The 144,179-nt window shown below is 37.3% G+C and overlaps 4 protein-coding genes across 6 annotated transcripts; 3 read left to right on the top strand and 1 right to left on the bottom strand.

Moving 5' to 3' along the window:
* The first annotated feature begins 49,564 nt into the window (after positions 1 to 49,564).
* On the top strand, positions 49,565 to 103,052 carry LOC117338285 (ras-responsive element-binding protein 1-like). Of its 3 annotated transcripts, XM_033899571.1 has the most exons (18): positions 49,565 to 50,134; positions 78,892 to 79,004; positions 82,562 to 82,936; positions 83,987 to 84,046; positions 87,127 to 87,334; positions 88,717 to 89,231; positions 89,552 to 90,749; positions 92,421 to 92,598; positions 92,967 to 93,618; positions 93,811 to 94,159; positions 95,265 to 95,590; positions 96,010 to 96,199; positions 96,412 to 96,585; positions 97,049 to 97,260; positions 97,462 to 98,116; positions 98,327 to 98,470; positions 98,760 to 98,995; positions 99,422 to 103,052. In XM_033899571.1, the coding sequence occupies exons 1-18, from the start codon at positions 50,095 to 50,097 to the stop codon at positions 99,614 to 99,616; spliced, it is 5,820 nt and encodes a 1,939-aa protein (XP_033755462.1). In that variant the 5' UTR covers positions 49,565 to 50,094; the 3' UTR covers positions 99,617 to 103,052. The 3 variants fall into 3 exon arrangements, with proteins under 3 accessions (XP_033755462.1, XP_033755463.1, XP_033755464.1); XM_033899572.1 differs by lacking the exon at positions 83,987 to 84,046; XM_033899573.1 differs by lacking the exons at positions 49,565 to 50,134; positions 78,892 to 79,004; positions 82,562 to 82,936; positions 83,987 to 84,046 and adding an exon at positions 86,597 to 86,919.
* A 1,527-nt stretch (positions 103,053 to 104,579) lies between these two features.
* On the bottom strand, positions 104,580 to 120,983 carry LOC117338284 (uncharacterized aarF domain-containing protein kinase 5-like). Its single transcript, XM_033899570.1, has 13 exons — positions 120,811 to 120,983; positions 118,835 to 119,247; positions 118,009 to 118,273; positions 117,322 to 117,462; positions 116,217 to 116,330; positions 115,537 to 115,668; positions 115,074 to 115,161; positions 114,602 to 114,674; positions 113,443 to 113,618; positions 110,051 to 110,228; positions 107,985 to 108,059; positions 107,213 to 107,431; positions 104,580 to 105,898 (listed from the first exon to the last, which is right to left on the bottom strand). Exons 2-13 carry the CDS (start codon positions 119,002 to 119,004, stop codon positions 105,871 to 105,873), a joined length of 1,659 nt encoding a protein of 552 aa, XP_033755461.1. The 5' UTR covers positions 119,005 to 119,247; positions 120,811 to 120,983; the 3' UTR covers positions 104,580 to 105,870.
* Positions 120,984 to 128,458: 7,475 nt separating this feature from the next.
* Positions 128,459 to 130,410, top strand: LOC117337746 (tumor necrosis factor receptor superfamily member 5-like). Its single transcript, XM_033898853.1, has 4 exons — positions 128,459 to 128,579; positions 129,151 to 129,357; positions 129,726 to 129,978; positions 130,392 to 130,410. Exons 1-4 carry the CDS (start codon positions 128,459 to 128,461, stop codon positions 130,408 to 130,410), a joined length of 600 nt encoding a protein of 199 aa, XP_033754744.1.
* Positions 130,411 to 131,427: 1,017 nt separating this feature from the next.
* Positions 131,428 to 132,707, top strand: LOC117337072. The gene is made up of 2 exons (XM_033897857.1): positions 131,428 to 131,681; positions 132,156 to 132,707. The coding sequence occupies exons 1-2, from the start codon at positions 131,450 to 131,452 to the stop codon at positions 132,413 to 132,415; spliced, it is 492 nt and encodes a 163-aa protein (XP_033753748.1). The 5' UTR covers positions 131,428 to 131,449; the 3' UTR covers positions 132,416 to 132,707.
* The last annotated feature ends 11,472 nt before the right edge of the window (positions 132,708 to 144,179 follow it).

Raw genomic sequence — 144,179 nt, 5'->3', positions numbered from 1 at the left:
AGTTTAATAGTCGACACCATGAATTCATTTGGAGAAATTCTTTCTCCTTATGCGAAATTAAGTCGAACATGTTCGAAGTTTATAGATATGCCTAGTGGTTCAAATGGCATCATACAATGTACTACATCCCGGATTTGACCTAGATTTTATAGCATCGGGGGATGACGTCAATGAAGCAGAGGACGCTAACTCTCTCTGAACATCTGGTCGTATTGTTGTCATTTACAACGGTCTCCATGGTAATCTACATATTTTTGTTTCCCTCGTTTAATCGATTTCATTTAGAATTATGGCTTCGGTATCATATCGATATTCTCTGTCGTCTTAAAAACTCACCATTGTTCTACGATCGATATTTTAAATAGCGACAATTTCTATTTTTCAAATGAATATAAATGGTATGAAAACATCTTCATACAGGAACATATCATTGTATATTTCATTCCCGGTGCAGCTTTCAGTTTATTCAGCTAATACATGTCTTTTTTGTCCTTTTTTTTTCTTTTTTTTTTCTTTCTTTTTTTTTTCTTTTTTCTTTTTCTTTTTTTCTTTTCCTTCTTCTTTTTTTTTTTCCTATCAGAAAGAAATCCGCGAAGACTGAGCACGATGCCTGGGATATGCGATGTTTTGTACGTGTGGTGTTTGAGTTTGACCTGATAATGATGATCATTGGATCGCCTTTAGAACATCCGCCCACGCGACATTGGGACATCTGGCCATCATTAAGTGGTCACGTGGCACGCGTAGGACACTCCAGCACAACATCACAAATCAATTTGTTATCAGTTTGATTGTGTGATTATTATGACAGTGAGTGGTTTATGAATTGTGTGATGGCTTCCAATAGAACCAAATTTGTATGAGAATATGGACGAGATTTTAACACGTGCATAACATTTTGTTGATGTGTGAGATTTAGTGTAGATCATTTCTTTGTGTGTGAGCTGTAAATGGAGGGAATTTGAGCCTTTAAAATCGATACCAAGTTGGAAATTCACGCATAAGTAATCTAATTTATGCTGTTTACTAAAACTGCCGGTTAAGTATCTCAAGGTAGTAAGACAATATTTTAGTCATTAATGGGGAATATATATAAATAATATGTGCAAATTAAAATTTGACCGTGACAGATTTTTTTCTTCGTAATTCTCAAGATTGCAAGTTTTGTGGTGTCATTGCATACTGCTTTCACTGAAGTTTGCTCCAAATAAGGTCGCTACAGTATATATTGTCAGCTCAAAAATGCTAATAGATGGTAAACAAACATACATTTGCCTGTGAATAGGGGCCCCGGTGACCGAGTGGTTAAGATGTCCTACACTTTATCACTAGCCCTCCACCTGTGGGTTGCGAGTCCGAAACCCACGTGGGGCAGTTGCCAGGTACTGACCGTTGGCCGGTGGTTTTTCTCCGGACACTCCAGCTTTCCTCCACCTCCAGAACCTGGCACGTCCTTAAATGACCCTGGCTGTTACTAGCACGTTAAACAAAACAAACCAAAAGTCTGTGACCAGCAATAACACATTCGCCCCATGACGTTCTCGGCATGATGTGCTCTCGTATTTAATTTAAATAACAGTATGGCTAATACAACAACTTATTACCATTTTAGAATCAGTATCCACTTGTTTCTGTCACGATAATGCCCTATAACTTCAGTACCGTTCAATATATTTTGGTGTACGCAAACTTCGGTATGCGTGGTATTGCACAATCCTAACCCCATTAGTACTTTGATGGCAATTCACAAGCAAATATATATTTTTAAAACGGTTTGACAATATACGGGATGTCAGCTCACTTTCCTTAGCTCTAACGACTGTTTTATGAATCACAGCAGGGAATCACGTGTTCAGAAGATACGAATTCAAAATGGCGGCCGCTAGTGCAGAAAACATAAAATGAGGTAAGATATTGAAAATACTCATTACATAGGTTTTTTATTGTACCGAGCATTAATTATGTCATACTATAATCTCGACATATCCATACCTCATGTGTGCTGGGACAGTTTGTAGTTATCCGTAACATTCTGACCAAAATTTCGAATCGAAAGGTTTCCACTGACGAATTCGATTCAAAATTTTGGTCAGAATGTTACGGAAAACAACGGACTGTTCCAGAACACATGAGGTATGGATATGTCTAAACTATAGTATAGAATATGTAATGAGTATGAGAGATAGAGAGAGAGAGAGAGTTATAATGAAGATATAATTTTTAAAAAAATCATTATGACTATAGATTATCAAATGAATAAACAATTCAAGTAAACTATTCCGATGCCGATAGCAGAAGTTCACACTATTCACTTTATCTTCAGATCACATGATTCCCCTCCGTGTGAATAGACAAGTTATTCGTAAAAATGGGAATAAGATTTTCATCTTCTAGCATATATCGAATATCATTTTAACGAGATACATTTCTGCAACTTTATCATTTAAAGGACATTTATAGAAAAATGTGGATTTCGTTTTGTCAACAAGATATTGAAGATGAGTATCATTTTATTCTAGTATGCAAAAGTGTTCATGATTTAAGGAAAAAAATACATAAAACCATTTTACTTGCGCAAAAACGTCAATGTATAAACTTATCCAATTACTGTGTGTCAATAATATTGGCGAAATTCGCAAGTTAGCCAGATATGTACATTTATATGATGCCAACAAAGTCATAGTGTAATAAGCATACAATAGACATGTCATCTGTATTTTATAATTGTGAATTCTCTGTAAAAATCGAGTGAATAATTTGTGTGTGGTTCAGTATTAGTCAGAATTAATTCGGCCGTATTCTCCGCCATTTTGTATGCATGAATTGATATATGATATATATATATGTATATTGGAATCCTATTTGCTATGTAGCATTTGGAAATAAATTGAATTGAATTGATCTTCATCTGAGGTTAAGTGGCCGGCTCTAACCTTACAAGTAGGCTTGGGAGATCATTGACATTAAAGATTGAATAGCGTAGGCCTCAAACTATCTGCCTGTTACACGCCTCTGAGAATATCAAAGAAGTCAGAAGTGAACGTTTGATAGAGAATAGAGAATAATGTGTCATGGTATATATTTTCAATTTTTCACACACGCGATATTTAACTAGATCATAAATCAGACTTTTCTTCTACTCGGAGTTAAACTAAAAGAACTTATCACACACACCATAGTTAGCTAGTTCATACTTTAGACCTTTCTTCCACTCTGAGTCAAACTAAAAGAACTGATCACACACACCATAGTTAGCTAGTTCATACTTTAGACCTTTCTTCCACTCTGAGTCAAACTAAAAGAACTTATCACACACACCATAGTTAGCTAGTTTATACTTTAGACCTTTCTTCCGCTTGGAGTTAAACGCCTTATTACATCCCACAAAGACATTTTTGCTGATCCCACTAAATGTTTATTTTGTTGGGGTTTTTTTTGGGGGGGGGGGGGGGGGTATAAGAGATTTAAGGGCAAAAGGGCAACTGATGTACTTTGGTGCTTTCTGAAACCAAATTCATGTCATATATTGTTTTTTCAAACAGTTTTCCTGGGCAGCTCATATAGTTATAGTTACCAAGAGTAGAAAGTTAACTTTGTTTCTGTAATTGAACCAGGAAACCAGATTTAGTATTTTGTGTTTTTGAGTTCGTCTATAGTGGGCTGCACTCATATTTCAATGATTTTGATAAAATAGTTATTGAATAATGTTGGGAGGACATATCATATGTGTGTAAATTCTAAACCGTTATATCACTATCAAAATAAGAATTTAGACGCGGCATGCAGGGTAACGGCAAACTTCTGGGATTAAAATCTACCAGCAGAGTCTCCTACCCACGACAGCATTCTTGCGACCTAAGTTGTCGACTGTCACAGTCGTCTGCGTGCGTGGTGCGTGCGTGCGTGCGTACGTACGTACGTACGGGAATGCCGCTGTTTTCTCGGGTGTGCTATGGCCGTGAATTCTATTTGGCTTGCTTGTCTCAACAAACGAGGTTGATGACTGCATTACGGTACATCTTTGCATGAACCGTCTAGACTATCGGCCTGACTCGGGTTCCATTTTTGGTATCGGCGATTCATTTTCCTGCAATTATTTTGCGATGTTCAAGAATTTGCATAGAACTCCTTTTGATACGAAATCGTCATCTGGAAACGTACCTGTGTCCAGAGTCATTACAGCCGAGATGATTGTCGATTATAACAGTTTGATGTCGTATTGAATGATATTGAATAGCTTTCTGTTGGCTATAACATACATTTCTCGAGAATGAAAGATTACTGTGATAAACTTTGAAATCTTTGACATATATATTATATCTAACCGGAAACCATTGAATTTTCTATTCATTTTTTTTTTACAATCCATATGACGTTAGGCTTGACAACAAAATAGCGCGTTGTTCTACTCCAGACGATTTTCCGCTTTTCTGCTTTTACCGGGTAATTCTGCTTTCATATATCTGATGAATGAATATTTCATTACAAATTGCATTGTATATTGCAGAAGTGCAGAAAAATAACCACTTATCCTCTGGTTCTGACTGAAAAATCGGAGGAATTCGATTTTATTCAATGCGGTAAATAAAAGCACCGTTCTGATTGGTCAAAACAAAAAGCAGTGATGATTCAAGTTCATTTGTAAACATGCAATAAAATTAAATAATACGTCACTATGTAGACCTATATGGGTACGTGAAGATACAATATGTAAAAAATCCCTGCGATAGAAAAAAAAAACGGTTTCATATGGTGGCTTGGATCTGCCATCACATAACGAGATAATTTTGTCAACATAGCGAGATAAATATACCATATAGCAAGATAATAAAACGACATAGCGAGATAGTGCACACGAGGCTTGGACAGGGATGTTTGTTGTAGGCCTAGATGTTGGGCCGTTCAGTTTCCCCGTCCAAGCCTCGTGTGCACTGGCGCGCTGAACTTCCGAATGGGGGTCACGTGACGTTGACAAGAAAAATATCCAAGTCAGTAGTAGCATCTAATGTGGCGAGATGTCGAGATAGCGACTTCATATACGCATTAAATTATCTCGCTATGTCGGTTGTTTTATCTCGCTATGTCGTTTCATTATCTCGCTATATGGTATATTTATCTCGCTATGTTGACAAAATTATCACGTTATGTGATGGCAGATCCATGCCACCATACTTTCATCCATTCAGCTGCTCGGCACCCTTTTTTATCGATATTTTCATTCGTACTTTAAAATCACAAACATATTTTTCAGGTATTCAATCATTGATACAGCAGTACCAACAAAGACTCTTATTTTGTAATTGCTTGTGGTCGAAATGATTTATTTGAAAACAGCACCGACCATTCTAAGATCCCTTCAATTATGGTTCTTCATAGGGGTTTCTATTTAATACCGATTTTCCATAAGTTACCATTCTTTTCACTTTGTTAAGTATTAAGACTATTGTGTCTGCTTGAGAATGGAATAACATATGTATATCAATGGCTGGGCGTCTCCTGTCTATCTCAGGGGCGTTAACTGATAATAGGTTCCATTGTTTGGTTTGATATTGTTTTATGTCCCATGAACAGAATGGAGCCATTCAATGAGTTTTGGGGTCGCGGTGGCCGAGTGGTTAAGGTGTCCCGACACTTTATCACTAGCCCTCCACCTCTGGGTTGCGAGTTCGAAACCTACGTGGGGCAGTTGCCAGGTACTGACCGTAGGCCGGTGGTTTTTCTCCGGGTAATCCGGCTTTCCTCCACCTCAAAAACCTGGCACGTCCTTAAATGACCCTGGCTGTTAATAGGACGTTAAACAAAAACAAACCAAACCAAACTGGCGGACGATTTTATAGTGCGACATACTGAAACGCCAGGCCTGGATGTTATAGGGTGATTTTCAGCTAACTGCATTATATCAACAACCAGTCGTTTGATTTCTAAAAAAAAAAACGTATATAATCCGTACCAGCAACATGTTAAACAGATATATTGAATGGTATGTCGCGGCCAAGGGACATAACCCAAAGCTTTCCTCACGAGGACGAACGCTCATATAAACCCATGAATTTAGGCAGTGTAATAGAAAACGTCAGGCAAAAAGATGAGATCCCAAATTATGTCACCTCATACAAATCATGTAATTTGGACAGCATGTGCATTTCTCACGCCCTCCCCCACAGGTCGATTTGGCAATTGCAGTTGATGCAGTGATCACTTGCAGTTAAATAAAAAAAAAAAAAACACTCTAAAACAAATTAGCATGTTTTTTAAGTCATGTAGCTATTCCGGTTATCACACCCACCTAAATAGGTCAACGTGCTAAATTAAGCTGACAAATATCAGAGCGATCGTCAGACAGTGGTTCGCTATCTCCAAGTTTGAAAGATATCCCTGGAATTCTGTTTCATGTCACAGAGCAATAAACATCAATGAAATTGACACGCGCCGTGTCTATTTCACCAGATTCCAATTTTCGTGTCCGGCGATACTAATCTTCAGAATACACGAACTTTTAATTTTTTTTATATTTGATGATTTTTGTCAGACTATATTGTGTCAGCGTGTTAATATTTCTGTAGGTAGTTTGAACAATGTCATATCAAACATCCGATGATGTACATATACGTACCGTCCACGTGCTAGACACTACAACGCAATACACGTTTTATATGCATTCGCAATGAATCAAAATGTTGTCAGCTTTGATGTGAATTAAAAGGATGAGTGTAGCTAGAGGAGCGTGGTATATACATTACCTTTAAAAAATATATATATCAATATGAAATTGCTTAAATCGATTTATGATAACTGCCGAGATTGACCTTGGTATATGGCTGGAATTGAAATAATTGTGACTTTAATCATCTGAAGGAAATTAAAGCCGCCATTTGTCTTCGTGACATTTCTCGGGAGCTAAACATATTATTTCTTTATGAGATAGTTTGTCGTGCTTGATGCGTGTACTACAATGAATGTTTTTTTTTTATTATCTCGGTCTAATTTTTGAGAGCATGACATTGTCCGATATTTTGCCAGGGTGTACACGAATACGTTATTGTTGAAGAAGATGATTCTTACTCATCTGAAATATCTGGTATTATACTGATTGTATTTCTAACGTGTTAAGACTTTCATTATATCATATTTGAGGTTATTTTCTTTTTTGTCCTGACTTCAGGCCGAGTGGTTAAGGTGTCCCGACACTTTATCACTAGCCCTCCACCTCTGGGTTGCGAGTTCGAAACCTACGTGGGGCAGTTGCCAGGTACTGACCGTAGGCCGGTGGTTTTTCTCCGGGTACTCCGGTTTTCCTCCACCTCCAAAACCTGGCACGTCCTTAAATGACCCTGGACAAAAACAAACAAACAGACAAAGACTTCAAGATAGAATTATGGTTTTGTTACAGTATACTCTTGTTTATACATTTTATATATGCATATATTATTACTTTTTGCAGATCTACTCGATATTGTATTAGGATATAACAACATACAGTTGATACAGGCAGATGGAATTTCATGAATACTCTTTTCACAGCTTTCTTGTGATTTTATTGGGTGACAAATGTTTGGCTAGTTTATAAGTAACAAAATTAAGTTACCTACCACTCAATGCTTATAGGGACGACGACATGTTATGTAGATTGTTTTATTGACAATGGGTCTCTGTTACTGACGATTCCTCCGATATACAGGTATACCACATAGATAAATTCTAATTGTCTTCTTCTTATGTTCCTCGTGCATACAATTAACTGTCTGAACCTCTCTCAGGGCACCTGCCTAATTCAAAAATTCGATTACGTTAAAGACCGTCGTTTGTAATCTCCAGTTAAATCAGCATATTAAGAGTATCATAATTACATCAAAATTATATACTTCGACTGTTAGGTAGGCCGTGGAGGCTGTGTTTCGACGTTTTAAAGTCGAATGCTAATATAACGATGTCGCCGGAATAATCGCGTGTGCTGTTAGGTTTTTAAGACTTTCTGGAACGGCCATCCTGCATTTGTGTGTAGGAAGCTACAAACTGATAGCACGGACTAATACACGTGCTTAGCTGTGACGTAAGCAAATAGGCAAATGGGGTGGGGGTATGCAACCCCCTATAATGGTCAGGTGCGACTTTTTGCCTGCACATCGGTGACAGCCAAGCTACATACCTGTTATATTACAGGGGCCGCAACTCTATTTCTCTCATTTTTTTTTTCATTTTTTTTACGTTCTGTCGTCAAAAGATTACTGGTTGAATGCGTTGTTCGTCTGCCATATGTCAGACTTCTCCAGACGAAAACTCCGGAAACGATTTTTGGATGAGAGCACCAACGTGTTTAACCAAATGTGCTTCAAAATCGAGAAGGACAAGATATCACCAAAGTAATGGTAAAATTAGACGTGGCGTTCCGGACGGTTAAGCGCATGCGGCTTCTTGACGACACCCGCTATGTAAAGTATGATAGCAAGGATTCGTCCTTACCAAACTTTGAAACTACTCGAAAAATGGCCAATTTCCTCCTACTTAAATAAAACTGATCAAACTGCAATTTTCTTTTTTATTGATATTAAATTAGTTTTACCGCCTATCTGGCTCCGCCTTTTCCTAGGTTTCGTCTCCCCGACTGTAATAAGTGTTCTGTCTGCTTAAGTTAGTTACTGGTTTACCGACCTACACGACTCCACCTATTGCTAGGTTTCGTCTCCCCGACTATAGTCAGTGTTCTGCCGGCTACAGTTAGTTACTGGTTTACCGCCTACATGACTCTGCCTATTTCTAGGTTTCGTCTCCCCGACTATAATCAGTGTTCTGTCGGCTTTATTTAGTTACTGGTTTACCACCTATATGACTCTGCCTATTTCTAGTTTTTTTTCTCCCCGACTATAATCAGTGTTCTGTCGGCTTTAGTTAGTTACTGGTTTACCGCCTATATGACTCTGCCTATTTCTAGGTGTTTCGTCTCCCCAACTATAGTCAGTGTTCTGTCGGCTTTAGTTAGTTACTGGTTTACCGCCTATATGACTCCGCCTATTTCTAGGTGTTTCGTCTCCCCAACTATAGTCAGTGTTATGTCGGCTTTAGTTAGTTACTGGTTTATCGCCTATATGACTCTGCCTATTTCTAGGTGTTTCGTCTCCCCAACTATAGTCAGTGTTCTGTCGGCTTTAGTTAGTTACTGGTTCACCGCCTACATGACTCTGCCTATTGCTAGTTTTTTTGTTTTTTTTTCTTCTCCCCGACTATAATCAGTGTTCTGTCGGCTTTAGTAAGTTACTGGTTTACCGCCTACACGAGTCTGTCTGTTGCTAGGTTTCGTATCACCGACCATCGCCTGTGCTTTGTCAGCGCTCTACGCGTGCACGATTTAGTACTGTGCATGCTAGTAGGCTGTTATTTCCCCACTCTCAAATCTACAGAAACTAGTCAGAGATATTTCTTACTAAAAGTCGTCAACAAATCAATAAACATTCCTCCTAATGTCATTGTCAAGGTCATGGTGTGTTTCCCTACCCCCCAGATAATGACATCAATCACAATAAAATTTCAGTTTTATGGTTCATTTTTATGAAAGACATTTTCAATTTGTCTGCCTTTTCCCCGTTGTAGTAAACTATAATTTTTGCCGAGCTTTAATTGTTTTATCATATCGACTTGGTGTAAGTGTTTCGAATTAGATCGAGTTTTCATGTAGAAACAATCGATTTTAACATCTGGAGGGAATTGATGGAGGAAAATGATCAGGGCAGCGTGGGCGTTAGAATACAAGAATTCAAACACGTCTCCGACAGGGTTCTCCGACATAGACTTGTGCAAAGGGTATTTCTATTGTTGCAAATATGGACCGAAGCCATCGACATTTTTCTTTCTTTCTTTTTCTCTTTTAAAATGATTTTCTAAAATGCAGCTCGTATGGTTTGATTCATCCCGCTTTAAAATAACACTTTAAACATTTTATATAGATTGGGCGACGATTAATGGCAGTGCATTGATATGTTTATATGTAAAAATGCATTTCACTAACGCATAACTCTTTTTTGTTTTTCATTCGTATTGTGTTAGAATTTGATTACAACAAGTATGAGTGTTTTAGTTACGGAGGTGGGCATCGCCTACGTTTATATTAGTAATATCCGGTATAGAAACAGGATATCAACACTACCAAGTCGGCGTTGGTTTTTTGTCTTTTTTCACCTTGTGATTTTCTTCAATCTGATTAAAATACAAATCTACCTTATGAAGATGTGACGTTTAGACATTCTTCCTAATGTCTCCCTTGACACTGCCTCACTTTTGGCCTTTAGTTGAGCGTTCGCCGCTGTGAGGAAGGCTTTGGGTTCTGTCCCCTGACCGAGACATACCAGAGTCTTTAAAAATGGCAGTTGCTACTCCTGCTTAGCGCTCAGCATATTTGGAGTGGGACGACTGGTTCGCCCGTTGTCAGTATAATGTGAACGGGTGGGGTGTGATGCTGGGTGTCTTCGGCAGTATGTTTCAGTGAGGTAGCACTATAAATCGGCAAAAGTTCCGACCGATCACAAGGAGACTTAACACGAACATACTGCAGCCTCCCGAAACACACATACGCACTCACCACACGCATGCATGTCGCACGCACGGGAGGCCGTCCTTAAATAAATGACCTTGGATGTTAATAGGACGTTAAACAAAATAAACCAAACCAAACCAAACGTTGGCTGGTAAGGGGCCATGTTCAGATGACCTTTCAACCAACCAATCAAAATGCACGAGTCTGTTTCCCCTTAATACCCGTCAAGATTGGTCTAGTTTCCGGATAGTCAACCAAACTAAGATGGCCGCGCCCATTACCAGCATCTTCGCGCACAAAACGATATATTAAGTGAACGGAGAATGCATAGTTTTTGAATTTGTCTTTCTTATGTAGAACACTTCCTTGGAGGGAGGTGAGGTAGCAAATAAAGGATTCTTTGTGTAATTTTACTATTTTTGTGACATTTTATTGTCAAAGTTATTGTGTAGCTTAATGCTATATTTTACAATTAAGCGATCTTTGTTTCTATCGATATGATGGTTTAGGGAGCTCAGACAATCGGCTTAGGTTGATACTGGTTGTCTGAGTTCCATAACCATCATATCGATAGAAGCAAGGCACCATAAGTGTTTTTATAACATTTCGGTATCAACACTGGAGCACAGACTGACACACTTATTTCAAGGACATTTAAACTACATCTTATTCGATAATATTCACCACAATGTCAAAAATACCGCATCTTTGATAAAACATTGTATTTCACTCTCGCACATATTGACGGAATGTGTCTAACAAATCAGATTGGCTGAAATTACGCGACGTCACAGAATACTCGCAATCTCTCCCAGAGTGCATTGCGGTTCCCTTCATTACATTGTAATGCCATGGAACCGCAATGCACTCTGGGAAAGAATGAGAACACACGCACGAGCGTGTAATACGATGTTCTATCACTATTGCACATGGCAATTCGATGCAAAATGGAATAACACATAATCGAATATAGACCAATCATTAAATGATAGAAAACTGAAAATGAAATACCGGTATATTGTTCCATGCATTAAATAGATACAAAATAATGTAATTATAAGGTTACCTTTTACGTTGTATATGACTTGCGTTACTGGGTGTACACGAAACCAACAACAATATATATTTATAACGATAATAAGATCTAAAACACATATATAAAATTACATACTACAACCACGTGCAAGAAAGACCTTTCTATTCATGTCGACGTTATTGGCAAGCTTGTATGACCTATAGCCACTATACATACATGACAAACACACACGAGACGTTTACCACTGATTTTTCGTTCGGTAACATGGCATGTCATTAGCTGGTCCAGCCAAGCGAACTGATTCACGCGGTGACTATCCTGATGGTCCAGCCGGCCGTAATGAGTCAAATTTTCCTTTGACCGACACTTGACCACCGATACAATTTGACGGTCACTGCTTGCTGATTAGCAATCCAAAGGGCGATATCCTAGAAAAAATACCATGTATCTATATATATAGATGATGCTGATCACACACAGACAATTTGATACCAGGAGTATAGATCTATATTTTCATTCTACAAATAAAAAAAATTGAAAATGGAATATGGACGAATCATACAAAAGAGAAAAAAATAAATTGCAGAAAAATTGATAGCCTCGGTTGTTTCTATTTTCAAAGACATCACACCAGTGTTAATGATGACATTTGAAATTATTTATTTTCAAATATTTGTAAAATTTACATGTTATTCCAAAATGCTGCAAGGCCATTTCCGGACATCTGGGATTTTTGCACAGTTTGGCTTGGTTTATTTTGTTTAACGTCCTATTAACAGCCAGAGTCATTTAAGGACGTGCCAGGTTTTGGAGGTGGAGGAAAGCCGGAGTTCCCCGAGAAAAACCACCGACCTACGGCAGTACCTGGCAACTGCCCCACGTAGGTTTCGAACTCGCAATCCAGAGGTGGAGGGCTAGTGATAAATTGTCGGGAAACCTTAACCACTTTTTTTAGGACGGCTTAATCTGGGGGACAAATGGTCCAACACAATTTTAAAGTATGCTGCTGCTGCTGGGCTGAAGGCTTCACCTGAGGGGTGATACTTTGTTAAAGACGTGAATGAGATGGAAATATCTAAATAAGTATAATGTGATCGGGTGGCACAGTGGTAACACACCGGTATATCACCAAGGCGGCCGCGGTTCGATTCAGCTGTGAAAGGTATGGATCACCTGCCCGTAAGTTTCCGTAGATTTCTCCTGGAACTCTGGTTTCTTCCCAAACTGGCCAACACGCATGATAAATATAAATTGATATAACTTGTTTCGCAAGTATTATAAACTAGATAAACATTTTAAATGTATAGTTGTTTTGCAAAATATCATTAAAAATTGATATGGATCTATAATTACTAGGGACAAGTTTTGAATCATGTTTGGTATTAAAGACATCGTTTAAAGACATAAGGGCAATATACTCATTAACTGTTATACTAAATTAACAATATGCATAATTAATTAGGTGATAAGTGGTACAAGTAGCTTTTATGAGGTGACAGACATTACATGTTGGCCAATCCAGCTGCCGTATCTATGTAAGATGTGAATACATCACCCATACAGCTATAGTGATCAATTTTCGATGAGAACCAATTGCATCGTGGACGATTAAAGTTTTCCTTTGGCCACGTTCTCACGAGCACACGCGTCGGTGCAGCGTTGTCCACGGCAGGGTTGAATACATCATCGACCTTTAGAGCGAAAATGGGTGAAACCGAGCTAAGTAAAGTTAGACAGTTATTCGTTACCCAAGGGAAACCTGTTTTGACGGATACTACAACATTGAGTTTATCTGATGAATTAACCAATGTGAAACTGGGCTTACCAGAAACGAAAGCCACGATATCGTAGCCCTACTGAGAGTTTAGTAAACTATTTCCCTGTCGGTCGGAACGAAGGAGACAGGGTTAAGAGTATTGCGTTATAGAAATAAATATTTGTCATCAATGCCTCGTTTTGGATCATCTGGGGGTATTACCTTCAATGAAGCAATCCAACAAGCCAGGCGTCCACAAACTGCGTGAATAGCAGACCGATGTTGCGACGATGAGTGCGCAGAATCGCCTCTTGCATGGTGACATTTAAGTTCCGGCGGAAATACGGCGATCCTGTTTGCTGGGGTATTTTTGGCGGTCGCAGCTGCATAACGGTCGGAAACTTATGAAAGACGTTTATTAAGGAAGAATGTACCCCAAAATGCCTAGCAACCTGAGTTTTCATTCTTGAATAGCATGACTCAACAAACTGCTAAGTATAGACGTTTTGCATAATTCCCCCTACGCTATTTTTGATCCGGGTCATTTGCCGTAGGTCAAAGGTCAAGCGGTTAAACTTTTACCTAAAACAACACTGGAACACTACGGAGGTGAAAGTTTTAGCAGTGTTTTTTTGGGGGTTTTTTTTTCCGTTTAGAAAATATGACACTTAATTTTACATGCCTAAATCTTGCTGCTTGTCATCAGAGATACTCATGCTAACATCTGTTTACAATGTCACCGTTTATTTTAGCAATAGGTGTATCTGATATAGGTCCTACATCAGCCGTTTGGTAGGTTTCAGCTGTCCAGTTCTTATAGAATATGTAGCTGGCAGCTTTGTGGGGAGAAACTCATTATATAATCGATTCCAAGCAAGAAATTTAAACCAATATACTGTTTTTAAAATGTGTGTCATTCTGACCCATTCTTTTCTTTTTAATCATTTGTGGAAGAAAATGATTTAGTGAGTAAAAAATAAGGAAAGAAAAATCAGTTGAAAACAAAATATAAGGCAATTGAATTTCACCATATGGGGTTCACTTCACCATAATGGTAGTGATCTGCAGTTCACTTAACTATGAGCTTTACTCTACCATGCTACACCTGTGTCATTGTCGAATGTCTGCTGCCTCCTTTGCAACACTTAAATATGTTTTCCCTGTCTACTCTATATTGTTTTGCTCTGTCTGGGTTGCGAGTTCGAAACCTACGTGGGGCAGTTGCCAGGTACTGACCGTAGGCCGGTGGTTTTTCTCCGGGTACTACGGCTTTCCTCCACCTCCAAAACCTGGCACGTCCTTAAATGACACTGGCTGTTAATAGGACGTTAAACAAAAACAAACCAAACCAAAAGCTTTGGCAGATATGTCAGACATTAGGTATATGTATATTAGATTAGGTAAATATGTCTTCTCTACATTTTAATTTGTTGTTATCATGGGAACATATCCATATACCAGCCATAATGTGGTAAGCTTGATGATACATCCCTATGCTTGAAGTTTGGATGTTGCTTGAAGGGTCTTGATATTGAAAAACGTGAACTTCATTTAAGCTAAAACAATTGCAAAACAAGATATCCCAGCTTACATTAATCGCTCTTGTCGGCCCGGATGGAAGCGCGCAAGGGGTTCTACTGTGGGAGAAAGCAAAACCTGGAGATCCCCACGTGGTATGACAGGCGATCCCACACATTTTCACATCCAATTGGGAATCAAACCCCTGGCCACCTCGGTGAAAGGCAAGTGTATTACCACTATGCCACCCGGCCACCCAAGTCTAGATGTTCTGCCGGCCATATATAGTCATATAAATGCATTTATATTGATATACACTTTTTGGATAATGTTAGTGTTCTGAATGACCTGAAATAGGCTTAAACAAATGGAGATTACATCACACCTGGAGGACCAATGTATTTCAACTAATCACTGTTTAAATATGAGATCTATATGATATTAGCATGTCAGAAACTGTTGATGAAAACATTTTAGTTCGATGTCAGTTGTAAATGATGTTGATCACTGACATCAATTTAATTATCGTGTATTTATAAAAGTTTTATATTTAATCATAATCTTATCTACCAGGTAATAAGAAATATAAACAATTACTTTCATATTATATAATATGTGACACAAAACTTGTTCTGACGGTTGCGGATCAAGACTCAGTTGGAGTGGATAAGAAGGATTTGTTTATTTGGTGTTTTTTTTTTTTTCAAAAGTGATGCTAATGATATGAATATATACAATACCAGGAACATTCAGTTCGTTGACGTTTTGTTAACATTTCCCGTGTGCGCTTGTAAACATTTCACGGGAATTGGAATTGCCGCGGCATACATTATTGTTGTTACTAGTGATTAGAATTTAGTATTTCAACAGAAAACGACACAATATGTAGAACATGATATCTTAGAAGTTTTCCCATTAATAATAACTTTCGATTTTTACAAATATCTCCTCAAAATCACGATGTGCAATGACGGAAAGCTGTGAGGGCTAAGGCGCCGCCATGTTTTGTTTACAAAAGTTTAACCACTTGACCTCTGACCCAAAATGGCGGTGCAATAGGCAAAAAAGTCGATATTGACGTCTGAGAAGGCTCTGATAAATGGCGACTGCGCAAGACTGAGTCATCTCGTCCCGGAATGTTTGGTGAGTCTTGAACCTTCTTCCATTCTTCATTCTTTTCGCACTGAAATAAGATTAAATTAGTGTTTTTGACTTTTGGTATGAAAGTGTTCATTATACAAATGTACTATGTTATTTTCATAACAAACAAAAACGTATCACAAAGCATGATACTGACCTATACCTGAAATGGAACAGACATCTGTAAGAATATCCTCCACTGAGATTAGCGCCGATTAATACAAGCTTGAACAGAAATATCTGTAAGGTGACAAATGCATCAGAGATCATAGATATTAGATTTTTTTCTCATTCTCGATAGCACACTGTTCTTTGATCCAATCATTAAACTTGCATTATCCTTTAGGGAACCAGTGCAGATGTCCCGCGAAATGTCTATTTTCGTGAACATCTGTTCAGCGGTTTGTACTCCATCTACAGCCATGCTGAAGTTGCAGGGCGAGGATTCCCCCAGGATCTTGTTGCATACTGGAGACACGATGGTTTAGTGGTATGATGCAGGTCAACGTGACCGAAGGGTCGCTAGTTCGAGTCCTGTCATGGACACGGTAGTCTAGTGGTAGGATGTAGGGCTACATGACCGAAGGGTCGCTAGTTCGAGTCCTGTCATGGACACGGTAGTCTAGTGGTAGGATGTAGGGCTACATGACCCGAGGGTCGCTAGTTCGAGTCCTGGCATGGACACGGTGGTCTAGTGGTAGGAAGCAGGGCTACATGACCGGAGGGTCGCTAGTTCGAGTCCTGGCATGGACACAGTGGTCTAGTGGTAAGATGAAGGGCTACATGACCGGATGGTCACTAGTTCGACGGGCGCTGTGTTGACTAGTATACTTGAACAAGATACTTTACTCCATGGTGTTCCAGTCGACACGACTGTAAATGAGTACGTGGTAGGGCAATGCAAGAAATATCTTGTGTAAGGTGTTTGCGCCGAAATGGCAGTTCCGGCTTTATTCTCCCAAGGGAAATGAGAAATGCATTGGCTGGTCGCTAAAGGCCTTATAACCACGGATAATAATTTTAAACCGCATTGAGACGGTCATGTTGCTGTGATGAAGCGGTATATAAAACTCCAAATTATTGTTTTTTGTGTGACGCAAAATAATCTACTACTCTCATTCACTTGTTAAAATCGACCACTCTCATTCATTTGATAAAATAATCTGACGCTCTCATTCCCTTGTCAAAATAATCTACCACTCTCATTCCCTGGTCAAAATAATCTACCACTCTCATTCATTTGTTAAAATAATCTACCACTCTCATTCATTTGTTAAAATAATCTACCGCTCTCATTCATTTGTTAAAATAATCTACCACTCTCATTCATTTGTTAAAATAATCTACTACTCTCATTTACTTGTTAAAATAATCTATCGCTCTCATTCCCTTGTCAAAATAATCTACCACTCTCCTTCACTTGTTAAAATAATCTACCACTCTCCTTCACTTGTTAAAATAATCTACCACTCTCATTCCCTTGTCAAAATAATCTACCACTCTCATTCCCTTGTTAAAATAATCTACCACTCTCATTCCCTTGTTAAAATAATCTACCGCTCTCATTTACTTGTTAAAATAATCTACCACTCTCATTTACTTGTTATCCGCCTTGGCATAACTCTCGTCAACCATCAAACAAAATGTCCTCAGCTGGTAAAAGCCAGTTACATCCCTGTAGTTACTGTACCATTCTGGCGCGAATGCATTGTCCAGAATATCGGTAGTCGTCGTGTGCTTGCAGTCTAACTTCTGAGTGAGCAATAGTTGAATCATGAAATACTCTTTTGACCCAGGGAGTAATGTGGCCCACAAAGAGAAATGCAACAAGCTTTCCAACCATTATACATGTTTTGGCAATAAAATGTGTTTTTGAGTTAAAAAAAAATAACCAAAAAAAGCATTCTACTTAATAATGAATGAAAAAATGCAATGTTATTTACTGTCAACATGTCTGGGTAGTTTTGCAAGTCCATTTCTGAATAACGGTCAGTTTGAGAACGCTGTCCACTTTGACCTACATAGAAGTTTGAGTCAATCTAATCCCACTACCTTTGACCCATAGAAACTGGACATTCCATTTTCGGTTGAATTTAACTACGTATTTTGACGTCTGAGAAGCCTCTGATGAATTGCGACGTTTTGGCAAAAACAGCTGATCACTTACAAAGCTCCTCTTCATATGACCCAAATCTAATACTCCACGATGTATAACAAACAAATAATGATATCTGATGGCTACTACTCTACAATCGTTGTCCATATTCCCGTGGCCAGTGCCATACTAATGTGAACCAAAAGAATACTTCAAGTGAGCCATTTAGCCAAATCTCGTAAAGTCTCGTACTAAAAATTACTCAGTTCGTAAACAAAAATGGCGGCGGGAAAATACTGGAGGGATTTACAAAAAAACAAGGGAATTCAGGATCTGACCCCGGGAGACATTTTTGTCTCGTGCCTGGATATATGACATGCATGCACGAGGGCTGGCTGCCACACCTGAATTTCCATGAGACGTAACATCATCTAATGACGGAATTGCTAAAGCAAAATGGCGGCAAACTGGTGTGTATCGGTTTAAGAGTTCAGAACCGGACGACAAATTTATGCTGGTCATCCCGTCAATTCAGGAACTGACCCCGGGAGACAGGTTTTTTTTCTTGTCTGGATGCCCCCTTATGAATAAGATTTCAACTTCAGCATCCCTGGTAGGATTTTAGAAATCTTAATTGAAGGTGCCATGCTAATGCCCTTGGCCATCAGGTATCAAATTCGTCAAAGGCAAACATTTAATTAATCAACTACTAAATTGTCTACACGGGATTCGGTACTGTGAGAAATATAATTAACTAAGTCTTAAGAAATGTCTTCGTTGATTATTTTTCTTCTAAGATTTTCACACCCACGTTAAATATTTTAATTAAAACAAAGGTACAGATGCTGATTATTTTCTAATTAGAATGTTAACGCTGTATGTCACTCTTTATACTAAATATAGAATAATCTAGATTCACAACGCTATCAGTTCACAGATTATGGCATCCAAGTGGATCAAAGCGACAATAAAGAGCATTATTATCCCAACAAAACATATTTACTAATGTATATAAAAATCTTAGCTGAGTATCGAAACCTGATCACGATGAGATATCTAGAAGTATTGCCGAACTCTGTCCAGGGAGAGCTATTAAAGTATTGCCGAACTCTGTTCAGAGAGAGCTGTCTAGAAGTATTGCCGAACTCTGTTCAGAGAGAGCTGTCTAGAAGTATTGCCGAACTCTGTCCAGGGAGAGCTGTCTTGAAGTATTGCCGAACTCTGTTCAGGAAGAGATATCTAGAAGTATTGCCGAACTCTGTTCAGGGAGAGATATCTAGAGGTATTGCCGAACTCTGTTCAGGGAGAGCTGTCTAGAAGTATTGCCGAACTCTGTTCAGGGAGAGATATTTAGAAGTTCCGAACTCTGTTCAGGGAGAAATATCTAGAAGTATTGCCGAACCCTGTTCAGGGAGAGATATCTAGAGGTATTGCCGAACTCTGTTCAGGAAGAGATATCTAGAAGTATTGCCGAACTCTGTTCAGGGAGAGATATCTAGAGGTATTGCCGAACTCTGTTCAGGGAGAGCTGTCTAGAAGTATTGCCGAACTCTGTTCAGGGAGAGATATTTAGAAGTATTGCCGAACTCTGTTCAGGGAGAGCTATCTAGAGGTATTGCCGAACTCTGTTCAGGGAGAGCTATCTAGAAGAATTGCCGAACTCTGTTCAGGGAGAGCTGTCTAGAAGTATTGCCGAACCTTGTCCAGGGAGAGCTGTCTAGAAGTATTGCCGAACTCTGTTCAGGGAGAGCTATCTAGAGGTATTGCCGAACTCTGTTCAGGGAGAGCTATCTAGAGGTATTGCCGAACTCTGTTCAGGGAGAGATATCTAGAAGTATTGCCGAACTCTGTTCAGGCAGAGATATCTAGAAGTATTGCCGAACCCTGTTCAGGGAGAGATATCTGAAAGTATTGCCGAACTCTGTTCAGGGAGAGCTATCTAGAGGTATTGCCGAACTCTGTTCAGGGAGAGCTATCTAGAGGTATTGCCGAACTCTGTTCAGGGAGAGTTATCTAGAAGAATTGCCGAACTCTGTTCAGGGAGAGCTGTCTAGAAGTATTGCCGAACCTTGTTCAGAGAGAGCTAGCCCGAGTTTTCTCTGGCCCTGTCACCATGTCTGGTGACAGGGCCAGAGAAAACTCGGGCTAAGAGAGAGCTATCTAGAAGTATTGTCGAAACATGTTCAGGGAGAGTTATTTTTTCTTTGAAGATTCCTTTAATTTGGTGTAAAATTTACCCAGAAATGTGTCATTATCTCATTTTAGCTATCATCGTAAACTTGGTAGGTACCAATAACAAATGTAATTTCCCGATGTTATATTGCAGTTTTCCCCAATACTGAATGACTCCATAAATAAATGACGTCACGCTTTTTTGTTTCTAAAGTAGAAGTAGAAGCATTATAAATTGGTTTGAAAGCATGATTCTCGGATAATTATATGTAGATACAAACGGTCGTATACATTTGTAACAGGAGAGGAGAAAATGTAGCGGCCAGACCGGGGTTCGAACCCGGGACCTCCGAACACTAGCCGGATGCTCTACCATTTGAGCTACCTGGTCACCGATGATCGACCCAGTCCAGTCCCGCTACACACCTCCCTCCTTTTTTCCAAGTCTTCGCCCTCGAAGACACACGAGACCCTTATACCACCACCGTGGGTATTTTAGTTGGGCGCCAATTTTGTAACAGGAGTGGAGAAAATGTAGCGGCCAGACCGGGGTTCGAACCCGGGACCTCCGAACACTAGCCGGATGCTCTACCAATTGAGCTACCTGGTCACCGATGATCGACCCAGTCCAGTCCCGCTACACATTCAATACAGTCAAACCTCTTTATCTCGACCTCTGATAATTAGATATCCTGGTTAACTCGAAGTAGAATTTCAGTTCCGTCAATAGAAATTCGCTATGAAATACACCCGGAACACTCGGGATGTATCGGAATGTTTCATAGCCCCGCTGACTTCGAGATAACGAAATTTCACTCTTTAAAAAGTTATGGAACTTTAATAATTTAATTTTCAAAATGATATTTCATAGAAAATTATTGTTACTGAATGAATTCAATATTCAATGCATCCTCCGTTTTGAAAAAGTACAAAAGGAATACAACGACCAGACCGGGATTCGAACATGTGACATCCGAGCTTCATGCTGTCGTGAAAATAGAACCTTTTATTCCTTCAAATATAGGGCACAAGGGGCTGGGTCCACACAGACTAGACTGGCGCTCTAACAGACTAGACTAGCGCTTTGACACGCTAGACTGGCGCTCTAACACACTAGACTAGCGCTCTAACAGACTAGACTGGCGCTTTGACACGCTAGACTGGCGCTCTAAGAGTAACGATTTTGGCTACCTGGCCATCGGCGTTCAATCCAGCCTAATTCCTCTACATATTTCAATGGTATCAATATATATAATCACGATAGTATTAAGGGCATACGCTGGCAATTTTCGAGAGAGAAAAAAATCTTCTCTGAATAATTTACCGGAAGTTGTCACTCCAAAGCTGAATTCCACGTCTGCAGTACGGTCGGCTGTTATTCTTACGGACAGATAGGTCTTCACCGTGTAAAGCTAAGTGTTGATTTGTCTATATGTAGTAGACTTCATACCTTCTGTCCCTCCCAGGATCAGACAATGAAGTGTTGGGATTTGACGGGACTGGACAGTTCCGCGGTCATCGACATGTACTTCAGAGCGGTTATTGGCCGCTCTATTAGCACCTTGGCTGCATTTAATTAGGCCGCTGTTGGCGGTGCTTGATGTGGCTTCGGGAATGACCTGGCTGCGGGGATTTACCTGACGAGAATTCTCATTGATTCTAGTAGTTTATAGTTACGAAGCAGAACATTGCGAATTAAAGACATTGTCCCCCTGGCAGGGATTTCTGCGCAGGGGAGAAAATTGTCTTACGCTAGCTCAAACACTTCATTGTTCTATGATGTATATTGTTCTCAGAACACACTATCCTTTGTGTTTTTATGGTCAAGTGTAATGTCGGAGATAATTATAATTCATCTGAAAAAAATATCCATCGGTTAAATACAGCTCAACCCCACGATATTCTCACGCCGAAAATCTTTACATTCGCTGTAAGCAATCATAAATGCATGACAAACACTTGCTCATTTATGCGTGTAACATGTGTGCCCTATGGTCGAACTGGGAACGAAGATACAGCCATTTGTCTGTGAAGAAATTAATGGCATTGTGTACATTGCCCCACCCTCCAACTTCACAAACCGGAAGTCGACCCTCAATGTGCGCTGTGTGTGTGTGTGTGTGGGTTTTTTTTTTTACCGTTTTGTCGAGTTAATACAGATGAGGCTGATGACGTAAATGTGACATCATTCAATACCAATTATTGGTAGCTCTAGACGCCTTGTATATCGCACATAAAAAAGTAAACACACATAACGAAAAGTCACGTGCGGCACTGTACTTGCGCACTCGCCTTTCACCTCGGCGCAAAAAACTCGATTCCCTGCTTGATAAAGGTTTGGTTTGGTTTATTTTGCTTAACGTCCTATTAACCGCCAGGTCATTTAAGGACGTGCCAAGTTTTGAAGGTGGAGGAAAGCCGGAATACCCGGAAAAACCACCGGCCTACGGTCAGTACCTGGCAACTGCCCCACGTAGGTTTCGAACTCGCAACCAGAGTTGTAGGGCTAGTGATAAAGTGTCGGGACACCTTAACCACTCGGCCACCGCGGCCCCTTGATCGATAAAGGGGCACCTGCCCGGCCTGGTAGGTTTGCTTAGTAAGGGCAAAAAAAAAAAAAAAAAAAAACAATCAGAGAACGGAATATAAAATTTTAGGAATAAAAAACATGTCCTTTACAAAATCCGAAAGAGTTTTAAGGTTGATGTCGTCATAGAGAATTTGCCGAGTGCATCATCGGTGACGCAGAAATATCTCATCTCGGCTTCTTATTTTAGCTCAAATGTGGAAAAATATCTCATAGGTTTAGGCTTAATCTAGAGTTCTGGGTCAGAAATAACATACATGTGATATCATCGGGCGTTAGAGGAAGTGAATTGAACTGTTCTGTTAAATTTGCATTGGCCTCATGTATTAAGATTTTGAGAATTTCTGCGAGACCTTCAACAAAAACACGAGTAAAAATCCCTAGTTCCCGCCCAGGACTGATACCAGATTTTGTATAAATTCAAAATTAGCTCGTATTATTTAAATATGCCCATGTACATACAATAAACAAAAAATACATAATCATCATTTAAACAGTGCGATTCTATTCTGATCCTGTAAATCATCAGAGCTGACTGGGAATCAAGCATTCGGGTCAAGTCCCAGTGTGTCAGGCGGTCGAAATAACTTCTCCATTAAAATCCAGGTCTAGGCTTCCCAACAAGGAAGTTCAATCGATCGAAAAGAATTATCAGTAAATATTCTGTAAAGCTCGTGTCAAGATCACTTCCAACTCAGTAACACATTTCGTAAAGATGTCTGTTCAGTTCGAATCGAAGTGTAGCGGCCAGACCGGGGTTCGAACCCGGGACCTCCGAACACTAGCCGGATGCTCTACCATTTGAGCTACCTGGTCACCGATGATCGACCCAGTCCAGTCCCGCTCAACCGATCGAGCTAAAGAGAAGATCTCTCTAGCCGAGAGGTATATTGCGGCTAGTATTTACCAAGGTTACAGAAGTGGGAGACAACCGGAGAACACAGTAAAATATCATTTTAGATTGAATGACAGAATTTATATGCCTGTTAAATAAGGCTATTTTTAGTATTGTTGTATAGCAAATACGTTGCATAATACGTCTTAGTAATGCTCTTTGGTAATCATCCAATAAAGGATTTGTTCTTAAATAAACATAAGACTTTTAGCAACTAAAAACTAACATACTTCTTCAATATTTTAAGAAAAACGCAGTTCATCAATTTGTCTCAAGAGCAACTCAAATCATCAACCCATGAAATCGACCAAAGCAACATAATTAAATCTTTATATTTAAGTTAATATCAGAATTGCTGCCATAGGGGGAAAGGGGATGGGGACGACTCGCCCTTGGGTCGGCACTTCAGCATATGTTTTCGATTACCCAATACCATAGTGTTGACAGAAAATTAACATATATCGAAACATGGATCATTTTTGACATGCCTAACCGTACGGGATTACATGTTAACATGTAAAGAAACATAAATACACTCATTTTATAACTCAACTCCAAACATTTGTCGGCCATATTTGTAATGTGATCACGTGATCAAATGTATCACCGGAAACTATTTTCGTATTTTTTTCTTTCCATATTACCCCCCGTATTGCATAACATTTTATTTGATAACATATTTGAAATGCGTAACAGCAACATTTAAAAGTAAAGATGAAGTCTTATAGCGCCAAGTCTGTTGTGTAAACGACCTTCATGTTGGATAGCTAGTCGGCACGCGACGTCCTCTTACTTCTATGACTTTTACATCCGCTTAGAAATTAGTACTTAGCTTCCGCTTTTGACATGATTTGAATCTATAGAGACCATCTGTAACTTCACCATCCTCAAAGAAAAGATGGACCTAAAATAGGGCTATATTTTTGTTGGAAGCAGACGAATTTATCTGCTGCCTTCATAATAGCGATAAATGAACACGTGAAGCTTAAGATAACGAAAACAAAATAATAAAACCATGCACTTTAAGTTTTCTCTGCCTGTGAAGCTGTAAGACAATCTCAACACGTGACAGCGGAAGATCTACAAAGCTTTTTTTTTTTTTTTTTTTGCCCCACCAGCTGATTAAACGACGATGCTTATTCTAGCCTGAAAATTCCAATTTGACCGTAAGAACATTACAACCCCTTGAACCGTTTCGACACGAGCCTCAAGCACGCGACAACATCCTATAAATAGCACCTGGAGTTAGGACCATCAGACACGACCAGGTACAGACGGAATTGCGCATGAGCAGGCGTATCACGAATTAGGTCAGTAGTAATATCTTGGCGATGTATCGTACCTGGACGGTGTTCCATTCTCCAGCGTGCTTGCTAGGATCACGTGACGGGATGCGAGATTATCGCGTGAAGAGATTACATTGATGACTGGTCGAAAATTATAAAACAATGCTGTAGAAACCAAGGTCATAGTTAGACAGAGATACATTACGGTGTGTTGTAAGAACTAGACTAACTTTATTACCCATGGTTCCTTGCGCTAACTGAAAATCTCAAGACCGACTTAAATAACAATGGAAGAAGAGGTCATATGTGATAACGTGTATATCATTGCAATATGGCGGCGCCAAATAAAAGATAAACAATTGTACACTTGTCGCTAAGTAATCTTTTACTTATTTTCGGCATAGCCGTTTAATATTCTTTTGGCCCGGAAATGACGCGACAGGTGGCGTTACAGGTCAAGATGAAGTATGTGATTGGCCAATGTAGCGGTAAATGTAAAATGTTGATATGCAGTTAAAAACGAAACAAAGTTAAGATTGAATGCAAGCTGGATGTATCCTTTCAAATGACACATTGATGAAATTATAATTCCTGATTCAAATGCAGTCTTATTATCACCAAAATATGATTCAAACTGATATAAGTTTGGTATCCGTGCTGAAACGCATTAGCTCGTTAATTTATTTCACCAGCAGTTCTACATTATAACCAACAGCATTAAAACTATGCCGTTTATCTTTTTTAAAGATATTTCTTGTTTTATTTATTCATTGTCATTCATATTAATGAAATGTACTATACGAAATGTTCAGGTAATCCTACACCTGCGTATCCTATTTAGAAATTGACCAATATTGATAAATTTGAATTTCTGTTCGTCTTTTTGCTGTTGCAGAATTTTGATGTGTGTGGTTTTTCAACTGGTTATAGCTAGTACACTACCTCTGCTACACATCTGGTACTACTAGAATGGCTGTGCTTCTATTAACATGTACCCAAAACAGATCGCCAAAATTTGTCTGATTTATCTTCCATTTTCTTCGTGTAGCAGAATTGCGTAAAATTAACGCCAATGTCATTTTTACATTTTTTGTTTTTTTGGGGTTTTTTTTGTTTATCAAGCGATTTTCAATTTTTAATAGATGATACACAAAGAAAGTGTTTCCTAAACAAGACTGTTTCAAAAGGATCACATTCATAAATGATATCAAGTTATCTCGTTGGTGCTTTGCGTCATATGTGAAGAGGTCGGCATCAGGAAGCTTTACATAACGCAAAAAAAAACACCAAAAGTATGTATCAAAACTAACGAGTGATGATTGAGATCAAATTGAACATGCTATTTCACCATCCTGGTAAATGCATCAATAAAACTAGGTTGTTTGGTAGAGTTGTATAAAACTGCCAGTCCGTAAAAAAAGGTCCCATGACCCGGATCTAAATGAAGCCTTGTTTTTATAGTCGCCTTGCAAATGGTGCCGTGACCAGGAATATTGCAATTCATCGTTTCCCAATTTTGTACAATATCATGGTGTTGTCCAAACACTAATACATAGTATCATAAGAGGACACGGTTGCATTCACTAGCTAGCACTATTGAAACAATAAAACAGTTCATGGTGAGCTACAATAAAACATTACATAGTTAGCTACAAACAGTACATGGTTAGCTACAATAAACATTACATGGTTAGCTACAAACATTACATGGTTAGTTACAAACATTACATGGTTAGTTAAAAACATTACATAGTTAGCTACAAACAGTACATGGTTAGCTAAAAACATTACATGGTTAGCTACAAACATTACATGGTTAGTTACAAACATTACATGGTTAGTTACAAACATTACATGGTTAGTTACAAACATTACATGGTTAGCTACAAACATTACATGGTTAGTTACAAACATTACATGGTTAGCTACAAACATTACATGGTTAGTTACAAACATTACATGGTTAGTTACAAACATTACATGGTTAGTTACAAACATTACATGGTTAGCTACAATGAAACATTACATGGTTAGCTACAATAAACATTACATGGTTAGCTACAATAAAACATTACATGGTTAGTTACAAACATTACATGGTTAGCTACAATGAAATATTACATGGTTACCTACAATAAAACATTACATGGCTAGTTACAAACATTACATGGTTAGTTACAAACATTACATGGTTAGTTACAAACATTACATGGTTAGCTACAAACATTACATGGTTAGTTACAATAAAACATTACATGGTTAGCTACAATAAAACATTACATGGTTAGTTACAAACATTACATGGTTAGCTACAAACATTACATGGTTAGCTACAATAAACATAACATGGTTAGCTACAATAAAACATTACATGGTTAGCTACAAACATTACATGGTTAGTTACAATAAAACATTACAGGGTTAGCTACAATAAAACATTACATGGTTAGCTACAAACATTACATGGTTAGCTACAAACATTACATGGTTAGTTACAATAAAACATTACATGGTTAGCTACAATAAACAATTCATGGTTAGCTACAATAAAACATTACATGGTTAGCTACAATAAAACATTACATGGTTAGCTACAAACATTACATGGTTAGCTACAAACATTACATGGTTAGCTACAATAAAAAATAAATGGTTAGCTACAATAAAACATTACATGGTTAGTTACAAACATTACATGGTTAGTTACAAACATTACATGGTTAGCTACAATAAACATTACATGGTTAGCTACAATAAAACATTACATGGTAAGCTACAATAAAACATTACAAGGTTAGTTACAAACATTACATGGTTAGCTACAATAAAACATTACATGGTTAGCTACAAACATTACATGGTTAGCTACAATATAACATTACATGGTTAGCTACAATAAAACAGTACATGGTTAGCTACAAACATTACATGGTTAGCTACAATAAAACATCACATGGTTAGCTATAATAAACATTACATGGTTAGTTACAAACATTACATGGTTAGCTACAATAAAACATTACATGGTTAGTTACAATAAAACATTACATGGTTAGCTACAAACATTACATGGTTAGCTACAATAAACATTACATGGTTAGCTACAAACATTACATGGTTAGCTACAAACATTACATGGTTAGCTACAATAAAACATTACATGGTTAGCTACAAACATTACATGGTTAGCTACAAACATTACATGGTTAGTTACAAACATTACATGGTTAGCTACAAACATTACATGGTTAGCTACAAACATTACATGGTTAGCTACAAACATTACATGGTTAGCTACAATAAAACATTACATGGTTAGCTACAAACATTACATGGTTAGCTACAAACATTACATGGTTTACTACAAACATTACATGGTTAGCTACAAACATTACATGGTTAGCTACAATAAAACATTACATGGTTAGCTACAAACATTACATGGTTAGTTACAAACATTACATGGTTTACTACAAACATTACATGGTTAGCTACAAACATTACATGGTTAGTTACAAACATTACATGGTTAGTTACAAACATTACATGGTTAGTTACAAACATTACATGGTTAGGTACAAACATTACATGGTTAGCTACCAACATTACATGGTTAGCTACCAACATTACATGGTTAGCTACAAACATTAAATGGTTAGTTACAATGAAACATTACATAAAACATTCAATTCACATAATAATATGGAACTTACCGAAAGAAACTAAAAGAAATATATCACGTGAACTGCACGTGGAATTTTCTTGCATGAAAACAAATAAATGATATAGTATATGTTTTCTACCATAGATAAATGAAAATACTTTTTCTGTAAGAGTTAATTAAAAACGGGTTTTTTTTTTTTTTGCTTTCTGGGTTTATTACCCCGTGAACAGCCAGGTCATTTTGAAGGGGGTCTCTTCGTAGTAGTTGGTGACTATCTCACTGATCAACATACGGGAGGCCCGTTGCATGCCATCCAGTGCAATTATGGTAAAGTGTCTTGTACAAGCTAGGATTCATCCATGACAGCACAGAAACACACACCGACATGGATAGGAAACATCGAACCACACACCTCGGATTGAGGTCAAGTAGTCGGTGCTCTAGCCAACTGAGCTATCGCGACCGCGATTAAAAAAAGAATTGGTGACCAATAAAAAAGACAAAGCTCATCAAATAGGTGGTCCATCATAATACTGCTAATCGACTGTTATCTTCAGGTACCTTTGTAGAAGATTCTAGCGCCATAGTCTGTATCTCCATAAAGAAAATGGTTCGTTATGTGACTAAATTAAACAGAAAATTTACAGAAAGACATTTTTTTTATTTTGCAATAATATTGGGTTTCTCCCCCATATTCGTTTACCCAATTACGAAAAATTAGACAGCGTGCGTGTCCCTTTTCACCGCCTACATAGCAGATTACTTAACGCTTTCAGCGCGTGACAAGGTCACCATCCACACAACTTCACAATCAAGCCACCGCTATGTAACAATCGTCCTACTGCTACTAATGTACAACATCCCAAACCGTTATAATCCCGCATCAGTTTCAACAATTAATTCTGTTTGTGTAACATCCGCTAGTATGCGCGCGCATCGTCAGAATCTCTCGGCGTAATTGTATAAATCTATTACTCGCCTCCCTAACTTCCTGTCAGTGCAAATTGACCCCGTTCGCCTAATTGACTGGACATTCTCTGAAATCAACCTCGTTCTCATATCCGTTGTATTTTAATTAACCTCGTTCCCTGACCTAATGAGTATTACAATTGACATTGTTCACTGACCTAATATATATGACCTGTTATAATTGGGGAATATGTTTCTTCTTTCGTTTCTCAGTAACCAAATCGTGTAGAATAATTAATATTAAAAACTGTTGAATTCTATATCGTACAACAAACTTCATTCGGGCACTTTAATTAAACCCAACTAATTTTCCCCGCAATCACCATTCTCAGAAGAGACCTACAATGTATATAATATATCTATGTGCTCTCAAAAATGTAAATAGCCTATTTTATATCGATTTACTAATTTTTTCAAAGCCTTGGTAATGCTGACAAAAAAAACCAAATAATGAATTATTACTTTAACAAATAGACAAAGCATACGCTTATACAAATTACTCGGTATATGAAATCGATAAGCAGGAATGAATTAAAGGGACAACGGACCTCCTCTATTGTATATACATTTTAAGGTCCATTTAGATTTTCTTGGCTCCCTTCCTGGGTTTCTTTCTACTCTTAGGCCCGAATGCTTGATTTTATGGTTTTTGGTTTAACATAACACGTAAGGTCGATTTGAGGACGGGTGTTCATGAGACATCTAGAGAAAGACAGATTAGTGAGGGAAGAAAGGAAAGATAAATACCCCGGGTGTAAAGCAATCGCAACATCTGGGGGAAATTTCCGGCAACACTCGGAAATCTAGATTTCCGAGTGTTGCCGGAAATTTCCCCCAGATGTTGCGATTGGGTGTAAAGGAGGATGGTGGTGGGGGTGGTGGTGGTTGTGATGATGATGATGATGATGATGATTGATGATGATGATGATTGATGATGATGATGATGATGATGATGATGATGTTTCCTTAATAGATGAAACGGAGGAAAATCCTCGATTCTTGGTTGGGGGGGGGGGGGGCACTTTTAGTCGCCTACTATCAAGATACAGTGGAATATAGCGGGCCTTATTTTTGGGATCTCGAATGTCTGCTGATCAGAAGCATAATGATAAACCACCCATGACCCTGGAGGGGCCCCGAAATTAATCGTCTTTTACAAAAGGCAGTGAGATACACGAGGCATATTTTTCCTCCCCCTGAACGGGTTTAGGCCAGAATAAATCAGCTTTATGATACAGAAATATTTTCATCATTCTATATAATGAATCTGAAACCAAGTTCATATGGGAAGGTAGTATTCAGTTTAAATGTAAATTTTTGTTCTGTCAGTATTAAAGAACCTCTTCAAGGATCCAAGATAAGCACAACTAATCTCGACCATCTCGACAGATCCTAAAATTTCTCATAATGGCCTGTTGTGAGTTTTGTGAATAATGTAGTGGTAAATATTGGGGCCGCGGTGGCCGAGTGGTTAAGGTGTCCCGACACTTAACACTAGCCCTCCACCTCTGGGTTGCGAGTTCGAAACCTACGTGGGGCAGTTGCCTGGTACTGACTGTAGGCCGGTGGTTTTTCTCCGGGTACTCCGGCTTTCCTCCACCTCCAAAACCTGGCACGTCCTTAAATGAACCTGGCTGTTAATAGGACGTTAAACACAAACAAACAAACCAAAGTGGTAAATATTAAACATATACAATTATAGACACGTCGACATAACTAATAAGGGAAAGTTCTGTCCCAAAATGACTTTCAGTTCAAGAGAAGAAGCGATTTTTTTCCATGATGACAGCAACGGTGTTAGTCTTGAATGTCATATTATCTCGAGTTCATTGCGCGAGCTGACAAATATCTTGTCAATGCCTCGCGGACTGTTACTGTGTTGTAACATAACGCCCCCATCCATATCAATTTGGCCAAAACTAATTGTCAGAGGAGCGTTAAATATGTGCTAACTGTAAATATAATGGTAAGCTCCTGCGAAATATGTGCTAACTGTGAGGAAGTAGTATACAGTAAAATTTAAGTTAAAAATTAAGGCACATGTTTCAGACATGTGAGCAAAGCCAGTTAACCCTACATATTACCTACACTAAAGTACGTATATTTGTAATCTATACAACATTTCAAATTCTAATACAGCTCTGAACGATAAGTAAACTTATTTTTCTCTGTTTTTCAGACCTGTGAAAACCATGGGAACCACTTCAAACAAAAACTTAAAAATTGCAAAATATCATGTTTTTTTACCCAAAATGACACAATTCCGTACACATTTTTTTTCAAAGACCTATTGTAAATTAAATTTTGCTATCCCAAAGACAGAATTAATCTTGTTTTAATTTATGTTCATCATAAGGAGTTTTTGCTATCTTAACTCGTCTGCTACACACCATTTTTTGCTACAAGTAAAACTAAATTTCCTGTATAAACACACTTTCGGAAAAATGATAATCTCGAACCCATTTGTTTTTAACAAAGTGAAGTCTGCGTAAACTACTTCATAATTAATATACAAATTAGATTATACATTTATTAGTTTATTTACTTATTTTTTTGTTGTTGTTTTTTGTTTTGTTTTTTGTTTTGTTTTTGTTTTTTTATTTATGTATTTTTCTTTTTACTGCGTATCATCATTCGGAAGTTATCTGCTGGACAAAAAAACAACAAAAATCAAAAACAAATAACAATGGTCAGGCTTCCCTGCTGTGGTCTGCTACCTTAGAATAATCAAAGACTCGGAGGAAAAAATTCCAATTATGTCCTATCGGTATATTTCTGCGGACATTCGAGGTTTTGATTCCGAACCTCGGCGGAGTTGGCAGAGATATTGCGATTGCAAAGATATTAGAAAACCGCAATGCATTTTGGGAACTACATGGTACGGTCATGTCCTGCGTTTTAGTGGTGGTCGTCTCGTCCATTCAGGAGGAGTAGCGATGACAAGGTGTACGTACGGACAACGGACGGACGTGTTTGATATATGGGTTGCATTCTGATTTCACTTTTATTTCCGTTAATTCCGTCGCTAAAAACAATACACAGAGAGGTTTAATGATGAATTGCGGGGGAAAAAATTCAAATTTACATTAATTTTGTCTCCTATAGACGACGGAGATATTTGCACGAACTGGATCGCGAATTCATCCCACAAGGACATCGTAGGTACGGACGGATGGACGGATGCTGTACGACGAATATCACCATGAAAAAAAAATTCTTTCCATTTCATATTTCGTAGTTTCCTTAGCTTTCTCTTTCCGAAAATATCGCAAAACGCCATGCAAGTATTAAACGTAAAAATGTCTTTTTGACATAAATCTAACTTGAACAAAAGCATAGTCTAAGGGAGATAAATCTTACATGTACAAATCTGCTATTAAGCTTGATGAAATTCGGGGTAACGGATAAAATTTGTTCAATTTCAACAGAAAAAAAACAAGCAAACAAACAAACACTTACAAAATTAAAATCTTTATAAAACCAATTCAATATTTTTTTATATTATTCTTTCATAACATTTATCGGCCCGTCTGTTAATTTTTAATATTTTATCGTAAAATGAAAATCAGCGGAAAACAATCTTCCAGTGGGTGACGGTAATTTTTAACTAACTTCAACAATTTTCAAGTCTAAAGGAGATAAGTTCTACATAGACAAATCTACTATCTAGCTGCGATAAATCCGGGGTAACTAATAAGGTTTGTTCAGTTTGAATTAAAAAAAAAACACTTACAAAATCATAAAATGAAAATCAGTGGAAAACAATCTAAACTTAGGCAAAACCACACCAAAGTCGACTTTGTACATCCTTTTATTCCAAATTATTTGGAAGTTATTATAAAAAAACCAAGAAAGGATGTAGAGATATGTACGACATTTTTATTTCTAGACTCAAGTTTCATACAAAGTACTGTACATTGAAAAATGGTCCAATATATTTGGAACTAGTGAAATTGAACTAAAAAAATCAAATTACAGTGTTTAAAACAACGAATGATGTCTCGTTGAGATGGCTCCAGTACAGGCTTATACATAGAATATTGGCAACAAATGACTACCTTACTAAGACAAATATATATGATGATCCGTCTTGTACATTTTGTAAAGAAGAAGTTGAAACACTTTTACTTATGTTTTATGATTGTGAACACGTTGAGAGGCTGTGGATATTACTTGAATATTTGATATTTGATATATTTTTTTTTTTTTTTATATTTTTTTTATTTTTAAAGACATTTTTAATACATAAATACATAAGAATCACACTCACACACACAAACACACATCGATTCCAATATGTATGGTTTGCTATCATATTAATCATAATATCATCTTCACTATCATCATAACCTATATTTTTCATCATCATAATCTCATCATCCTACTTAAACATTAAAATCATTATCATAAAAATAATCATCATCATAATATCATCATCATACTAATCATCATCATAAACATCATAATCATCCTCATCATCATAGTAATCATCATCATAATATCATCATCATCATCATAATCATACTAATCATTATCATCATAATCATCATACTCATAACCATCAGAATCTTATCATCATCAGTCATCATCATAATAAACTTCATCATCATCATAATCTCATCATGATATCATCATCATCATCATAATCTTATCATCATCATCCTCCTCATTATCATCTTCATCATCATCATCTTCATCATCATAATCTTATCATAATATGATCATCATCATAGTCATCATCATCATCATCATACTCATCATCATACTAATCATCATATAAAAATAATCATCATCATATACTCATCATCATCATCAATTTAACTACAAGGATAAATACATACAAACCATACATACTCCTATACCTGTATACATATTCTGATCAACACACATCCATCCCGCACACACATACTGGTACATATTCAGTTTCCTGGTAGCCTGATCAATCCTGTCGAGGGCTCAGCTTCTGTGTTGGTCATATCAACTCTTGCCACATCAACTGAGTCATCGGCACCATTGACCAGGCTCCACACTGATTGCACCGTTTAGATATAGCATATACACACAAAACATACATACGCATTCAAAACAATGTCATACGTATACCCACATTTACATGAGAGAGAGAGAGAGAGAGAGAGAGAGAGAGAGAGAGAGAGAGAGAGTATGTAATTATTAAATTTATCTGAATGATGAGTTAAATTTAAAAATAGATTTTTTTTTTTTTTTTTGAAAATAGAAGCATCAAATGGCATTTGTCTTGTCAGGGACTGGTGAAAGATTAACTCAATTTACTCAAGACTGTTCAATGATATAATTGTTGTTATAATAATAATATATACAGTACATGTAAATAGTAAAGCAAATACCAATATTAGAATAAAGTTACACAGACGAAAATTAACATTTTCATGTACTTTTTGATGTCATATATTATATACATGCATGTACAATAGTAAGCATGTCATTGTAAAATTTGTATTAATTTTCCCCACTTCCTCCAATCATTCACAAATTTTTCTTTAGCTCCCTCCCCTTTAATGTTAGTGATGTATTTCTGTACTTTATAGTGATCAAGTATAGAATAAATCAATGCATTGATGTTGAGAGACTTATGCAGACATCTAGTTCTGTAAATATATTGCTTTATTAGTAAAATTATTTGATTGTCAATTTTGTATAATGCAGGGTTATAAGTATTAATCTTGCCAAAAAGTATTGTTTGTTTGTTTAAAGTAAACGGAATAAAAAGAGCTTCCAATAACAAATCTAAACTTTGTAAAAGATTTTGAACTTGATCACATTCCCAAAATAAATGTTCAATGGTTTCTCTTTCAGAGTTACAAAGATTACAAAGAGGACTATCTACAAGTTTTACTTTAAAAAGAAAGGAATTGGTGGTTAGAATATGGTGGAAAACTCTAAACTGTAACCACTGAAGTTTGGAGTTTTTAGTAATTTGATAAGGCAGTGTGTACACACTCAACCAGTCCTCCTGATTAAAATTAAAGATTTCTCCCCATTTTTCTTTGCCTTTGGCGACTAGAGTTTTTTTTATTGTTTAACAAATCATAAAATACTTTAGAACCTTTAGTCCTTTTAAGAAATATAGCAATGTTGGCCGGTAGAATAGGACGAGTTACTTTGTTTTCTACGATTACCTGTACATTATTTTGTAGACATTTTCTAATGGATGCTACTATTCCATTATATTTCAAAAAGTCTGTTTGAATGTTATATTTATGTATAAATTCATCATATGTAAAAAATGTATTAGTATTATGGTCCTTAATGAAGTCAACTAAAACATAAATGCCTTTTTCATACCACCTGGGATAGAATACTGGTTTGCCACCAATGGTTACACTATTATTATACCAAATAGGTGTTTGCAAGAGTGACTTCCCCTTTACTAGTTTCATATTATCAGAGTTATCTAGTCTATACCAAGCACCTAAAACATCCTTCCAAAAATTATTATTACAGTTTTCTTGACAAATCTTTATAAAGTTACCTCCAATATCTAACAGTCTTTTTATGTTCACTAATTTCTCCAAAATAATTTTCCATTTACCAGGGGATATATATAGTCTCTTAATCCAACTTAATTTCAATATTTGATATTTGGATATTTGAAAAAACCTCTATATACTTAAATCTGTCAAAAAGTAAACATTGTTTGGACAAATAGGTAAATAATATGACATACATAACCTGATTATACTCATTGTTAAACAATATATCTATAAACAGCGTGTTAAAGGGGAATAACTCATGTTTGAAAGTGTAAAGAGAATACTTGTGGATATTACAATATGGGAAAATATACATCAACCATAAATGGTAGGTACACTTTATCCACTCACAAATGGAGGCTTTTTCGAAATCTTTTTGATCAATTGACAAAAAAGATTTGTTTCATGCATTTTGTCATCACTTCTGTCACATTATTTTATACTGATTCTATGAAAGGTTTTTTTCATGTATTTATTCGTCAATTAGCTACACCTAAGCTACCTACTTTGTATTCAAGTTATATATATATATATATACAGTTTGTGTATGTAAGTGTGTGTGAATGTTGTCTGTGGTTTTTTTTCTGTATCGTGTGAATATTTTATGTGGAAAATATGAATAAAAATGTCAAAAGTAAAAAAAAATAAAAAAAATAATAATGTCCCCAACACAGAACAGAAAAAATATTCGAGTGGGTGACGGTAATTTTTGCTCGTAGTCAGGGTGAAGGCACCAGCTGTATAGAAACCCCTGTTTAAGACCAAGTCTTAAGAATGTAATTATTTGCTGTCATGGAGAGTTTGTGGATTGCATAGTTCCAAAGAAACGGTTTCGGTTACAGCACAAAAATATACGAAACTACCGCTATATAGTAACTAAGTATTTCACGATTGTTATTTCAAAAATGTATACATGGGGAAATTCATATTTTTAACAGAAACTTTGAGATTTTTCCAATTTATGACAAGCTTTTGGGTTTGTGATACCGTAATAATTTGTCGAATATTATAAAAACGGAACTTTTTCATATTCTTAACAACTAATTTAGCTAAAAACTATAAAATGAAAGATAAGATGAATCATTCAAACTCGTTTTATTTTTCGATATTTTGATGGTTTGACAAAATATGCAAAAATGTAGGAAACTAACTAAGACTGGTGATATTTAGCGCTTTGCAATACATGGAAACAACAATCTAAATATAAGATCATGTTTTTATTTTGTTATTTTCTTAACAATTATATACGATATGATGAATAATGAATGTAGGGATATATACTTCGCCGCGGTGGCCGAGTGGTTAAGGTGTCCCGACACTTTATCACTAGCCCTCCACCTCTGGGTTGCGAGTTCGATACCCACGTTGGTATCTGGTACTAACTGTAGGTCGGTGGTTTTCCTCCGGGTACTCCGGCTTTCCTCGACCTCTAAATCTAGGCACGTCCTTAAATGACCATAGCTGTTAATAGGACGTTAAATAAAATAAACCAAACTTCAAAGTCATAACATGAATCTTTGCACTATATTACCATAACGCCCTCCTGAAATCATTTTATAATTCGCTGAATAATGGGGAATACCTCGAGCTTCTAGCTCACCAGCCTGAAGGGCAAGTGAACTAAGGCGACCGGGCGTGAAAAAATATAAGGGTCTCCTGTCCGACCATGGAGGGTTTCTCCGGGTATCCTCACAGCAAGACCTTTTTAGTGCTTACATCCGGGTCAACACGAGTCAGGGATTTTCCTACAATAGAAACAGGGTCCGTTAAAAGGACCCATTCCCCTAAAAGCATCTTGTGGATATTCCCAATTTGCCACTGGAAAATTCTCAATTTTGAAGTCATTTTTGAATGATTAAGTTTGTTTTATATACAAAGACCTATATTAAGGCAATTTTTGAAAATGAAAAAAAAAACAGCTACAGATAACAAAATGAAATCAAAAATAATATAAAGGCAATATTCATCAAGGAAAAACTGAAATTTGTATGCATTTCATTATTTTTCGTTTTTTTTTTTTTTCAATGTCACATTTTGTCGCGTAGAAATTCCCAATTCAGTGGACCTGGACCCAGTTAAAAAATTGTAGGAAAATGCCTGCGAGTGATTAATATAAGTTAATATTTCAGCTGTACATGTTTTCAATTGTAGTAATAATTTATCAAATATGTTTTTACATTATAAACATTGTTAGGAAGAGGTATCAATTCAGCAGCTACAGTAATGTCTAAATTAACTTCAACGGATCCGGAGATGTGAATAAGTCTCCCAGCAAAGTCTAACCCTCATACGATTATAAAGAATACACGCCCATTATTCCTCTTCTTTCAATGAGTGTCTGGATTAAGGACGTGTTTGAGAGGGATGTTCCAGGCTCCGACAATCCTAAAAATAAATTAATGTTTTCTGATAGCATGCTTTAACTTTCTTTGTCTTTTGTGTAAATGTGCTGATGTTTTGTGACAGTACCAATCTCGGGGACTGAAGATTCTCTGTGTTACCTAGCCCGAGTTTCCTCTGGCCCTGACACCATGTCTGCTGTAGGGGCCCTACAGCAGACATGGTGTCAGGGCCAGAGGAAACTCGGGCTATGTGTTACCCAATGGGAATATGTTTGCCCATTATTATTGACTCTAAATCTACGGTGAACTCTCGTCGGAAACCCACGAGACTATGCTCTTTGGAAGGAAAAAAGTGAATAAATAAATACATGTAACTTGAAAAAATCTAGTCATTTTAGACGATCACTGCATGGTAACTCTTTCCTTTTTTATGGCTCCTGCCTTCAAGGGTCAGAAAATCGTGCATGTTCTTTCGCACACCAATCGTTCGAAGGATTGCTTATTATTTTGTCGACTTTCAAACATTCAAAAAAAATTTCATTTCTCTTCACAAAATTAGATGTTCAGAGAAAAACATATTTACAACAATGTGCAAACCAAGCATTTGATGTCGAGGACAGATCATGAGACTTTTTGAAACGTAATTTTTATAAATCTACATAAATTTCTTAACTTTTGGACATTTTTTGTTTTGTTCATTATTTCTGAAAATTTAATAACATTTGGTAATTCGTATACATACTTATCTAGATATATTTTCCTTTTTGTATTCAAATAAGGACATTTCAATAAGTAGTGGAATTCATCTCCGATTTCATGTGTATTGCAATAATGACAAATTCTTTTTTGATATTCAATATTTTGCCATCTCCCAGTTTCTACTATAAATATAAATACACCACATTCTCTAAAACATATTTAGTTAAAAACTAGTAAAAAAATAACTCCTCAATAACTTTAGATGTAGCACATAGTCTTGGCACAAATTTAAAACCAAAATATGTGTTACGTGAAACTGGTTCACAACGGATGAACCGACACGATTCTTCTACAATCGGAACACCTCGGCATTTTCGCTTGCGTTCGCAGACGGAGGCGAGGTGTTCCGATTGATGCGGATTTCCAAGTCCATCCATTGCGATATGTCGAATTCAAAGGGAGAAAACTCGTACTTACTCGATTGGTAAAGGATATTAAGCCAACAAAAAGAAATGTCTGTTATTTAAAGTATTGAACTATTCAATATTAGTTTAAACAATGTTTATTCATTTATCAAAATAGTCAATACATATACAAATATTTTTATGGGATATTCAATATTTCATGCATGCTTTTGTATATTTTGCCCGCTTAGAATTAAGTCTCATTTGAATTCCCTACATACCCCATGTACATTTTGTGCACAAGCGTTTAGCATTGAAATAAATAAGATTTGTATTAATTTATTGAAGAAAGTGATTACAGTATATTTTGGGTATATAATATCTGTCAGAGAATGAAATGAAAGATAACACAAAAAGTGTCAAAAATAAAATATATAAAAAACCACATAAAAAATATTTTCATCAAAGTTACACAAATAGCCCAAGGGATGATATTTATCAACAGTAATTCTGTGCACATAAATTGGAGGAAATTTCTCTGTAACATCCTCGAGGTAGGGGCCTATTCTATTAGTCATAATATCATCATATCCGTATCGGTATTAGCATGACACATTACTGTTCACATCATGAAATCACGAGTATAAGTTATATATATGTGTTCATGCTGTGGGTTTTATCATCCTCAAGTAAGTATTCAACTACGAGTTATGTCCCTTACATCGGAACAAACCCACGCTAGCACCCTGTGACGTCACGGTGTGTTTTATACGGATACTTCCTTGTTTGGAATAACTCAATTATTTAAATCATTCTGAGTAATATATTACTGTAACCTGTTCGCGGAAGCAATATTATTTATAAAAGAAACTGATGTCAGTCAGAATGCTGTTTCCATGTAAAGTATGTAGCACGCTATCATAGCCCACGCACTCTATTGCAGTGGACAATGGTCATCTAATGGTCAGCTAAACAATCCGATTAGTGTCACATATGCCTGGCCAGGTAGCTGTATAGTCGCTACAGCAACAGACACGACTGTCTCAATGGCTAGCTGGTCATCTAAGGCCGGACAGCGGTCAGCTGATCATGTAAGGCCGAACAGCAGTCAGATAATTTCACATCTCCCTATCTATCCGCATCTGTTTGAAATGCCCTTTCCTAGACTCGCCACATCTATGCCGATTCCGAACTCTCATCACCAACTACAGCTAGTCAGTCACTCTGTCATCACAGACTACAGCTAGTCAGTCTCACTCTGTCATCACAGACTACAGCTAGTCAGTCTCACTGTCATCACAGACTACAGCTAGTCAGTCTCACTCTGTCATCAGTTACTACAGCTAGTCAGTCTCACTCTGTCATCACAGACTACAGCTAGTCAGTCTCACTGTCATCACAGACTACAGCTAGTCAGTCTCACTCTGTCATCAGTTACTACAGCTAGTCAGTCACTCTGTCATCACAGACTACAGCTAGTCAGTCTCACTCTGTCATCACAGACTACAGCTAGTCAGTCTCACACTGTCATCACAGACTACAGCTAGTCAGTCACACTCTGTCATCACAGACTACAGCTAGTCAGTCTAACACTGTCATCACAGACTACAGCTAGTCAGTCTCACACTGTCATCACAGACTACAGCTAGTCAGTCCCACTCTGTCATCACAGACTACAGCTAGTCAGTCACTCTGTCATCACAGACTACAGCTAGTCAGTCTCACTCTGTCATCACAGACTACAGCTAGCCAGTCACACTCTGTCATCACAGACTACAGCTAGTCAGTCTCACTCTGTCATCACAGACTACAGCTAGCCAGTCACACTCTGTCATCACAGACTACAGCTAGTCAGTCCCACCCTGTCATCACAGACTACAGCTAGTCAGTCTCACTCTGTCATCACAGACTACAGCTAGTCAGTCTCACTGTCATCACAGACTACAGCTAGTCAGTCTCACTCTGTCATCAGTTACTACAGCTAGTCAGTCTCACTCTGTCATCACAGACTACAGCTAGTCAGTCACACTCTGCCATCACAGACTACAGCTAGTCAGTCTCACACTGTCATCACAGACTACAGCTAGTCAGTCTAACACTGTCATCACAGACTACAGCTAGTCAGTCCCACTCTGTCATCACAGACTACAGCTAGTCAGTCTCACTCTGTCATCACAGACTACAGCTAGTCAGTGTCACTCTGTCATCACAGACTACAGCTAGTCAGTCACACTCTGTCATCACAGACTACAGCTAGTCAGTCTCACTCTGTCATCACAGACTACAGCTAGTCAGTCTCACTCTGTCATCACAGACTACAGCTAGTCAGTCACTCTGTCATCACAGACTACAGCTAGTCAGTCACACTCTGTCATCACAGACTACAGCTAGTCAGTCTCACTCTGTCATCACAGACTACAGCTAGTCAGTCACACTCTGTCATCACAGACTACAGCTAATCAGTCACTCTGTCATCACAGACTACAGCTAGTCAGTCCCACTCTGTCATCACAGACTACAGCTAGTCATTCTCTCTGTCATCACAGACTACAGCTAGTCAGCCACACTGTCATCACAGACTACAGCTAGTCAGTCACACTGTCATCACAGACTACAGCTAGTCAGTCACACTCTGTCATCACAGACTACAGCTAGTCAGTCACACTCTGTCATCACAGACTACAGCTAGTCAGTCTCACTCTGTCATCACAGACTACAGCTAGTCAGTCACACTCTGTCATCACAGACTACAGCTAGTCAGTCACACTCTGTCATCACAGACTACAGCTAGTCAGTCACACTCTGTCATCACAGACTACAGCTAGTCAGTCACTCTACCATCACAGACTACAGCTAGCCAGTCACACTCTGTCATCACAGACTACAGCTAGTCAGTCTCACTGTCATCACAGACTACAGCTAGTCAGTCTCACTCTGTCATCAGTTACTACAGCTAGTCAGTCTCACTCTGTCATCACAGACTACAGCTAGTCAGTCACACTCTGTCATCACAGACTACAGCTAGTCAGTCTCACTCTGTCATCACAGACTACAGCTAGTCAGTGTCACTCTGTCATCACAGACTACAGCTAGTCAGTCACACTCTGTCATCACAGACTACAGCTAGTCAGTCTCACTCTGTCATCAGACTACAGCTAGTCAGAGTCACTCTGTCATCACAGACTACAGCTAGTCAGTCACACTCTGTCATCACAGACTACAGCTAGTCAGTCTCACACTGTCATCACAGACTACAGCTAGTCAGTCCCACTCTGTCATCACAGACTACAGCTAGTCAGTCCCACTGTCATCACAGACTACAGCTAGTCAGTCCCACTCTGTCATCACAGACTAAAGCTAGTCAGTCACACTCTGTCATCACAGACTACAGCTAGTCAGTCTCACTGTCATCACAGACTACAGCTAGTCAGTCTAACACTGTCATCACAGACTACAGCTAGTCAGTCTCACTCTGTCATCACAGACTACAGCTAGTCAGTCTCACTCTGTCATCACAGACTACAGCTAGTCAGTCACACTCTGTCATCACAGACTACAGCTAGTCAGTCCCACTCTGTCATCACAGACTACAACTAGTCAGTCCCACTCTGTCATCACAGACTACAGCTAGCCAGTCTTACTCTGTCATCACAGACTACAGCTAGTCAGTCTTAATCTGTCATCACAGACTACTGCTAGTCAGTCACACTCTGTCATCACAGACTACAGCTAGTCAGTCACTCTGTCGTCACAGACTACAGCTAGTCAGTCACTCTGTCGTCACAGACTACAGCTAGTCAGTCACTCTGTCATCACAGACTACAGCTAGTCAGTCACTCTGTCATCACAGACTACAGCTAGTCAGTCTCACTCTGTCATCACAGACTACAGCTAGTCAGTCCCACTCTGTCATCACAGACTACAGCTAGTCAGTCTCACTCTGTCATCACAGACTACAGCTAGTCAGTCTCACTCTGTCATCACAGACTACAGCTAGTCAGTCACACTCTGTCATCACAGACTACAGCTAGTCAGTCTCACTATGTCATCACAGACTACAGCTAGTCAGTCACTCTGTCATCACAGACTACAGCTAGTCAGTCACTCTGTCATCACAGACTACAGCTAGTCAGTCACTCTGTAATCACAGACTACAGCTAGTCAGTCACTCTGTCATCACAGACTACAGCTAGTCAGTCACACTGTCATCACAGACTACAGCTAGTCAGTCACACTGTCATCACAGACTACAGCTAGCCAGTCCCACTCTGTCATCACAGACTACAGCTAGTCAGTCCCACTCTGTCATCACAGACTAGAGCTAGTCAGTCTCACTGTCATCACAGACTACAGCTAGTCAGTCACACTCTGTCATCACAGACTACAGCTAGTCAGTCCCACCCTGTCATCACAGACTACAGCTAGTCAGTCCCACTCTGTCATCACAGACTACAGCTAGTCAGTCCCACTCTGTCATCACAGACTACAGCTAGTCAGTCACACTCTGTCATCACAGACTACAGCTAGTCAATCACACTGTCATCACAGACTACAGCTAGTCAGTCACACTGTCATCACAGACTACAGCTAGCCAGTCCCACTCTGTCATCACAGACTACAGCTAGTCAGTCACACTCTGTCATCACAGACTACAGCTAGTCAGTCACTCTGTCATCACAGACTACAGCTAGTCAGTCACACTCTGTCATCACAGACTGCAGCTAGTCAGTCACTCTGTCATCACAGACTACAGCTAGTCAGTCACACTCTGTCATCACAGACTACAGCTAGTCAGTCACACTCTGTCATCACAGACTACAGCTAGTCAGTCTCACACTGTCATCACAGACTACAGCTAGTCAGTCACACTCTGTCATCACAGACTACAGCTAGTCAGTTTCACTCTGTCATCACAGACTACAGCTAGTCAGTCACACTCTGTCATCACAGACTACAGCTAGTCAGTCACACTCTGTCATCACAGACTACAGCTAGTCAGTCCCACTCTGTCATCACAGACTAGAGCTAGTCAGTCTCACTGTCATCACAGACTACAGCTAGTCAGTCACACTCTGTCATCACAGACTACAGCTAGTCTGTCCCACCCTGTCATCACAGACTACAGCTAGTCAGTCACACTCTGTCATCACAGACTACAGCTAGTCAGTCCCACTCTGTCATCACAGACTACAGCTAGTCAGTCCCACTCTGTCATCACAGACTACAGCTAGTCAGTCACTCTGTCATCACAGACTACAGCTAGCCAGTCACACTCTGTCATCACAGACTACAGCTAGCCAGTCACACTCTGTCATCACAGACTACAGCTAGTCAGTCACACTGTCATCACAGACTACAGCTAGTCAGTCACACTGTCATCACAGACTACAGCTAGTCAGTCTCACTCTGTCATCACAGATTACAGCTAGTCAGTCACTCTGTCATCACAGACTACAGCTAGTCAGTCACACACTGTCATCACAGACTACAGCTAGTCAGTCTCACTCTGTCATCACAGACTACAGCTAGTCAGTCACACTGTCATCACAGACTACAGCTAGTCAGTTCCACTCTGTCATCACAGACTACAGCTAGTCAGTCCCACTCTGTCATCACAGACTACAGCTAGTCAGTCCCACTCTGTCATCACAGACTACAGCTAGTCAGTCCCACACTGTCATCACAGACTACAGCTAGTCAGTCTCACTCTGTCATCACAGACTACAGCTAGTCAGTCACACTGTCATCACAGACTACAGCTAGTCAGTCTCACTCTGTCATCACAGACTACAGCTAGTCAGTCACTCTGTCATCACAGACTACAGCTAGTCAGTCCCACTCTGTCATCACAGACTACAGCTAGTCAGTCCCACTCTGTCATCACAGACTACAGCTAGTCAGTCCCACTCTGTCATCACAGACTACAGCTAGTCAGTCACACTCTGTCATCACAGACTGCAGCTAGTCAGTCACTCTGTCATCACAGACTACAGCTAGTCAGTCACACTCTGTCATCACAGACTACAGCTAGTCAGTCACACTCTGTCATCACAGACTACAGCTAGTCAGTCTCACACTGTCATCACAGACTACAGCTAGTCAGTCACACTCTGTCATCACAGACTACAGCTAGTCAGTTTCATTCTGTCATCACAGACTACAGCTAGTCAGTCACACTCTGTCATCACAGACTACAGCTAGTCAGTCACACTCTGTCATCACAGACTACAGCTAGTCAGTCCCACACTGTCATCACAGACTAGAGCTAGTCAGTCTCACTGTCATCACAGACTACAGCTAGTCAGTCACACTCTGTCATCACAGACTACAGCTAGTCATTCCCACCCTGTCATCACAGACTACAGCTAGTCAGTCACACTCTGTCATCACAGACTACAGCTAGTCAGTCCCACTCTATCATCACAGACTACAGCTAGTCAGTCCCACTCTGTCATCACAGACTACAGCTAGTCAGTCCCACTCTGTCATCACAGACTACAGCTAGTCATTCACTCTGTCATCACAGACTACAGCTAGCCAGTCACACTCTGTCATCACAGACTACAGCTAGTCAGTCACACTGTCATCACAGACTACAGCTAGTCAGTCACACTCTGTCATCACAGACTACAGCTAGTCAGTCACACGCTGTCATCACAGACTACAGCTAGTCATTCCCACTCTGTCATCTCCAACTACAGCTAGTCTGTCACACTCGGTCATCACAGACTACAGCTAGTCAGTCACACTCTGTCATCTCCAACTACAGCTAGTCAGTCCCACTCTGTCATCACAGACTACAGCTAGTCAGTCCAACTGTGTCATCACAGACTACAGCTAGTCAGTCCCACTCTGTCATCTCCAACTACAGCTAGTCAGTCCCACTCTGTTATCACAGACTACAGCTAGTAAGTCTCTCTGTCATCACAGACTACAATTGACCAGTCACACTCGGTCATCACGAACAACAGCTGACCAGCGCAAATTTGACAGTATGCCCTATACTGTTGGTCAGTCGTTTGGTCAGATGACTAAAAGCAGATTACTGTAATCCCACCAACTCCTTTACAATCATTCTAAGCCAGCGGTCAGTTTTTACAGGAGATTAAAGATACGGCACAGTTTTTGCTTGGGATTAGATTCAGTGGCAAAAATTGTTTGAAGAAAGTACTTAGGAGCATCGTGGGAGCAAATTGGTCAGAACTCTTAACATTATATCACGGGGTATGATAGGGGCTTATAAATGATACGTGGCTGTTGTGGAGAAATAGTTTTGAAGGAATCGTGAGGGAGGGGGGGGGGGGGGGTAAGAAAGGCATATAATGAGAGGGGATGAGATGCTGGTCAGGGGCTTGTTTAGACAAAGGGTTATAGATTTTGTAAGAGTTCGGGAGTTGATATACAGGAAGGAAATGCATGAGTACCAACAATTCAGGTTAAATAAAAGGGGTAGAATGGTTTTGTAGATGAGATTTCATCTTGATTCTCAACCGTAGCTATCACGTGTAAGTATATATGCAAAAAATGACGTCAGATTTTGTTTTATATTAGCACTACGCCTCGCGAAGCCAAAATATAACATGTCAGAATTCATGCTTTCATGAATATCTTAAACGTCCGTAATCTAGTTTATAAGATCAGGCAATCACCGAATTTATCAGTACTCGTTTAATCGTGGTGACGTGTGTTCAAATTAATCATTTTTCGTGAGATGACATGCTAATTCATTTTAAGACATCTTTAGAAAATAATTTCGATAAATACTTTAGGTCGATCGCATCAGTGTTCTTAATATTAGTTTGACGGTTCGTTAACGATTGGTGAATGTTTATATGTAAGTATTGAATAAGTAATAAACTTTCACTGGTTTGTTCAAACATCTTTGTTATCGCCTGGAATTCGAAAAGCATCCATGAGTGAGCAAAACATTTTATCCATTCAATAAGAAGATGGAACAAACATCATTTCTGCGTCATAGATAATTATCTTTTGAAACGGTATTTAAAGAAAACACATAAGTATTTTGATGACGGGATGAAGATTGATGGATCTATATGAATTTTGAAGCGGCAACTCATCTTTGGATCAATGTCTTTCATGTTCAACATTAGAAACGTTTCAGTAACCGTTCACAGGCTCTTTGACACCAGATATCGAAGTTAATTTAAACATATCTATCATCCTTGGGCACATACAAAAAGGACTTGGCTTTTAATTGGACCCCAGCTCTTAACTATAAGCATCTACCCAGGCGTAAAGTCGACTGCTTCGCTATCTCATCTGTGTATCTCTTATAACGGGTGTCGACTGTTCTGGGCGAAATCTTCCCCCGGGGAGGACTCAACTTCCCATCAAAGGAAGATATGGCACCTAGTGGTAGTTTTGTCCGTAATTCTGATGTTTGCGATTGAATGCAGTCTTTGTTTCACGTCCTTGGGGAAACGAAAGCGGCTGAAGTTTTCCACTTGATACGAGGAAAATTGGGCAATTACTTGTATTGAGTCTATACAATATGGTTTAAGGTATATTATCCGTTATTTAAATAGCGATATGCTTTCAAACTACTCTGTGTATACTCGGAATTTGAATGGCATCCCAATTTGGGGTGGATAGACCCGGCCATGGTACCCGAGAAACACAAGCAGGATTTCTTCCTTTTAGAAACGGGTACAACTCTCGTGTCCCAACACGACTTCAAGCTGTACATAAATATTTTCATACATACATCCTCACCATAAATTAAACATCCAGACCGTTATCGGCATGTTAGGTTTACCAATGACACGTATATATATACACACACATATATACCCGTACCCGTTAGATCAATACCCAGCTTTTTAACATCCTAATTTAAACTTCTTCAACGTTGATGAGCGGCTTCAGGAGATGTATGAAATGCTTTCATGACTGGTGTTTGTTATGTTTGCTATGTAAACCGTTGGCGAACAATAGCTTTGTATAATTATTCTAGCTGGCATCATAACACTCCCCGGGTCGATCCCACAGTGATGGTATATCGAACTACGTATAAGAGATATACATCAATTGTATATCAATAAATTAAAATAACTCAATATTATAACATCAATTTTAATTGGATTGTCTAACTATCATACCTGTACGGTCAGTCAGACACGTCACAGAGGTATTGTTTTCAGGTGACGAGTTAGTATTGTATTGCGGTTTGCATTAGATACAGGTGTGATATAGGTATACAGGTAGACTTCAAAGAGTATACCTGCAGAGCCAGGTAAAAATTAGTCTACCATTGTCATTGAGAGTGTGGAGTGAAAGCCGAATTCTACTCAGCCGAAGAACAGGATGGGACAAGTTTTGGTTGGAGATTTGAGGCTGCGAGGCATGACGGTATGGGGCTCCACACGGGGGCGCCAATTAAAATACAGATAATTAAGAGGTCTAATTAAAACCTGTTCAGGTGACATTTGAGTTACATTGTGTTCTACATGACAGTTATGCTGTAACAATAGACGTGTAAAAACAATTAATCTCATTGTTTGTTATAGACAAATTGATCGGATTCCAGCATCAAACTGCAATCTTACGTAATGGAATTATTTTCTGACAGCTAATTAATATCCAATGCTAATTAAATGATTACGAATTAGAACTATTCTAAATACAAAACGAACAAACAAAATGCTATCATGTATTTACTTTGGATAAATAAAACATTAAAATACATTATTTCAATTTTAAAATATTTCAAAAAATAACATATGGTTCAAAGATAATACACACAAATATGTATATATATATATCAAATTTATCAATCTCAGCAGGGACGTTTACCACTAAGAACGTCCATGATCTAAATGTTTTAAATACATAATTTTAATTTATTGTTTAATATTTATTTATCATCGACTTCTAACATCTTCATCCACATTTTTTTTAAAATTTGAAATCGACTTTAAATTCGCAATGAAAAGTAAATGTTTGAAAATAACCAAACATGAAACCCTAACCCGTCCTTTAAAGGGGCATCGTTTGTTTCTGTCATCACGTTCAGAAGTAGATAAGTAAACAAACGGACGTTTCAGCGGGTTGGGGATCTTGTTATTAATAATCTTCGTCTCAGCCCAGGTAACAGACAGAACGATCGGTATCACTACTGCCAGAGCCAGGTACCCGGTTTAAACTCTGGGATCGATAAAATTCCACCCGTTACACAACCCTAATACAACATAACATCTTCTTACGAGGTTTACTGTTGTTTGCGGCATTTTTTACCTGTACACAAATGATCACAGGTAAATCCTTCTCCAACAGGTACATACATGGTAACCAGCACTAATTCCTTTCAGCCTCATTGGCTGATTATTCACAGCCCGCTCGACAGGTATTGTGTTTGGCCGGTGTACCTGAGCCGCCCCTTCGTGTGCCTCTTTAGTGAGGCAGCACGCATGCTCCAAGAATCATCTTGGTCATTTCACATCCGAACGGATAAGCAGCAGTCCGGACGCTTACATCATGTCTCGGCGAAAACAGGCCAACCCCAGGCCTCTTAAAGGTAAGTGGACTTTTCCTAATTAATTATTCAGGTAAAATAGTAGCTACTACATAACTCTTATACAATGTCATCTCCGGTATAAAACTTTTGTTCAAGTTTTTACCTGGTTCGATAGTACATATACTTATGGACCAGCGCCAGGTACGTGTAATTTAGAACTCAGGTGTGTTTACCTGTCCACCGAGATACCTGGGCTACAGGGAAGCTGAAATGGATCTTAAGAAATCTTTAAAGAAATGAACTTGTTTTGTGTAGATATTTATCACACACGTGACCTCAATTTCTGTATCTATTGTTTGGGATGAGGGAGCTGTACAGGGGTACGCGTCATAAACATGTGTACCTGTACAGGTGTGTCAAACACACCCACACACACGGGATGAAGATGAGAGGGGGTAATTTGAAATATGGGATATGTTTATTGTTTGAGCCTGTTTGTTTGACATGGTGTCGTGTTTGGGTAGTCCTATCGCGGCGTTGATGGAGTATTTGTATATGTGTACCTGTGCTCCAGAGCGCCTCGCTTCTCCCGCACGGCCCTGTATCTTTTCTCCCGCTAAATTTTCTAGTGCGTGACATTGTGTGTCTGACTCACATTATCTTCATCACCTGTAACGATATCAGCAGGTACGAAATTTACCTACTCCCACATCACATCACCTGCGATTTTATCACTTCTGTAACACTCTGTCCCAGAGCATCTTTTCTCACCTGCTCAGGTATACACATAATCTTGGTTACCTGTATATATGTGTTTTTGATATTTGAAATACAGCATTATACTTATCTTAGATTCTTAAAACTTCAAAATGTATTCCTTGTTTATATTGTTAAGAAATATTGGTAAGGTCAGGTATCTAAATATAGGCTTGTATTAGGACATGTCATTGAATGGTTACCCCCCTCCCCAAATCCCGAACCCTCTAAACAAGTCACTTGTTGTGATAGGGTCTCGGAGGGGACAGGTATATACCGTGTCACCTTTAATTAGCTAAAAGGTGTGAAAAGCTGGTGATTAGAGGGTGGGTAGTCTACCCGATTAGAACTCATCGTGTCAGACATGGCATGTCTGTGTCGTATACTAGTCGGTGACTACCTACCTGTCGGACAGGTGAGCTACTCTGGGATACAGCAGATGTATCTTCATCCCTAATCTTTATCTACAGCCTCACCTGTCACATTTACTTACCTGTGACATTTATGACACTAAATGTTAACTACCTACGTTTGTACACTGATATATATATATTATATAAATAAAATATTTTTTATTGTCTATCTTTAAACGTTTGCGTCATACACGAGTTTTAAGTTAATTGTAGATCATCTATCAGGTTTGTTGCACCTGAACTATTTGTGGACTTTATTTTCTAATTTAACACGACGTTAAACTCATGTAATTTCATCCTAAAGATAGCAGATGGTACACGAAGTCATAAAATGACGATGTCGTACACGGGTGAAATGGACACCTTCCAAACCCCATCCTCATCCTTTAAATACAGGATGTTTCGTATATATGTTTACGATACAGGTAAAACGAGCTCTACCTAGCATCCCAGGTATGACATATATTATACCGTCCATCGTGATGGGCTATGAAATATTCACGACTTGGCTAGATGATGCTGGGCCAACAGGCCTGGCTGGTATATTATGTACCGACCACAGGATTGCCCTTTGTCCTCGAGTCTCCCGCTGAAGCCGTTATCGTCAAAATATACCTGTGTGTCATATATTCGCCCCATCATACCTGTGTCATCACACACTTGCGATAAAACCCGCTCAGCATACCGACACTCTCCTCTCTGATGCTGCAGGTGTTCGCCGGCGTTTACTGCCCGAGATAGGAGCTCGTGCTAGGATAGGGCCCAAAATTACCCCTAGATAATGAGCGGTTGCTAGGCACTGGAACAGCATCACTACCCCGGATGTTTGATTAGGGTATTTGTCCGGCCCTAGCCAGGTTTATGGACCTGACAGATGAAGTGTACAGTGCAAACATAAGAGTCTGATTAGATTTGGGGTGTGGAGTACCTGGGAGGCTTATAAATACAAGGCTGCACTCTCTTCCTTGTGAACAGTCGCCATTTCAATACATCGACGTCTATTCAAGGAGTGAGGCGTCTCGCCTCGCTGGTCTGATGCGACACAATCTAGTGATGAGGATGAAGACTAAAGCTGTCGTTCCATTAGGTATTCAGAAATAAAATCTGACGTTCTGGCTCCTGACTGAAAAGGCTCGACACCTGTGCTTTAGCGTGCCTGACTGCATCCTATTAATATCTACCGCCAACCACCCATCGTCCATCTTTGTTAGATGGATCACGTGACTGTCAGCATCCTTTAAACTATTTCGAGGTTAATAAGCGGTGTTTGGCTATAAAAGGGGAGCCAGAGGGGTGAAATCCCTCGAAAATTACTATAAATCATTTGATTTTCGCGAGCAATATATCTTTTCGCGTAAATCTTTTATTACGTGAATTCAAATCGCCCCAGAAAGCAAAAGTGATTCGCATTACTATAAATGTCAAAGTAAAGCGGGTGGAAAGAGATGCCAAGTCGAGTGTAACCTGGGAACTGTGTTCATACGAGAATAAAGGGCTGGTTGAGAAGTAAATTATTCATGGTTCCAACTATTGTTTTTATTTAGATACTAATGTAATAAAGCGACCTTGTCAGTAAAATAAGGTCATTGGTCCACAAGAGATAAGACGGGAGAAGATAAGACGGATCTCGGCTCACGACTTTCTTCAGAACGGCGAGCATCACATGGCTGATTTCTCAGCCCCAGCCGAACTCTTTTGACTTCTTGGTGACCGAAAAGTAGGTCCGATATCTTTATCAGCATTTCAACATCCCGTCAATCCTAGTTTTGTTCTCGTCATCCTTATCGGTCTGTGGCAGACTGTCACGTGTTTAGTGCTGCCATTGCGTGCATGGTATTGCATTACATACAAATAAAAGGCGACTGCAGCAGATGTGGTCTGTTTCCGGTCTTGGTACAGCACGCCGGCCGTTTAGTGGCGGGAAACTGCTGCTGCTGCGGCTGGCGGTCGTGACAAAATACAATAAATCCGCGTCCCGGCTGTGTTTTAATAGTCAAATGATTACAGGTTAATAAAAATACCACCAGAACAATCAATGCCCCCCGAACGATTAAGTGAACAATGCCTTTGTTTTATGACAGAATGATTAATAATTTAGCACTTGTAAAGGAAAGGAGATAGGGCCGTTCAGTTATTCGGGTCTCTCTGGAGGAGGGGGAAGAACATTCTGTTAACAGTTCTTCTGTACTAAAATCACCAAGCACGCAATTATAACATATATACCTACAATAGTACATTTTTTATGACGGGTTGTACATCTGATTTAGTATATTGTATACAAAATCGTTAAACTAGAGAAATCTTTCGTAGTAGCCAAGCACTTTCACACTCGGCATTCCGCTTTGAATCCGTAATAGTGATAATCTGCGTCCCTTTATTCCTAGGCAAATTAATATCGATACAATTTGGCTGTGGCGTAGGTTGATTTTCAGATTAATTTCTTTAATACATCCATTTAGATCCGGAGAACAAAAGTGTGGTATGGTCGGGGGATTAGAACTGACCTTCTTGTCCACATTGAGAGCTAGGCGGTAAGCATCTTGACCTACCCCGATGGTTCGAGGATGTTAATCCCCTGTTTTAGGGGGATGGTTTATAGAGAGGGACCTGCTTATATGTAATTTAATCAGATAAAGCGATTAGGATTTTGTTTGTGGCCGTTTACCGACACGTTATCGATACTTTGCCGCTACTCAGGACAGAAACAGGGGATGCTCAATATTGAACTGAAAATAAATAAATATGTAATATATAATAAATAAATTTGTAAATGTAAATAAATAAACGCTGGTTTTAGTTTGAGAACTAGTTTTAACTTCTATGAAAAGTTATTGATACTGTTTTCCTAATTATACTTGTAGTTATTTTACCCTTTGTGTGTAAATTGTAATGACTTTTCCGGATGATTATCTTTCTTTTTTTTTTATTTCTTTTTTTTTTCTTTTTTTTTTCAAATCATTTAACAGAAAACAGGTATATATATATATATTCTGTATGGTTTTAAATGTGTACGTATCTATCCATCCAAGTATTCGGGTCGGCCGTTTACCGACAAAACACCCCGACGTAAAGGAGGCCTTTCATTACAGGATTAAACAAACAGGCATGATTAAGCCGACTTCATCCTATATAAGGAAGCAAAAGTTGCCGAAAGACTTGTTCGTCCAGTTGTGACAGGTCCTCGGCCACTGGTCAACTATGGTCAGTTTGATGCCTGAACAAACAAGTTAGCAGAATTAATTCGGACATTTAATGCCTCTTACTGTCCGGAGCCAGTTAAGTGCTAATCAAAAATGGAAACGGTCCGGTCGTGAAAGAACCTTGTTGTTATTTCGAATTGTAGCTTTCACTGTGGATCCATTGGATGATTATCAAGGCACACAGACTCAACACATTCCAATTAATACAAGAGAAAATCCGGACTTTCTGTAATACGGCTTTATATTCTCAACACTATTTGACTTATGTCCTGTATATAAAATTAAATATCGCCCTGTTCATTTCTATAGTGTTAAAGTTTAAACGGAGATTTTAGATGATAGAAATACTGATCTACAACGAGAAGTAAGAGCGTAAACGCTGATGCAGTCGGAGTGGGTTGTCTTGAGTAACCATATTTTATGAAATTATTGACTTTTGTTGAGGTGTACACGAGACTGTATTAACCTGGTTAAGAGTTTGTTCATCAACTCTTCGGCTATGAAGCTCTGAGTATTGTAATATGGCTGCGGCCTGATGAACCAACTCTTACCCAGGTTAATATAGTCTCGCGTACACCTCCACAAAAGTCAATAATTGTATATTGTTTAACCAGGTTAATATAGTCTCTGTACACCTCCACAAAAGTCAATAATTGTATATTGTTTAACCAGGTTAATATAGTCTCGCGTACACCTCCACAAAAGTCAATAATTGTATATTGTTTAACCAGGTTAATATAGTCTCTGTACACCTCCACAAAAGTCAATAATTGTATATTGTTTAACCAGGTTAATATAGTCTCTGTACACCTCCACAAAAGTCAGTAATTGTATATCGATAGAAAAGACTGGTAAATGATAATTTAATCATCAGAGTTTGATATTTATTTGGTTACTGAACACCTGTAATAAGATGTGCATGTCCAGATGCGTTTCAGCAACGCGGATGTCCCCTAAAATATTCCCCATAAATACATTTATAATGAACATTGAGTCCTACCATGCTTTGTCGGGTTTGAAACCCCTGCGTTGAAAATGCTAATTAGGTAAGTTGCATGGATGCTAAATTCATTAATGTCTTATCGGCTGGCTATAAGGGGCGACAATGGTGTGTATATATGATAGATATTTTAAATTAAAATCCAGTTTCTTACGCCGTTTGTGACTAAAAGTTGGTTATTGTATTTTTATCGGAAATTTAATTATTTCTATATTTCAATAACGTATTGCCAAACACATTCATTTACTGTGACATACAAGCAAACATACTAACAAGTCAATATACCGATACACTAGTGACAACGGCAATGTGACGGGTACAATTTAAAATCGTGTGACAGGCAAATGTTTAACTAGTGTGACGGGTTAACAAGCTAGTGTGACAGGTAGAATCTTAATTAGTGTGACAGGAAGAATTTTAATTAGTGTGACACGAAGAATTTTAATGAGTGTGACAGGTAGAATTTTAATTAGTGTGAAGGGTAGAATTTTAATAAGTGTGACACGAAGAATTTTAATGAGTGTGACAGGTACAATTTAAATTAGTGTGACAGGAAGAATTTTAATTAGTGAGACAGGTAGAATTTTAATTAGTTTGACAGGTAGATTTTAATGAGTGAGACAGGTACAATTTTAATGAGTGAGACAGGTACAATTTTAATGAGTGAGACAGGTACAATTTTAATTTGTGTGACAAGTGGAATTTTAATTAGTGTGACATGATGATATAGGTAGATGTCAGTCTATGTGAATTTATTTTCTTCTCCACATCCATATAAATAATCTTGCTGTAATAGCCTTTAAGTAGCATTGATTTCCCACACCACCAAGTACTGCCAGCCCCAGATTGGCTAAGAATATTAAGTAAATATTAGTAGACTCGCTGATGGACGGTTTTTCTTTTACCTTTCTCTCGGTATTCTTAGTCGCAATCCCATCCAAGTGGGATGTTTAACGGTGTTTGTCAGGCGGTGAATTTGGTCTTGTTTTGCGTCGTCCCGGGGAACAGCTCGGCCCGAGGGGGATGCCTGCTATTAAGGAGCTTCCAGAGTCAATATTGCTCTTGAATGACGCGTTCAATACTTAACACCTATCAGAGTTTATTGAGATGATGGCCATCGCTCTCAGCAGTGGTTCTCTAGAAGCATGTTCAGACACCATCCCCGCGCCGGCCATTATCCTTACTTACGTACGGTTTTATTGTTACCCGTGATGGCGTTGGCCCGTACCCCGGGGCGCGTATCACGTGATGTGGTATCAAATGTAACTTTTAGATTGATGTTCAGATACGATCGCGAAGATCAAATGTGTCTTAATAAATTGCATCATCTATTCGAGTATAGGTTCCCGTTATCTTCACAATATCAAATTTTATTGATTTCGTAAACACAAAAATGCTCCTATTTCTTTAGAAGCAGTATTTGAGGTATTTTAAAGTGTTGTGTGTTCAGAATGTTAAGAAATTTAGATATTGTAATTTATTTATGACCATTCTTGTTTAAACTTGAGTTGGTGATGAAGTCGGCAATGAATACGCAGCAAGTTTAATAAGCATGTTGCTTGCACCTATATTACAGTTAATGTAAGTAAAAACACAAAATACGTCATATTAATGTATTTTTGGCTTTTATTGCATTTTAATGATGATGTTGGAAATATTGACGATTTATTGTGATGTAAACCTTTGGGATGACTCATGGGCCTGAAATGCTCATCATTTAAATATTGTTTGCAAAATTTATTTAAAATTGATTTTAAATCTCTGCATAAATCTCGTGGAAAGATGGGCACCCGTTATTACCAGCCCGGGGACTCAATTGATCAAGTTTTCTGCTCCGCAGCAAGAAATAATTAGTAACTGCGAATTTTATTAAATATTTTATCTCCTTTCTGTACACGTTTCCATCTCGTACGGGACAGACACTGAAAGGGGTTTAAATTTACCTGTCTATAACACCCATCCCCCAACCGTATCTAGTTCTCGTTTCCAAGATGCACACGATTTGACGCATGTATTGAAACATTTAAAACTATTTCAGGGAGCCATCGTTTTTGTTCAAGCTCAGTTTCTCGATAAACCATTAGCATTTCCTCGTCCCAATTCACTGCAACTTTTATTAATGCGAAATTTAAATGAGTTTTGAATTAGTTTATCAACGTTGTAAGCGGCGCATGTCCCATCTCGTGCGGGATGCTTGCTTGCAGTTCCCGCGTTCTCCCACTTCCAGCACGTGAGCGCATTCGATCCGCTACTGCAACATTTCATGACAATACAAGTTAGTGTTTTAGTCGGGCAACCGTTGTAGGTGAAAGAATTTCACCTGATCGTTTCACATTTGTTTCCAGGTGGCATTTTAGACATGCAAACAACAAATATCGATTTGAACACCTTTACTTGAATCAATCATGGCGTCTCCGCGGCACGAACTCCGAGTGTTGAGCCAAGGTACATTGGTATGCCGGCCGATAGTCGAGGTGCAAGGCTTGTATGGGATGCTTTGGGTCCTGTCAACCGCTTGGTACATGGGGATATAAATATTTTTACATGTTCAGTGGCAAAGTTGACATTTCAAAATTGACTTTTCAAACTATATACTGGCATCAAAACCTTAGTTTTATCGACCAAAAGAAGCAGGCTTTACTTATTCGATTCAAGACACGGATGCAGAATTTATTTGGTGGAAGCTTGAAAATTCTGTAAAAAAAAAAAATTGATTTCACAAACAACATTCAAATGCATCACAGTTGACAAATAGGAAAAGATGTAAATTTCTTACTAACAGCTTGTTATAAAGACTATATCGATGAGTTCCCCTTTTATGATCGATCGACGGCGGTGTTGCTGAAACCTGTAGGTTCGTGTTGGCAGACATTCAAAGTGCTTACGATAATGAGAGGGGGAGGGGGACAGGAGTACGCGACCCCATCTCTGATGGGTACCCGCATATACCAAACACGACTTCACTCAAGATGTTTGTTGTCGAGGCGACAATAGCGAGCCGATTATTCCAACACGAACCTCGCGGCCAAACAAACACACCCACCGCTTACAGCAGCAAAATGTCGCACACCGCCATATTACCAATTAAAGATAATTATATTCTGGGCCTCCTTTAAGAAATAAGATTTTTCTTCTGTGTATTAATGTTTTCCCGGTCATGAATATTGAAGGATTAATTACATAATTTAAGATTATATCAATAGCCGAATGTTTAAGCTGAGGGAAACGATTGCATGTCTTATCAGATAGAGTATGTATTGAAATTAAGACATAATTGTAGAAAAAAGTCGGTCTACACAGGTATGAACGATGTGTCTGTTAAGAAGTTTGTGGTTTGAAACACCGATATTCTTTTGGGGAGTTCATCTGACAGATAAAGGAAAACTTAATTTCGTCACGTCTGAATTGAGTTTCCGGGTCTTCCACAATATGAGCTACGACGATGCAAAGCGAGTTATACAATGTAAAACTAAATTACATCTGTAATTATTCAAGTGATAATAATGTTGAATTGAATTAAATTGAATTAAATGTTGCATGTAAATTTATTCTAAAAACCCATTTTTATATTTATAAAAACACAAATAATCATGGTACATATGATATTGTCTATACGGGCTTTAAAAATGAAATGTTAAGATTTCAGTGAACTCCATAACAATGGTTCACGAGCGAGCCATTCTTTGGGTCACTCGAGGTCAAAGACCCAGTCTTAATAAATCTATTGTAGTAAAATTTACTGAAAGACCCGGCTTGGCGTCATCTCGCATAACGGCTGAAACTCTTCAGTCAGATACTGAATTCATCGTTAAAGCAGGTATTTTAAAAAATAAATTACCCATTGATAATTTGAAAGAACTTTTTGTGAAATCAGAATGTTCCCCTATTCACTAGGTACACAGTTAGGGGATGCGCTTTGGGACGATGGTACAATGGTGAAAAAACCCGTTACGATATGTCGACAGGGGAGAGTTGGCTCAGCTTTCTCGCTACATTCAGGTAAACATCCGAAGTGGGCATATTTATTTATCCTTGGCTATTCAGAGCTTGGCTGGGGAGTCAATACTTTAAGAAATTGACATATTGATAAGGAAAAGAGATGCTCTATTCAATTTAGCGTTTACAAAGCTCCCTGTGTGAAAGGGGGCTAAATTCTGTAGGTAAACGTCGCCGACCGCATGGAAATTACAAGTCGATAGCAGACTGTTTGATCAGGACGTGGATGCTATACAAAAGGAAAGCGCCGTAGAAATTATGTAAATATTCCCTTAGTTATCGATGTTGAAGCTTTGCGGATAAAAACCTGGACGGAATTCAAAACGTTTGACTCATGCCGAGATGTACGTGTTTGGAAGCTGGCGGTTTCTCAAGGAGAGACATCGCGCCATACTAGGGCGTATCAATTCACAATTGTACGATGCATTTTTTCGAAGGGTTTCTTTTTCCTCGTTTGCGAGGTTTCATTATGAATAGAACGTGTAATCATTATTAGAAAAGTTTATTTGAATAAAGCGTACCACATCGGAGTTTGTTTAACAGGCGAGAACTTTGGCCGAGTTTATCGGGGATAACTTTCCTCCCGACATTTTCCAGTAGCATTTCTCCTCACACAGGTGTTGGGCGATATTCAAAAAGCCCTGAAATAAACCTATTAGATGAGTAATTTGAAGTCATTGTAACGAATATTCTAAAAGATTTTTAATGTTTATTTTGGGATGTATTTTCTTTAGTTTCTATAATTGGCATTGTAATTAGGTTCCTCAATGTTTCTGGTACTTTGGTCGGTAATTACGCGACGGTTCATCCATAATGAAAATGCTTTCTGCTGTGACAGTTATCAAAGAATGGTGTCGATTCCTTTATATATCGGAATGTTAATGACTCGTGGTTTACTCATCATCTTAAGAACTTATGTAAAACTATACGTTCGCGTCGACGATGATTACCTTGTAATTTCCCCACTTTTTAGCCGTCGTTCCGTACCAAATGAAGCAGTCACACATACGAAACTATCGCATGTATTATCTTTGCGATTCGAGTTTTTTCTTCAGAATGTATAGACCAGCCTTCGCATTTAAATGCTTTGTATAGAGGCACAGCCTTGGAGTTAGAATTGAGACGGTCATTACTACGAAAAAAACTATTGAAATACTTATATAAAAGATGGCAGGTTTCCAAACCATTCAAAAACCTCAGTCATACATTTTCCGTGTGTCAACATGTTGTATGTATCTTTGAAGAAGTCCCCATGCATCCTTGTATTCAAGGAACAAGTGTAACTGAATCCCTGGTGTCGTGTCTAAACCGGCAGGCCATGAACGTTATCTTGAGAATCTTCCGTTATATTTAATGGTATACATATATATTAGGGGCGTCCATTGAAATGTGGTATTGATGAGGATGTGATCAAGTTTATATACAGCTTGTCTTCTTGTGTATGAGAACCCAGACAACACAGCTGTGATTTTAATTGCATATGATTTATAGAAGTATTTCAATTACTGGGAATACCCGGTTCGTTGGGTCGGGTGTCTTGGCGCAGTGCCAAATTATAACGGGATGCACAAATTCATCACGTTATTTCTTCGTATTTTGTTTGATTTAAAAAGAAACATATGTCATGCCAAGATAGTCTATGAAATGGTTTTTTTTTTGTATCATTTTAAGAACTTTAAAATACACTATTTACACGACCTTATAAAAGAAGTTTGTATGTGTTCACATAACTACGGATCAACTTTGCATCATTGAGGCACCGACAGGTGTGCAAATAAAAATTAAACAAATGTTCTTTTGTTTCGTATGAAAAAATACTACTTTGCATTGCTTCCAAATGTAAATGCAAATTCTTTTATAACTTAAAGATAAGTTAGATATTAATTGCCGAAATAACATTTTTGTTTCGTCAGGTGGCGAGAAAGATTTCCCCGTGGGGCCCCCCATTTTGACGCCTCAGTACTCAGTTTCGGTATCCCATTATCCCAACAGATAAAGCCACACAAATCGATTTTTACCATCAAAAGGAATTTGTTAAGTGGTCTAAATGTAATGATATTGAAGAGGAGGAGCTCTTTGTTAGTGACATTCCCACAGAGGAAAACTTTTCCATAACTGTTTATTTCTTAATAGAAAATTTGAAAGACTTGGATGTTCTAAACCTGTATTGGTATAGATAGATTGCAAGTTGCTGTGTGGGGTTAACTTCCTGTTAAAAATTGATAATACCATTATCAGCTAGGGATTTCTTTCGAACTTTCCTGCTTCGATTATAATAACAGTTTTTGATGATGTCATTTTATTGAGTTAGGTAAAAGACAATAAAGACAATTCCACATGTCCGAGAAATATATAATTTTTTTTTTTTTTTTTTTAAAGATTAATATCATACAATAAAATGGAAGAAACCATACTCTTAACTTATTGTGGTTGTGTAACTTTTTTTATAAGGTTTTTGTGATCTAATAATCTGTTAATTGCTGGATTTCTTAGATGCTTTTTCCTATAGAATCTAGCTGTTTAGAAAACTGTGCAAATTATCTGTTCAAACTTAAACCCAGTTCTGCTTGATTAGTTATCCCGACTTGTTTTGAATTAAGGAATCTGTCAGGTCATGCCAGCTGTCATCAGAGTAAAAGTACCTCCAAACACAAAAGATGTCTAATAAAAGCAGACAATAGCCTTTACCTGGCTGCAGAAAGTATTTTGGAAACAAGAACCCAAAAGACTTTTTCTTTCAACTGAAGTCCATTGTGTTTTCTATAAGGATTTACTTCTGTAAGTAGCCCCAGGCTTATAACGTTCCTTTGAACAACCTGTACAGAGTTGGCTGTACACTATTGGAACATTACACAAAGCTCTCTCCAAGATAATACCTCTATGATTCAAACAATGGAAGCAACAGTTTCCATTCAAGCTTTAATCATATCCCAAAGCTTATTTGAACATTTAAACACTTTGTCAACTTTCTTATGTTTTTTTTAGCTATGATTGAATAATTATTTCTTTTTCAATTTTAGACATGTTTGAAAAAGTCTATCGATAAGTCTTTTGATAGGTTGAATTCATTATTACTGGTTTCATTTGAGATTTGTTTGAAAATTCCCTAATTAAGTCGATTGTGAAGATTGGTGTCTGAAACTTGTGTTGCGGCCATTGTGATGTATGGGGCTGCAGCCTTTGTCCCGAGATGGCCGAGGATCGGTTTATGTAGAAGCAGGGATACCAATATGGCATGCAGTGAACAGATTAAGATATACGATTTCACTTTCGTGTACTGTGTCGATATAATTACCTCATATTATCCACACACCAATTACCAAACAATTGGATAGTCGATGTATATATCTGCCTCAGTATACGAAAAGACAAAACAAATCGCTGCAAAGACGTGATCGATAAAAAAAAGTACCAAAGCAGTGTTTTAAAAGGACTAATATTTTTAGGAAACTAATTTTGTATCTTTTGATTTTTTTCTGTATTATCACAATTTTTTCCCCTTCTTTGTTAAAAATGTCGTAGAAGTCTATTTAGATGGTTCTGTGGGCCATCTCCGATAGCCGATATGCTCGGGTTTATCTTCCGTTCATATTCATTGGTTTCTGAATCTGGTGTTCGGTAACATTGAGTCATCGATGCATACTTCTCCTTGGCAGGTGAACTAAGTACTAGAGGGAAAACAAAGTTATCCTAAACATTCCTTAATAATTACGCATCATAGTACCTTTCACACAGGTAAAATTACCTCTCAACCATTTGCATAAGATTCCAATCACTAGTAAAAACCTCTCCAAACCACTGTTTGCGCACCTGAGCAAATTTAGACACTCCACACAGTAGTCATAAATATTCTGGATAAAAATTCAAGATGGATTCTATTTATTTTCATAATGATGCAGTATTTTGAAAGGATATTTTTGGAACAAGTAAATTGGACATTTGATCAACAAGTATTTTATCTTCACCTATAGCTACTTAAATTTCAATGATGATGTAGTGCATGGATGTTGGGCCTGATAAAACGAAGTATATACATGTACACTCATAAAAGAGAGTATTTAATGAACTTGAAAGGAAGATAACATTTGTTTTAGATGAATATTTGAATTTTCATACAAATATTTAAAGATGTTTTAAAGAGATATGCCAGTATTATTTTGAATTATACTAATAAAAAAAAATTAAAAAAAAAAAAAAATTCTTAGAAAGTTCAGAAAGTGGGTTGCAAGCACAGCCTGGAGGGTTTAAGGTCCAATAAAATGATTCTGTTTTAGGATGTTGTGGTTGTTGGCATATAAAAGATGTGAAGTGGCAGTATACATATTCGTGTGACACAGGTGTAATATGTGTCAGTTAAGATGAAAGCCTTCCCTGTCTGAATGTTCAATACTTTACCGATAATAATCCCCAGTCTTGCGCTGTATCGATCCCATAGCAAACAGTGCCGCGTCATCTCGTGGCAATTTATTATAGAGGGCATAGGATGCTTGAAAGGCTAGCGCTGGTACATAGTTACACCACCTTCCTTGTCGACTAGCTGGAGATTTATATCTATAACTGCAAACGACTTTTCTCAACATCTCTGTAGCTGCACTATAAATCTTAATAAATAAATTTACTCAGAAACTCCATAAGAAGTATGTCTTTTCTGATGAATTTTCCACTTCAATATATGGGTATACACTTTGTCAAGAACTTTTTTTTCACTTTGAAATTTTATACCAGTTTCTGAATTTCACAATTAAATCAATAAATTTTACCTTACTGTAATTTTTTTTTATGTAAAACATTGTCATTGCTATCTGCATAACTGCAAATATTTTTCTGTGTAATTTCTCAACTCTCAATATGATTCCTTATAATGCCCAAGTTTTAATTGACAAGCACATACATAATGTTTTGTTATGGATGCAGCAAACACAGGCCCCTGTATCATTCATTAGGTGATAGGTACATCAAACACAGGCCCCTGTTCCATTCAGTAGGTAAAAGGTACTCAAACACAGGCCCCTGTTCCATTCAGTAGGTAAAAGGTACTCAAACACAGGCCCCTGTTCCATTCATTAGGTGATAGGTACATCAAACACAGGCTCCTGTATCATTCAATAGGTGATAGGTTCATCAAACACAGGCTCCTGTATCATTCATTAGGTGATAGGTTCATCAAACACAGGCTCCTGTATCATTCATTAGGTGATAGGTACATCAAACACAGGCTCCTGTATCATTCATTAGGTGATAGGTACATCAAACACAGGCTCCTGTATCATTCATTAGGTGATAGGGACAGCAAACACAGGCACATGTTCTTTTCCCTAGCTGAATATATATTTATCATATCAGAATCTTGTTTCTTAAATATTTTAAGATTTTTTTGATTCACCTAATTTGGAATGTGGAAATATATATCTTTTAATATATAACACGGTACCTCTATGAATGATTTTGATCTAAAATTTGTTCATGATTAAATTTGATCATTTAAGCAGATTAATATATTTAAATAATGAAGGGTTTTCTGGATTTGTGTTGCTTCCCCCCCTCAGTACCACCGACAACACCACCTGTGAGCGTGGCCGAGTCCCAATCCTAAACATCCTGGAGAGAATGATATTTGAAAATCTAACGATGGATGTGGTATTGTCATACAAGCTCCCCTATCACTCCAACAGACAATTTGTTATCGGCTACATTTTGATTTTCTGTTCTGAGGGATTTACAAGCAGCTTTGTACACATAAAAATGATCGAGTTCACACAGCGAGGATTAAATACATTTTTCAATTTCAAACAGAATTTCAATCTTGATAAGAAAGCAGTCTAAAATGATGTTTCATCTCTTAATGATTATATGTAAAACAGACCATTTAAAGAATTAACTGTCAGTTCTTTTTCTTTTTTTGTGAAGAATAGTAAATATGAATACCGGTATATGCTAATTAGAAAGATTCATGTGACATTGGGAAGTTTTATGTTTCTGAAACTTCAAATTTAAAAATATTGACAGTAATTCTCAGAATTGTATTATATCATGAGTTTAAAGCTAAATAACAAAAGCATCTTCTGATAAATCAAAGTTCCCGTTAGGTTAGAGGAAGTTTTTAAATTAATTTTACCTGTATCAGGGACGTTCAAGGATGGAATAGTACTGACAATATTGGTGTTTAATCAGTAAAAATGGCAGAACATTGAAGGTCAAAAACAAAAACACCAGGAAAATTTAACTGTCAACTTGAGATTCTGTGTTGATACAGACTATTTAAGTACGTAAGCATCCTTGAGATCGCAAGTTTTGATAGCACGGCTGATGTAAGCTGTGTATAGAAGTGAATTCCCGTTGTTTCTGGGTGGGCGTTGGGGAGGGTGGGGGCTAAGAATGAGGAGATGAACAGGTAGAAGCGTGGCTGAGACGAAGTCACCACGTCTACTCGCACATTAACCGACCCGTGCTTTTCAATGCTTTTCAAAACCACAGTGTGGCCTTTTGTTCAGAGTTGTATGGCAACCCGATATTTTCTATACATGCCTGCTTTGACCTTCTTCTGTTTTCTTTCATTATTTCCGATGATGGTGCGGCTGATTTCTCTAAGATTTCCACAATGATGCTGATAGCTTTGTACCGAAAAACCTTGTTAAAGAGGCTTGTGGCTATTGAGGACATTTATTAATTGAAGTGAAATAAAGTTATTCATAAATCCATCGCTGACACGATGATAAAAGCTAGAATATAGATTTAAAGTGTTATAAAGTATTAACGACTGAAAAGATTTTATTCGTATTTTAAAGTAAAATAGATTATAGTCAATTATCGAACACGGAGACCACTGGGCTCGTTTCTGAAGGGGGAGCTGAAAATCTGTATCATGTATTTTAAAGCTTGCTCAGGAACTAGATTTTGGTGTCGGGTTTCAATAGGGTATATCAGATCGTATATATCGGATGTTTAATTCCGAAGCCGCAGACACCTATCATTGTACTGATGTTTTATTGAACGCTTCTCAAAAAAATAGGCAGTGTATGAGAATTTAAAATTTGATTGTATTATCGTCTTTTCATGGCATCGGGGTAAAGTTTTATCAAGAATCTGGGAGACGAGCCAAACAGGACGACGCACATCACCGTTAGATAATTGTTTTGTTCTCAAGCAGAGGGAGCTATTGTCTAACACGGCTTTGTCTGCTGTATTTGCGTAGCGATGTATTTCAATACCATTCTCTCGGTTACACGTCTTGGGTACACCTATCGCTAGGTCCTTGTTTCAAATTCCCTCAGGTTCTTTTAAAGGTCGTTAACACAATCTGATAAAATTATTAATTATATCATTCATTAAGTTGATCAATTAGCTAGGTTAATTGGGTATCAGTAGTATTAGGACAGGATCCTGGAGACAATCGTATATATATATTACGCCTTCAGACTCGGGACGAATACAAAATCTGCATTCATCCCATGGCCCCTATTGTAGTAAAGTAATTGAATTCTGACACCCTCAATATCTCCAAATATGGCAGATAGGTGCTAGATTGGCCCTGATGGAACCTGGATGGGAATTTGGCTGGCTGTAAGATCTCGGCCTTTGAAGTGAACACAATAGATCCTGTTATCCTGTCCAAATATTGAGTCGGGCTGACTCACACCAAAACCATGTATAACATGATGGCAGACTAGGCAAAGTACTATTGTTGGGTACTTTGCAACAAAAGATAAAAGACTTCGGTTGTGTAAATAAGTATGACAGACAATAGGTGGAGCTGCTTTAATCATGATGGGAATGTTTCTGAAACAACACATTCAGTTGTATACAGTCAGGCCTGTGGGTAGGACCTGGGGCTTTAAGCTATTGTGATGGTCAGCATCTTTCATTGTTGTCCGGCTACAGGTAATTCTCAGGTAGATGGAGGTGTTATGCCACAGGTAGATTTAGATAATAGTCCTGTAGCTACAGCTGTGTGGTTCTCAGGCCCTGATAAAACATTGTGGTCATAGTTCTGTAAACCGGGTGGTCCTTACAAATTGTAAGCAGCCTGTTGCCGTTGACAACCATGCCGGCTACCTTATCTTCTATACTTCTTCCATGGAAGTTGTTTGTAAGTAATCCCTAAACTCTGGATCCCTAGTTCCCCTCCCACTTTTGTCGGATGAATTTGATTCCAAAGCTAATGTAGAGTGACTAACAGGGTTGGAAGCTCCAGAGATGTTGTTATAAAGGATAAACAAGAAAAGTATTGAAAAGCTAGACAAATAAACATCAGACTTAACTCTTTTTAGCCTCGGGTCATACTTATAAGCTTTTATAGGTGTTTGTTGGAGAGTTTAGCTGGATCATTCAAAGTTGGAGACCTTTTTTTCTCTGCAGAATCCCTCTTACTCAAGGACACATCTTTTAAAATAACACTGGCCAAAACTTACCTGCTGATCAAACTTGGGTACAAATAGATTATCGTTGAACTGATGAGACTTTGTACCAAACTACATCAGCTTTAAAAGGAAAAAAAAAGAAAAACAAATTGAATCAGTGATACTTCAATTATCATCAGAAACCTAAAATGAAAAATGCATTCTGGGATTGAAAATCATTATCCAAAGATAAATTTTTGACAGAAATATTTGCGTCCAAATCTTAAAGAGTTTGATTTGAACATATGATTTTTCTTCTCATATGGCTGACTAATCGTGATTCATATTTATTCTGAAAGGTATTTCAATGTCTCCTTAATGGTCACAAGACTAATTCCTACAGTCACTTGTTGAGATTACTTTGTTTGTTTTAAGGCTGTATGTTACATTACTGGGACATTTACATCTCCTTCCAAAAAGAGCTCCACAGTGGCATTCATATTATTGACTTTGTCCATCGATTATAGTGATGAACAACGAAGACAAACAGAAATAAATACTTTGAAAACGTTTAATTCAAATATTTATTTTATGCTTGAAAATAAAATTTGAAAGGGGGAAATAACTCCAACAATGTTTAAGGGAACATACAACCTTAAGTCACTTTTTTTTTAATTAAAATTTTAGTATTTACGATTTTTGTTTTATTTGTTTTATTTTACCTTTTACATATATATATACATGTATATCCATTTACAACTTTATTCAATTAACCATTTGATTTGATTCATGGCAGATAGGCTAATCAGAGAAGTTATTTTAAATGTCCGAGGAATATCAGTGATGAAATGAACAGTTTTTGTTGTCTGAATCATTCATATTGGTGTTAATTGTTGGTAATGGTCACTTAATTTCTTGACAACCAATAAAAGGAGACACAGGTGATGTCCAGTTTCTACCTAGACTTGCTTGAATAGCCCCGTTACAGGTAATTCAAAGATGTAGCTTTTGATGTTTGTTGCTAGGGGCAATTTTTACCATCATAGTGATAAGCTAAATGGCTTTTCATGTCCATACCTAATGGTCAGGGTACCCACTTAGTGAGTGGTCACTTGATGTTATTGACCGTCCCCAGGGGCCAGTGGTCATGAAGAGCTGACCACATCACATGTGATGCAATGTTGATCTTCAGGCCCCAAGCTGGAGATGCAAACTATATGTTAGAAATAGAAATTAATCAACAGAGTTTTGTTTACAAATGAATTATGATTTTGAGATTAAATTTCAATTCGAATTGCATTTTTGTATGAACTATGCTTTCGAAACAGTGTTATATGTAGTTATACTTTAATTCTGTGGCTGAATTTTGATATTACAATGTACCTGGTAACAAGATTTTTAAAGTTTAAAATGGTATTTCCTATGTTGTACAGTTTGGTTTTATATAAAAATAACCTTTAAGAAAAAATAAATAAATTTAAAAACAACACATTTTGAAATCATAATTTTTTGATGATTTTATTGCAAAGCTCCTTAAATTACAGACAAGATCACAAAAATAAGTTTGAAGGAAGGCTCATTTGATTCGTTTGTGGTTGTATTTGAAAGGAAAGTCGGGTTTCAAGTGGATAACAACAAACTCATAGGAGTTAAATCTATGTACATATCTGATACCACAGGAGGAAGAAACTGTAGAAATTGTTATCTCCGTGTATCAAGATTTTCTTTTGTGCGTGAGGGCAGTTACTGAGTTTGTCTGCCACTTAGCCACCCACGACCCCCTGACCTCCGACCTGCTTGATGAGGTGTGTCTTTTATCCCCGCCTCCCAACCACCCCTAAACAAAGACCGGCAGTCTTGTCGGGAGGCAGACCAAGGATGCGTGCAACATCAAGCTAGCCTCTTCCCGATGTTGGCACGGAAACAGTCGGCCATTGTTCCAAGCAAAATAGATGTTAGAGAACTTTAGTTGATTGGGGATGTAGTAGCCTTTTGATATTGTCGACTGGTGTTCAGAACGCTGGTCCCTTTGATGACGAGAATGGTACAGATGTCTATCACGATTCATCGAAGGTCACCTTATTGTGGCTGGACAAACAGCCATATCTGAATACTGCGGGTCTCTTAGTTTTAAACCTCATCTGAGGAAGTTTTAAAGTCTTAAAACCAAATCGCCTACAAGATCATTGTTAAACGAACCCTTGCGGTATGTATGTATTGACATATCGATGACTGGCTACAGTAACTTTAAAACGACCCTTTATTGGTTTGTAGCAAAAAGATAAGATAATTGGGGAAACAGACTCCGTCAACTGTGAGTTTGATTAGGATATTGAAGATTGGGTAAATATGCAGGTGATTTAATCATTACACCTGTCATGAGTACAACGCGTGTTGCGCACCTGTATCTACCTGTGCGAATGCACCGACTTACAACCAAGTTTAAGGATGTATGTACATACAAGGTTAAATAATTACGGCTCTTTTTATTGTCTACGTGTCTTACATTTGAAATATGAATTTAAAAAATGGGGCAGAGTATTTTAAATTTACATCTTTTGATGGCGATGTTTTAAGCCTTCAGAATCTGGATGACACGCTGTGACTAAACCTGTTGTGTATTTGCGTGAATGGCCTCTTATCAGTTGTGGTTTGAAAACACTTCAACCTTGGGGAATATTGGTTATACATCAAAAAAAATTTGAATACAATGTCCCAGCTTCATCCATAGATTTTAACCTAATGATCGGCTCGGATAAGAAGCTGGAATGAATTACGCTGTAAGCAATTGTAGCAATTGCTCAAGGATATCTGAAAACCTTGATAGGGTAACAGAAAACCTCGATATAGCTTCTTTTCACGATTAAACTAAAGACATTCTGCAATCAATCATTTTGAGCCATTTCCTCAGTGTTGAAGATGGAAAATTTGTAAAAAAAAAAAAAATGTACAGAATATGTTTCTTGTTAATGCAAGCCATCAACTAACACTTGTTGAAGTTTCTTGTTTAAGAGTCTTGGCTTCTTATTTTCTTGCTAATCTTTTTTTTTTTGTTTTTTTCATAATTTTCTGCAAGGTCTCCTGAAATATGTTTAATTTATAAATTTTGTCCAGATTCTGTCTGCAATATTGCTTGGTCAGCAGAAACAAAAGCTGTACTAGCTATAGAGGTCTGCTGTTGGCATGCAGATATATTGATCATAATCATTGTCATCACGGGTCGTAAATCTCCTTAATGTAGAGCGAACGAGTATTAATTAACCGGTACAATTGATGCAGGTAGAGAATTCACAGGTAAATCTGCGAATAATATGATTGAAATGATGTGTGTGATGGATATCACCATGTAGCGCGAACAAATTCCCAACGGTGGACCTATCCAATTATTGTGTGTTTAAATAGAAAAACGGCAGATAATAGATTATTATCGCCACAGATAATAGCATCTCGATTTGCATTTAACAAGGCTAATCAATGTGGGCTATTAACCAACAGAACTAGCAAAAACAATACAAGTGGACGTGGTTCATTTTTCTGGACGGTGTTCAATGCTGACGTATCAGTTTGGACACGAGAACAAAGCTATATCGACGCTATCGTGGTGCTTTATCTGCGTGATAGCTGCTAGCTACACCGTCGTACACCGGTGTGAATATATATAGCGGGGTGTTCAGAGATGAAGCTCAATACGACATTCCATATAAAAACGATTGAAACGTGGTTGTCATTGTTGGCAATGATTGGGTGCGATTGGGCAGGATGATAAGAGGTTTTAACCATACCTATAGAGGAATCTACCTCCTGTATTCTCCGTTGAGAATCTCCTGTTCGTTCCCCCCTCACACTGATCCTGAGAGATAATGTTGCTTAGCACTGTAGCCACATCAATAAATCAATAGCCCTGATCAAACCTCACCCCGTTTGGTACCTGAAGTTGATGTGGAGCGGGCTTATAGTGCTTATTTCACCTGGATTACCTTGCTACAGGTGTGCCGTCAGCATACCTGTAACTCGTCAGAGTACCTAATAGGTACGTTAGATGATTCAGTACTGTTTGAAAATCTGCCAAAATTGATGAAAACATTTTAAGGTTTATAATAGATAGCTGTGGGTATTATTTCACAGTCTAATTTGGAGACATTTTTTTTTTCTTTATCAAGATAATGAATATGCAATTGTATGATTCAGTGGAAGCAATAGTAAAAATGTGCATTTATTTGAAAAGAGGACTTTAAAGTATCGCCCCTACCCTCAGCTAAACTCAAAATATAAAATAATTTTAAAACAAAACCATAAATAGATAAGAAGTATTTTTGATTGTTAAGAAATTAGGATTTATATTAGCTACTTAAAGAATTTTTTATGAAGGAAAAGGACTTTGAAAACAGATTTTTTTTACAAAATGAATAATCATTTCTACATCTTAATTTTTTTAATAAAGAATTGAAATAAATTCTTCACATGATATTTACATTGTTTTTTGGATATTTTAACTGATTGAAGTGGATGTGTTAGAGATGAATAATCGATGCATTGTTTTTATGATGGTACATCAATACTTCACGCTTCTCATAAAAATTACTACAAAGACACCTAAGCTTCCTACAATAATAATTCCCCTGTTCAAAAGGTCAAGCCAGTAATATATATGTCCAGTGTATGTCTGTCTGACCTACCAGCGTCAGAGGTTTGTGGACAGTGGTCAGCCCCTGTCACATCAATCAGTCCAGCCAGCTGTCTGATAGCTGATGGACTATGGTCAGAGACTCGTTTGTAATAACTACCTTTCCCTTTAGCCCATCCATCAATTTTGTGTCATTTTTTCCCCAGAAAATTTTGAGTTATCTCCCTTGATTCACGAGTCGCCTATAACCGATTGGATGATAACTGGACCATTTCCTGTCCTAACGCGTATATGTCGAGTTCATCTTAATGAATTATGAATGTTTTTTTTAATTATCCATATGTTTCTGAAATGATTACACTTCATTCCAAAATTAAACACTTAAATATTGAATTCATGCATTCTTTAAATAAGAAAACCATTTTTAAGGATCATTGAAAAGGTAGCTTGATTTTTTTTTTTTAAATTTCGTAATTTTTTTCTTAATTTCTGGACTTATTGTAATCTTGGGAAATGATTTGTGTTACAGAAAAGTTATGTAACTAGTGTCATTTGCATAAATTAATTGTCACCAACCAGTGCTAATGATGCACATGATGAGCTGAAGAGTTTCCTGTCGTAAATCATACAAACATTGTTCCTGATGCAAATGAAACTTGGTGGTAGAGATGGTATGATTATGCATCTGTAGGTCGGGATAATGCAGGTAACCATACAGGTGAAAATCTCTCAGGTGTACTGAACAGATTCATCTCTTGTTTTTTGTTTCTATTTTATGATGTATATGTCCACTATACCGACTTCATTTGCATATACAGCCATGAACACGATGTAAGCTCATCAATCATGGGCTGCAGTGCGAGTGATGAATCATGGGTCCATGTCGCAGCTAAAAAGGCTGTCATCAGCATCTCAGGAACAACATACAGGGTCAAAGGTCAACTATAGTCTGCTCTGGAAAATGATGGGCTGAGAAGGAAGTTGGAGGTTGATGGAGAAATGGCTGTCCTCCTCTGACGGGACAGTTTCTCCAGCAATAAATTTGTCATGTTTTTATACAGCGGTAAATGATGGCGGTCCTTTATATATGATACACATCTTGTATGGGGAAATTTTATTCAGCCTCATCCTGAGAGGAATTTTCAATTAAATGAAAATCATAAATTTCATTAAACTGTTGAATATACTTCAGAACAGATCTTTGACAAAGGAATTGATAATATTTGAATGTTACACATAAACACGATTGATACTTTAGTAAGTCAGAACTATCTGATAACAATTCAAAGGGAGATAATTTAAGAGTAAAGGTTGCATGTAACCTTAATACATCACCTTCAGCCATGTGAAAGAAACATTTAATGTTAAATCAAAATTGAATAGGAATCATTTTTTAAAAGCATCTTTGCTTATTAAAACTAATATTATAAAAGGATCAGTTTCAATTGATGAATTTGTCGTACGAACATAAATGATGCAGAATTTCAAGGCCTGCCAATGTTTTTTAATAATTAAACACTGTTGGTTGTTTTGGATCCAATTAACTCCATTTTGTTATGGTGATGTTAGAAATAGATTATTTTCCTATCCAAACAGCTTCAAACGTTGTGCCCGTATTTTTTTTGTTTTTTTTTGTGACATAGTGTATTTGTATTAAGCGGAAATCTGCGTGCTCCAGCGGCAAACACAGAGAACTCCTCTTTACTGTAGTTGTTCATTCTCCCGTAAACCATCATCATCGGATGGAGCGGGTTCACCGATCACCTTTCAAGATGCAGAGGAGATTGTTGTGATTTTACGTACCGGGGTAAATTCCCAAGGTTGTAACCATATATCGGACTGGCCATCCATAATGGCCGATTGTTATGTGATGTATTTCAACACGGTGACAAGTTACCTTAAGTGAAATGAATCACCAAATATTGTTCAGTATGAAATTTAACACCCAAATTTTTTTCAAATGTAGGCTGATAAGTACATGAAAGGAAGAGGCACAAGACGGCCATGTGTAAATGACTGAATCAGTTTCTTTATTTGGTCATATTTCTTTACATGAATTGAGAGAATGGTGGTTGACACACCGATAGTTTTCTCTGCCCAGGTATACTGTTGAGTACAGTGAAATAGGCCCTGCCAACTCCCAGCCTTTGTAGGGGGTGGAAATTGAAGTATTTTCAAGTGGTTTTCAATGCGATGACATAGGATGCCGATCACAGTTTAGATAAGCATACTCCATTTTGACAGTTGTAAAAGCTCGGCCTTGAGTGGGGTGTCGCCAAAGAGACAAGATACAGCTCATTGTCAAACACGCTTACAATTAAAGATGGAAATGATAAAGGAGAGCAATTTAAAAAAGAAGTTTTATTAGGGATAACTTAATTTATAATTGATGTCAAAGAACGGTATCTGACAGTACAACAGGGACCGTAATATATCGTCCTCTTCAACAATGGCCGCCTCTCTTTGACTGTACAGTTCGTACCACTTGTAAACATAATAAAAACGGACAAAAGAAACCATGGAGAACTCTCCTGTGTGATGGGTTGAACAATACGGGGGATTTTTTTTATAAGAAATATATAGATGCTGATTTTTACCCTGGAGAAAGACTATGAAAGGCAGACTGTCTCATTGTGGTTTCGACAGTGTATACTATCCCAGTTTTCACACAAACAAGTGTCTGGACGATGCGGATGCTTCATCACTGTGCTATAAATAGACATTCCTTTATCTGTATCTCTCGCTACCATCCCATACCTGTGTACAGGTAGAAGATGCTATGTGGTCGTTAAAGGTGAATTAAGAGAATACCTGTGTAGTTTTCCTGTTACTGATGAAGAAAGATGAGCTGTGAACAATTATGACACACCTGTAGATGAATGGCACAGTGTGTTCAGGTGTGGCAGCAATGGCGTTTTAAAATGAAAAATAAAAAACAAGATTTAATTGGATAAAAATCGTTAACAGAGGCCTAATGTTGACATTGTGTATGGGAAAGAAGACATGAAGATGGAAGGAAAAATAAAAAGGAGAAATTGGTGGGGAGTAAGAAATCTAGAGGGTGGATCATGCTTGAGGATATCTTTTCCGGAAATGAGGAAGGGAAGAAGGAAGAAAAAAGGGAAAGATCAGACAAAATATGAGAAGGAAGAGAATGAGCAGGGGAGAGTCAAAATGCTATATCTTGAATATTAGGAGAAGTGTTTTAGAATTAATAGGGAGATTTGTTCTAGAGGGAGAACAAAAAAACTGAAGGAATATTAAAGAAAAGTATCTTATATATATTTTTTTTTAAAGAAAAAAAATTAACAAATAAGGATAGAAAAATCTTTTTGGAAGATTTTGGGTGGGGGTGGGCAAATTTTGAGGGGTTCAGGGCATGAGTGAGGGAATGAAGAAATAGGAACAGACACTTGTAACACTAGATCTGACACCTGTACCAGTTCCACGCAGGTACACCCAGGTAAACCCATAACACCTGTATCACTTAATTCCAGCACAGGAAGGCACGGTGTTCCATCTACACAAGATTACGCGACTATCTCTTCCAATCATCTGGCATCTTTCTCATCATCACTGCGACACTAGCGGTCAAGTCACACGGTACAGATCCTCGCCACGATAGCGTCTCGGGGTTATCAATGGCTCTCCTCACCGGCTCATTGTTTGATTATTCTTTCCTCGCCTGTATTTATTCTTGTCATGCAATGCGGCTCTAAATCGGCTTCGCCATCTCTAGAGAGCATCACTCAATTTTTCCGCCTCTTTTCATTGGTAAATAAGTCACGGTCATTGATACCCATGTATGTTGTATTCACACAAATGTTTTGCACATTACAGCAGTCATGATAGAGGAATTTATCAGTTTAAAATTTTTTTTCAAAGCAAGATGATTCATCGTCAAGGTAACAAAAACTTATAGTCATGCATCAAATTGAAGATGGAAAAAAAATACAAAAAAGTTGTAATAATGATTTAACATTGAAGATTTTACAGATTATTAGAAATAATTTAAAACCATTTTTTTTTTATTTTAGACAATGGAGCATTGTACTATGTTGCTTAGTGTTTATTTATTACAAAGATTTGTCAATAAGATTTCAGAAAATAACGGGTTTCATCACCTTTCACCTGTTGTCGATATTCTTACCTGAGTTAACGAGTTTCTACCACACCTACATGTATATATACTTGGTTGACATGCCCCTGGCAAATGACTCTGACTTGTCATCATAGGGTTCTTTAGGGGGATGTTGAGTTATTTCAGCTACTTTTATGGCCCCTTATCAATTACCTTGAAATATTGACAGCTGTATAAAGGACAAAGCCAAAGTGCCAGAAAAATCTATGGCAGTCTCAAAGAAATGACCTCCAAACCGCCTCATCTATATATCGTAAAGTAATAAAACCAGATTGCTGCTTTTCGTCATAGGGCTGATCAGGTGATAACACAGGTAGATCAGGGCTATAGGACAACAGGTGTATTTTGGTCTCCAATCCTCATCCATGGGATGAATTACACCTGTTGTCAACGCCAGTGATATGTATGACTTACCTGGCCATGTCAAAATTAAATCAGACTTTGAAATAATCAATATTACATTCAAATCAATTTCTGTGTAATTAATTTTCTGGACATTTTTAAAACCAAATTTGTATCTTTAAGAAGTATAAATTTATAGAATAAACCTAAAACTGCATGATTAGGGAATGTTTCTTAATAAGATTAGAGCTCTTTAGGAAAGAAGTCTTTTTTTTTAATGTAGCATAAGTTCTTAAGGAAGTATAACACCTTTACAAAATACACTGTATACCAGTATTTTTTGTTAGAATTGATGTTATATTTATGCTTCCTTTTACATTAAACCTGTGATTTAATTATTATAGACTTAAGGCTGTATGTTACCTTTCATATTACACCTGTGATTTGTGATATAAGAGTTAAGGTTATATGCTACCTTACATATTTCACCTGTTATTTGTGATAGAGTTAAGGTTATATGCTACCTTACATATTTCACCTGTGATTTGTGATAGAGTTAAGGTTATATGCTACCTTACATATTTCACCTGTGATTTTGTTCTTTTTAAAAAGATGAAAAATCTAGAAGGCATAACACAGATATATCTGATCAGGTTAACCAAATGTCATCAGACATTTATAAGTCTGGCAGGGCTGGACCTAAGTGGTCAGAAATCCGGCTGGCATCTCTGTATACAGGTAACTGGCCGTGCCTGGATAATGACAGGTATGGGCACATACACACACTTGAAGTACAACCATCACAAATATTTAGTATTGGTAGACAGAAAAATGTAAACTAACTACTTCATCTTCTGGTTGATAATATTTGGCAATCATGGTGACGACTGCATGCCTCCTACTGACACATGCTATGGCAGGTTACCGTGGCGATGCAGTCACCATACATGGACCACATACCATTGTACCTGTGTGCGGAGGTCTCTATGGACCGATCACAGCAGTGGGTACATTTCTCCGATATATCAGCAGCGCTGTGTATACACCTAGTCAAGCTTTCAATAAACTCTCCAACTTTTGAAAATATTTTCCTCTCATCAAACATGAAACTTGTTTTATTCCTAAACACACTTTTCACAATGAAATGAAAATGGACTTGAGTTTTATTGACAGCAGGAGTCGGTCTGGTGTTCGGGATACATCGCTGATAAATATTTGTCCTGTTCTCCGTTATAATTACTGGGTGGAGAGTTTTCTATACTGACAAGCTTCTGTCAGGACGTTGGAGAATCCTCTAACTGTGGCGTCCTCAACAGATGAATTTAACACGACTACACATGTAAAATGGATCAAAGGCGATCCCTTCTAACCCTGATTGACTGTGCGCAGTACTACATTTTCACCTTTCAAAGCTTTATACATCAGCAAAACGTTTTATTATTAAAATGTTATTTATGTAGTGGTCTAGTGTTGGAATAATTAAAATATCCATTTTTATCAAAGGTAAATTGTGCACTTTTGAGACCATTGACATCCGAGTCAATATTTGTATCTCTGCATTAAGTATTATCTGTATCTATAGATTTTGATTAAATGTTTTTGAGTTTTGTACCCGAGACTTGCATCTTAAAATCCAATTAACCCCCCAAAAAAATATCTAAATGTAGGGGGTTTCAATTAAACCACTTACATGCAGATTTGAAAGTTTAATCCATATTTTGAAGAAAAAAATTAAAAACGAAAAAAATAAACAATTTACTGGTAAAACAAAGTTGTAATAACTCTATCTATACATTGTCATTTTTTTTTAATTTCAACAAATTTTATTGACATAGAGAAAGTCAATAGGATTAGACATCAGACATAGTTAGTCTTTTGCAGAGGATGCAGGGCAATTGAATTTGTTTTCTTTAGTTTTTAAAATGTTTGTTTATTTACAGTAAAAATATCTCGCGTCATGACAAGTTTGAAGTTTCTAATGTTATCTTATGTTTATTTATATCTTGCAGCTCTGGATGACAACATTGAGGCAGACCATAATGAAAGCATTTCCAATATTTCCTACAAAATGGTGTCCGTTCCGGACCACATACAGCTTAATGGGGAAACCGAACGGGACTCGGTAATTATTTTTTTGTTTTCTTTTTAAATGAGTCCGACTGGCCTTGAACCATTTTCATCCTGTAATGAGCCCAGACGACCATGGCATCAACTTTGACTCAAGTCGAGGGTTTGTTTGTTGCCGGACAATTTGAGAGTATATGTGGGAATTTCTACTGAACTGACAATAGACATGATGGACTTATTACAAGACATGGACTTATTACCGGACATGGGCTTATTACCAGACATTAGGTTATTACAAGGCATGAACTTATTACAAGGCATGTGGTCTTTACCAGAAATGGGTTTATTACCAGAAAAGGGCTTATTACCAGACATCGGCTTATTACCATGCATGGGCTTACTGCCATGCATGGTGTTATTACCAGACATTGACTTATTACCAGACATGGGCTTATTACCAGACATGGGCTTATTACAAGGCATTGAGTCATTACCAGATAAGGGCTTATTACCAGGTTTGGGCTTCTTACCAGACATGGGCAGTATATTTTTACCTATAGAGGAAAAATATTGTATGAAATAACTTAGCTAAATGTTAATAGAATCAGCAAATGTAGAGTATATATCAAAATGTTTATGACAGTTATAATTTAGTGTTCAAAATATCAGGACCTGCAAAAGAATTCAAATTAAAAAAAAAAAAAAAATATGTATACAAATAATTGAATGATTAAGTTCCAAGTAATTCTTTAAATATTTTTCCTGTGATGCTGTCGTACATGAGATGGTTTGACATACTAAACAAAGTACCTAGAACAATGGCTTGTTTTAAAGCCTCTGTGGTTTTGTTGGACGAGATTCTTCGTATTGTTCAAATCCGATGATCCCGTTAAGATTGCTGAGACAAGCCACAAGAGGGCTACGTACATGAAACTGTCCCATCCATCACAAGATCAACTTAAATTTGAACTTTAATTAAATCCCGTCTACGGGTACCTGACTGTATCTATTGACACGAGGGACACAAATAATACACGGGGCTTGTAGCTGAGATCATTTCAGAATCTTTGCCAAAGATCGGCTTCCTGATAGCTGTCAATGCACAGAAACAAAACCATCCGTTAGCTATCCCGTGTATTTCAGGTTATACCTAATCGGTGGCGGGACCCATCGTTTAATAAGGCATAAGATAAAACTGTTCTTCTTTCAATCAAGCAAGGTGCAATATTTCTAACAAAATTCATGATGCGTGAAAAAAGATTACGGAGATCTCTGCTTCAATCATGCCTGTCTGAACTGGTATTCCTGCTAAAATTTTAAGGTTCATTCAGACGAAAATCTACTGTTAAATTAAAAGTACCATTTATAAAAAATGATAAAAATTAAATCCATGATTTAACATAAAAATGAATTAAAATAATCTTTTCACAACGTTTTCTGAGTACTTTGGAAATGATTGTCTCATAATCACCAGTTAACATTAGGATATCGGGTACCAGTGCCTCATTATTACTGTTCAAATTTTAGATGGGGACAAAATTGCATAGAAAAATCTTAAATCATCTGAAATATATTCTTTAAAAACATATTTGACTTTAGCAAAGAATATCTTTGAATATACAAGTGTTGACTTTATGTATTGGTAATATATGTGCCTCCTGTGTCTTGATGGGGGTAGAGGGGTCAGAGGAGCCTCGGATGAATCGTCCTATGTTGATTTTAATTGATATATATATATAACTGTTATGTTAGATCTCAGTTACATAAAGCTCTTTATATTTTCCCAAGCAGCAAAAATTGCACTTGATCTTGAGCTCCATTCCATCGTCAGATCATAATTAAAGAAATTGATCCGGTAGACTCGTAAAAGACAGTTGTGACAACCAATATAGCTATCGTGGTCTATCTCATTAAAAGAAGAATCCTTGAGAAGGTCATTTCCTTTTGCATGTATAATGATGACAAGTAAGCCGTTCCTAAGTAAATATTTAAAAACAAATTTGATCCATCATGACTTTCAGTAGTGGCAGTTTTTTACATCCAGGCACATTACCCGATTGCACCTTAAACGTCTGACATCACTTATTATGGACAAGCCGATACCTGAAGTGTAATTACTGAAACCCAAGGTCCACAATCTACTCTTCACCGATTAATTTACCAAGGATAAATACAAAATCCTGAACAGAAGTTGGTGGTATGTTCAGCTATTGAACATAATGAGTGGACTGCGTGAATGAAAGGCGGGTATTATACGCGCGAGTACCACATACAATGTACTACCGTTACACATATGCCGGCACAGAGTCATCACAGGTAGACGAGATGGAGATCTCGTCAATTATTTCTGATAATTCACCTCTTTATTTATTTGTCATCAATTTCACGGCACAAGTAAATAAGATAATTGGTTGATAGGGGTCCTTTTTGTTAAATGAACAGTCTGTGTTTCATCACCATGACGACCGCAAACTGCGGCCATCGGTGATAATTCTATATGTTCCGGAGATAGATATTCAAGATAATTACTCTCCCTCTTTTGTTCAGTTCGTGACGAAGACTAGCCCAATTCCATTAATTTTAACTTGATGAATCATTGCAATGAATTGTCAAAATATGACATTTGAGAAATACCCAGTACATTTAAATCTACAGCTATATTTTGTTTTTGTTTTGTTTTTCCTGCATAATCCAAATTCTACCTTATTAATTTCAATTTATTTATGAATATATTAGCATATCTGGAAGCAGGATGTAGTAAAATTATCAAAAGTATCTTTTCCTCATTATATTGACATCTAATACTTAAATGTAAAATATATACCATAACAGGAAAATAAAAAAAAACAAATGTTAATATTCAGAGAAACACATTTCTCTGAATATTAATTTTAAAAAAAGAATAAATATTTTTAAAAAATCCAAACGCAAATTTTTAATCACAAAAGATGTTTTTAACAGGTTTTAAGTTTTCAGTGGAACTCTTTAGGAATAAAGATAATATTGTAGTAACAACATGAAGCCTTAACTGTAAACTCAAATTGATGGATCAGTTTCTCCAACCATTAAAACGAACCTTAACAGTGTTTTGTCAAAACTGGAGTAAACCAGTTTTTATTCAGTTCGTGCTTTATGACTCCTGGAACAAATTATGAGAAAATAAAAATCTGTTTTTTGACTGAATTCTTTAAATGCAAATTGTAATATGCAAATTTTGCGTGAAGTTGCTGCAGTGCTGCATCAGGTTTAATCACCTGTGTAACATTTTTTTGCATATATATGATCATTTACCGTTACCTGGGGTTTACCTGAGTTTTACCTGTGCGTACCTGTGAATCCTGATGACGGGCCTTTCTCCCAAGAAGAGCCTGAAGCAGTCATTATGTGCATATTTTGTATAGGTAAAACAGCAGAGTGTGTAGGTTTTTAGCCTGAGGCTAAACCTTCCTGCATGTTAACAGTGGTCGGAAGAATATCGTTTGTCAAAAGCAGATTCATCTTGCCTTAGTAATGCTATGCATCTGATGACAATAGACGAAATATGAAACAGACTATATTTTCCTGTCCCAATCATACGGCAATGATTACAGCACTCCATCATAACTGTTTCAGGACCCCGATGACTTTGATGAATATGGTCCCTTAGTTGTCGATACCTCGAGGCAGGCAATAGATGACGATGATGAGAAAGATAACATAGACCAAGCTGGTCTCCATCTCGATGAAACACAACCTGATCTAGGACCTCACCTGAGCGCCAAATTGTCCTCGGTCATTGAGTCTGTAGCAGGTCAGGAAGACGTACATTCTAGTCAGTCTCTAACAGATCTCCATCACCAGTCTGCAGACAACCATCTTTCCCTCGTCAACGACGACTCAAATTTATCAACATCCAGAACTCCGTCCATATCATCTTCGGACCAGCTTAGTCCCGGAGGTTACAGTTCTAGTATTTCCTCGTCGAAGACTCATCGCCGGGGAGTCAGGGTAAGTCATATTTTAACATCTTAATACTGGCCCAAAAAAAATTCTCAAGACCTGAAAAAATCGGAAGCGCTAGGTTTCCTCCTGTTTTTAATATGATATCTCCATATGTTGAACTAATAATCGATTTGTGTGATTTTCCCTTAAAAATGTTTCCATATGGCACTTGTTTCTGAAAAACCACCTTAGTATATATATCACTGTGTGATTTGATGTGAAAAAGAACATCTTTCTCTCCCTAGTAATTCTTTTTTCCTTGGTAACCAACTTCTCTATACTTATCTGTATTTTAATACAAAACTTGATGGTTTGAACTGTTGAAATGACTCGGGTTTCTTCATCAGTATGTGTGTCATTCTGACCTCTCTATTTTCTTCATTAAGTTCAGAAATGATATATCTCATACTGAAAAATATATGCATGCATTTCATTGTCATTTCATAATGAAAATAATTTGTCAAAAAAATGTATCGTTTTGAACAAAAATATTGATGATGTCTTTCTCATTAAAAGAATAACTATTTCAGTACTTAAAATATCATTTTCCTTATTTATATGCACAGAATTAACAAAAAATTATACAATTTTGATAATGATTTTAGGAAATCTAGAAATATTTGACTACCATCAAGTTATAAAAAAACTTAGCTTTTCTCTTTCGTCTTGTTCAAAGCTGTATATATGTATTACATTACCATGAATACTGAATTTGATATAGAATTGTAAAATGATTTCTAGGTTCTTGTTCCAAAATTAAAAAAAAAAAAAAAAGTCATTTTTTTAGACTAGTGTAAATTTCAAATTTTGTCCCGAAAAAACTTTTTTTTTTATACCTTATTTGGGTGTGAAACATACGATTACAGAAACATGTTATATTTATATCTATAATATTTATACATACATATATGCAGCGATGACTCATTAATGCATCTAATGTCCGTTGATCAATGCGCTAAAGGGCGAGAGACAGGCATTGGATGATGTGTGTTTCTTTTGTGAGTGGCTCATAGTCTTATACCAGTAGTATACAACCGTGGCTAAAATTAATTTCAGAACCACTGTTTAAGTAGCGAGAAGGATTTAAGCCCCAAGGACGATGAAACTGAAAACAAGGTACTGTTTAGCAAATTGCTATTGTCCATTATAAGAAATGGAAAATGGCTATCTATAGTATATATATATATATTGACACCCTTTTGTAATCATACCGTCAAACCCTGGGGCAAACGCTGAGCACATGTCGAGCATGAATGGTGACGGTTTAACACGTACAGGTAAGGTGGGGACTAACTAATTGCACTGCTTAACACATGCTAACCACATTCATTAACTGTTGTCGACTGCCTTATATTATTGCTTATGTAATACTGCATGCTTCAAAATCCCCATATTTCCATAATTAAAATTTTCTACTTCCTTTGAATCATCTCCTTTGCTTAATTTGTTGGGGGGGGAAATATTTCAATGTCTTGCCAAAACAAAAAATAAACAACATTAATTTATGAATAATTTATCTATTTAAGATTTAATTAGTTAATATAATTGTGTACTAATTGGTCAATTAGCACAAGATTTTGTAAGAGTTACCTCCCTTCCTCCACTCAGCATGCCTGAGGCTGAAATGTATCATTAGAGATGCAGACAACACCACACAGCATGCATTAGGTAGACTGGATTGTGTCAGAGGGTTTTATTGTAAGTAGATTAGATATTTGTCCATAGTTTAGCTAGAAAGATGTGTCAAGTTATTTCTGTAGATTTTTCTAGAATATTTGATAGAGAGTTTCATTTGAATTTCCTAATAATGCATGCATTAGAATATATATGCACTCTAGCCTCACAGCATGTGATGACAGGAAAGAGGACATTTGTAATTTCCTCTTATTCAGGGTTGCTACAGCTGCTGTGAGCTGGTGGGCACTTGTACAGTGTGTATATATGTATATAAGCATGTATCCCTGGTCACTTGGTATATTAGTTAGTACAATGATTTTATATTGACTGTATATATAATTTCATAGCTGTGATGAAGTGTAGGCCTATATAACAAGCACACATTATTTATGATCTTTGATACAAGGGGCTATGGAGATTGCATGTTGTTGTCCAGACTGGGGTTAGTTGGAATATTTTTATTTTATACTTTCTGTAATCTTTAACTTAGCTTTTTTTTATCACATTGTTGATTTAGTTTTTTGAATTAATTTCATTATAATAACATTTAAATTGTACTCAAATATTTTTCTTTAATTTAGAAATTAAACAAAATATATATATTATGTATATGAGTCTCGAATTTAATTAAATAATTTGACAATGATATTTGTTAATAGAATAGGGTAATTTAAAAACTATTATTTTTTCATAATTTATTTAAATTAGAATCTATTGGAATTGGTATTATATATATATATATATTGCACTGCATGCATACATTGGAAGGTTTATTTCAGAAACTGTTTGTAATAATTAATATAAAATGTTGTTTTTCATATACTGTACATGTATGTATAGTGTTAATAAATCTATTGATCTATAAGCCAATTTAAGGCCACTGTGTTGAAAAGTAAACAGTCAACTTTAGTTTTATCAGTTGGTAATCATAACACTTTGGAGTCATTCAAACTAGTATATTAAATTTATCAAACATGTAAGCTGGTTGCTGTAGGTGGAATGCAATTTCCCAGAAATCTGCAACCTTAATTAATTTGACATCTCGATGGCTCATCATATCATTGTATTAATTAATGTGTAGTCGACTCAGATGACACACATTATAACTTGCCTTTCACCTAGGCGGCCATTTAATATTTTCATATTGGATATGGAAATGTATGGGTCAACTGCCTGACCATGTGGGTTTTCCCTGGGTACTCTGGTTTCCTCCCACCGTAAGACCCCTTCATATGCTAACCATTCTGGCCAATGAGGATTAGATAAATATTTATATATTAGCTGAATTATGATCTGTTTTGAAATTGTTGTATTAAATAAATAAAGATTACAATTAATTAATTGGTTAATTTCATAGCTTTGCTGCTTAAAAATCATTCCGTTTTCATTAATCCCCCTTTTACGACAATTTGGATCATATCAGGCAATATATTTCTTATCGAAATTCATTATTACAAATCATAGATAAAATCTTCAAAGGAATTTTTAAAATCCATTATTATATAAGATAACATCATATAAATAATATTATTTTCTTACTGTGAAAACTAAATTCATGTTTGTTACAAGTTTTGCCTAATACTGGAATGCTTATCACCAAATAGTCATAATATGGTCTAATACTTTTAGTCATAGCTTCATCAAAGCTATGAATCAAATTGGGGTTTCAGAACAGGAAGTATTTATCACTAAGTAAGGAAAGGTCGGCAGGACAACGAAGTGGTCATAGTTCTGAAATAATACATGTATATATATATATATATATGTAGGAGGGAAAATCTAAAGGAAAAAAATTCTCCGCTGTCATGATTACCTTAACAGGAAATGTACACAGGTACAAGATGATGGTAATGGAGAAAAATAGAGAAAACACATTGCCAGTTAATAGGTATTATGGCCGAGTTCATCTTCTGACAAGTTGATGAATCAGACTCTGAATGGAGATAGTCAGTTCGGATAGTTATTGCTGTCGCAAGGTGGTAAAAGGGCTCCTAGCCATGGAGCACTGATGGAAGTTTATTGACAGGTCTGAATGCCTGTATAGGACGCTGATGCCTCAGGTTATATCTGGACGTGGTTCAGTGAACCTCGTCCTACCGCGAACACAGACAAGGCCTCTAGTCAGATACTCTTCATCAGGTCTGTCAGTCGGCACTGCTACATCATGGACATATACCTGTGTTTTACCTGGCCGTGTTTATCTGTAAACGGACAGGTGATCTCTAGATAGAAGCATTGGATGTTTCTGTCCTGCATACTGTTGATGTGTACTAGCCGAAGTGACTTTTCCTGTAGTGTGTCCAGATCCTCTGGTTAGTACCTGTGTTTAACACTATTTTCATGGGCTATGATTTATTGGGCCTGTATCTGTTTATGAGTCTGACTGGTTCACATGAACGTACATGTATTTGGAGATCTTCCTCCGTGTGACCGATTGAAGATGAAAAGTCTCCGTGCAGACATAAATGTTTTGTAGAGACAGATTTATGAGATAGTTACATTGCTCATGTCTGTTTCAGATCCTACCTGTAGCCAGCGAGACTGGTGAAAGTCGCTATGTCTGTCCAATCTGTAACGAAACCTTGTCCTCATCCCACGAGTTAACCGTCCACATCCGAACTCACAACACCAACACAGGCTCAGCCTCACAGTCAAATTCCTGTACAATCTGCGGAAAGAGTCTTAGTTCGCAGAGCTCCCTCGACAGACACATGTTGGTCCACTCAGGTAAGTCACGAAGATTTTCTTGAAATTTCTTAGAATTTTTTTTACATTTTATGCATTAACCACAGAGAAAATAGCCTGATGTATCAGTCTATTTTGAATTTATTTTTTAAAGAATATGTTGAATTTGTTTATCCTTTGGCTAGAAATGATTTGTTCTGTCTTTCAAGATATCCAAAACTCCAGGTGTCAATTTAAAGTCCTTGTTCATGCTGTTCCCAGATGAGATGAAGAGGTTTAATTATGCTAATGATCTTGTGATAAGTCATATAAAATATAAACTGCTGTCTGATGTGGAATACCAGAAGTTTAATTACATATATGGAAAACTGATTTGGGTTGAAAAATGTTATTTGCAGGAAAGGGATTACATGTATTTTTGGGGATCTCTTGTATTTGAAAAGTCAATATGAAATAGCGACCTTTTTAAAGTCTTATAATATAGAGAGACTTCTGTATGTAAATTAATGAAGTTTACCTGTATCAGGTAATTCTAAATTTGACATTTTCACTGTAATTTATAAAGTTCAACTTTTATACAATTTACCTGGACATATTGTCCACTCGGGTAATAATACAAGCTATGATAAAATCTACCTGTAATTTTGTTTTGTTTCCTGAGTAAGGTACACATATTGTCCACTCAGGTAATAATACAAACTATGATACAATTTACCTGTAATTTGATGTTTTATACTTTCTAAGGTACAGTCTGTACATGTATATCAACTTGGGTAATATTTTACCTGTGTTACCACAGGTAATTTGTCCAGAACACCTATCACCTACCTAGTCTGGAGCAATTTGTAGTCTATTACGTCATGTTACGTCCGTGACGGCTGCTGGGGGTGTTTAGCTGTCATAATGGATACTGAATACTTGGCGTTATGATGAAACGCATTTGAAATATCTCCCCGGGGCACCTGTCAAGATTGTATCTAATGCTCTATACAAGAATTCAATAAAAACTGCACTCCTGACAGTGAGGCTCTGATGTGGATGATTTTACTGATTTTAAGACACAGCAGGATGTTTTTGTTTGTAATGTAACGGTAGTGAATGATTCCTGGTAATCAATTAAAGAAAGGTGGGGAATTCCTGGTCAGTTTTGGATCCTGTTTTACTGTGAAAATCTGCTAGCTGAAAAGTCTGTTCTTTCCCCAAAATGAAACAAATATATTCTTACTTAATAATTTAATGACTACAATCATATTTCACTATTTCATCTATAAATAGACTGAGCTCTTAAATTTACAAAGAGCAGTGCTGTAATGAAATAGACTTTTCCATGAAGCAGTTAAATTTGATTTAGATTTATCCAATTATACAGTTATTGAATTTTTATAAAATTGACTAAAACCTTGTTAAAAATTTTTTTTTTATAGGTGAACGACCTTTTAGGTGCAAATACTGCAACATGTCATTTACGACAAATGGCAACATGCACAGACACATGCGCATCCACACAAAGGAAAGCGAGATGAATGCAGGTGGTATGAAGGTTCAAAGGAAGCGAGCACCATCTTGGAAACCTAAACTTAACAGTTTTATCCATATAGAGCCAGCACCATCACCCAAGCATGCCGGAGGATTGACCGGGTCTCCACGGGTTTTGGGAAATGAGTTGATCCAGGGATCCCCTCAACTTGCTAAAGAGCTCACCTCCAACACTAGATTTCAGTTTAATAAAACATCGACCCCAAAGATGCCTATAACCCCGGGCACAAAAAGATCTTTCAACTTCATCAACGTTTCTCCTGGGGAATGGTCAATGCCCTCGCTCAAGCGTAACAAATTGTTTGAAGAGGGAGTGAAGATAGAGAACGACACAGCACAATCCAGTCAACAAGCTGTTCCAAGAAGTGATTCTCCTCCTGCAGAAAAACCTGAGGATATGGAGGTAAACATTTTTTTTTATACATAGGTATAAGCTATTTTTGTCCTTTGCTAATTAAATTATAATATTTTGGTGTTTTTTTGGTATTTCTTTTTTTTTCTTTGTGAATTAACAACAGAAAGCTAGATTTTGACATTTCATAATTTAAAAACTTGAAAAGTCTTGAAAAAAATACTTGATGTTTGTGTCAACCTCTATTATGACCTTTGTGATGACCTTTTATGGTGACCTTTATGTTGACCTTTGTGATGACCTTTATATTGACCTTTGTGATGACCTTTAAGTTTTTGACCTTTGTGATGACCTCTGTCTGTGATTTGTAGGTATTTGAAGGTGATGACAAGGAAGTTGAGCAGCTCCATTGCCCTGTCTGTAACAAGGCATTCATCTGTAAATATGGTCTGGAGAATCACATCCGCGAGAGCCACCCCAACTTCTCGCTCAAGTGCAACCTGTGTCACATGACCTTCCACACTCTGCGCAGCCTCAGTCTACACAAGACGTTGGTGCATGCAAAGGCGCAGGCAACAGAGAAGGAAGGCGAAGAGTGTAAGGAGGACGTCCAGGTAGCCACCACAGCCGTTATAGGATTTTACGATCTCAGCTTTGTCGACTTCTCCATCAAAAAGTTTTCTCTGATCGCAAAGTCGTGGTGTGAGCAGAATGCGAGGAAGTCAAGCAGTGTTTATCACAATTTTGTTTGCAAGGAATGCTCAAAAGCATTTCCATGCAAAGGTGCATTGAAGCTGCATCTTAACACCCACAGTCGAGCCAAGACGTCTCAATGTCCCCTCTGCGAGTGTGACTATATGACAACTAAAGAACTCCATATGCATATGATAAAACACATGTCAGACAAGGCTTTCACAGATGCCCAGAAACCTGCTCAATCAAATCGTCGCAAACCACCGAAAGACACGAAATCTGAAGAAGTCGGTAAACATGATTTTTTGGCTTCGTTTGGGCTCACTGCCAATGTGGAGTCTTTAGATGTAACGGAAAAGGAGCAGAAATCAATCTCCTCTGGCAACAACTTCAAAATTTTGGAACGAAAAGAAAACAATGAATACTTCGCAAAACTTGGACAAATATTCTCACCAACTGTCTCGCCAATTAATCCGTCCAAGAAAACAGAGTCTGCCGACAATGAAAATGACTTTGCAAACATCGCCAAGATTTTGCAGACGTCTGCCACAGGAGGACTTCTTGCTGGTCTGCCAGGTCACGTTGCTGGTTTAGAACAGCTTAGTCTGCTCAACCCATCTCAGCTGGCAGCATTCATGCCATCACTCATGAATTACAATCATCCGTCCTTCCCCTCAACAATGGCCGCCATGATGAGTGCAAGTCACATGATCAATCTAGCCAATCAGGGAACTTCTAGTCCACTTTCCACACCCCCACCTCCCAGCGAAGGCAACAGCAGTGGTACCAGTGCATCTTCGCCGAGCAATGATTCTAAGATTGCTTTCCCGTGCAAATACTGCGACCTTGTCTTCCCGAATTACAGAGCTCTGAAAAGTAAGAACACTTTAATTAACTCTGATAATGAAATGAGGCTTAAAGCTGTCATCATACTCAAAGAGATTTGGTATATTTTTAAAATTTTTACAAATTCTGAAAAAAAAAAAAAAAAATATGCCTTTATTACAAAATATTGTAATGTATATTCATTGTGAAGATAGTAGGTTTAACCTTACTAGAAAATGATATTTTTAAGTCGCTACTTAATGACTATGAAATTCTGTATTTATCTATACTTGTATCATTCCTCCAAGTTATCCTTCTTGAATTAACCCTAACCGTTGACCTTTCAAAACTGCATCATAGTCTGTTCACAACATATCATTGTCTTCTTCTCTCCTCGCCATGCCGCGTAGTAAGTATGGACCACTGACGATGGCCGCTCTGTCAATCTTGCCCGTTTTCCTGTAACTATACAACAATGCATTGTGTCCATCATACTCTTGTGTCACTGGTGGGGTTGATGTTTGTGCATGTCATGCATTTTTCTTGACATCCTAAAAATAGAATGTTCAAGCAGTTTGTGACATACATTTACAATGTCAGCCATTTTTTTTTTTTTTTTTTTTAAGTTTTCCTCAAAGGATTTGTCTTTTTTGTTCGGTGTTGTAAAACTGACATGTCTCATTTTTTCCCCAGTTTGTTTAAGTTATATGCAATACTATATATACATGTATCTCTCTACTGGTTTCCCATGCTCTTCCTGTATTTGGTGATTTCAAATTTTTTCTGGTATTTTTTTTTTTTTTTTCCCTCCCATTTTAGCCAAAAAAAATCCTTTTGCTTCAAACATATTTATTCTGAAGAATATAGTTTTCACTTTTGATTTCTCAATATTGTACCTTTGTTATCTAAAGCTGAACATGCATGTTGATTAACGAACATTTGGGAAAAAAATGTAACCCATTGCATTTTGAAAAAGAGTGGCTCATTTGATATTGAGAATGTGATCGTAAAAATTCTGCATGGTGCTTGAAAGTGTAAAAATATTGTTAAGTTTAGAAAATGATGTGATCTGTTTTTAGCATTTTGAAAAAGGCATGTCACATTATTTTGAAAATATGATGGTGAGAACATGCATGTACAGCTGTACGTCTTGTTAAACTGCATGGCTGAACACGGTATCTTAAAGTCTTTAAAATGGACCTATCACTTAAGCTCTATATATATATTGTCTTCACAGGTACATTAATTCACGATGGATAAATAAAATTTGTTAGGTTATAGAGCTTTATAAAGAAAAAATAAATATTCATTTCATATATTAATTTTTGAATTTTTGTACAGAAATTTTTATTTTATTTTTTTTTTTTTTGGGAGGGGGGGGGGGGGGGTGGTGATTTTCTGTGGTAATTTGAAGAATTTCTTATATTGCTTAAGTAATATGTCAAATTTAAATGTTAGGATTATGATTTAGACATTGTTATAAAATATGTTTTATTGTTTTACAAATTCACTTTGAAATTTAGATATGGGAATTGAACAATACTGTACATTGTGTACATTATGGATTATGAAATGTGAATCAGGCATATAAAATGTGAATCCGGTATATGAAATGTGAATCCAGTATATTAAATGTGAATCCAACATATAAAATGTGAATATTACCTGCATGAAGAAGTTGTGAATATTGTTTTGATAATATGATTTTTATTTGTTATCTAGGTCACACCCGTACCCATTTAGGTCTGTCGCCGTACAAATGTAACCTGTGTAGTTATAGCAGCGCCGACAAGAGCACTCTTATCCGGCACCTCCGCACACACAATGGCGAGCGCCCCTTCCAGTGTCGTGTCTGCGACTTCGCCTTCACTACCAAGGCCAACTGTGAACGACACGTCAGGTAAAAACTACAAAATTTCCACAACGTAAATCAATAAAACTTACCAAGTCCATGTGTGTAAACGTGATCGTTTGGAGGGTTGATTTTTATAACTCTCAAAGCATTCCAACTTTTCTAAGTTCTCTTGACAATTTATTAAGGCAAATTTATCTTATTTTTGTTGCAACATTTACAAAAATGATGGCTTAAAAATTGGGTTTTTTTTTACAGGTTTCTCTTATTTTCCTTTGTAAAGCAAAATTATTTATGAATTAAGGCCAAGCAGGGTTTTAGAAGACATCAGAAACATGATATCAAGGTTTTACTGTACATATGAAGTCAAACTGGGTGTCAATATATATCAAGATTTTACTGAATTTTTTTAACAGGAAGAAGCATGGTAAAATAATTAAGGAGGATATTGAGATGGCGATCGGATACAACAAATATGTTTCCGAAAATTCTACCATGGATTCCTTCCACTCCCCGGACACAGTCTGCAAGTACTGCGGTGTCGACTTCAAGTTCTTCCGCGCCCTGAAACACCATTTGAGGTCACACAGTAGCTGTCGCCAGAAGCCATTCCAGTGTACACGCTGTGATGTTGGCTTCTCCACGAAGGCAAACTGTATCCGCCACATCCAAAAACAGCACACGGAAATCTCACAAAATCTCATTGAACAGCATATTCTCATCCACGAGCCACTCCCTGGAGAAGGAAGTGACCGTTCTGATGGCGCCCTCTCTGATGACAACACAAGTCAAGAATCGTCTAACCCACCAGTTGCTCACTCGAATTCCCGACTGATTTTGACCCCGAATAGTAGTCGTGCTCAGTCTCCGATGGTTATAAAGACCGAGCCACTCGACCATGACATGGAAGACACACCGTTGGATTTTAGTGTGAGGTCCTCATCCGCGAGCTCTACTCCAAGTATAATACCTAAGACAACACCAAGCAAAAAGACCCTGAAGTCTCAAACCGATGAACTCCCAATAGATCTGTCAATCAAGAAAAAGGAAGAAAGCCCTATTCCAGTGGTGAGTTTTAAGAATATAACAAGATTCTATGATAAAATATATTTCATTTTTATTTTCAAAATTAAAATTATCTTGGAATATAAATAATAAGTCATGACAGAAATATTGAAAAAGTTTTGATTAAATTTAGGTTTTTTATGATTCATTTTGTCCTGAAACGGAAGATTACAACTGAAATATTTGTTTCTTCAGATGTCACCCAGTAACAAGCAGAAGATTATGTATGACAACAACCTTCACCAATGTCAATTCTGTCCAATGGGTTTCTCAAATCAGCGCGTCCTTGATCGGCACATTTGGCAACTCCACCCTCAGATTGCCGAAGTGATGGGCAAACATTACTTTACTCCCATCCTTCCGTCCCCGGCTGATAAGTCGGTGACTTCCGGCAATCTACGACTCCCACTGAAGCCTCCAATTGGTGATGCCACTATGGACTCCAGATCCCTAACCCCAAAGTCAAATAACTCGGAACCAAGAAAGCTGTCTATCTTGGACAGGATCAAACGTGAGGCCTATTCTCCATCAGGAAGCTCTCAAGGTATGTTAATTTCTAGATCTAGATTTACGTATCATACAAAAAAAAAACCTATAGACAATGATTGGTTTCCATTCGTTTCATTAAACATTCATTCCTCCCCGATTATATTAACGCCATATCATTTGCTTACTTGACCGTAACTTTCCGTAACTTTATCCTGATTAAAATTCATAGAAACAGTCAAACACACAATTATTGAGCTGTTTTTCTATGATTATGTATTACATAAATTTTTGAAAGATATATTAAAAAAAATATATATTAATAGATAATAAAAGGGATATTTGATTAAAAGAAGTTTTAAATTACCAAATGTTCATGCTGCCTGACAAATTCGTAGATATTGATACAAGTTTTGACATGTCCAACCTTCACTATTTAATGCATTAGTGCCAGTCATGTAAGTATATCAATGTGTTTTAGATATCGATTCCTTTATCAACAGAAGTGTGCATTTTTACTCTCCTCATTTATTTATGTAATATGTATTTCATTCATTTTTCTGTAAAACAACAATATTGTGCATTTTTACCGTTCTCATTTCTCTATGTAAGATGTTCTGTTTCTGTTTGAGCTATTGTTTTATTTTTTTGTGAGTGTGTAGTTTTGTTGTTGTACATAGACTTGTAGATTTAAACCATTTTTATTTTGATAATTTTTTTTTTTTTTTTTCCTCGATTAAATATATCTAAACAGAGATATATATTATTTATTTTTCTGATTTTTAAGTAATTTCAAAAGATTTTATTTGTCATGCTTCAGAATTTTAACTGTAATAAAAGTTCTTCCTTTTTTTTTTTTTTTTTTGCATGACCATTTTGTTTTCTGTGGTATTCAATCTTGAATAGAAATAATAATTATGAATTTAGAAAATTATATATAATTCAGTAAGTTGAGACATTTTTTCCAGTTAATCTCCCATTATTTCATTATCGGCTAGATGTTAAAATGTTAATTTTTCTTAGGATGATAGATGTACAGTGGTTTTCTTTAAGCTTCCTTTGACAATTAAATCACAAGACAAAAGTTTTTTCCCGTTTCCGATCGTAAATATTTCATTATAGCTTGACCCAAATTTGAAAGGTTCCGCTATATGATTTTTCAGGTACTGACACTAATTGTGACCTGGCCTCCGTCAAGAAAATCATAGATACCACCAACGCCAACCATTTTCAGCTGTACCTACAAGAGAATATCGGAGACTCGGACTCTCAGGACCGCAGCGAGGCTGCTGACGGAGAATACGAGGATTTGGACATGCCGGAAATTTCCGACACGGACCGAGAAGAATCTGCGCTTGTAATCGCTGAAGATCCTCCAGTGCTGAGTCCCCGCTCCAAGGCCGACACTAACTCTGAGACAAGAAGCCTGAACGGTGATGATGAAATGCCCGACCTCAACAAACTTTTGAGCAGTGAACTTCGTCAACAGGTAAACATTCAAGAAATAAAGTTGTCCTAAATTCATTTTCCACACTTTAAAATTAGCAACTGTTATTTCTGATCATCAGGTATATTGTGGAAATAGATATCCTAGATGTTTATTGTAAATAATTTTTTTAAGGAGTACGGAGAAAAAACATTATGGAATGAAAATGAAATACCATGACATTTTAAAGATGTCATACAATTAATTGTCATCGCTATTAACAGCTTTATTGGCAGTATATAAAGCATTAAATATCGTCCAACAAACCCGTTACATGTCATTATCGAAAATTAAGTAAAAAAAATGTCAAATTTTTGCAAGACTCTTAAATTTTGAAGCTTTCCCTATTTAACATAAGATATCAAGATGTTATGAGAAATGATGCGTGTACATGTTGAAATAATGTAATTATTTTTGTACAGATCCAAGCCGCACAGCAAGTCGAGCGAGAGTATGCCCCGAACCATCAGGTGGAAAAGGTCAAGGGAGACAACAGCACAAAAAAGAAGCGTAACTCGTATGCAGATTCTCCCCATAAACTGCAGTGTCCCTACTGCACACGTACATTTCCCTGGGTTAGCTCCCTTACAAGACATCTCCTCACCCATACAGGTATGCTTCTGTTTCCTGTTAGTCTTTAATCTTATTCCGATATTTCCAAATATTAAAACTTTGACTAAAACATAGTGTTCATCCTTAATCATAAGTGTCAATTGTAGACTTGATTACGAAGGACTCGGAATTCCGAGAAATATAAAAGGCATGTTTATTTTTGTTTACCTCATAAATAAAACTTATAGAATATATGATATTTATATCTGCAGGACAAAAACCATTCAAGTGCCCTAAGTGTCCAGTGACATTTTCAACAAAATCGAACAGAGAGCGCCATCTTATCCGTAAGCATGGTGTGAACATGATGGATCCGATGTCTCGTCAGACCATGGATAGACCTTATAAATGTCATCTTTGTGTCTTCAGCTCTTTTTCTACACAAGGTAAGATATATATATATAACATATATATACAGAGGACTTCATTATCCTCTGAAATGCATATTGGCTATTTGCATAAAATTTGTATAAAATTTGTATAAATATTTGGCTTATTTGTAAAAAATTCTCGAAGTCCCTGATTTTTTCCTTCTTTGTCTTTGTAATTTAACCCCGGATATTTGCATAGACTTTTACACTGAACTCCACTAATTTGCATACGGATTGCTTTAAAATTGCTTTTATCTGAACAATCGAAAATTAACAAATGAAAGTTAAAGAAGAATAAGCTTGGCAGTATAGTTATTATATAGGGACCTGTGCTCTTTTAAAACCATGAGAAATTCAAATCAGTCGACAAGTTTTTCTGTGATTTAAAGAATGGAAGAAATTTCTATCTAGCCTTGGACTTCGATTAAGCCGTTATTTCTTGAAGGAAATTTGAAGTAATTCTTTATTTTTCTACCAGGAAACCTGTTGAAGCACTATAAGGAACGCCACAGTGGCTGCAGTCTACCCGAGTCTCTTGTTGACCTCGATAAGGCCGTAACGACAGGACTAGCGACAACCTTGAGTGGTGAGGAACGATCAATTGCAAGGGACAAGGCACTAGGAATCGCTAGGGATGATGTCCTGGAGAACAGCTCCTACGCCGCTGAGGAACAGCTTAACCAATCAATGGTAAGATAATGGTCGTCATGGTAACCTCTGATATTCTGGATCTGTAAGAGTAGTTTACTTTCGCATACATTTTTTTATCCATTTCTGGTGTAAAGGAAAGCTTGTTTAGATTTTAAGGTGAAGGCAGGATTAAACAAACTTACACAATTAATACAATTTTTTAAGAAGGCTGAATTAAAGTGAATCTTATGTGTGTTTCAGGAGAATGAGCGCCCAGATGATCGTTTCATGACTATAAACATCGAATCGGGCTGTAAATCTGATAACGAGGATGAGGAAGAACTTGACCTGACACCCTCTGGAATGCCAACCATGCCAACCATGGAGGATATCAACAATTCGATCAACAGCAGCCTCAACACCTCCGTAAAACAGTTCGCCGGCTCAGCAGAACGACAGATCAACCCAGAGCGCGACAACTACAACGTCGACAAGATAACAGACTGCTGGAATTGCGGCGAGAAGTTCGTATCCCGTAAGTTACTGGTACGACATCTCAAAGAACACAACATCGATCTGCCGTTCAAGTGCTACCTTTGCGATGCTTCCTACGACGTCCGCCTGGATTGTCTCATTCACCAGGAGAAGTTTCACTCTTCCGACTGGGTTATCCTCAAGGATAAAAACAAGGTCGACGACATCGACTCGTTTTCCCGTCACATGGACAAGGTGGTCGAAAACAATTGTAACAAAGTCGACCAAGGCGTTATCCTTGAGATTCCAGGCCAGAGTGCAGACGACCCCAAGATGGAAGTCGTGTCAGCCGACTACATGCAGCGTAAAGTCTACTGCTCTCTGTGTCCTAAACGCTTCTGGTCCCTGCAGGATCTGCGGCGCCACATGAGGTCCCACACAGGTACATATCTCTTACCACTTGGCATTCAATACCACCATCTTTTTTTGTTGTTTCCAAAAATCGTAATGAACTTTTTAAATCTGAAAAAAAATAAATAAAAATTGATGATTAGTTCATTAGCCGACTGAACAATGATGTTTAAACTAAAGTATGAAAATTTGTATCTCTGTCCGAGATCAATAAATAATTAACTGATATATGTTTTTGCAGGTGAAAGACCATTTGAATGCGACATCTGTCAGAAACGGTTCACCCTGAAGCACAGTATGATGAGACATCGTAAGAAACACATGGAGTCTGGCTCTCTCAGCCCAAGCGATGACGAGGAAACCAACCCCACTGTAGACGATTTGTGTAAGTCTCTCGGCTGATTCTTAATTACTGTAAATCTGTCAGTTATAGGGTTGATTTGTCATAACATCAGTTTTTAGCTTAAATCCGTGGCCTCGGATATGACAGTGAAATATTTGGTGTGTGGAATTCAGTTTAGTCTTAAAATTTTTAATGAATGAAAATTTTTATTTTTTCGATATAAGATTTTTAGCTCGCCTGTGACTTCCATGCTCTTCCTCAAACATTTAACCATGCTTTTAAAAACAAATATTTTTGCTAAATTTTAAAAGATAACTTACGTTTTTTACAGCTCATCTAAAGATCAAGGGTCCACGCCTGCTGCCGAAGCCAAGCCCAAATATGGTTGTGAAACAAACATCAATCCCCATCCAGTTGTCTCAGCCTCGTCCCATCAGGCCGATAGCCAACATGGCCGCCATTCCGGTTATCGCTACGATGCCGACCATGGCTACCATGTCACCTATGCCAACTATTCACCTGAGTAATAGTTACAACTCTGTCAGCATCAATGGAGACAAGGCAGCGGTAAGTTATCTGATTTAAGGTCACCAGAATATGACCCCTGTTCAAAGGTCACAAGAATACGACCCCTGTTTAAAGGTCACCAGAATATGACCCCTGTTGAAAAGTCAACAGAATATCTCTTGCTGAAAAGTCCCAAAAGCATTGCCCTATTGAAAGGTCACCAGAATATGACCCCTGTTTAAAGGTCACCAGAATATGACCCGTTTAAAGGTCACCAGAATATGATCCCTGTAGTTATATATGGAATGCACAGTAGTTTTGCTGTTAAGTACCAGGTAGCAATAATTTTGACAATTTCCACACAAAAAACCAACCTATTAACTAATTGTGAACCAGAACATTTTTTCACTTATTTGTGAACCAGAACATTTTCACTCGTTCAGTTTACGTTGCCATATTTACTTTATTGTTCATTTTGTGTTTCAGGAAGGAAAGGTTAAGGTCAGTGTTAGCAGCAATAGAACGCCTTCTTTGGCCACCTCAGTGACCGCCACCTTGGGGTCACTTGGTGAGGACAAGGACAACGACATGTTACACAGCCTGCTAGGTGTGGAGATGGGCTCGATTGATAGCATGTTGGACTCGGCAGATAGTGCGGCAAGGCTCCTTGGAGTCAATTAAACAACTTTTCATCTCATCTTGGACAGCACGCTGGACTTGGCAGCCTGTGTCACGAAGCTCTTTTGAGTCAGATGATCTGTCATGTCATCTTAGACGGCATGCTGGACTTGGCAGACTCTGTCACATGGCACCTTCGAGTCGGACGATCTTTCATCTCTTCTTGGATAGCATGTTGAACACGACAGACAGCTCTGCCAGGTGCTTACAATCAACTTAATAACCTTTTGCCCCTCTGGGGACTTTGTGACACTCCTCGAAGTCAAGTTGGACAATCCGTACCGTGACATTATCTATCAACCATGATACTAATAGAATAAACGCCTACTCGGGGATCAACCCTATAAACCAGCATGAGTCAGCATTAGAACTCACTGGACTGAAATTTTAGTCAACATCAAAATCAAAAACACATGTTTAATGAAATAAGATTTTGTAGATTATGCTTGACTAAGGCCACAACTGGATATAAGATTTCGTAAAGATCTCTAAAATTATACCCTGCCCGGGATATGAAATTTGTAGAGACCGCTGGAATCGTGTTGGAACTGCTGGGTGCAAGATTTTGTAGACATCTCTTAAATCATGCCCTGCTCAGGATAAAAAATTTTGTAGAGACCGCTGGAATTGTGTTGGAACTACTTGATATAAGATTTTTGTAGAGATGTTTTAAACCATGTGGGGACCCTGTTGGGAATACAAAATTTTGTAGAGACCGCTGGAATCGTGTTGGAACTGCTGGGTGCAAGATTTTTGTCGGGAGAGACCTTCAGAACTGCTTTAGACATTAATGTGTGTTGGAATCGCTGTACTTGATTTTGTGATTTTCACCCGATCTTGTGTGATTTGTTTTCTATAGAGACAACAGAAATTAATTGCGTGGATGAAATGAACAATTCATAGTGAACTGATTTTGTGAAAAGAAAATTGATTGTTTTAAGATTTAGAGGCTTGAAGTGTGATTTATACATGTTCAAAATAATTTTCTACTTAAGAGAAAGTTAATAGAGGTGTGTTATATGTACATTTGTGAATCTGTGATATTTCATCATATGCAGGTAGTGTGTTAGAATTAGATTGTGAAGCGAGTGGGAGAACGGAAAACGCAGGGGCTTGTATGCGACAGAATATAAAGTCGGTTCGAGTGCAGAAATTTTGACACACCTGTGATCGTTAACTAATTAGAACAGCATTATGCAAACAAGATGTAAATGTGTTCAATGTGCTTCTTTAACTTTGACAAAGTTGATAATTAATGCAATTTTTGTACATAATTTATTCTAAAATTTGTTTTGTACATATTACGATATTATTATCAGATTTTGACATTTGGCCACATCTGATAAATTGTATATAGGCCGGCCATGATGACAGAACCAGATATATAATACATAGGATTGATTATAGCTTTTTATGCTTTTATGTAACAAATGGTCCAGGGACCAAATATTGGGGAGAATGTGGCCATAGAAATACCTGAGGGAGATTTGTTGACAGTTGTTTTTGTGTATATTCCTGGACTTAAGTTTTTTGTGTGCCACAATGACTAGCAATATCCCCCAAAGTGTTCAGTCCAAGGGAGATAATTCATACTGGATTCAAAATCAAATGCTGTAAAATGAGTAAATATCTTTAATGTTCTGTGAACATCACAAGAAACTCTCGAGGCATTTTAAAATTTTCTCAGTCATCTAATGTTCTGTTGGGGTTTTTTTTTCCTTTATTTTTTCCTTTTTTTTTTTTTTTGTTGTACATTTTTTTTCGTATTATTTCAAATATTTACGAAACTAACCTAGTCTCTACATCAAGATCTGTATTATTTATATAATAAATTTATTTATAATTTTAATTAGGGTCACCATGTTCAACTTTCACTTGTAGCTGTAGTTCATTTTAGTCACCTTTGTTTTTTATCATTGTATAGCTTAAAGGTATATATATAAATAACAATTTATAATTTAAAATTAATTTGATGATTAATTAATTCAAGTCTGAATCATTATCATGACATTTACAGTTTAAAAAACTGTTTATGAAAGAAGATTCTTCCAGTCTGCTGGACATATATTCATTATAATGGGCGGTTAATTTGCTCAAGTTTGGCTACATCTTCATTCTCATGTTTAAGTTATTTCTTCATTTACTCATTCCAGGATTTTTACATATCTAGATATTTATGACTCGTTAATTGTTTAGTTTTCAAGGAATTTAATTTAATGTTTAACCAATCAAAACTTAGTGTGAATGAGTGACAAGTTGTGTGGACGGACAAAATTGAGACTACTTACAAATTATTCTGTTCCAAATATGACTTGTTCTCGCAAGAGAATCAATATCGGATACATTCCTCTTAATATCATGGAACATGTGATACAAAGCAACATGTGATTATAACAGGAAAATAGTTAATGTGAAAATAATATGAAGAAATATTTCAAAAGACATTAAGCATAAAACAGAGTCCTCTTTATTTGCTCAGTTTAATTAATATCATCAAAGTTTGAGGGCAGCTATTAAGATTTATTAATAATTTCCCTAGATTTTAGTTTGTATATCACACCTGGCAAAGGGGACTAAATGAAAGGATGTCAACAAAAATAAACCAATAATGGTCTGAAATAGACTTTATGGAAACTTCATATTAACAGAAATTACCTAAACATTACATTAACAGAAATTACAACAGCTTGACATTAACAGAAAATACAACAGCATGACATTAAGTGGAATCAGTATATCTTGCTCATTACTTACCCAAACATAATGCTGTTCTTGATCCTCAAAGTTTTTTCGATATCCAATAAATGGAGTTTCTTGTAGGGAAGATTTTGTTAATATTTCCCCAAAGTCAAATCATGATAATTTGTTGTAAATTAATTTTAAGTATCAATGATATACATGCTCAACAGTTAATTAAGGTGTCTCGTCACATAGAGATACCTGGAGATGAAGTGGGCTTTGGTTAGAACTTAGGAATTTGCTGTCTCAGATGTTTGCAAGCTTTAGTGTATGAACAGAATAATGAAAATGTCTCAAGTCATAGGCTCAAGTTACATTCTAATACCAATAAGTGAAAAATAATTTACAAGAAACATTCCAAGGTTTTTAAAAGTTTTTCTAAGGAGTAGGTTTATGAGAATTTTGTAAAATAAAGACTGTATATGTATATTATATGTATATTTCAATTGTTACAATCTGCATTCCCGAAGTTACAGATCTTTCAAATTGATTTTCTGTTGAAATTGTTTGTAAACATTCCAGATTTTCTTCAAGGGATTAAATGAAATATATATATATATTTTTAAAACAAATTTCCTATTTTCAGAGTATTGTGTACATGCTGACTGTATTTATTTTATTGTTTTACTGTGTGTTTTCCACAAGTGATGGGTTATTTCTTCTGGTGTTGAAATAAACATCTCATCAAACTAAAAAAAAATGTTTTTGTTTTCTGTCATTTAGTTCAACAACTTCCTGATAACACTAAACAACTTGTCCAGATATAGTTTTTGTTTATTTGTTTGCTGGGTTTATCACCCCGTGAACAGCCAAGGTCATTTTGAGGCAGGATCTCCTTGTAGTAGTTGGTGACTACCTCACTGAACAACACACAGGAGGCCTGTCACATGCCATCCCAGAGCAATTATGGGGAATTATCTTAGCTAAAGACAAAAACATGATGGCACGGACCAACCTGTTTTTCAACTTTCCGAGAAACATAAACTGACACGGGTAGGGCGTGTTGAACCAGGCACCTTGGACCTTCACCCGAGATCATGTCGTCGGAGCTATCACCGACTCGGCTATCATGGCCCCTTGTCCAAATATAGAAGAAAGCAGCTACATATTTGAACCTATTCTTTTTAAGAAGACTATGCATCTAGGTATCCTCCTTATCAACTACAGTGGACTTTTGACAATGGTTCTTTGAGATTTTCCTCTGCTGGCTTAAAACCAGCATGTGTCAAATGCTGAAACGTGGCATTGTAACATGTGTGCCCCACAATCATCTTATTTTATTTGTCATTGAATAACGAATTTGCTACAAGAAAAGGCTGGAGTAAACATATTCCTATTTTTGGAAAGATATTCCAATGAAACATTCAAGACATCAGCCATCGATTATAACCATTCATATATCAGAAAGCTCATAATTTTAAACCACAGCTGATATTTTTCTAATGGAGAAATTGAGATAACGCAGACCTTACAGTAAATATGCTACAGAATAAAAAAAATTGTACATGAGGTTTCTGGAGAAAACATGAAAAATCCATTACCGGTAGTTTTTTAATTCCCCTTTTGTGGTCAGGTTCCCCTATGACCTTGACTCATACATTGTATTGGGTAAAATATAACTTCTGGAATAACCCTTAATTTTTTTTACAGTAATAATACATTAATGTTACAACTATGTTGTCATGTTGAACAGCAGTATCCAAAGTTTGTGATCATTGCTTAACCCTTTCACCCCTGCTGACCATATTGGACTTCCATTGATGAAGGAATGGCAGAGTCCACTAAAGTTTCTTAGGGTTGAAAGGGTTAACAATGTATTTTGAACAGACATTAAGTTCACCTGAGCCCCACTCAATTTGCACTCTTCTCGGAAGCAGATCACATTCCATTTTATGTAAATCGAGTAAACCGAAAGAATATAACCCAAAACAAACAAGTTTTTAAATTTTCTCTATGACACTATGACACAAACACATGCATGTATGTGTCATAAATCCTTCTCTAGTGAAACTCATCACTCGCACACTTAAAACATGGTCGCCCCCATCTTGGAAGATAAATCTTCCAGCTTCGAGACGGAAGAGATAGAAGATCTTCCAGAATCAGAAGAGCTACAAATCGAGTGACCGAAGGATATACATATTCTAGAAGGAGAAGAGTACAAATCAAGTCGGGGCTCAGGCCTATGTGAGGAACCTTCAAAAAAAAGAGTTAAAAAGACACAAAATTTGCTTATAAATGACACAACTTTATTGTAAATCTATAAATATTACAGAAAAGTGTAAAAATGAATTATATTATTTATAATAAAAATCATATCACTACACATAGAAGTTACCTATTACATACAATTATGTATTATATAATACTAGTCTAAGTTTCATTTAAATAAATGTTCTTGGGTAAATTAAAACAACTATTATCCAGGGGACCTTTTCACTTTAAATTCAGTCTAACCCGGATATCTGGAAAAGTCTATGAGGCCATAAAAAAAACATGAGGTATCCCGAGTATTTGAGGTATGAGTATATTTTAAATGGAATTTTTACCGTCGGAAATGAACGTTTATTTAAAGTAAATTACGTTGGGTCTTTGAGTTATCGGAAATCCAAATAACAAGATTTGAATGTTTGTGGAATGACCAGTTCATCTACTTTCATTTAAAAGAATACAAATATTTTAATTCAATTTTGAAAGTTTCATCAAAGGTCATATAAAAGAAATGACTAGGTCTTTTTAAAACCACTTCTCATATGTTACACAAAAGTGGATGTAATTGACAGTCAGGTTCCCAGATTTTTACCTTGTTAAATAATATTCCCAGATAAAATCAGAATAAATTTGAATATTGTTTTAATAAATACTCCTCCCAGGATTCATTATCTGACAAATAAGAATTAGTGAAGACTTAATGACAATTCCATGACACAAGCACCACAAGGAAAACGTACTACGTACATGTATCATTCTTAAATCCCTCGTCAGTCTATCCATATCAACATCTTGAGAGGATCTTTGTGGATCAGATTTTCTTTAGACGCTTTAATGAACAGTACTGTTATCCTCCTAATATGCCAAATAAATTACTTTTTGTATTTCTATCTTAATTTTGGGCACATTGTATTCCCACATCCCGATACCGAGGGAATCGCTAGTCTTTACACCCACATCCAAATATCAATACGGAGGGCATCGCTAGTCTTCATACACACATCCAGATCCCGATATTGAGGGCATCGCTAGTCTTTTTGCCCACATCCAGATCCCAACACGGAGGGCATCGCTAGTCTTCATGCACACATCCAGATCCCGATATTGAGGGCATCGCTAGTCTTTTTGCCCACATCCAGATCCCAATACTGAGGGCATGGCTAGTCTTTTTGCCCACATCCAGATCCCAATACTGAGGGCATGGCTAGTCTACATGCCCACATCCAGTTTGCAATCATGTAGGGCCTTGTTATTTTGTGACCACAGTGATTGGACATATTTCCTTTTTGTCTCTGGGATCAAGGTTGTCATGTGTACACATCACTGTTGAAGGCCCTGCAACAGAAAACATCCATTAAGAGAAAATGCCTTTCGTCACTAGGTTACAGAAACAAAGCACAGAACAATTAGTAGAAATTATCAGGAACTGAGCTAAAAGCCATTGAAATATTATCCCTCTGTCATAATACAAGAGTTGTCAGAAGCTTGCCGAGTGTGTTGAAATTAGCATTTTTTCTTTAACGTAGGTCAAAGGTCATAGTCAAGGTCAACAGGTCCACAAATGTAATACCAATGGAAAGGTGATGCCGCATGGAACACACATGTCAAATACCTAAGCTGTATCTACATTAGTATTGACACAACGCTGTTTTATAACAAAGGCCCAACGGGTTTGGTTTGGTTTGTTTTTGTTTAACGTCCTATTAACAGCCAGGGTCATTTAAGGACGTGCCAGGTTTGGAGGTGGAGGAAAGCCGGAGTACCCGGAGAAAAACCACCGGCCTTCGGTCAGTACCTGGCAACTGCCCCACGTAGGTTTCGAACTCGCAACCCAGAGGTGGAGGGCTAGCGTTAAAGTGTCGGGACACCTTAACCACTCGGCCACCGCGGCCCCAACGGGCCTTAACGGTCATCTGACTACCTTGAGTACATCACACTACTATAGCAAATTGTTAAAGGGCCATTTCTTGGAAGAAAAGAATAATGCAACAAGAGGCCCAATGGGCCTGTATCGCTCACATGACTTTACAACAACTTTGAAGTATATCTAGCTCATTTCTGCAAATACTTTGCTGATTACCACTTTATTCAAATAACATAGTAAGCTAGGTTTATTCATGTCAATAAGTTTTCTAGTCCTTCCTTCCAGCATACTATTGACCTAATATCACAACAGAGTCTCTTGGCTATCGAGAAATCATTGTTTAAAGATTTAAGCCTTTTGAACCCCTGTGATCTTTAATGTAGGTCAAGGTCATTCATTTGAACAAACTTGGTAGCTCTTCATCTGAGCATGCTACAGACTCAATATCAAGTCCCTGGGCCTCTTGGTTATTGAGAAGAAGTTGTTTGAAGAATTTAGCCTCTTTGACCAATGATACCTTGAATAAAACTCAAGTTCATTCATTTGAACAAACATAGTAGCCCTTCGTCCCAGCATGCTTCAGACCCAATATTAGGTCCCTGGGCCTCTTGGTTATTGAGAAGAATTTGTTTAAACATTTAAGCCTGTTTGACCCCTGTGATCTTGAATGTAGGTTAAGGTCATTCATTTGAACAAACATGGTAGGCCTTCACCCCACCATGCTACAGACCTGATTTCATCCTGTTGGTCCTTGTCAAGCCGTACAGACATGTTCTGACTCTTACCTGGTTTTATCTTCTTGTTCCTTGACAATCTTCTGAATTTTGTCCAGATCAGGCATGCGACCTAGGAAGGCCATGATCCGTATAAAAACAACGCCTGCCCACATCTTCATCTTCTCCAGTCGTATATTATAATCGTATATACACCTCTCCCACCATGCTCGTACTCTCCCCGACAGAGTCAAGTGGAACTCTCCTGTCTTCTGGCAGCCTGTGATAGCACTGTAACAAACAACGGTGATTCAATAATTACCAGTATACAACGTCAGTGACTTTACAGGCTAAAACTTTCCAGTCCTGTAACATATTAAAATTTAGTATCCAATCATTAATTGCCAATTAACCAAAATTATTTTCATTTAACACTTTATCAGATTTTCATAACTTTATCAGATTTTCATAATGTAGTGTATTGATTATGTGTATTTTAATCAGATTATTTATCTGAAATGCCAAAAGTAAATGATTTCACTGAACTGAACAATCTTCACTTATTCCGACTGCTCCTTGGCTGACGATGACTGACCTTTGTTAACCCTTGAATGACCACAACTGACCTTGAGTGATGTTGGCTGACCCTGACTGACTTTGACCTTAAATGAACTTGACTGACCTTGAATGACCTTAATTGACCTTGACTGACCCTAACTGACATTTGCTCACCTTGGCTGATGTTGACTGATCTTAAATGAGAGTAACTTTACTTGACTGACCTTGGCTGACCTTTACTGACCTTGCCTTACCCTAACTGACCTTGACTGACCTAGATACATACCTCCTGGCCATGATTCCGTATCTGTCTACCACATGTCCGTGTTCTCTACAGATGGCTCGTATAGTGTTCATATTCCTGTAATACATAAGCACACTACTACAGACAAATCATATCAAATAAAATTGCTCACTTGTTGTAAAATCATATTAAAACCTGATTTTCTTTCTCTTATTTTTATGTGAACTTACTTTAAACATGAAATAAAATAAATATATTTTGTAGAAATTTTCAGGCTACATCATACACTGCCGAGTTACTTGAATCTTGAAATCATCATCATAATATTTCAAATAATGAAAAGCTGAAGAATTTTGCTGATGAAAATGAACTTGTGACATGCATGACCTCTGACCTCAGTATGTTCTTACTTAAGTCACAGTCTACAGAATATTCAATAAAATCATAAAATTGATGCATGATATGTTCATGAAATTTCAAATGATCATCAGTAATTAATTAGCTAATTGAATTAAAGGCAGGAGAAGCATTTACATATGACCTATTGCCATGACCTTGACATTGGTCTGATTACCATGACAACAGTGCATATGGTACATCATCTAATATTTGATACAAAATTCCATTAACACAATTCCAGAGTAGAATAACTTGAATTTTTTAAAAACCTCATTTGTGACCTTGACCTTAACATCATATTTCTAAAAATACCCAAAAGCATACACTTGTGACATCCATGTGTCGAAAATTAGCAACAATTTTATTTTCATCAGGGTATCTTGCATCATGAAATTAAGGGCGGCCATTGTTTCTTGTGATATATCCCAAAACTTAACTATTGAAGGACTATATATCCCAAAACCTAACTATTGAAGGACTAAGTACAACTTGATCTGAGAGTAAAAACAAAACAAACCATACCAAGTAGGAGATGGATGGCAGGTCATACAAAGGTCATTACTGTCAGGAAAGATAACTCTTTCCAAAGTCAGAAAATTAGGCAGCACACCCCTATTTTAGATTATATGGAGTTCTCTGTCACTCTCTGTCCTAATGAATAGCTCTTCAGAAATTTTTATGAAATTGGTATTTGAATGTTTCCCTTTTAAAAACTTTTCTCATGATGTTCTAATAACTAAAACAGTGAAGCGGTATCATGGTATTTTACAGTATACAGAGGCTATGATCCACTTTACATGGAGGTAGCGAAAAGAATACAAACGTGCTTATAGAAGACAACTAAAGGCTTGAGCATAAGGCCACCCCCCAACAACCAAGCTGACCAATACCCAATCCCTAACAACTATCCTGACCAAAACCACCCCCTAACAACCAACCTGACAAAGACCCCGCCCTAACAACCAAGCTGACAAAGACCCGTCCCCTAACAACTAACCTGACCAAGACCCCGTCCCCTAACAACTAACCTGACAAAGACCCCACCCCCTAACAACCAACCTGACAAAGACCCCACTCCCTAACAACCAACCAAACAAAGACCCCACCCCCTAACAACCAACCTGACAAAGACCCCACCCCCTAACAACCAACCTGACAAAGACCCCACCCGCTAACAACCAACCTGACAAAGACCCCACTCCCTAACAACCAACCAAACAAAGACCCCACCCCCTAACAACCAACCTGACAAAGACCCCACCCCCTAACAACCAACCTGACAAAGACCCCACCCGCTAACAACCAACCTGACAAAGACCCCACCTCCTAACAACCATCCGAACAAAGACCCCACCCCCTAACAACCAACCTGACAAAGACCCCACCCCCTAACAACCATCCGGACAAAGACCCTGCCCCCTAACAACCAACCCGAAAAAGGCCCTGTCCCCTAACAACCAACATGACAAAGGCCCTGTCCCCTAAAAACCAACCTGACAAAGGCCCTGTCCCCTAACAACCAACCTGACAAAGGCCCTGTCCCCTAACAACCAACCTGACAAAGGCCCTGTCCCCTAACAACCAACCTGACAAAGGCCCTGTCCCCTAACAACCAACCTGACAAAGGCCCTGTCCCCTAACAACCATCATGACTAAGACCCCACCCCTGACAACCAATCTGACTAAAACTCCTCCCCTTAGCAACCAACCTGACAAGCAGCAGCATTGTCCGTGGCATGTCTTTGAGAACAGCCATGATTTTGTCAAATTGCTTTTGTGCCATGATTCTCATGTGTTCTAGATCTTTATCAGTCATTCGGTTTGGGAGGTGGAAACTTCTGCGTAACACTGGCCTCTGGAGTAGGATTTCTCCAAATATAATGTGATCTGACAAGATACAAAAAACACTTAACTAATCAGAGGGGATTAAAGATCTAGGGAGATTAAAGATAAAGAAAGAATTCTGCTGGGTGGACATCTTCTCGAATAGCTAACCCTGAAAGCCAAAATAAGCAATCAGCTCTGTAATGGAAAGAAAGACCAGAAATGCACTAAGACCATTTTAATTTGAGTATAAACTCTTAAACACCATATGTATAAATTCAATATCAAATGCGAGAATTTTTTTTTTTAATTTTGTAAAAAAAAATTGAAAATGAAAACAGAGCAAAATAAAATACATCTGTCCATTGTCAAACAAAATAGACCTGTTTGATGTCAATGCGACATTATTTTGCCAAATGCATGAAATACGGAAAGGAATAAAGACTAATAGATAAAATGAAAATGCAACTGAAAAAATCATACCAAGTGTCAGATAGCCAAGTGACATAATCCCTCAGAAAAGATGAAAAAGAAACAATAAGGGCATTAACTCTTTAAATAATAAAATCAAACCGATGCTTACAGAGCCAATACTAGGTATAATAATACTAATGACTACCAATCTCTGGAGAAGATCAATATGCTAAAAAAGCAAAGGGAAACAACTGAAACTCATCTTAAATTCGGCGAATCAAAATGCCACTCAGGAAAGAAAAAAAGATGTGTTGTTGCGACAAAAGCTATGATGTCTCAAAAAGATCAGATGAAAACTGAAAAGATCTCCAAACACTGAGATAGATGGAAAACTCGGACAAGAGTTCAACAGACGACGGACAAGAGTTCAACAGACGACGGACAAGAGTTCAACAGACGAAAAAAACAAATATATATATATCAACTGGTAGTTGAAAGAGAAGATTTCCCCACACAAAGAAATCATGACAGAGAGAAAATATTAATTACCATAAATCAATTTTTAGTGATTTAATTAAAAAAAGTTTTTAATTAAAAAAAGCAATGTTATGAAACCAACTGTTTTTAAAGTCTTTGGCTCAGGTAAGCAACACGGTGCACAATGCTACTGCTTGGGTTGTCACTTGTCAGAAAAAAAAACAGATTTATATTTTGTATGTTTGTGGGAAAAAGTAAAAGCCCAGTTATTTAGTGGCCAGTCAGGTGAACCAATAAAACCGGTTAAGGTTCGTTATCTCTTTAAGACAGCGTGGAACAGGACAGACAGAAGCCTGAGCAGCTCAAAACCAGACCATAGCAAAGAAAAAAATAAACAAAATAAACAAAAAATATCATTAAGGTTTCATATTTTCATATAACAAAACCATCAGCTAAAGATATGTATTGAAATTAAAATAAATTACAACAGCTAATTCTTTTTTTTAATACTGGCTAAAATATCTTTAATCAAAATTTAGTACAAAAATATATTTTCAGGACTGATTTTCAGTTTGTATCTTTTATCAGGGGTTAATTCATTTTTTTCAAAATATCAAAATATTTTATATTTGACTTTCATGATAATGTCTTTGACCTAGAACTTAAATATTAACCAGCATGCTACAGACCCAAAATCAAGTCCCTAGACCTCTTGGTTATTCAGAAGTCGTTTGAGGATTTTAGCCTATTTGACCCATACGACCTTGAATGAAGGTCAATGTCATTCATTTTAACAAACTTAGATAGCCCTTCACCCCAGCATACTACAGGCCTAATATCAGGTGTCTCTGGGCCTCTTGGTTATTGAGAAGATGTTGGATGTTAAAAGGAAAAAGTTGACGTTGGTAGGTCGGACGCCGCACCACAGCATAAGCTTACTAGCCCTTCGGCCAGGTGAACCACTCAGCCATTGGGTCCTTATGATATTATTGTTGACTGTTCTTAAGCTACCGTGAAGCAAAAGTCATTTCATATCAACAGAATACTTAAAGTTGTGTTTTCTGATAGTTTAAATCATCTAGGTTATTACCAAAAGCTGTATCAAAAAGATCTATTTCTTGTGTAAATCATCAAACTGATTATAACTTTCTTCACCATTTCAACTTTCAAGGTACATTTAAATGGTGCACGAATTTGTCAGGTTCATGTTCTTTCGAAAATTGTCAGAATATTTTACTAGAACATTTTGAAATATTATTTTTTACAACAAGACTTTTCATTTCAAGATGAAACAAGGAGAGAATTTTTTGTTACAGCTTTTTATCGCTATAACAAACGACGATTCTACAGATTCACGATTTTCGGGAGAGGTACCTGAAAATGAAATACAGGCACATAGGCATGTCTTTAAAAGTTTCTCGGAATCGCTCCCACATCTTTTCATAGTCCTCCTTCCACTCAATCTGGATGTCCTTTGGAAGCTTGTAAAACTGTCGCTTGGAGGTTATATGATGCCGAAAGAAAGAATGATTCTTGAATTTAATAGGACCCTGTTTTACCATCATAGAAAAAATCTGGAAATCTGGAAAACAATATTATAGATAAGAATTTTGCCTTGCAATACAGGACTGTGATGGTCTTAGAATCACTGCGGGTGAGATTTTTTTATCTTCCATGATAGATATCAGGGCTATTCCACTAAAATATCTACCTGACCCCAGGACTCCACAATAAATCACTTCTATCCATGGTTGGATTGCCTTCCTATTACTTCTATGTAATTTATGAAGTAAATTCTATAGGCTGGTATACCCCTTAACCAAACCTGGAGTCCTGGGGTGGGGTAGATGTTTTACTGGAAAATCCCCAAGTGGATTTTAACAGTTTTTTGTTTGTTTTTTTTATATAAAAAACCCATTTATTTGATGTCAGCAATAGATATGGGAGTGTAGGTTCATCCAAACTCTCATTTTATCCAACAGAAAAAACTTAAATATGTTTTTAGTAGATGTATCTACTGATACCATTTATGAATATGCAACACATCAACAACCGTTTGTAGAAAGTATACAATTGTCATGTACAACAATACAGAGAGTCCTTTTTGTTTAATAGAAAGCAATATGTGAACACTCTTAAAGTGTCATAGATTCATGCGAACATTAAAAAAATTATCATTAAGTTCAAAAAAACTTGTTTAAAAACGTATTTGTGAAGCTTTGTTTAATATATCTTCAATGTTTCTTTTAATACATAGCAAAGCAGAATACATCTTTAATTATCCATCTTTTAATTTCCCAAATAAAATTTGAAGATTTTTTCAATCTCAGACACATACAAATTTACAGTACTGTTAATCTGATGTAAAAGCCGCTCATGAACTTACCTTCCACCCCGAGTTCTAGAGAATATTTCTGCATGTTTTCCTCATTATGCATAACAATTGCCTTGAACAAGTGGCATAGGGACTGTCGATGGGAAGGCGTGAGGATATCATACAGACCGTGGTCCAGTAACACAAGTTCTGCCTTGTTGTCTTTTCCCTTCCGTACAAAGACTGTTAACAGAAACCACTTATTCATGCACCTGGGTAAAAACAATGGGGCAAGTACTCATAGATATAAACTCAGTCCTGATTCTTTGTGTTTATTTTCGTAGCTCTATCTATAAAACTCAAAACGTGTCCATTTTCATAGTTTAATCTACGAAACTAAATTGATTCACTTTCGTAGTTTAATCTACCAAACTATATTGATTCATTTTCGTAGTTTAATTTACCAAACTAAAAAGCATATCCATTTTTGTAGTTCTATCTACCAGACTCAAAACACGATCATTTTCGTAGCTCTATCTATTAAACTCAAAAGTGTTCATTTCCGTAGTTCTATCTTTCAAACTCAAAATGTGTTTATTTTCAAAGTTTAATCTACAAAACTATAAGTGTATTCATTTTCGTAGTGCTATCTATTAAACTCAAAAGTGTTCATTTTCGTAGTTCTATCTATCAAACTCAAAACGTGTTTATTTTCACAGTTTAATCTACCAAACTATAAGCGTATTCATTTTCGTAGTGCTATCTATTAAACTCAAAACATGTTCATTTTCCAAGTTCTATTATCAAATTCAAAACATGTTCATTTTAGTAGCTCTATCTTTCAAACTCAAAAGTGTTCATTTTCATAGTCCATCTATTAAACTCAAAACATTTTTATCTTCGTAGTTCTATTATCAGACTCTGGGGCTTTTTCTTGTTGTTTTGCGATAGGACCTTTTTTCTAATTTTGGTAAGAAATCAGGTGAATTGGGAAATATCTTTTTATGACTAAACTACAAATTTTGGGAATTTGGCTTAAATATGAAATAATTTCAATTGGGAATGGGGCCCATAAGAAGTGTATTGGACACATAGACACTGAAAAACTACAGGCAGTGTACTACTTGTTAAAGTAAGGCAACATACTCCCTTAACTTATCCATTTTTTTTTTTAATTTTATCTCTCTAAAGAAATTTGATGATTTATTAATTTTCAAATTATCACCGTTTCCCTGGATGTGGGTCAGCATGCACAAACCCAGAAAGGAAAATCTGTTCGGAGAAACACTTCACTAGTTTTTGATCTACCTGGAAAACAGAAAACTATTTTAATACCTCCTACTCGACAGATTCTTGTTATTTCACCAATATACAAATCTCTACTATCAAAATGAATGGTCTTTATATCAAACTTTTTGAAATGTTGCAATATTGATTTTTTTTTTGGCATATACCCAAGGTATTTTTTACTATTTTCTTTTTCTTTTTTTTTCTTTTTATGCATCTTTATGAAATATTTTTTTAAATGTCACTAAAAAAGTGATATGAAGTCATCTATAGTGAATTAACTTAATCAGAAAACTGTTCTTAACTATTTTTGGTATGTGAAGTTTATCCAACAGTTGTAGATGATAATATTTGATATGAATTAATACTGGGAAGGTATTTTTCATAATCAATGATTTATAATTCAATGAATTTACTTACATCTTTCAGAGAGAGTCCCATATCCCTGATAGCTACAGAGTCACTGATCTTACAGCCCTCAATGTATTCCGCCGTTAATACTCTCTGTAAATAAATAAGTCACAACATTTACTGTATTCTGTTGTTAATACTCTGTAAATAAATAGGTCACAACCCTCAATGTATATGTAAACCAAGTTTTAGATGTAGCTAGACATGTATTTTTCATATGAGAAATATATATGAGACTGAGTGAACCTCCTATTTTTTCCGATCATTTTTGTTCACTATCTTTTTTTTTTACAGTTACCGAAATTTTGGACCACCAAAAAAATTAAGATATCTGCAAAATTATGTAGGTTTACAAAATAATGAAATTACCTACATTTAAAAGTTTACTAGTAAGAAGACAGTAACTTAATTTGGCGTCATGCTCCAGTAAACTGTTGGTACATTTGTACTAAGGAGTCAGTAACTTACTTTGGTGGTCATATCCCAGTAAATCTTCGGTACATAGACATAGTTTAAGTGTTGGAGATCTTTCAGGCACCGCTCTCCATTTTTACCCTCATTGATAAAGTCTAGCTCCAACTCCAGTGTTCCTTTCAAATCCTGAAACATTTTTGAAATTTTACACTTTAGATAATCCATCATCAGAGGTCACACAAATAAATTACTGAACAATCTTTTGTTTTTTTCTTATAAATGGACCTATCCTAAATTTATGATGCTATTTTGTTAATATCAAGTTAAACTTCAAGAAATTTGCTTCAAAATTTTAGCTACAGCTTGTTACACTGATAACTATGAAAAAGACGACTTTGAAGCCTTGAATTAAGATGGATTCCTGTCACATGACCTTGACCTCATGCCATGAAAGGCATATGAAATTCCTCTCAATAGTACCGGTATATTAACTTAATATATAAAGATTTTTTTACTGTTAATATTTTGACCTTTTATTGTGACATTGACTTTCCTTGTATGACCTTGACCTACAGTTGAAGTGTGAAAGGTCACAGTCATGACCTTGGTCTCAATCTCACACAAAGCTTAAAGGTTTGTGACCAAAGGAGACAGTTTAAGAAGACAATAGGGTCCATTGTTTTACCTACGAGGGTGTCTGTAAAACCTCCTCTTTACACTGGCTGATTACCTACCTGTAGTGCCCAGGCAAAACCAAACTTCGGATGTAACCAGCCAATCAGCTCGAGAATAATTTCACAGGTCTTGATGTCACCATAGAAACGGTCTTGGAGGTCGATGTACTGGACCTGTCAAACCAGGAATAAAGTGGAGATGTTCATGTATTATCAGTATTGATATAGAACCCAATATGTATCACAAATTGTAAAATAAATATTTTTTGTAAAAGCAATATATTGTGAACATATATATACCCAGCCTCCTCTAGGTGCCCGGAGCTGATGCCGACTTTATAGTGCTATCTCACTGAAACTTACTGCCAAAGACACCTCACAGGACATCCCACCCAGTCACGCTATAATGACAATGGGCAAACCAGTCCTCCCATTCCCAAAATTCTGAGTGCTAATATAAGTGGGAGCAGAAACTACCATTTTTATAGACTCTGGCTGGTATGTCTTGACCAAAAGACAGAACCAAAAGCTTTCCTCACAGGGGTGAACGCTCAACTAAAGGTCAGGGGACAAAACCTAAAGCCTTCCTCACAGGGGTGAACGCTCAACTAAAGGTCAGGGGACAGAACCCAAAGCCGTCCTCACAGGGGCGAACGCTCAACTAAAGGTCAGGGGACAGAACCCAAAGCCTTCCTCACAGGGGCGAACACTCAACTAAAGACCAAATGTGATGTAGTGTTAAGGGATATAGCAGGAAAAAAGAAAGTTGTAACATTTAGAAAAAGGAAAGAGAAGATCCCAAATTTAGTCGCCTTGCTCATACAATCATGCAATTGGGGCAGCAGGTACAATTCTTATGCCCTACCTGTAGGGCTTATGACATCAGACTCCCAAGCTTGTAGTCTATATAATGTCATTATTACGAAGACAAAATATATATACAGCCAAGATGACTTTAACAATAATATATAAAAGCACTTTTTCAGCAAAACTAACAAACACGTTTGATAACTGATAAAATATAAATTTAAAATGTTCACTTAAATTGTTTTCATTTCATACAAATTTTTTTTAATTTCTCACAAAATCTGTTTTATAAACTTCATAAATATGATTAAAATGGAAACCCACATATATATATAGGATCATATAACATAATTTTCACCTTGACTGCCACTTTTTTGCCATCCTTTGTCACGGCTCTGTGCACTTGAGCAAGACTAGCTGCAGCAATTGGTTCTTCCTCAAACTCGGCAAACATCTCTTGAGGAGTTGTCCCAAAGTCTTCCCTAAACAGCTCTTCAACCTGTAAAACACACAGCAGTGTAAGGTAACATACAGCCTTAAGTCAAGCAATTCATGGTGTATCTTTTTTCAGGGCTTTTTGGGGCCGTAAATGGGTGCCATTCACAATTGGAATTATTTCATTTGAAAGCCAAATTCTCAAAATTTGCAGTTTACTCCTGAAAAAAATCTTTCCCAATTCACCAATTTTCTTCCCAAAATGAGACAAAAAGGCCCCATCCCAAACAAGTGAGAAAAAGCCGTTATCTTTCACAACATTTTTGTAAGACCAAAAAGTATTTTCATTTTTTTCTTAAATAATTCACAATATGAATTCTTCTTGGAAAAAATCATTACAGTTTTATTACAGATGTATCTTCTGGAGATATTTTTTTTATCAATTCTATGATGTATTGTCTTTAATTTGATAATCACTTGGTAACTTTTTTTTAATGAAACTCTTTTGAAATGAAGGTCCACAATACAGTAAGGAAGCATACACCCTTAAGTCTTCATGCCCTTGCCAGGTAACCTAAAACAGCATACACTTAAATACTACAAGTGATACCTCATGAGGCCGTCTGCTGAGAGCTTTGTCCTGTAGAATGACCAGACAATCTATGTATTCTCTAGGAAGGATGTGGTTCATGGACACCATGCCCTGTCCTAATTTGACATAAAGGCCACCGTTCTGGAGACATCCTAACAGCATCCTCTCTGCAGCCCGCTTGTGACAAGGACGAATGGCCTGTTCATACTCCTCAGACATCTCGTCCAGATTCCACAGGTTCCATTTATAGTCCGCAGATATAAGAAGGCCTATCTTTAACGACCTGTGGGAACATAAAGCACTTTATTAGACCAGGAAGAAAATAAGGATAATCCGTATTTCAGATATTAACACTTGAATTGTGTGGCATACACCCTTAAGTCTCCTTGAGACTCCAAGTTAGCGTAAGGTGACATACACCCTTAAGTCTCCAGACATTAAGGCCTGAAATAATATTTGATGATAAACTATGGTTGTTTATTTCTTTTCTTGGTTTTGCAGATCAGGGTTTTCAGTAAACATAATTAATATTTTCTCTGAAATTTTGTTTCCTTATATTACATTTGCAGTTTTGAAACTTAAAAATATATTTTATTAATATTGATGACTTGAAGTTGTAAATTAAGACATAAATACAATCTTACATCTATAGACAACTGATAAAATATGTCAGATTTAAAGAACGATATTTAGAAATGTAACAAATATTAATAAGACAATAATTCATCATGTGTTCAAGATATTGACAATAAATGCCATCATATGTTGATGAATTCGAACATTGTAGATGTCAGTCTAAAATTGTAGGATTTTTATATCATTTAAAAATTAAAACAATCCTCACCTTAAGAATCGAACACAACCACCAAGAAGTACTCGAACTTTTCGCTTATTTTGCTCTGTGATAGATGCATAATAAGCTCCAAAACCTAAAGAAACTACTCCTACACTCGATAAAAAATACTTTGATTTACGATATTTCACTTTAGTTTTTGTCTTTGCCGTCACTTTCATTCAATGATGAAAAGTTAGTCCTGGTTTTGGTGAAATTTCTGATCACATGACCACAGTTATGGCACTTGAAATTGATGGACTGTCGAAGCGAGCTGCTGGCTTTATGACAAACTTGATGTAATGATGGTGCAATCATCTGGCAGTGTCCATTAAGACTTGATAATAACTTTAAAGAATACATCCTGTCTAAACTGGCAAGGTCATCAATGTTTCAGTTCATAGAAGAATGGTCATGTCCTCGAGCTGTGGAAACAAAAAGAATGAAATTAGATGTTAGACCACTAAAAGTCAAAAGGAGGGAATTTATTTTTAGAATTTGAAATTTTAAAAATCTTAAAATACAGGTACTGATTGTAAGGGATATTCTTCAATTAAAACCATGGAAACATTTTATGCATTTTTGGACATTTGAACTAAAATCAAGACTAAAAAATGTTCAGAATCACTGTCGTAAAAACTTGTTCAAAATCAGTGTTCAATTCATCATAGCTCAAAGCTGTGCAATATCAATAAACAGACCCTGACTAGATTCCTGTCAGAGCACTCATGCATCCCTTTCAATTCACAGTTAATCTTAGTCAGACTTTTTGCTGTGTACCTGGTACATGGAAGTCCCAAACCATCCAAAATGAATGATTATAGTCGGAGTTTTATCTGGCCCCAACATTAGACATTTTAATGGACAGCTATCTGGCGTGGGTTAAAAATTGTAGTTCCCTTGTACAGTATTTCAATTTAAATCTAATGCCTTTAAATGACATGCATAATTTTGAATGCTAGTTTTATATGTTAAATATAGTTGTAATGCTCATTTTGCACCATCATCAGCCCCAGTTAAAAATCACACCATCATCTTAATTATTAAGTAAATAGGGGAGCGTGATTTTCACCTGGGACTGAGGATACAATTATATGTATACAGTCCCCATAAATATGTGTATGCTGAACCAGTCTAGGAAATTTTATATTTTTGTTTAAAGTCAATATTTTTTTCATATACTTATTTGAATTCATTTAGAGCTGTTGTTGGCAAAAAAAATATTTAATGGCACCAGTCCTGGTGTAGGAAAATGATCCAAATCCAGGTTCGGGGTATCCCACCTGTCAGAGTTCCAAAAAAGGGATTCAACACGGCAAGAAACCTTTGACAGGCGTTGTCAGCATATGATGGGGTCAAATCATAAAATGGCAGACCAGTATCCTCTTATGTAACAGGACTAACCTGTCAAGACTCCAGCTTTGTACTAGAGTCTGCGGTTTGTTTAACTCATTAAATTTTAATCTCCGGTACAATAACTTGATCCCAAATAGATATCTGGATCTGAAGTTTTTTTCGAACTTTTGACCCCTTTGCAATACACAGTTCTCTACTGGGCGAATATGCCACTGATCAGCTGATCACATACGTTTCTGCATTGATCAAGCTCTTTTAAATTAATTTCATGAATAATTGGAGAATTGCATTTTCTGCTTTTTCTTTCCAATATATATATAAGCTGGTAATAATAAATTTAGATATAACTTATGAAAATAATGATTTTATAACATGAAATATTTTCAAGAAGTTTCATCACTTCACTAAGTTCAATGGGATTCTTTATGCAACTTACGATCGGTATAGCAGGCATACTCATGCGTTCATGCATGTGATGAGCCTACAGTCAAATTAACTGGTTGAACCACAAATTACCATCACATAAAAAATTCTCAAAAAGGCAGATTAATCCATCCATACTCCCTTACAAAGAGATGCGCGGTTTAGAACATGATCTAACGTTACCTGGATATGCCGGCTGTCATACTTACCAAACGCCAACTTACGATAACTTCTAAATGGCAACGTAATTACGGAAGATAATCAGTTAAATTAAATCAATTCCATCGTCTGCGTATTGTTTTAACTACATGTTATATACTCGGTATATGTAGACTGTGTAACCTATGTCACGGTACAGAGATGTTAAGTAACAGTTAGTGACCTCCAGAAGAGTTCTTCAAATAGAGTTATCTCTCTTAGCTCGTGACTGTGTACACCGGATATTGGTATCTTTGGTAAAAAGTCTCTGCCGGGACATGTCTGAAAACAACATTATTCATCAAATACGTCCACTGGCGCTGTCTTGTCGGAATATACCTACCACACACATTTTAAGGTAGGTCTTTTCGGCAATGACGGTAAAAAAAATATGTGCAAGTGCGACCCATCTCATATATCATACAACTTGTAACGAACCTCTATGGCCGTCCTTATTTCACAAAAATATTGAATTAAAATTATTGTCTGTATTACGGGGTAAAATAAACCATGTTTTATCTATTCTGTAACAAAAAAAAAAAAATGTCAAATAATGGACAGTCACGTTAACCCTGCTGTTTACACAAGTGTAACAGCTAGGAGAGGAAAATGCTACAACAAGCCCGGGACTCGAACCCGGGACCTCCTAACTTTCGACGGTCTCAGTCTAGATCTAGTTACACTACACACGGTTAAGAGGAAAGCGGTTCGTAACAACATCAGTAGTAGAAGCAGGAAGTATCTATGCCAATAATTGAGAAACAACAATGGGAGTACCAGCTAGATAGATAACAATTTAACATATGTACATTTTAGCAGTGGACGGAAGGCCGGATGGTGGAGGATGTTTCCATGTAAGAACCTTTGCCACAGGGAACCCCGATCAGTCCCTCCCGGGTACCTTATAATGAACATACAGGGGTGCCATTTTTACCTAGTTTTAATCTAGCCCCCAAAACGTATGAAAATGTGTTATGCACATTAGGGAAATTCCAAATACACATATGCTATAACACATTATCAGGTCCCTTTGCTCTCTACAACTACATGGCAACCATGATCAGTTGGTCCATCACCCACGTGGCTAGTGCGTGATTTCCAGCCTCACTTTGGCTATATGGTTCATCTGAGTGTGAAACTGTTTGAAAAACAATATATACATACAACCCTACAAGGTTCAGGATTTGTTGTGATTTTAAAGAGTCAAAGAAAAAAATTCCAATTACTTGGTTATAGGAAGTAACGGGTTAAATTTAAGAAAAAAATCGTAGTTCACTAATTTGTCTCTTTAACAATATTTTAGGGGCTGCGATAGGTCAATCGGTCGATCATGTAACCAATGAAATCTCAGATGAAGGTCTAGGATGTCTGTGTCGATCCTTACTTGTGTCGATTTGCGTTTTTTTCACGAAGTTGAGATGACAGATTCTCCGGAACTGTCGTAGTTGTGTTCTTGGACAAAACAATGCTCTGCATAGAATGAGACATCTTCGCTAGCCAAGGCTTCTGATTACGTTACACTATCGAATCACCGCTAGAGGGCCAGAACTGACGCCTATATCTGCCAAGGGTTCGTGGAGTGTAACGTAATCAGAAGCCTTGGCTAGCGAAGATGAGAATGAGACTTTTCCCGTATGTTATTCAGTGATGTAGTCACCAGCTACTACACGGAGAACAGGCCTCAAATTGACAACAAATAAGAAGTAAGCTTTTTAGGAACATTTATTTAATCTCAAAAATAACAATTAGATAGTTTCTACGATAGTTACACGTTTATGAGACGAATCTTTCATATATGCAGTATGATTCCAGCACAGCGTACGTGAAAAGATGAAATGGTATTCTTTGAAATATTTCTTGTAACTTTTTTAATCTAAACGTTACAACCAGCTTTAGGAATTTAAAAGTCCACCCAGCGCTCACCGCCGGAAAAGTTAAATGACTTGTCCAAGGACACCATGGAAATTTTGATTATTTGACTAATAATACGTAGCTACATTGTAAAATATAGGATACTGAAACAAACAAAAAAACAATTTAGCAGAAGGCCAATCGCCTCTCCCGGCATGATGCGGGTAAATGTATTTAAACCTTTGGATCTGCAGGGATATATTACAGAATGGCAATGTAATAAGATATACATGTATGATAGGGTATACTCAACGTCATTCACATGATCGACAATCATAGTAACATTTTTGGCGAATTTTTTTGTCGCATTTAATTTTGTCATGATCGCATCGCTTTATGCCAAACGATGAACAAAGGTACAAAACAGACTTCAGCAAAGTGCCATAACTCAGGAAATAAGAAAATCCCATCCGAAAGCACATCAACTTTATAAATGTATTTTTATCACAATGGCTTTTATTTCATCATTTATGTTATACGGGAAAATATAGATTATAAGTTCTATACGTGTGTCTAATCCCATTTGTGTTGTGACAAATACAATACGTTTAAATCAAATGTATTTTAACTGTAGTGGGGGTGTGCTTAATTGTTTTATGGTCTGACAGCTTGATTTGTACGATAATGACCGCGATTCTAAACTATCGGAAAGCAACTCGGTACTTTCCGCCATGCTATTATTTTCCGCAAAATGACGGAAACTTCCGAGTGGTTTTACGATTGAACTTGAGTCTTTACGGAACTAGCCGAGATTTTGTGATTGATAGTTTATTGTCTTTTATACCTGCAGTTAATTGACAGATTAGGCCAGGTGAGCAGTAACCCGATAAGCTCATATATCTTAAGCCGGGCTAGCAGGAACAAGGTCATAACGCTATCCAATTACTACCCCATACATCACGCTAGTTTAAGTTAATCGATTGGACACACTCATAACGGGCTAAAAAAGGCAGCGGTAAACTGAGCCGAGCGACAACAAATGACATAGACAATTAAAAAAAATATACCATGTGTCACGTTTTGTTCAAATAAGCAACTCATGCATGAAAGTAAATTAAAATTGACTAGTTAATAAAAAAAATTCCGTATGTCTTCATGCAGGTACAAGAAATGTGGACCTCTCTGTAACTGGACACATGCAAGTTATAAACACACGCGTTAAATCTGTGCTATATATTATATACATGCTTTGAAAAGTTCATACAGAATATGATTTAATATTTCAAATGCTGCTTACGACCAAGTCAGCCCATTTAACCAGGACTAGCTATAGCTGCCATAACCATCAACCAGAGCCAAGAGTGACAACGTAAAAATCAACACACTATGTAAGTACATTAATGTAGTTGTACTATTTGTTCTGCTAAAATTAAAACGATACATTTTACTGAGATGGAAAAAAGTCATTTTCACCAGTGAAATATCGAAAATTATTAATTCTATAAAATTGACCTTTTTCACTTGTGAAAAATTTCACATTTTTATTTCATTTTATTTTATTTTTTTTATAAATTTTTCACTTTTTTTTTCTGATTTGACCAATCAAAACACTGCTTACACACGACAATGGGTAAAATTAAAAGCAAACCCGGTATATTTTGCTATAAATGTAATAAACAGAATATCTAAGAGTATCTTCAATAATACCAAATATATTTCACTCGTGTGGCTAATATTCTGATATTGGCTAATATTCTGATATTTTTTTCACGAATGCGCAGCACGAATGAAAAAATATCAAAATATTTCCCCCACTTGTGGAATTTGTTTGGTGTTACTGAAGAGACACTGTTAGATATCCCCTATTAATGTAGGAGGGGTGAGGTGAAGTGGGTTTTGGCTTGGGAGCTCGTAGGGAACCCAAAAGTTTGCAAGTCTTTAACGGGCAACTATTCCACGAGAATATAAACCTATTAATTAGCTAGTAATCCATTATTTTGATTATTCTTCTATATATCTTCATTGAAAAATCAATCAATTTAATCCTGATTTTTTTGTTTTAGAAATGGATTACAACTATAAGAAAGTTACGTTTAGTTTAAACTTAATTTATTATTCTGTAAGTTGGCTGGGGATGCCATATTATTATCCGAACATGAAGAGAATGAATCAATCGAGACATATAATTGTGTGTATGCTAATTTGGTTTGATTTAGTATTGTTTAACGTCCTATCAACAGCTATGATAATTTACGGACGGCTTCCTCTGTGTGCGAGATACATGTGTGTAGTGAGCGTATGTTTTAGGAGGCTACTGTAACTGCTACATCAGGGAAATATACCGCCAAGGACAACCAGCAGGACACACCACCCGGTCATATTATACGGGTGAACCAGTCGCCAAAAAACTCTCGGCCAGATGTCAGAGCTAAAATAAAGCAAGAGTAGCCTGATTTTCTTTTGGCCCTGATACCAGAATGAGACATTATGACAGATAGATGTACCGGACATCTATCTGCCAGAATCCTGAAGTCTGGTGCCAGGGCTAGAGGAAACTTTGAACGCTCAACTAAAGGCTAAACGTGATACAATGTTTAGGGAGAGACGAATTATAATTTGTTCAGAAAGAAGAAAAGTAGATAAAATCCCAACCTTACGATTATGCAATGGGAATTCCTATGTTCCAAATGCAGGGCTTGTTTGAGGTTGATACACACAATTGTACGCGGGATACTGTTATTTCTTTATTTTATTTATCTATTTATTTATTTTAATTGTTTAGAAATAAAAGGAATAAACTAATATGTACACATTTTAACTGAAATCATGTATTGTCATAATTTGAAATGAAAATATGTGCTTTTTTAACGTGCCGTCATTTTATATACTATACATGTACTTGTGAGCATATTAAACAAGCTCACATTTCTGCAAACATTTAAAAAGAATAACCGAACATCTAATTAACGCGCCACTGTGTTATAAAGCGTGATACCAATTTCACCCGAGATAAAAAAAAAAAAAAAAAGATCAGAAAAAAAAAACAATACAAAAGAACAATAAAAAATACAGAATGATGATGTTATATATACCAACACCCAGAACAATTACATATGTGACATGTTGACGTGTACATGTTTGTAAACATGTGATATATGTATGATATACAACACCTTTTGGCGAGTTGCGTGTAAAAATATGTTCCAGTGTTAGACAATGGTAGCGGTGTCATATATATAATTCAGCCTTTGTTTGTTAATACTTACCATCTACCCGTGATAAAGTTTATGTATATAAGCTATATACTAAATGTCAAGGATTAGTTTTGCACGCCATATATCAGAGGTTTAAACAGCCAATCAGACTCTATATTTCGTATACCAAGACTGGTTAGCATACCTGTCAGACTAACTACCATACGTACGTCTCTCAGCTAACCTAACTGCCATACATACGTCTCTCAGCTAAACTAACTACCATACGTACGTCTCTCAGCTAACCTAACTACCATACGTACGTCTAACAGCTAACCTAACTACCATACGTACGTCTAACAGCTAACTTAACTACCATACGTACGTCTCTCAACTAACCTAACTACCATACGTACGTCTCTCAGCTAACCTAACTACACTACGTACGTCTAACAGCTAACCTAACTACCATACGTACGTCTCTCAGCTAACCTAACTACCATACGTACGTCTCTCAGCTAACCTAACTACCATACGTACGTCTCTCAGCTAACCTAACTACCATACGTACGTCTCTCAGCTAACCTAACTACCATACGTACGTCTCTCAGCTAACCTAACTACACTACCATAAGTACATCTCTCAGCTAACCTTACTACCATACGTACGTCTCTCAGCTAACCTAACTACCATACGTACGTCTCTCAGCTAACCTAACTACCATACGCACGTCTCAGCTAAACTAACTACCATACGTACGTCTCTCAGCTAACCTAACTACCATACGCACGTCTCAGCTAAACTAGCTACCATACGTACGTCTCTCAGCTAACCTTACTACCATACGTAGGTCTGTCAGCTAACCTAACTACCATACGTACGTCTCTCAGCTAACCTTACCACCATACGTACATCTCTCAGCTAACCTAACTACCATACGTACGTCTCTCAGCTAACCTTACTACCATACGTACGTCTATCAGCTAACCTAACTACCATACGTACGTCTCAGCTAACCTAACTACCATACGTACGTCTCAGCTAACCTAACTACCATACGTACGTCTCTCAGCTAACCTAACTACCATACGTACGTCTCTCAGCTAACCTAACTACCATACGTACGTCTCTCAGCTAACCTAACTACCATACGTACGTCTAACAGCTAACATAATTACCATACGTACGTCTCAGCTAACCTTGCTACCATACGTACGTCTCTCAGCTAACATAACTAACATACGTACGTCTCTCAGCTAACCTAACTACCATACGTACGTCTCTCAGCTAACATAACTACCATACATACGTCTCTCAGCTAAACTAACTACCATACGTACGTCTAACAGCTAAACTAACTACCATACGTACGTCTCAGCTAACCTTGCTACCATACGTACGTCTCTCAGCTAGCCTAACTGCCATACGTCTCTCAGCTAACCTAACTACCATACGTACGTCTCTCAGCTAACCTAATTACCATACGTACGTCTCTCAGCTAACCTAACTACCATACGCACGTCTCAGCTAAACTAACTATCATACGTACGTCTCTCAGCTAACCTAGCTACCATACATACGTCTCTCAGCTAACCTTACTACCATACGTACGTCTAACAGCTAAACTAACTACCATACGTACGTCTCTCAGCTAACCAAACTACCATACGTACGTCTCTCAGCTAACCTAACTACCATACGTACGTCTCTCAGCTAACCTTACTACCATACGTACGTCTCTCAGCTAACCTTACTACCATACGTACGTCTAACAGCTAACCTAACTACCACACATACGTCTCTCAGCTAACCTAACTACCATACGTACATCTCAGCTGGAGAAAGAATGGAGGCTACTATTAAGAAAAGGGGATTATACAACAGGAAGATCGAAATCCACGATTTAACTTTCATATTTAAAGAAGGTCGGAATCGTCAACATCTCCCTGAACAGTTCCTCGTCGATTCTGATTAGTTACAAAGCAGAAATGAATTGTTGTTGGTAATATCATTTAATCGAAAAAAGTATACGTATACATTATATTTTCACATTTACAGGTAAGAAAACTAGACAGAAATTTTGACAGATGATTCGGCCAATTCAACGGTTGATGTTGCTAACACTTTTCCACGAGATGCTTGTGACCAGCGCCTTCAACACCGTAAGTATCTATAGTGATGACGTCTTGAGATTCGAAAATCATTTATTTGGGAATCGTATTCGGGTTAAGAAAGAATTCATTGACAAATTCGAGTACATTATTTTTGTACTTTGGTTAATAAAAAATGGTGCCAGCGGTGGGATCATAAGAACATGGTTCTAAAGGGATTTAACTACCATCTATGTAGCTTACACAAATACTATTTATCTATATACATCCTGTTTTAGAGTTGGCTGAATTTGACGTATGTGACGATGGCGGGAATCACGTGCCTGAAATGCCCACCGGGGACGTATTGGGTGGCGGACTGTACCGAAAACTATCACGTGTCCAGTTGTCGGATGTGTCCAGAAAATTATTTCTCAGACTCTTACAACAGGGCAGACACGTGCCATCCGTGCTCCGTAAATGCTCCGTAATGAAAATGGAAATTATCTCCCCTTGTTCCGGAATGTCAGATGCCGTTTGTGAATGTCCTGAAGGTTATTACTACAGCCGGCGCAAGAAAGGCAACTATGAGGCATGTTTTCCCCACACTAAGTGTGTTAAAGGTTATGGGGTCACGCGGTTTGGTGAGTAGCTCTCGCTAATGATAAATATATGTAAATGTGATTAGCCAATGGTGTAGTCGTATCACCTTCGTCATAGAAATGAATCTAAAAATAGCTCAACCAATCATAAGCCTGTAAAACCGTAATCAGCATTTTATTATTGCTGTGTCCGAGGTTTTCATTGGTGTATCTTGTCGATATCTAGCCAATTAAATTTATGTTGCAAACATAATTTGCATAATCCTACACTGTATATGTATGACATAACCCTTCATGTAGGACTTAATTCAGGTGCATTGTACCATGTGTAAAACTTTCACTTTGAGAGAATCCATAATTTATGCCTATTCTTTATCCAAAAGTTTGTACACGTGACATTTTTCTGTTTTGACGAGCTTACATGTGACATTTTTTTCTGTTTTGACGAGATTATTAAAACTACTATCCGAAATGTCTTCATCGGCAATTACCTCATTATATCAGGACGAGTGACAATTCGGACATTACACTAAGTAAAGTCCGAATTGTCTTTTGTGTTCTATGGTATCTATCGGTCTGAATTGTTACAGTTGGATATCATTTTTTCCTGAAGGAACCAAGACAAATAACACTATTTGTGAAGCGTGTCGCCCTGGCTGTATGTATTCCGACGTGACGTCTGCCACCGACCGCTGTAAGAGCTGCAGCTCGTGTGGTCCGTTCGATGTTCTCCTGGAGTGCGGCGCCACCCACAACACCGTATGTGGAATTCAGAGGAGTTCCGATAACTTTAATTTGAACAAAACTCTAGGATTGCAGAGTGAGTTGATTCTAAACTAACCCAAGTTACTGTAGTTTAGTTACTGTAGCCGAGATTCGTATCAATGAAATTTTTGTCTCGTCTGCGACGACTATGGTGTTATTTTCCCGGTGTCGTCGTCAGCATTTCACTTTAAAAGATTTCCGTTACGATCAATTGCTCAAAAAGTATAAACCCAAATTTAACCAAACTTTTAGCTTACGTAGTGGACATCTCAACATATCCTTCATTTACTAAATATCATCCAGTATATAGCGACTCTGAAAAAATATGGATTTCGCCTGGAGTCTGGACTTACAAGTTTGATTTTAGTTGATTAATACCTGGAATATAGAACTTTGCACTGTGCTTATATATCTCCATTGTAGACATACGTGGTCCGGACTTCCCCCTGGTGGTCGTGCTGGTGCTGGTGTTTTCCATTGTATTATTTGTACTGATCCTCGTGCTGATTAAGCTATATTGCTGGCGGCAAAAGTACAACGTGATGAAGGGGATGAACGGAACACTGAACGCCTCCCATCTCTACACCGACCATTCCTCGTTACAGTACGCTTACGCCCATGACGGAATGTCATCATTCTACTTCAGCGACGCATCGAGTATCGCGCCAAGTATGAGGTCAGTATTAGAATATCTTTATCTTCCTTTGTTCGTTGTATCTAGTATCGCGCCAAGTATGAGGTCAGTATTAGAAAATCTTTATCTTCCTTCGCTCGTTATGTATCTAGTATCGCGCCAAGTATGAGGTCAGTATTAGAAAATCTTTATCTTCCTTTGGAAAGGAAGGAGTAATGAAGAATAGCCTGCCCGTTCCGGGCTTCGAACTAGCGACCTTTCGCTCTAAAGGCAAATATGCTACCACGGCAGGGAAATTCCCGCTTGTCTAGGCTAGTATGGTAACCTTATACTCTCTACTTTATAAGGACTTTAGAATCACTGACAAGACCTAGTAAGACGTATTGGAAGGTGCTAATATCGTTTATGTATTTTGTAAAATCCTTTATATGCTACACTGCTGGTGGACTTTTCAGCCCCAGAGGATTGCCGTAACCTGTTTGCAACGTTTCATTTCATGTGATAGTAACACGGTTCAGAATACACTAGTACTTGACGTCCCGTTCAAAATTGTTAATTGAAATATAGAGGGCATTATATTTCTACATCAAAGATTAAGAATTTTTTTCTTCCTGTTTCGGGTTTCCTCCCTCACCTCTGTGATATTTTTCTACATCAAGATTAAGACATTTTTTCTTCCTATTTCGGATTTCCTCCCTCGCCTCTGTGATATTTTTCCACATCAAGATTAAGACATTGTTTCTTCCTATTTCGGGTTTCTTCCCTCGCCTCTGTGATATCACTGACGGGTCCGTCTGTATGGTAAACCTGAATGAGTTTTTGGCTGAACTGTATTTTATATTCTTAATTGGTACTGAATGGAGCTTACCTGCTGCAACGCGCATGGGTATAATGGTCTCTTGTAATGGTTCATGGATATGGGCATTTCAGCTGCATAGTCGAATAGCAAGCTTTTGTGGCTGTGCGGTTGAGTGTCGTGTCTGTGTACCGAAGTTAAGCAACGTCGAGCATGGTTAGCTCTTGGATGGGTGACCGCTCTGTTGTACCCCCGGTGCATGTTACACTTTCGGAAGAGTGCTTATTTACCTTGACACTGATAGGTCCACGTGCTTTGCTTACTTCTCTTTCACTGATTGGTCAAGAAACTTTATTACCTTGGCACTGATTGGTCCAGACATTTTGATTATTTACCTTGACAGTGATTGGTCCAGACACTTTGCTTATTTCACCTTGTCACTGATTGGTCCACACACTTATGACATGCATTTTCCCTAACAGTATGGAGCTATCTAAGTTCGACAAACCTTTGGTGTCAGTCGACGTTTTCATGAAAATGTAGTCATGAAACAAAATGTTAATCTATTTAAGAATAAATTGATAGAATTTTCATTGCAGAAAATACATCTTTATTATGTATTATTTTGATTTTAATGAAATGTATCAACCCTTACCGTTTTTAGAATTTAACACGTGCTATTGTCACAGGTCAAGGACGACGCGGTCACTACGGTCCATGCGCCCTATCAGTGAGATAGAGGACAAGTCGACGAACGGATCCATGATTACGATTGACGGTCGGCATTGGGGGAGAGGGCGACACATGGGCAGCAGGTCCACATTGAATCTCCAGCTCTCTGGCCATGACGACAGTAACAACTGGGAAGCCCGATACGATTCCGTCTTCAGCTTCCTGGCACGGAAACTTTCCCCTCATTGGAAATCTCTCATCACCCGGCTATTCATTGGTAAGTGTGACGTCATTCTTAATTCCTGGAATTTGACAATCTTTTGTTTTACTGAAAAGCAACTTCGAATATTTCTTAAATTCAATTAAGGTCAATAGAGCTTTATGGTAACGATTTAACATTAAACGATTTATTTGTAAGTGTGACGTCATTCTGATTTCCTGGAATTTGACAATCTTTTGTTTTACTGAAAAGCAAATTCGAGTATTTCTTAAATTTAAATAAGGTAAATAGAGTTTTATGGAAAGCCAAGTTGTAATTTATTCAAAGAGTAATGCTGATCCAGTAATTAACCAGATTAGATCAGATATCTTTTTATGATATATATTTACAAAAAAAAAAGGATTTATAAAGTGTAAAATACAATATATAATATAAAATGTATGTACCTCAATGGCCACAATATATATTCTAATATGAAATGGTTATGGTTCAGCTAACCGTTAAAAAAAAGTATTTTTGTTTATTTTTCAGGTATTGGCGACAAACAGGCTTACATTTACACTAAGCAACTGGAATCTGAGGTGTGTTCGACGAGGGAGAAAATGCACGAAGGCCTGCTCGAATGGAAACACAGAGGAGGAGATTCTGCCACGCCCGCCAAACTTCTCGCCGCTCTGTACATATTAGACTTCCATAACGTAATAGCCCACCTCAGAAACAAATACCCAGCTGTTTTCAACAACGACGATGATGACGATGATAGCGACGATGACAGGGAAACAGATGTTTGATTTTAAACATCATAGACAATAATAACATTTAAATGTGTTCAAATGGAGTTTATCTTGTTCTTTAGAACTCCGGAATCGAAATACACCTATATATATATTTCCATATATTGTATACGTATGTGAACTGCAGTTTAGAACTGTACATGACAGTGAAGTTTTTTTGTGTGATATTATAAACATCTAAGATAAAGTTAGCATGCTTTCAATTGTCCAATATCTGGCTGATGTTTTCAGACCCAATACAGAAACATACAATTATCCCGATCCTATAAGGATACGTACAATTAATTATCTCTCCCCACCCTATATAGATCTGTACATTTAATTATCTCTCCCCACCCTATATAGATCTGTACATTTAATTATCTCGCCCCTCCCTATACAGATACGTACAATTAATTATCTCTCCCCACCCTATATAGATCTGTACAATTAATCATCTCTCCCCTCCCTATACAGATACGGTCAGTTATTAGGAACATTTTTATCTTCCTTTGTTCGTTGTATCTAGCCTTTACTCGCGCCAAGTCATGGAGGTCAGTATTAGCAATACAATCCGTTATCTCCCTCGACTCGTTATGATCTAGATCGCGCACCAAAGTAGAGGTTCCAGGCTTTAGAAAATCTTTATCTTCCTTTGGAAAGTGAAGGAGTATCGAAAATAGCCTGCCCGTGCCGGGCCCTGCCGAACTAGTCGACTTCCTTTCGCTCTAAAGGCTAAATATGCATACCACGGCAGGGAAATTCCCGCTTTGTCTAGGGGCTAGTATGGTAACTTATACTCTCTACTTGATAAGGACTTTAGAATCACGACTACATGGATTTCATTCACCCCAGTCAGGACGTATTGGAAGCGTGATAATATCGTTTATTTTTTTGGGTAATTCTGTAAAATCCTTATATGCTAACACTGCGGCTGGACTTCGTCAGCCCCAGGGATTTGCTCCCCGCCGTTAACCGTTTGCAACGTTCATTTCATGTGATAGTAACACGGTTACAGAATACACTAGTACTGGACCGTTACCGTCTCAAAATTGTTAATGGAAATATAGAGGCATTAATTCTCTACTTCACAGCATAAAGAAGTTTTTCTTCCTGTTTATGGTTTCTCCCCACCTCTGTGATATTTGTCTACATCCAAGATTAAGACATTTTTTTCTTATCTATAGGGTTGCCTCCCTCGACCTCTGTGAGCATTTTCCTCAATCAAATTAAGACCTTGTTTCATTCCTTATTTGCGGTTTCTTCCCTCGCCTCTGTGTATATCACTGACGGGTCAGTCCTGTAGCGGTAAACCTGAATGAGTGTTTGGGCCTTGAACTGTATTTTAGATTCTTAACCTTGTATTCTTGAAGGAGCTTCATCGCTTCGCCAACGCGTATTTTGTTATGGGGTATTATGGTCTCTTGTACTGGTTATATGGATATGGGCATTTCAGCTGCATAGTCGATAGCAAGCTTTTGTGTCGGCTGTGCGGTTGAGTTGTGTGTCTGTTGTACCCCGAAGTAAGGTTAAGCATAACGTCGAGCTATGCGGTAGATCTTGATGGGTACCGGCTTCTGTTGTACCCCGGTGCTCGTTACCGTTCGGAAGAGTGCTTATTGATCCTTCGACAATGATAGGTCCACGGCTTGCATTACTTCTTCTTCACCTGATTGGTCAAGAAACCGCTTAGTACATGGAATGATTGGTCAGACCCATTTGATTATTTACCTTGACACTGATTTGGTCAAGACCCCACCCTTTGGCTTATTCTACCCCTGTGTCACTGATTGGTCCACACACTTATGACATGCATTTTCCCTAACAGTATGGAGCTATCTAAGTTCGACAAACCTTTGGGTCAGTCGACTTTTCATGAAAATGTAGTCATGAAACAAAATGTTAATCTATTTAAGAATAAATTGATAGAATATAAGTGCAGAAAAATATCATCTTATTATGCATTATTTTGATTTTAATGAAATGTATCAACTCTTACCGTTTTTAGAATTTAACACGTGCTATTGTCACAGGTCAAGGACGACGCGGGTCACTACGGTCCATGCGCCCTATCAGTGAGATAGAGGACAAAGTCGACGAACGGATCCATGATTACGATTGACGGTCGGCATTGGGGGGAGAGGGCGACACATGGGCAGCAGGTCCCATTGATCTCCAGCTCTCTGGCCATGACGACAGTAACAACGTTGGGAAGCCCGATACGATTCCGTCTTCAGCTTCCTGGCACGGAAACTTTCCCCTCATTGGGAAATCTCTCATCACCCCGGCTATTCATTGGTAAGTGTGACGTCATTCTTAATTCCTGGAATTTGACAATCTTTTGTTTTATTGAAAAGCAACTTCGAATATTTCTTAAATTCAATTAAGGTCAATAGAGCTTTATGGTAACGATTTAACATTAAACGATTTATTTGTAAGGTGACGTCATTCTGATTTCCTGGAATTTGACAATCTTTTGTTTTACTGAAAAGCAAATTCGAGTATTTCTTAAATTTAAATAAGGTAAATAGAGTTCTATGAAAGCCAAGTTGTAATTTATTCAAAGAGTAATGCTGATCCAGTAATTAACCAGATTAGATCAGATATCTTTTTATGATATATATTTACAAAAAAAAAAGGATTTATAAAGTGTAAAATACAATATATAATATAAAATGTATGTACCTCAATGGCCACAATATATATTCTAATATGAAATGGTTATGGTTCAGCTAACCGTTAAAAAAAGTATTTTTGTATTTTTTTCAGGTATTGGCGACAAACAGGCTTACATTTACACTAAGCAACTGGAATCTGAGGTGTGTTCGACGAGGGAGAAAATGCACGAAGGCCTGCTCGAATGGAAACACAGAGGAGGAGATTCTGCCACGCCCGCCAAACTTCTCGCCGCTCTGTACATATTAGACTTCCATAACGTAATAGCCCACCTCAGAAACAAATACCCAGCTGTTTTCAACAACGACGATGATGACGATGATAGCGACGATGACAGGGAAACAGATGTTTGATTTTAAACATCATAGACAATAATAACATTTAAATGTGTTCAAATGGAGTTTATCTTGTTCTTTAGAACTCCGGAATCGAAATACACCTATGTATATATTTCTATATATCGTATACGTATGTGAACTGCAGTTTAGAACTGTACATGACAGTGACGTTTTTTGTGTGATATTATAAAACATCTAAGATAAAGTTAACATGCTTTCAATTGTCCAATATCTGGCTGATGTTTTCAGACCCAATACAGAAACATACAATTATCCCGATCCTATAAGGATACGTACAATTAATTATCTCTCCCCACCCTATATAGATCTGTACATTTAATTATCTCTCCCCACCCTATATAGATCTGTACATTTAATTATCTCGCCCCTCCCTATACAGATACGTACAATTAATTATCTCTCCCCACCCTATATAGATCTGTACAATTAATCATCTCTCCCCTCCCTATACAGATACGTACAATTGATTATCTCTCCCCACCCTATACGGATACGTACAATTAATTATCTCTCCCCACCCTATACGGATACGTACAATTAATTATCTCTCCCCACCCTATACAGATACGTACAATTAATTATCTCGCCCCTCCCTATACAGATACGTACAATTAATTATCTCTCCCCACCCTATATAGATCTGTACAATTAATTATCTCTCCCACCCTATATAGTAGATATGTATAATTATCTCTCCCCACCCTATATAGATCTGTACATTTAATTATCTCTCCCTCCCTATACAGATACGTACAATTAATCATCTCTCCCCTCTCTATACGGATACGTACAATTAATTATCTCTCCTCTCCCCATATATAGATAAGTACAATTAATTATCTCTCCCCTCCCTATATAGATATGTACAATTAATTATCTCTCCCCTCCCTATATAGATCTGTACAATTAATTATCTCTCCCCACCGTATATAGAACTGTACAATTATCTCTCACCACCCTATACAGATACGTACAATTAATTATCTCTCCCCTCCCTATACGGATACGTACAATTAATTATTTCTCCCTATCTTATACGGACATGTACAATTAATTATCTCTCCCCTCACTATACAGATACGTACAATTAATTATCTCTCCCCACCCTATATAGATCTGTACAATTATCTCTCCCCTCCCTATACAGATACGTACAATTAATTATCTCTCCCACCCTATACGGATATGTCTCAATTAATTATCTCTCCCCACCCTATACGGATACGTATAGTTAATTATCTCTCCCCACCCTATATAGATACGTACAATTAATTATCCCTCCCCACCCTATACGGATACGTATAATTAATTATATCCCCCACCCTATATAGATCGGTACAATTATCTCTCCCCACCGTATACAGATACGTACAAAAATTAATTATCTCTCCCCACCCTATACGGACATGTACAATTAATTATCTCTCCCCTCCCTATACAGATACGTACAAAAATTAATTATCTCTCCCCACCCTATACAGATACGTACAATTAATTATCTATCCCCTCCCTATATAGATCTGTACAATTATCTCTCCCCACCCTAAACAGATACGTACAATTAATTATCTATCCCCTCCCTATATAGATCTGTACAATTATCTCTCCCCACCCTAAACAGATACGTACAATTAATTATTTCTCCCCACCCTATATAGATCTGTACAATTATCTCTCCCCACCCTATATAGATCTGTACAATTAATCATCTCTCCCCCACCCTATACGGATACGTACAAGTAATTATCTCTCCCCACCCTATATAGATCTGCAAATTATCTCTCCCCACCCTATACGGATACGTACAATTAATTATCTCTCGCCAACCTATACGGACATGTACAATTAATTATCTCTCCCCACCCTATATAGATCTGTACAATTATCTCTCCCCACCCTATACAGATACGTATAATTAATTATCCCTCCCCTCCCTATACGGATATGTACAATTAATTATCTCTCCCCACCCTATACGGATACGTACAAGTAATTATCTCTCCCCACCCTATATAGATCTCTACAATTATCTCTCTCCACCCTATACTGATATGTATCAATTAATTATCTCTCCCCACCCTATACGGATACGTACAATTAATTATCTCTCCCCACCCTATATAGATCTGTACAATTATCATTCCCCACCCTATACAGATACGTACAATTAATTATCTCTCCCCCTCCCTATACAGATACGTACATTTAATTATCTCTCCCTCCCTATACAGATACGTACAATTAATTATCTCTCCCCACCCTATACAGATACGTACATTTAATTATCTCTCCCACCCTATACAGATACGTACATTTAATTATCTCTCCCTCCCTATACAGATATGTACAATTAATTATCTCTCCCTCCCTATACAGATACGTACAATTAATTATCTCTCCCCACCCTATATAGATCTGTACAATTATCTCTCCCCACCCTATACGGATACGTACAATTAATTATCTCTCGCCAACCTATACGGACATGTACAATTAATTATCTCTCCCCACCCTATATAGATCTGTACAATTATCTCTCCCCACCCTATACAGATACGTATAATTAATTATCCCTCCCCTCCCTATACGGATATGTACAATTAATTATCTCTCCCCACCCTATACGGATACGTACAAGTAATTATCTCTCCCCACCCTATATAGATCTCTACAATTATCTCTCTCCACCCTATACTGATATGTATCAATTAATTATCTCTCCCCACCCTATACGGATACGTACAATTAATTATCTCTCCCCACCCTATATAGATCTGTACAATTATCATTCCCCACCCTATACAGATACGTACAATTAATTATCTCTCCCCTCCCTATACAGATACGTACAATTAATTATCTCTCCCCACCCTATACGGATACGTACAATTAATTATCTCTCCCCTCCCTATACAGATACGTACAATTAATCATCTCTCCCCTCCCTATACAGATACGTACAATTAATTATCTCTCCCCACCCTATGCAGATACGTACATTTAATTATCTCTCCCTCCCTATACAGATACGTACAATTAATTATCTCTCCCCACCCTATACAGATACGTACATTTAATTATCTCTCCCTCCCTATACAGATACGTACAATTAATTATCTCTCCCCACCCTATACAGATACGTACATTTAATTATCTCTCCCTCCCTATACAGATATGTACAATTAATTATCTCTCCCTCCCTATACAGATACGTACAATTAATTATCTCCCCACCCTATACAGATACGTACATTTAATTATCTCTCCCTCCCTATACAGATACGTACAATTAATTATCTCTCCCCACCCTATACAGATACGTACATTTAATTATCTCTCCCTCCCTATACAGATATGTACAATTAATTATCTCTCTCCACCCTATACTGATATGTATCAATTAATTATCTCTCCCCACCCTATACTGATATGTATCAATTAATTATCTCTCCCCACCCTATACGGATACGTACAATTAATTATCTATCCCCACCCTATACGGATACGTACAATTAATCATCTCTCCCCTCCATATACAGATACGTACAATTAATTATCTCTCCCCACCCTATACAGATACGTACATTTAATTATCTCTCCCTCCCTATACAGATACGTACAATTAATTATCTCTCCCCACCCTATACAGATACGTACATTTAATTATCTCTCCCTCCCTATACAGATACGTACAATTAATTATCTCTCCCCACCCTATACAGATACGTACATTTAATTATCTCTCCCTCCCTATACAGATATGTACAATTAATTATCTCTCCCTCCCTATACAGATACGTACAATTAATTATCTCTCCCCACCCTATACAGATACGTACATTTAATTATCTCTCCCTTCCTATACAGATACGTACAATTAATTATCTCTCCCCACCCTATACAGATACGTACATTTAATTATCTCTCCCTCCCTATACAGATATGTACAATTAATTATCTCTCCCCACCCTATACAGATATGTACAATTAATTATCTCTCCCCACCCTATATAGAACTGTACAATTAATTATCTCTCCCCTCCCTATATAGATACGTACAATTAGTTATCTCTCCCCACCCTATACAGATACGTACAATTAATTATCCCTCCCCTCCCTATATAGATCGGTACAATTATCTCTCCCCACCCTATACAGATACGTACAATTAATTATCTCTCCCCACCCTATACGGATACGTATAGTTAATTATCTCTCCCCACCCTATATAGATACGTACAATTAATTATCCCTCCCCACCCTATACGGATACGTATAATTAATTATATCCCCCCACCCTATATAGATCGGTACAATTATCTCTCCCCACCGTATACAGATACGTACAAAAATTAATTATCTCTCCCCACCCTATACGGACATGTACAATTAATTATCTCTCCCCTCCCTATACAGATACGTACAAAAATTAATTATCTCTCCCCACCCTATACAGATACGTACAATTAATTATCTATCCCCTCCCTATATAGATCTGTACAATTATCTCTCCCCACCCTAAACAGATACGTACAATTAATTATCTATCCCCTCCCTATATAGATCTGTACAATTATCTCTCCCCACCCTAAACAGATACGTACAATTAATTATTTCTCCCCACCCTATATAGATCTGTACAATTATCTCTCCCCACCCTATATAGATCTGTACAATTAATCATCTCTCCCCACCCTATACGGATACGTACAAGTAATTATCTCTCCCCACCCTATATAGATCTGCAAATTATCTCTCCCCACCCTATACGGATACGTACAATTAATTATCTCTCGCCAACCTATACGGACATGTACAATTAATTATCTCTCCCCACCCTATATAGATCTGTACAATTATCTCTCCCCACCCTATACAGATACGTATAATTAATTATCCCTCCCCTCCCTATACGGATATGTACAATTAATTATCTCTCCCCACCCTATACGGATACGTACAAGTAATTATCTCTCCCCACCCTATATAGATCTCTACAATTATCTCTCTCCACCCTATACTGATATGTATCAATTAATTATCTCTCCCCACCCTATACGGATACGTAAAATTAATTATCTCTCCCCACCCTATATAGATCTGTACAATTATCATTCCCCACCCTATACAGATACGTACAATTAATTATCTCTCCCCTCCCTATACAGATACGTACATTTAATTATCTCTCCCTCCCTATACAGATACGTACAATTAATTATCTCTCCCCACCCTATACAGATACGTACATTTAATTATCTCTCCCACCCTATACAGATACGTACATTTAATTATCTCTCCCTCCCTATACAGATATGTACAATTAATTATCTCTCCCTCCCTATACAGATACGTACAATTAATTATCTCTCCCCACCCTATATAGATCTGTACAATTATCTCTCCCCACCCTATACGGATACGTACAATTAATTATCTCTCGCCAACCTATACGGACATGTACAATTAATTATCTCTCCCCACCCTATATAGATCTGTACAATTATCTCTCCCCACCCTATACAGATACGTATAATTAATTATCCCTCCCCTCCCTATACGGATATGTACAATTAATTATCTCTCCCCACCCTATACGGATACGTACAAGTAATTATCTCTCCCCACCCTATATAGATCTCTACAATTATCTCTCTCCACCCTATACTGATATGTATCAATTAATTATCTCTCCCCACCCTATACGGATACGTACAATTAATTATCTCTCCCCACCCTATATAGATCTGTACAATTATCATTCCCCACCCTATACAGATACGTACAATTAATTATCTCTCCCCTCCCTATACAGATACGTACAATTAATTATCTCTCCCCACCCTATACGGATACGTACAATTAATCATCTCTCCCCTCCCTATACAGATACGTACAATTAATCATCTCTCCCCTCCCTATACAGATACGTACAATTAATTATCTCTCCCCACCCTATGCAGATACGTACATTTAATTATCTCTCCCTCCCTATACAGATACGTACAATTAATTATCTCTCCCCACCCTATACAGATACGTACATTTAATTATCTCTCCCTCCCTATACAGATACGTACAATTAATTATCTCTCCCCACCCTATACAGATACGTACATTTAATTATCTCTCCCTCCCTATACAGATATGTACAATTAATTATCTCTCCCTCCCTATACAGATACGTACAATTAATTATCTCTCCCCACCCTATACAGATACGTACATTTAATTATCTCTCCCTCCCTATACAGATACGTACAATTAATTATCTCTCCCCACCCTATACAGATACGTACATTTAATTATCTCTCCCTCCCTATACAGATATGTACAATTAATTATCTCTCTCCACCCTATACTGATATGTATCAATTAATTATCTCTCCCCACCCTATACTGATATGTATCAATTAATTATCTCTCCCCACCCTATACGGATACGTACAATTAATTATCTATCCCCCACCCTATACGGATACGTACAATTAATCATCTCTCCCCTCCATATACAGATACGTACAATTAATTATCTCTCCCCACCCTATACAGATACGTACATTTAATTATCTCTCCCTCCCTATACAGATACGTACAATTAATTATCTCTCCCCACCCTATACAGATACGTACATTTAATTATCTCTCCCTCCCTATACAGATACGTACAATTAATTATCTCTCCCCACCCTATACAGATACGTACATTTAATTATCTCTCCCTCCCTATACAGATATGTACAATTAATTATCTCTCCCTCCCTATACAGATACGTACAATTAATTATCTCTCCCCACCCTATACAGATACGTACATTTAATTATCTCTCCCTTCCTATACAGATACGTACAATTAATTATCTCTCCCCACCCTATACAGATACGTACATTTAATTATCTCTCCCTCCCTATACAGATATGTACAATTAATTATCTCTCCCCACCCTATACAGATATGTACAATTAATTATCTCTCCCCACCCTATATAGAACTGTACAATTAATTATCTCTCCCCTCCCTATATAGATACGTACAATTAGTTATCTCTCCCCACCCTATACAGATACGTACAATTAATTATCCCTCCCCTCCCTATATAGATCGGTACAATTATCTCTCCCCACCCTATACAGATACGTACAATTAATTATCTCTCCCCACCCTATACGGATACGTATAGTTAATTATCTCTCCCCACCCTATATAGATACGTACAATTAATTATCCCTCCCCACCCTATACGGATACGTATAATTAATTATATCCCCCACCCTATATAGATCGGTACAATTATCTCTCCCCACCCTATACAGATACGTACAATTAATTATCTCTCCCCACCCTATATATAACTGTACAATTATCTCTCCCCACCGTATACAGATACGTACAAAAATTAATTATCTCTCCCCACCCTATACGGACATGTACAATTAATTATCTCTCCCCTCCCTATACAGATACGTACAAAAATTAATTATCTCTCCCCACCCTATACAGATACGTACAATTAATTATCTATCCCCTCCCTATATAGATCTGTACAATTATCTCTCCCCACCCTAAACAGATACGTACAATTAATTATCTATCCCCTCCCTATATAGATCTGTACAATTATCTCTCCCCACCCTAAACAGATACGTACAATTAATTATTTCTCCCCACCCTATATAGATCTGTACAATTATCTCTCCCCACCCTATATAGATCTGTACAATTAATCATCTCTCCCCACCCTATACGGATACGTACAAGTAATTATCTCTCCCCACCCTATATAGATCTGCAAATTATCTCTCCCCACCCTATACGGATACGTACAATTAATTATCTCTCGCCAACCTATACGGACATGTACAATTAATTATCTCTCCCCACCCTATATAGATCTGTACAATTATCTCTCCCCACCCTATACAGATACGTATAATTAATTATCCCTCCCTATACGGATATGTACAATTAATTATCTCTCCCCACCCTATACGGATACGTACAAGTAATTATCTCTCCCCACCCTATATAGATCTCTACAATTATCTCTCTCCACCCTATACTGATATGTATCAATTAATTATCTCTCCCCACCCTATATATAACTGTACAATTATCTCTCCCCACCGTATACAGATACGTACAAAAATTAATTATCTCTCCCCACCCTATACGGAACATTACAATTATCTCTCCCCCCCTATACAGATACGTACAAAATTAATTATCTCTCCCCACCCTATACAGATACGTACAATTAATTATCTATCCCCTCCCTATATAGATCTGTACAATTATCTCTCCCCACCCTAAACAGATACGTACAATTAATTATCTATCCCCTCCCTATATAGATCTGTACAATTATCTCTCCCCACCCTAAACAGATACGTACAATTAATTATTTCTCCCCACCCTATACAGATATGTACATTTAATTATCTCTCCCTCCCTATACAGATACGTACAATTAATTATCTCTCCCCACCCTATACGGATACGTACAAGTAATTATCTCTCCCCACCCTATATAGATCTGCAAATTATCTCTCCCCACCCTATACGGATACGTACAATTAATTATCTCTCGCCAACCTATACGGACATGTACAATTAATTATCTCTCCCCACCCTATATAGATCTGTACAATTATCTCTCCCCACCCTATACAGATACGTATAATTAATTATCCCTCCCTATACGGATATGTACAATTAATTATCTCTCCCCACCCTATACGGATACGTA

Source organism: Pecten maximus, chromosome 11 (genome assembly GCF_902652985.1).
Source record: "Pecten maximus chromosome 11, xPecMax1.1, whole genome shotgun sequence".
Lineage (NCBI taxonomy): Eukaryota > Metazoa > Mollusca > Bivalvia > Pectinida > Pectinidae > Pecten > Pecten maximus.
Note: the sequence above shows the minus strand (reverse complement) of the source record. Positions and strands in the feature narration are given on the sequence as shown.

What these genes read in the sequence shown, in the direction of transcription:
- LOC117338285 (XM_033899571.1), top strand. Translation starts at nt 50,095, where the DNA reads ATGTCTCGGCGAAAACAGGCCAACCCCAGGCCTCTTAAAG. An exon ending in ACGATGAAACTGAAAACAAG is followed by an intron (nt 84,047 to 87,126) that starts GTACTGTTTAGC and finishes TGTCTGTTTCAG; the next exon opens with ATCCTACCTGTAGCCAGCGA. An exon ending in CCACATGAGGTCCCACACAG is followed by an intron (nt 98,117 to 98,326) that starts GTACATATCTCT and finishes ATGTTTTTGCAG; the next exon opens with GTGAAAGACCATTTGAATGC.
- LOC117337072 (XM_033897857.1), top strand. Translation starts at nt 131,450, where the DNA reads ATGCGCCCTATCAGTGAGATAGAGGACAAGTCGACGAACGGATCCATG. An exon ending in CATCACCCGGCTATTCATTG is followed by an intron (nt 131,682 to 132,155) that starts GTAAGTGTGACG and finishes TTTATTTTTCAG; the next exon opens with GTATTGGCGACAAACAGGCT.
- LOC117338284 (XM_033899570.1), bottom strand. Translation starts at nt 119,004, where the DNA reads ATGAAAGTGACGGCAAAGACAAAAACTAAAGTGAAATATCGTAAATCA. An exon ending in GCAAAAAAGTGGCAGTCAAG is followed by an intron (nt 116,331 to 117,321) that starts GTGAAAATTATG and finishes CTGGTTTGACAG; the next exon opens with GTCCAGTACATCGACCTCCA. An exon ending in TCTAGAACTCGGGGTGGAAG is followed by an intron (nt 110,229 to 113,442) that starts GTAAGTTCATGA and finishes GTATCTTGTCAG; the next exon opens with ATCACATTATATTTGGAGAA.
- LOC117337746 (XM_033898853.1), top strand. Translation starts at nt 128,459, where the DNA reads ATGTCAGATGCCGTTTGTGAATGTCCTGAAGGTTATTACTACAGCCGG. An exon ending in TTATGGGGTCACGCGGTTTG is followed by an intron (nt 128,580 to 129,150) that starts GTGAGTAGCTCT and finishes TTTTTCCTGAAG; the next exon opens with GAACCAAGACAAATAACACT. An exon ending in CAAAACTCTAGGATTGCAGA is followed by an intron (nt 129,358 to 129,725) that starts GTGAGTTGATTC and finishes TCTCCATTGTAG; the next exon opens with ACATACGTGGTCCGGACTTC.